The sequence below is a fragment of the Myxocyprinus asiaticus genome, chromosome 2 (assembly GCF_019703515.2).
Source record: "Myxocyprinus asiaticus isolate MX2 ecotype Aquarium Trade chromosome 2, UBuf_Myxa_2, whole genome shotgun sequence".
Taxonomy (NCBI): Eukaryota; Metazoa; Chordata; class Actinopteri; order Cypriniformes; family Catostomidae; genus Myxocyprinus; species Myxocyprinus asiaticus.
Genome location: NC_059345.1, coordinates 3,168,048 through 3,286,727, shown reverse-complemented (window position 1 = coordinate 3,286,727; position 118,680 = coordinate 3,168,048). Strand labels below are relative to the sequence as shown.

General features: G+C 38.6%; 3 protein-coding genes across 4 annotated transcripts in view; 2 read left to right on the top strand and 1 right to left on the bottom strand.

The window, feature by feature from the left end:
• Positions 1-328: 328 nt before the first annotated feature.
• Positions 329-63,823, top strand: muc5f (mucin 5f). Its single transcript, XM_051648344.1, has 41 exons — positions 329-400; positions 754-823; positions 911-1,048; positions 1,334-1,498; positions 1,609-1,703; positions 3,071-3,197; positions 3,448-3,703; positions 3,860-3,912; positions 5,142-5,242; positions 5,349-5,500; positions 8,692-8,830; positions 9,257-9,367; positions 9,472-9,651; positions 10,084-10,323; positions 10,404-10,560; positions 10,675-10,803; positions 16,682-16,832; positions 16,912-16,955; positions 17,048-17,236; positions 21,133-21,282; positions 30,476-30,588; positions 34,165-34,564; positions 50,535-52,220; positions 53,742-53,914; positions 54,077-54,248; positions 54,960-55,207; positions 55,899-56,082; positions 56,330-56,513; positions 56,688-56,866; positions 56,955-57,024; positions 57,118-57,248; positions 57,465-57,499; positions 57,665-57,833; positions 58,265-58,363; positions 59,043-59,083; positions 59,297-59,419; positions 59,844-59,942; positions 62,785-62,913; positions 63,026-63,065; positions 63,239-63,362; positions 63,577-63,823. The coding sequence occupies exons 1-41, from the start codon at positions 329-331 to the stop codon at positions 63,743-63,745; spliced, it is 7,287 nt and encodes a 2,428-aa protein (XP_051504304.1). The 3' UTR covers positions 63,746-63,823.
• A 10,302-nt stretch (positions 63,824-74,125) lies between these two features.
• LOC127412176 (mucin-2) lies at positions 74,126-107,186 on the top strand. The gene is made up of 46 exons (XM_051648333.1): positions 74,126-74,227; positions 74,960-75,013; positions 75,097-75,358; positions 75,453-75,567; positions 75,822-75,912; positions 76,033-76,139; positions 77,038-77,248; positions 77,695-77,820; positions 78,104-78,221; positions 78,362-78,500; positions 79,002-79,112; positions 79,251-79,320; positions 79,496-79,636; positions 79,921-80,085; positions 80,427-80,521; positions 80,596-80,722; positions 81,039-81,294; positions 81,482-81,558; positions 81,733-81,824; positions 83,116-83,267; positions 83,349-83,487; positions 84,150-84,254; positions 84,349-84,528; positions 84,618-84,854; positions 85,250-85,406; positions 85,515-85,643; positions 85,900-86,047; positions 87,802-100,373; positions 100,481-100,737; positions 100,884-101,055; positions 101,206-101,450; positions 101,559-101,742; positions 102,005-102,203; positions 102,589-102,761; positions 103,416-103,485; positions 103,595-103,710; positions 103,867-103,898; positions 103,982-104,150; positions 104,244-104,348; positions 104,447-104,487; positions 104,667-104,792; positions 105,014-105,109; positions 105,500-105,628; positions 105,733-105,772; positions 106,484-106,604; positions 106,705-107,186. The coding sequence occupies exons 1-46, from the start codon at positions 74,149-74,151 to the stop codon at positions 106,898-106,900; spliced, it is 18,726 nt and encodes a 6,241-aa protein (XP_051504293.1). The 5' UTR covers positions 74,126-74,148; the 3' UTR covers positions 106,901-107,186.
• A 2,119-nt stretch (positions 107,187-109,305) lies between these two features.
• Positions 109,306-118,680, bottom strand: part of LOC127410743 (toll-interacting protein) — a 16,444-nt gene continuing 7,069 nt past the window's right edge. For both annotated transcript variants that reach the window (XM_051645969.1, XM_051645960.1), the window contains exons 4-6: positions 118,217-118,369; positions 113,423-113,513; positions 109,306-109,901 (exon numbers count right to left, since the gene is read on the bottom strand). In XM_051645969.1, coding sequence (XP_051501929.1) covers positions 109,681-109,901; positions 113,423-113,513; positions 118,217-118,369 — 465 coding nt within the window. In that variant the 3' untranslated portion in view covers positions 109,306-109,680. The remainder of the gene's footprint in view (positions 109,902-113,422; positions 113,514-118,216; positions 118,370-118,680) is intronic.

Below are 118,680 nucleotides of genomic sequence, written 5' to 3'. Positions count from 1 at the left end.
CTTCATAGCTTCAAACATGAGTTTACGTTTATCTGTAATTCTTGATATTGGGTCATGGTGGATGTTTCTGCTAATATCCACTAGGAGAAATGAAAATGGAAACAAATGAGACAGTTGTTTACTTACTGAAATGTTTCAGTTCATATCTCTGACTTTGCATACTTAGCACAGGTTGAGACATGATTTCATCTGAAACTTCAGCATACACCTTAAGATCAAAATTAGATTAAGAGAAATGTACACTCTCTGTTTTGTGTTGTTAATGGTATTACATGGCTGTATATTTCAGCAGACCAGTGGCAATGAGTTTATAGTTTTGGGGGATCTGATGAAATGTGGTCTCACTGACACTGAAACATGTCTGAAGGCAGTGACCCTTTTTCTGTCAGAGGGGAACACAGTAAGTAATTGCACATTTAAAATGAATTTAAATTCAATGTATGGGCTTAGAAAATAATTCCTTTGTTTTTAATAGGTCTGTCAATTGATTATTATTTTTTTTTATTGTTTTAACCTTTTTATGATAAACTGAGTATTAATAAAATCAGTATTTGACATTATTGTGGCAGACTTGTAAATCATTGAATAGAGATGATAATCAGTGACTTTAAAAGCCAATATATTGTTTTAGTTCCATATCATTGAACCTAAGCCTATCGCTGACCTACCCATCCATTTCATTTTTCAAAGCAATTCTCAGAGAATCTTTTTGCATTTGAATCTTCCCTTCTAAATGTTTGTTTTGAATCGTAGGTGTTCAGCATTCAGTCTGATGGAAAGGTCTTCGTTAATAGAATCTATTCACAGCTACCACTTTCAACTGGTAAGTTACTGGACTATACAGAACTACTATGAAACCACCAAACAGACAAAAGTCATGTCAACTATAAGTACATTTGTTCTTTTGCAGCGGGCGTGATGATTTTCAAACCCACCACATTTTTCATCATCGTCCAGACGTCTTTTGGCCTTGAACTGGAGATCCAACTCATACCAGTAATGCAGGTTTACATTAAAGTTGATGTGAGTCACAAGCAGAAAACCAATGGTGAGAAAAATTCTTACGATATATTAAATGTATGTTCTAAACATACTGCTTATTTAGCTGAGTTTTGAATGGCTTTTTGTCCATGTCTGTTGTTTTTGAGGTCATCTATATGCTTGTATGCCCCTAAAAGTTGGCATTTTTTATTTGCATTTCTAATTCTAACTGGGCAGACTTTGGCCTACATGTAATGAACATTATTTCTCATATAAAACCATTCACCTTTCCTTTTATTTTCCATCTGATGTACAGTTTAAAAACAAATAACTGATTACTCTCTTGCACCAGGTTTGTGTGGGAACTTTAACAGTATTCAAGTGGATGACTTCATAACTGTTAGTGGCTCTCTAGAGGGCACAGCGGTGGGCTTTGCCAACGGCTGGAAAACGAGAGCAAACTGCCCTGATGTTAAGAGCAGCTTTGTGGATCCTTGCAGTCTCAGTTTGGATAATGGTACATCTTGTTTCACTATCTTGCAGATTTTAGCATTGGTAATAGATGGTAACGTAACAATGATGTCTTGTTGTCATAAAATGACTCTTAATGTCTTTCTCTGTTCTCAGAGAGATTCGCTCAGAAATGGTGTTCTCAGCTGACAGACCCTAAAGGGGTTTTTGCTCCCTGCCACAAAGAAATCAGCCCTGATGTCTATCAAAAGGCGAGTTGAACCCTCAGACACATAAGCATGGATATTGATTATGTATTTTCATTTTTTGCCACCTTGAAATTGATTAGGAAGCCACTGGTTATAAAAATCATGATTTTTACACGTTTTGTTTTTGGGTTATTACAGTTTTAAAAAATTTACTAGTTTTTATTTCGTTCTGGTCTTATTTCAGTTTTTAGTTAGTTTTATTGGTGCACTAATAGTTATTATTTTGTTTGTATTTTTAAAAAAATGTCTATTTAAATTTTGTATTTAGATGTAGTGTAGTTTTAGGTTTCATCCATTATAACTTCACAAAATGCCATTTGTAACACTTTACAATAAGGTTGTATTTGTTTAACTACATTAGTTATGTTAGTTAACAATGTTAAAAGAATAGTTCACCCAAAAATTATAATTCTCTCATCATCTCCTTACCCTTATGTCATCTCAAATGTGTATTACTTTTTCATACGTAGAACACAAACGAAGATATTTTAATGGAGATATGATGTCTGTTTGTCCATCCAATGCAAGTGAATGGTGACCAAACTATCAAGTTCCAAAAAGGAGATAAAGTCAGGATAAAAGTAATCCATAAGACTCCAGTGGTTTAATCCATGTCTTCTGAAGCAATCCAATCAGTTTTTGGTGAGAACAGACCAAAATAAAACTGCCATCTAATGCTCTGCACATGCGTTAAGAACTAGGAAGTGTAATCAAGCTTGAAATCATGATCGTGCCTAGAGACTGCAATGTCAAGATGTACAGTGAAAAAGCAGTTTTATTTTGGTCTGTTCTCACCAAAAACTGATTGGATTGCTTCAGAAGACATGGATTAAACCACTGGAGTCTTATGGATTACTTTTATCCTGACTTTATCTCCTTTTTGGATCTTGGTAGTTTGGTCACCATTCACTTGCATGGTATGGACAAACAGACATCATATCTCCATTAAAATATCTTCGTTTGAGTTCCGTGGAAGAAAAAAATTCATATGAGTTTAATCTTGGTTAATGTAAATTCCAACATATACTTGTACATTTTTAACATTAAAAGTTATGCTACAATATAGAATTGTTTTACATTAGTTAATGCATTATAAACTAACATGAACTACAATGAACAATTTTTATTTTTATAAATGAACATAATACATTATCCACGACAGGTTTACTGAACGTATGTTCTTGCCAAAATTGTTATGATACATTTCAGAATGTGAGCTGCACTGATACACACATATTTAGAAAACAAGATGTCTACAGACAAATCTATGCATAAACAGTAGTTTATATATAGTTTCTAGACGTATATGATAGTTTATAGTCGTAGTTTCTTTCCAATGTGTCCAACACATTGTGGTTTTTATCCAACAGACCTGCATGTATGATGCCTGTAATTGTGAGAAAAGTGAGGACTGCATGTGTGCTGCATTGTCTTCATACGTACATCATTGTGCAGCAAAAGGGATACTTCTCTATAACTGGAGAAATGTCGCATGCGGTAAGTGATTAAATAGAAACTCGTGCAGTTTGGATTATTGCTTGAAAGCCTCAAAACCTGTGTAAATTATAGAATTTGAAATAAAAGTTTTGTAGCTTTTTGTTCATTCCTGTTACAAGGGACAAGCCCATTATGTTACAGTATGTCCCGCCCTAACTTACTGTTTCAATAGGAAATACGTCATCTCAAGGAAACTGTAATCATCAAACCATTTCGTGGTGTCTTTAAAATAATTCATTGTTGTTCACAGGGAAATTTTCCGGTAGCTGCCCCAGCACAATGGTTTATTCTTACAGGGTTCAAAACAACAGTCGTTCTTGCCGTTGCCACAGCGACCCGGACTTCACTTGTGGTGTCAGATTTGAGCCTGTAGATGGGTGTGTTTGTGCAGAGGGAATGTACCTCGATGAAGAAGGACAATGTGTTCCACCAGATAATTGTCCATGCTACGTCAAAGGAACAGTTATTTCACCAGGGGAAGTTATCAATAAGGATGGTACTATGTGGTATGGATCCCTATGTTAATATCCATATCATTAAATGTGTATGGAATGCTCTAAATTGTTTTTTTACTTAAAATCATTAATACAAAAGGTCACAAACCAGAGTAATCAGCACAAATGACAGACGTTTTCAAAATGTATTATTGACTTCTATTTCAGCACTTGCAAGGGTGGGAAACTCAGTTGCACTGGACAGAGAATTGGTCGACCATGTGAGTAATCCCGTAACTGAGTGTACCTAATAGTGAAGTGTTTCATTCTTCAGTCAAACAGATTGTCCTGCTCCAAAATCATAGATTTATTGAGCTAATGTGCCCAGTTGGACCGCTCAGACAAACCAATTGCAATTCCATTTGGTGCTGCTAGTGGTTCAGAAATGATGAAATTACTTTAAAAGTAATCCACTACAAATTACTAATTACTTATATAAAATTGTAATTAGATTACTTTACTGATTACTTAATCGAAAAAGTAACCACACTACTAAATACTTAACTTTTGCAACAGTTTTCACAGAAAAGTTAGTTTTTTGCTCAAAGAATTCAAAATTATGTCTACATTTCCTCATTCATTTTTGCACGCAAGTCAAAATCAGCACCACTGGTTTCTTCCTTGCAATGTCTTAAGAAGAGGCATATGCTCAGCTGTAACAGAAACACAACGATAAGTACATATAAACCTAATTCATGTATTAAATTCTACATAAATAGTGCATTAAAACTGTAATCTGATTACTAGAATTGACTTTTAGACTAAAGCGATTAGCTACTGTACATTACGTGGTGGTGGCGTAGTGGGCTAAAGCACATAACTGGTAATCAGAAGGTTGCCGGTTCAACACACACGGCCACCACCATTGTGTGCTTGAGCAAGGCACTTAACTCCAGGTTGCTCCAGGGAGATTGTCCTTGAAATAAATGCACTGTAAGTCACTTTGGATAAAAGCATCTGCCAAATTAATAAATGTAAATGTGCATGTAGGTCAGCTTGAAAGGTCATGGGTTCCCTCACAAATTTCTAATGGATTATTGAAAATAGCACCTTTTTCAACTTTTGAGTACATTAATGTCTGAAGTTAATATTACTTAATTAGACTTTCACATTTTGTTCTACAACATAAATGATACACAGTCTTACCCTAAATGTGAATTTTGAAGCTTTTGTGTGCTTTTAAAATGTAGTTTGCTAAAAAAGTTGGTCATATCCTTGTGGGAGCTGTAGTCCTTATTTAGCAGCTTTTTCAGCAGTTTTTTTTTTTTTTTTTTTAAATAACAGTTTTAATATATATATATATATATATATATATATATATATATATATATATATATATATATATATATATATATATATATATATATATATATATATATTTTACTTTTAATGTACTTACACTTACATCATAGAATGATATTGCTAATAAATGTCTTGTCTTTGCCATCAGCATGCCCCAAACACATGGTGTTCTTTAACTGCACTAATGCTGCCCCTGGATCTACAGGATCTGAGTGCCAAAAAAGCTGCAACACACTAGATATGGCATGTGTAAGTGATCGAAATTGCCATATTTTGCAAACATACATCTCCCACAATCTTAAGGAAGGTAAAAGGTGTTGTGTGAAGTATATTGTATTGTATCTTTCTATAACAGATTAGCACAGAGTGCATCTCTGGTTGTATGTGCCCTTCTGGACTGGTATCAGATGGCAGAGGTCACTGCATTGAAGAAGACCTTTGTCCATGTATTCACAATGGCATTGCACACCAACCAGGAGACACAATCAAAGTGGACTGCAACACCTGGTAAAACATAGTTTTGTTTTACTATTTTATATGCCTTTGTAAAAGGCCTAGCATCATGCCTGTTGTCATGTGTGCATGGTTCGGCACAATTTAGAATCTAAGAATTGTCTCCCTTTAAATTAACAAATTGGAATTTGAATTTAATTGGCAATGCCTTAGAATATGTTGAATTTGAAGTTAAATTGAAAGACTGGAAGAGGAATTTAATTAATTTGAATTTAAAGAAATTCAACGCAGTAGTCAAACAGATGTTTTGTGGTGAAACATACAGTGGCAAGAAAAAGTATTACAACACATTGGAATTACCTGCATTTATGTATAAGTGATATATGTCTTAAAATCTGTTTCGATCTTCAACTAAGTTACAATAATGAACACAATTTGTTTTAACTAATAACACACAAATTACTGTATTGTTCTTGTACAAAAAAAAAAAAAAAAAGCTAATTTGAGTCAGGAGTTGGCAACCCTGGCATTGAATTAATGTAACGAGATTGGAGGTGTGGATTAGATCTACTTTGACTTATAAAAAACACTGAAATATTTTGAGTTTGCTATTCACAAGAAGCATCTGCTGATGTGGACCATGCCTACAAAAAAGAGATCTCAGAAGACCTACGATCAAGAATTGTTGCTTTGCATAAAGCTGGAAATGGTAACAAAGTTATCTCGAAGAGCTGAGATATTCGTCTGTCCACAGTTAGACACACTGTCTATAAATGGAGATGATTTAGTACTGTGACTACTCTCTGTAGAAGTGGCCGTCCAGCCAAGGTGACTCAAAGGGCACACTGCAGAATACTCAATAAGGTAAAAAATAACCCTAGAGTGACAGCTAAAAACTTGAAGGAATCACTGGAACTGGTTAACATCTCTGTTCATGAGTCTACTATATGGAAAACATTAAACAGGCATGGTGTCCATGGCAGGAAACTACGAAGGAAGCCGCTGCTTTCCAACAAAAACATTGCTGCACGCCTGAAGTTCACCAAATACCACCTTGATACTCCACAATGCTACTGGGAAAATGTTTTGTGGACTGAGTTTCAACTAAGTTTGAATCATTTTGGAAGAAAACACAAAACTACATATGGCTTAAAAAGGACACCACATACCAACATGAAAACATCATCCCAATGCTGAAGTACGATGGAGGGAGCATCATGATTTGGGGCTGCTCTGCTGCTTCGGGGCCTGGACCGCTTACCAGCATCGAGGGGAAAATGAATTCCCAGATTTATCAAGATATCCTACAGGATAATGTAGCTGAAGCTCAGTAGAAGTTGGGCGAGGCAGCAGCACAATGATCCTAAACATCGAAGTAAATCCACTACAGAATGGCTTCAAAAAAAGAAATTGCACCTTTTGCAGTGGCCCAGTCAGATCCCAGACCTAACCCAATAGAGGTAAACTTAGTAGTGGAATGACCTCAAGAGAGTCGTTCACACCAGACAGCATAAGAATATGGCTGATCTGAAGCAGTTCTGTAAGGAAGAATGGTCCAGAATTCCTTCTGAACATTGTGCAGGTCTAATCCGCAGCTACCAGAAACACTTGGTTGAGATTATTGTTGTCAAAGGCGGATCGACCAGTTATTAAATCCTAGGGTTCACTTACTTTTTCCACAGCACTGTGAATGTTTAATGGGATGTGTTCAATAAAGACAAGAAAGATTTTAAATCTTTCATGTAAAATCTTTGATGAAGATGAGATCACATTTTATGATCAATCAATGCAGAAAACCAGCTAATTCCAAAGGGTTCACACACTTTTTCTTGCCACTGTACATAGTAACATCATTAATTTTCAATAATTATGCCTATTAATTCCCTGATATGTCAAAAAAAAAAAAAAAAAACATTCTGATTAGACCTATTTCTCTAAACTTAGTTCAATGCTGTCAAAACAATAAAAAATATTTTTGTCATAAAGCACCACAAAATGTTCAGATGATTATATGCATAAATATTGACATCAAAATTTGAACCTTTTAATTATATAATATATTGAGTAAATTCAAGCATTCTGGGAAATGATGTGTTCTTCCACCATGGTTCATTAGCTGGAAACTAAATGTATCAAATATAATGGAATTAAACTACAAATTTCTATTGGTAGCATTTTAATAATCAATTATTAATATAATATAATATCTAATGTTTCTGGAAATACCCCATAGGTTTTTATGTATGATAAAATGTGGGTGATACTGAAAAACTGTATGTATTATTTACAATTACACTTAAAGCGGTTATATACATTTCTTAGAATGTCATTCCATTTGAAATAAACTTCTTTAAATTCAAATTCAGAAATTGAATTGGAATTTAAAAGGCATTCTCAATCCTTTTTATTGAACCCTTGCAAATATATGAAAACCGTTTAATTTTAGTTCATGTGTTTAGAGAAAAAAAAAAAAAAATCAACGATTTGATGATAAAATGATATGAAACCATATTCAAATATTCCCTGAAAGTTGTGCAGACCTGATTGGATGGTCAATAAATGTTAAGGGGGTCTCTGACATATATAGTTCTCATCAAGCCAAACAACTTTCATACTCACAGTCATTAGCTCCGCCCAACAGGAAGTTGGCCATTTTGGTTTATCTGAAAATTGCAGGCTCTGAACTTTTAAATATTCCTCTTAGGGGATTCATGTGATTGGCACCAAATTTGTGCAACATCATGCCAAGACATTTTAGATGCTAAATTATGAACAGATTTTTGATATATCGAACAGTGTTGCCATGGCGAGGCATTAAATTAATGGTGAAAAATGGGAAACAGAAAGTGTCTTGTATCTTCTCTTTGCAATGTGTGATTTGGATCAAAATTTAGATGTATGTTGGGGGCTAATCTCATGGATGTGACTATTTTGGGTCACGGTCATAGCGTCACCACCTGGCAGCAGGAAGTGTGGCTCTTACAACAGACTTTAAAATAGTCCTTTTATATTTACCCAAATTGCTTCAAAATTATTTGGAATAATGTAAAATGCATGTCCACCTTGCATTTTTTTCCGAAAGCCGCCAGGTGGAAATTGACCCATGGTGCTTGGGCCCGTCATCGCTGCTTGCAGCTATATTTTGAAAGTGATATTCAACGAATATTGTCAAAATGCAGCTGTTGTGCAAACTCACAAATTTATTCATGTGTCCAAGTGTATAAATGTTATCTGTGTTTATGCAGTACCTGTAAGGGTAAGAAATGGAAATGTACCAAAAACCCATGCCATGGAACTTGCACAGTTTATGGGGATGGCCATTATATTACATTTGATGGGAAAAGATATACATTTGATGGAGTCTGTGAATACACATTAATCAGGGTGAGTACACAATTAATCAAGATACAGTAGATCTATACAAGATATACTTTATATATATATATATATATATATATATATATATATATATATATATATATATATATATATATATATATATAATTTTTTTAAATGAATGTTCAAGATTTTAGCTTAAAATGTATAAAAGGAAGTTTATGTTTTATGTCATGTACTGGTCATCATCAAGTTTTTCAACATTTCATGTCTTTGCCTTCACTAATTCATTTTAAATGGTCCTGTGATTTGAAAAATGAATTTGATCTCATAAAATTGCTGTATGCAAAACTATAAAATAATTAGCAACGTGTTGGTTTAAATGGAGTATAGAATTTCACACTGGAGGACTTGTCAACTTTCCAAAAGTATTTAAAGTTAGTATTTAAAGTATTTAAAATGTCATTTATACAGGATTATTGTGGTCATGCCAATGCCAGTGGTACCTTCAGAGTTCTCACTGAAAACGTACCATGTGGTACTACTGGTACCACCTGTTCTAAGGCTGTCAAAGTCTTCCTTGGGGTGAGAGCTTTGATTGCTTCAGTTTTTTTTTTTTTTTCTTTTGTAACACAAGATTGAATGAGCAGCTAACAGGTGACGGATAAATAAACTTATTTCCCTCTTAGAACAAGGAGCTCAAACTGACCGATGGAGGTTATCAGATTCTTCATAGAGATGAGGGGGAGGAAATTCCATTCCAAATTTGGATAATGGGAATTTATATGGTCATTGAAGCAAATAATGGACTTATTGTCATGTGGGACCAGAAGACAAGTATGTTCATCAAACTCAGTCCAACATTTAAGGTGAGGAAACTAAACTACTGACATTCATTGAATAAATGATTGGATTGCTGTCTCAGCCACAGTTTTTACAGTTATACTGTAAAAACAAATACTGTTAAATTTTTAGTAAGAAACATAATTTTACAGAAATTTACATTAAAGTTAAAAGTTATGTCATGAAAAATATAGGTTTCCACTGCAAAATATATAGTAGTTCCTACTTTTAACTTCCAAAAATGGTTTACAGTATTTTACAGTAAAATTACATGTATGGTTAAATCTAATAATAATTTTCAATGTATATGGTAAAGTAACTTACAGTTAACTAATGAACTAATTTATGATTTTTCTATGAATTTTTCATTAAAATTACTAAACTTTTTAACGTGATTTAGTTGTCTTAAAAGACTGTTTTGATATGTTTTATATTAAGCATCTTTTTGTTCATGACAGGGTACTGTTTGTGGTCTTTGCGGAAACTATGATGGGAACGCAAACAACGACTTCATGTTGAGAAGTCAAGAGGTGGTAAACAAAGCCTTGGACTTTGGAAACAGTTGGAAAGAGTCCTCCAGCTGTCGTGTTGCTACTGAAATTAAAAATCCCTGCTCAAATAACCCTTACAGGCAATCATGGGCTCAGAAACAATGTAGTGTCATCAAGAGTGAAGTTTTTACAGTATGCCATTCTCAGGTAAGTGAACACTATGTTTGGTCTGCTCACAATACCTCATCTTTCTTGTACAGATAATTAAGATGCATTTAACTGTTAAGGTGGACCCGTCTCCTTTCTATGAAGCCTGTGTGAGAGACTCATGTGCCTGCGATAGTGGTGGGGATTGTGACTGTTTCTGCACTGCTGTATCAGCCTATGCACAAGCCTGTAATGAAGCTGGAGCTTGTGTTACCTGGAGAACACCTCAAATATGCCGTGAGTCACTGATAGCTTTTGAGTCATTTAATTTGCATAACTGAAAAAAAAGAAAAAATAAATTAAGAAAAGAGGCAAGTACAAACACTCAATGTTTAATTTTTTTTTTTTCAGCATTATTCTGTGATTATTACAACACCCCTGGTGAATGTGAGTGGCATTACAAACCTTGTGGAGCTCCTTGTATGCAGACCTGCAGAAATCCAACTGGGCGTTGCTCCAGTCAGATACCAGCACTTGAAGGTAAAAAAAAAGAGAAATGGTAAAGCTTAAAAGTGATGTATGGAGTAATTTGTTTCAATGTTAAAATACTTCCCTCTATACCGGATGAATGTGGATAGACTATTCAAGGTTTCTAGGATTTGTAGCTGGATTTCCCCAAAAAGTTCTAAACATTGCTGTTTGTTTGAGCATACTGATCAGCCCAACACAACCATAACCAATTGCATGAGTTTGGGGTGGAATTATCTATCTGTCTGACCAATAGAGCTTTTCAGTTTGTAGTCCTAAAACCCAAAAGAGAATTAGCATTTTTAAGCCATGAGTTTCCTTCTGGTATTTCCAATGAGTTTTTAGAATAGGGTTCCCCTTCTGTCACTGACACTAGGGGTCGCTCTTGAGAGCCCCGAACACCTCAGATTTTTGAGAAAAGGCCAGTGAGAATTGGCGAGTGGAATTTGCATGCCACTTCCCCAGATATATGGGTATAAAAGGAGCTGGCTCGCAACCACTCATTCAGATTTTCTCTTCAGAGCCGAGCAGTTGTACTATCAGCGAGCTGAATACTACTGCTGTTCCATTCACCTCTTAAGAAGCATATGCTGTTGGATATAAGGCGCATTTCCAGCGGCTTTCTCGTCTTCTGCACGACGAGTGCAGATTTCGCCCCTGGGCACTTTGACAGCACTAAAAGAGTGTATATTCCTGCTAAAGAGTATATTTTCTCTATTAGAGCACACACATTGACGTTGAATGTCTTTTTAAAGACGCATCTTTATAAAGATGCCTTTCCATCTTTGTGTGATTCCTGGATGCGGTCGCTATCTCACCGCTTCCGACGGCCACGCGCGCTGCCTCACGTGTCTGGGCAGCGATCACACTGAGGCAGCATTCGTGGATGGTTCATGTTCTCATTGCAAGAATATGACCATGGCAACGTTGCGGTCGTGGCTTTCCTTCTTCCGGGGGAAAGCCACTCTAGCCGCCCCCCAGGTGATGTCCACCCTCGTGGTCCAGGAACGCCACCTGTGGCTGAATCTGTTCGAGATGAGGGATTTGGACAAGGTTTGCTTTCTCAACACCCCCATCTCCCAGATTGGCCTATTCAGCGACACCATCGAGGACTTCTCCCAGCAGTTCTCGGTGGTGAGGAAGCAGACAGAGGCTATACAACACATCTTGCCCTAGCGCGGCTCAAGATCCCGTATCCCGTCTGCTTGCTGAGGGCATCCCCCTGCGGTGGTGAAAGCCCAGGCAGCTCCACCTCAGCCCGAGCTCAGTTCTCGGCCCCAGCATAGAGCCCCCCGCAGGAAGCTGACGCCCCCTGCCTCACAGGCCAGCACGAGGAACCGGAAGGCTCCTAAGCACCCCTGAGATGGACGACCCAGGGAGTGAGATGTCTGCTGCAAACCTGGAGCTGGTATCCAGACCACTCCACCCCCCGCCTTCGCGTGTCAGGTCGCACCACACTCACACCCACGGCCAGGTGGTTGTGACGGACTACGAGGACGGTCAAAAAGTCCCTCCTTCCCCATCACCGACCCCCCCGATGCCGGGTACATGGAGCAAGGTAAGTGCTTCGAGGGTCCCCTCAGCACAGCCACGAGTTTGAGACAAAGCGAGGCTCCTCAACGTGGCATCCCCTGCTCTCTCCCACTGTGAGGCCCCACCCACAGGTACATTAAACGCAATCGTCCCTTTAGTGCCCCTCGCCCGGAGCTTGGACGCGTGGCTATCGCTTTCCAACCCTTCGTGGTGGTTGGCCAGGACCATCCGACTCGGCTACACGATTCAGTTCGCCAGGCGCCCACCCCTGTTCAGCAGCATCCGCTTCACTTTGATGAGGGGGCGAGAACGCTGCCACCTTGCGTGCGGAGATCGCGACCCTTCTGCGCAAGGGCGCGAAAGAGCCTGTCCCTCCAGCCAAGATGAAGAGAGGGTTTTACAGCCCTTACTTTATCGTACCGAAGAAAGGCGGTGGGTTGCGGCCAATCTTGGACCTGCGAGTTCTGAACCGTGCCTTGCACAGACTCCCGTTCAAGATTCTGATGCCAAAGCACATTTTGGTGTGTGTCCGGCATCAAGATTGGTTTGCGGCGGTAGACCTGAAGGACGCATGCTTTCATGTCTCGGTTCTACCTCGACACAGACCCTTCCTACGGTTTGCTTTCGACGGCTGGGCGTATCAGTACAAGGTCCTTCAGCCTGTCCCTGTCCCCTCGCGTCTTCACGAAAGTCGCAGTACCATGGCTGGCTGATGCTAGCTCATTCTCAAGAGTTGCTATGCTCACACAGGGACCTCGTGCACAGGCACTTCAGCCAGCTAGGGCTTCGGGTCTACTGGCAAAAGAGAAAGCTCTCCCCGGTTCAGAGCATCTCTTTTCTCGGCATGGAGTTAGACTCAGTCTCAATGATAGCGTTCCTCACGAGCGAGTGCGCGCGGTCGGTACTGAACTGCCTGAAGTCATTCAAGCAAAGAACAGCGGTTCCACTGAAACACTTTCAGAGGCTCCTGGGGCATATGGCATCCTCGGCGCCGGTCACGCCTCTAGGGTTGATGCATATGAGACCGCTTCAGCACTGGCTTCAGACTCGAGTCCTGAGATGGGCATGGCACCGTGGCACACATCGCGTGGCCATCACGCTGATCTGCTGCCACTTGTTCAGCCCTTGGACAGACCTTGCATTTCTATGGGCAGGAGTTCCCCTACAGCAAGTGTCCAGGCACGTCATCATTATGACAAATGCCTCCAAGCGAGGCTGGGGCACCATGTGCAATGACTGTGACGATCTCTATGACTGTGTTGGCATATCAACTGCCTTGAGTTGCTGAAAGCATTGCTCGCCCTGCGGAGGCTTTTGCCGTTGATCCAGGGCAAGCGTGTGTTGGTCCGGACGGACAACACAGTGACAGTAGCATATATAAATCGCCAAGTCGACTTACGCTCACATCACATGTCGCAACTCGCCTGCCGTCTCCTATGGAGTCAGCGGTGACTGAGGTCGCTGTGGGCCACTCACATCCTGGGCAACCTCAGCACCACAGCGGAAGTGCTGTCATGGCAGGTGACGCTCAGGAGAGAGTGGAGACTCCACCCCCAGGTGGTCCAGCTGATTTGGACTCGGATCGGCAAAGCACAAGTAGACCTATTTGCCTCCCGAGAAACCTCCCACTGCCCATTCTGGTATTCTCCAATGGGGGACCCCTCAGCCCAGACATGCTGGCACACAGCTGGCCCCGGGGGCCGTGCAAGTATGCGTTCCCCCCAGTGAGCCTATTTATACAGAGTCTGTGCAAGGCCCCATATTGGCCCACCCAGACTTGGTTCTCAGACCTCACACTCCTCGCAACAGCCCCTCTCTGGCGAATTCCCCTGAGGTAGGACCTTCTTTCTCAGGGATGGGGCACTATCTGGCACCCGCACCCAGATCTCTGGAACCTCCACGTCTGGCCCTTGGACGGGACGTGGAAGACCTAAGTGGCCTACCACCAGCAGTGGTAGACACGATCACTCAGGCCAGAACTCCCTCTACGATGCTCTGAGCAGCTCTTTGTCTGCTTTGGTGGACAGCAGAAAGGGAACACTGTCTCCAAACAGAGGCTTGCCCACTGGATCGTGGATGCCATTGCTATGGCATACCAGGCCCAGGCCGTGCCCGCTCCTTCAGGAATACGAGCACACTCCACATGGAGTCTGGCATCCTCGTGGGCACTGGACCATGGCACCTCTATAGCAGACATCTGCAGGGCAGCGGGCTGGGCGACACCCAATACCATCGCGAGATTTTACAATCTCCGGGTTGAGCCGGTTTCGTCCCGTGTTCTGTCAGGTAAGAACAGGTAAGTTCGGGAATACGGACAGCTGGTCGGATGTATCGCTTGCACATTGTGCCTTTCCCCTCCAAAGAGGCGAAGATGTGCGCTTCTTTTCCCATGCGAGTTCATGAACCCGTGAACCCTGGATGTCCTTCCTCCCTAGCCCTGTGGCTCACGAATCCAGTGGAGGAATTCACAGCCGGAACCAGTACGTGTGCTAATATGCCCTTACTGAGGTAGGTGCTCCACAGGTGCCGGTTACTCCGGTAACCCCCTGTGATGTATTTTCTGCAGTACAGTCTCCCTGTCGGCAAACCTGCTTCTCCCTTCGACAGAGCCCTCCTTGTCCCGGTTGCTGTGTTTGTAGAGCTCCTCCCCTTTCAAGCAAGACCTACCACCGCGCCACTACCATGTGCGGCTCTGAGCCCACATGACGTGCTTGCCACATGTTACCTCCCCTCCGGGCAGGATGTGGTCTCCATGGTGTCTTTTCCCCCTGAAAGAATAGAATAGGAAAAGAACACCTTCCCCGGCGCATATATTGAGCGTTAAAATGGCCCCAGCTGAATAACTGAATACTCTGTGGAGAGAAAACATACAGAGAAAAGGCTGGTGCGGCCTGCTTCCATACAAGATACGTCTCCTCCCCCCCAGGATGTGGAGAACTATACGTTTTTTGGGGTGTTGGGGGAGGCTACGTGCAGACCGGTGCACCTGCTACTACACACACAGCAGCTTGCTTGCACCTGCACCGGCAGTCCACATAACACGGTTCAGCTAGTTGTGGCATTTCGTATAGGGACCCCTAGTGTCACTACATCGACACAACGTCGAGTGAGTGAGAGAAGGGGAACGTCTCGGTTACTGTCGTAACCTCCATTCCCTGATGGAGGGAACGAGACGTTGTGTCCCCCCTGCCACAATGCTGTACTACCCGCTGAAATGGCCGGGACCCTGTTTCGGCTCCTCAGCACAAAACCTGAATGAGTGGTTGTGAGCCAGCTCCTTTTATACCCGTATGTCCGGGGGAGTGACATACAAATTCCACTCGCCAATTCTTATTGGCCTTTTCTCAAAAATCTGAGGTGTTCGGGGCTCTCAGGAGCGACCCATAGTGTCACTACATTGATACAATGTCTCCTTGCCTCGATCAGGGAACGGAGGTTACGACAGTAACCGAGACGTTTTTCGAGTTATGAGTAAAATAAGATAGGTGGTCAAAAATTAAAATTCTCTCATCATTTACGCACCTCATGCCATCCCAGATGTGTATGACTTTCTTTCCACCACTGAACACAAACGAAGTTTTTAGAAGAATATTTCAGCTCTGTAGGTCCTTACAATGCAAGTGAATGATGACAAAACTTTGAAGCTCCAAAAAGCACACACAGGCAGCATAAAAGAAATCAATAAGACTCCAGTGGTTTAGTCCATGACTTCAGAAGCGATCTAATCAGTTTTGGGTGAGAACAAACCAAAACTCCTTTTTCACTGTATATTTTTCCATGGCAGTCTTTAGACATGAGCATGGTTTCAAACTCGATTACTAACACTTGACGCATGCTCAGAGTGCTCAATTGCGATAGGAAGTGTAATCGAGCTTAAAATCAAGATCACCAAGGAGACTGCAGATGTCAAAATTTATAGTGAAAAAGGAGTTACTGTATATTTTGGTCTGTTCTTACCCGAAACCGATTAGATTGCATCAGAAGACATGGATTCAACAACTGGAGTCAGATGGATTACTTTTATGCTGCCTTTATATGCTTTTTGGAGCTTCAAAATTTTGGTCACCATTCACATACATTGGACCTACAGTGCTGAGATATTTTCCTAAAAACCTTTTTTTTGTGTGTGTGTGTGTTCTGCAGAATATAGAAAGTCATACACATCTGGAATGGCATGATGGTAAGTAAATGATGAGATAATATTCATTTTGGGTGAACTATTCCTTTAACATTACTTGAGACTTTTCACGTTTTGCTCTATTACAGAATTATGTTTGTTTGCAAGTTGCTAAATAAGTGCTACATGATACATAGATGATGTAGTTTTATGATTTGTATTTTATTTACCTTTCATAAGGCTGTTACCCCAAATGTCCCCCTGGACAGCCTTACTTTGATGAGGATACAATGAAATGTGTGAAGAGGGAGCAATGTGGCTGTTATGACAAGCAGGGGAATCATTATGACAATCAGGAGAGAGTTCCTTCGACAGAAAACTGCCAAATATGGTATGCTATCACTGCATGTCCACTAATACAGAATAATTTGATAAAAGCTTATTTTAATTAAACATTTTTGTTCCTAAAGCTATTGTAATTCCATGGAGATCAGCTGCAAATACAACGTGTCTGGTAAGAAAAGATATTTACTTTTTAGTCAGTGTATATATATATATATATATATCTATTTCTAAAAGTAAATTTCATTAATCCGAAATTTTCAGCTTGCACCTGCACATTCAAAGGGGATATGTATCAGTATGGAGATACTATATATAATACTACAGATGGGCTTGGCAGCTGCATAACAGCTGTCTGTGAAGAAGATGGAATAATTAAAAAGAATTCCTACCCTTGTCAAACATCACATCCAACAACAACCTATACTCCAACTACTGTCTTTAACTTCTCAAGTACAGCAACAGGTATCTGTTTTACTGCTATATTTAGAGGGTTAGTTCACCCAGATTTTTTTATTTTTTATTTTATTTATTTTTTTAAATCTGTCATCATTTGCCCTCATTTAGTTTCAAACCCATATTAATTTCTTTCTTTCATAGAACACAAAAGGAGATTTTAAGCAGATTGTTAGAGACTGACAGCCTCAGTCACCATTTACTATCACTGATGTGATGAAAGTGAATGGTGAATTAGACTAACATACTGCCTAATATACTGCTTTTATGTTCCACAGAAGAAAGTCATACAGGTTTAGAACAACATGAGGGTTAGTAAATGATGACAGAATTTTCATTTTTGGTGAACAATCCCTTTAACATATATATATATATATATATAATTTGCTATTTATTTATATGTTATTGTTTCTCTAAGTTAGAGCAAGTACCTCATGCTTTTAACTGCTTATTCTAGAAAGACCCTTTAAATAAAAAGATGACATAAATGAGACTTAAACAATTTTTCCAGTAATTTGAAAGAGGCCATCATGATATATTGTGTTGGCATTGAAAAATCAGGGAACTTAGGAGGTGAGATTACTTTTACCTAATTCATTGAGGAAAACCATGAATATTTCGTCTGAATTTGACTGCTGCTTCAAAAGTGGAGAACTGATAAGGGCTTTTAATAATGTGTTGATTGGTATATAGTAGGGCTGGGCGATATATAAAATATTTTTATCTATAAAATATAGCGATATCCGATTATATCATCAACCCCCCTGCCGAGGGTCATTTAATATTTTTTGCTTTATTGATTTTGCTTTAAAAATTTAATTCATTTATTGAACATGAAAAACCTAAATTTTTCAAATTGCACTTTAAACTAAACGAAAAACAAAAAGCAATTAAAATATGAATCAAAAACTCTTATATAACCACCTTCCCAAATCCAAACATTTACTGTCTTCAGTGGCCCCATTTGCCATCACGCAAGTATCCGTCTACGACAACAGGTGGGAATTTACTAATAGCCTAAAAAGTAAGAACTAAAGAGATTAATAAATGTAAAGATAATAATAATAATAATAATATTTAAAAATACATAAAAAAAAAAAATCACCAATAGAAAGTTCAACATATTACAGTTTCAAATAAGGTGTAAACCTAACAAATTCCCTTGCGATCAAATCTGTGTTTGTATTGCGTTTTGATAATACAGTTAATGATGCCAAAAGAAAAGAAAATATAACTCAATTTTAGGTTCAAGGTGAACGTGGACTTGTATTATTTTATGATTTAATCACTTTCGTCTTTGTTTCTTTAATACAAATATATATTTGAGTGAACCTGTAGAGTTGTGTTCATAATGCATGTTAAGTGCAAACTGCTCCATGGAAATAAAGCAGCCGTGGCCCGTGCATTTTAAGTCTAGGCCTTCAGAGCGATTCACGCAATTAAGAAAACACAGTTTCACAATGAATAAGACGCCATATGCCCATCATACATTACGTGGCAGTCAATTAATAACACCAATTTACATTTTAAAAACATATCCACGCACGAAAGCCAGAACCAAGGAGGTCTAATACCAAGAAAAGCTCTCTAATAATATTTGCGATTTAAATTTTGCTTGCAATAAATTTTGTTTCGTCAGGGTACACGGTTACTTTTCAAAACTTGATCCGACACTGAATGCTCAAGCAGCCTAATTAACACTTAGAAAACTCCTGATGTTGCTATAACAATGCAAAAAGCACTTACCAATTTGCTTGAAGTGAAAATCAGTCCTTTCCTGTTTAATTAATCAATCGCACGATCATGCAGAACATCATAGGTTTTTAAATCCATAAGGATCTCTTTCTCAACGGCAGTACCAGCAGTGATGACAGCCAACTCGTCAGCAAGATCTCGTGCTCTTCGCTTTCAAATTTCGTACATCACTTAAAGCGTGATTGCGTCACTCATGGCCAGCTAGAAGGCCTGTACTGGGACATATCCTAAAGACCACACCCACAAGAACAAATAAATCAATCTGATTGGCTGATGAGTCTGACGATCTGACTTTAGCTGCCTATTGACTTACACTGTTGAGGGATTCTGTGGAATTCTGAAGGCCTGACGAGGTGGAGCTCAGACTCACGCACTGCTTCGGCTAAGGAGCAGTTGTCACATTTTGCTTGTAAGCATCGAGGAATAAATTCTGATTGGATACATTTTTTTGTTTTTTGCTATTTGTTTGTAGATTCATTAGGAGTGGAAAGTGATTGAAAATACATAGGCAAAAAGGTCAATGAGAATGAAAGGATAAAAAATATTTATTTATTAGGCATGTTACGCCAGAAGAGAAGGCTTTGCTGGCCCTGAGAAATCGCCACTGAAATAAAGCAAAGACTTCGAGCACCTCCTGAGATAGTCTTAGGTCATTTGCAGCATTCTCATACATGACACTATTCTTGCAAACAGTTTTCAGATGACTGAAACAGAGAAGAAAGAGTTATAACTCAAGACAGGCTCACGCTGCACGCCACTGATCAAACAGCACATCAGACATGGGCATTGACAGCTTTTCTTTTGTCTGTTCTTGAAAATATAATAAAGTGTGTTTCTTCAAGCACATGTCTTTGTGTTAAAAAGTGTCTTACAAGTGACCCACTACTGTTGCGGGTAGATGAGAAAACTTTCATGCTCATGCAGATAGCATTTGGATGAGGAGCTTGTGAATAAGGAGCTGGATTCAGTCTCGTTGCATTTGGTGGGTGGCAGGTGCAAATTTCACATCCTGGGCTACTGTTTAATATATCTGGTGACTTCCCAGATCCATGGTTTTGCCGTTTACTGACATTGTCAATCATCGTCTGTCAATGAGTGTTGAAATTGGCATCGGGAGATTTGTAAGACATTGCCGATATCCGATTACATTGACCTATCGCCCAGCCCTAGTATGTAGTAGGGGTGTTCCCTTAGAATACAAGTGTTTACGAATTGTATAGTGTTCATTTTCAGGAGTATTTAAAAATGGTCTCTTTGAAAAATAAATTTGGGCATTCGATCAGAGTGGTAAAAGAAATATCAGAAAAAATAGTTTGTAGGTGTGAAATTTCTAAATGAAATCAAGTTGTTTCCAGTCAGCGAGTGGGACACCGCCTTGAATGACAAAGCAGTAAAAATAGCAATAGAGTAATCAACCTGTTATAAATTTGTAGTTGAAATGTTTCCCTGGGTATTATGAAATGCAAAATCGCTGACTGTTTTTAAACTTTGCATTTATTTTAGGGACAGCTGTGCCTCTAACAATTTTAACAACTTCTCCGACTTCCAAAACACCAAAAACAACCAAGCTTACTCCTACACCTGGATGCATTTGCCATTGGTCAGACTGGATTGACTTTGGTGGCCCAACAAGAGGTCCTTTAGGGGGTGAAATAATACCAATTAAAAGAATAACAGAAACTAATCCTATCATCTGCTCAACACCAAAGGAGGCAGAATGCCGTGCAAAACTTTACCCTGGAGTTCCTCTGTCACAGATTGGCCAGATAGTGAAATGTAATATAAAAGATGGACTGGTTTGCTTAAACAAAAACCAAGCCATGGCAGAGCAATGTTTTGACTATGAGATTAGAGTATTCTGTTGTGATGGAAACTGTAGTAGCACTACTACACAACCACCAACTCTAACAACTACAAGGATGTCTTCAACTAGCATGCTTACACCAAATTTGAATTCAACAGTCCAAAGTCCCTCCACTCACACAAGCATATCCACAACTCCAACATCTACTGTTACATCTTCAAAGACTTCAATTATTAAGCCTACACTACCAGCAGTAACACCAATAGTCCAGAGTTCCTCCTTTAGTACAAGCATATCCACAACTCTAACAGCAGCAACTTCTACTGCAACACAGTTAACAACTTCAAGCATACCTACACCACCAACTGCAACATCATCCGTCCAGAGTTCCTCAAGAAGTACAAACATAGCATCAACTCTAACAGCAACAATGTTGACTACTACACAGTCAACAACTTTACCAAGCACAACTATACCACCAAATGTAACATCAGTCCAGAGTTCCTCCACTAGTACAAGCTTATTGACAGCTACAACAAAAACAAAGACTACAGCTACTCCTTCAATTACTTCAATTAGAACAACTACACCACCCACTATGAAATCAACAGCCCAGAGTTTCTTCACTAGAACAAGCATATTCACAACTCCAACAACAAAATTTGCTTCAACTCTTTCAACATCCTCTCCAACCTCAACAACACAAATAACATTGATGTTTCCTCCTAACCCTGGATGCATTTGCCATTGGTCAGATTGGATGGATTTTGGTGGCCCAACATCAGGTCCCAAAGGCGGTGCAATAGTAACAATTAAAAGAATAACTGATGTCTATCCTACCATCTGCTCAGCCCCTAAGGAAGTGGAATGCCGTGCAAAACTATACCGAGGATTTTCTCTTTCACAACTTAGACAGGTTGTGAAATGTAATGCAGAAGACGGACTCGTTTGTCTAAACAAAAACCAAACTCATGCACAGCAATGCTTTCACTATGAGATTCGAGTATCTTGTTGTGATGAAAATTGTGGAAGCACCATCACACAGCCACCAACTTTAACCACTACTACGGTGTCATCAGCTAGCACGGCTACACCAACCTTGACATCAACAACGCAGAGTTCCCCCATTCAGACAAGCATACCAACAATAATAACAATGTCTACTGCTGCATCTGAAAAAAATTCAATTAGCACGCCTACACTACCGGCTGCAACAACAACAGTTCAGACATCCTCCACTAGTACAAACATATCCACAACTCTACCAGCAACAACTTCTACTGCTAAACCATTACCGACATCAACAAGTACACTTACACATCCAACTGCAACATCATCAGTCCAGAGTTCCTCCACAAGTACAAACGTACCTCCAACTCTAACAACAACAACAACAACTGTGTCTGCAACACAATCAACTACTTCAGCAAACACACCTACACCACCAGTTGAAACAACAACAGTCCAGAATTCATCCACTAGTACAAGCATAACTACAACTCCAACAATGACAACTACGTCTACTGCTACACCTTCAAAAACTTCAACTGGCACGCTTACCCTACCAGCTTCAATAACAACAGTCCAGACTTCCTCCACAAGTACAAACATATCCACAACTCTAACAACAACAGCTTATAATGTTACACAGTTAACAACTACAACAAGCATACGTACACCACCTGCAACACCATCAGTCCAAAGTTCCTCCACTAGTACAAGTGTATCAATAGCAAAAACAACATCTACTGCAACACCTTCAATAAACACGCCAACACCATCAACTACAACACTAGCAGTCCAGAATCCCTTTACTAGTACTAGCATTTCCACAACTTCAACATCTACATCATCAATTACAACTCTTTCAACAACCTCACCAACTTCCACTACACCAATAACAAACACATTTCACATAACCCCTGGATGCAATTGTCATTGGTCAGAATGGATGGATTTTGGTGGCCCAACATCAGGTCCTGAAGGCGGTGCAATAGTACCAATTAAAAGAATAACTGACACCTATCCTACCATCTGCTCAGCCCCAAAGGAAGTGGAATGCCGTGCAAAACTCTATCCAGGGCTTCCCCTTACCCAGCTTGGCCAGGTTGTGAAATGTAATGCGGAAGATGGATTTATTTGCCTAAATAAAAACCAAGCCCTTGCAAAGCAATGCTTTGACTATGAGATTAGAGTGTCCTGTTGTGATGGAATCTGTGGCAGCACCAGCACCCATTCACCAACTCCAGCCACTATTAGGGTGTCATCAACTAGCATGTCTACACCAACTTTGACATCAACAATCCAGAGTTTCTCCACTAAGACTGACATTTCCACAACTCCAACAAAAAAGTCTACTGTGTCACATTTAATAACTTCTGCTAGCACGTCAAAACCACAAACTATAACACCAACAGTCCAGACTTCATCCACTAGTACAAGCATAACCACAACTCCAGCAATAACTATGTCTACTGGTACACCTTCAAAAACTTCAGTTAGCATGCCTACAATACCAGTTGTATCAACAACAGTCCAGATTTCCTCTTCTAGTACAAACATATCCACTACTCTAACAACAACAACTTATAATGCTACACAGTTAACAACTTCAACAAGCACACATACACCACCAACTGCAACATCATCAGTCCAGAGTTCCTCCACAAGTACAAACATATCTTCAACTCAAACAAAAACTGTGAATACAACACAGTTGACAACAACAAACACACCTAATCCAACATCTACTGCAACACCTTCAATAAGCATGCCAACACCATCAACTACAACACTAGCAGTCCAGAATCCCTTTACTAGTACTAGCATTTCCACAACTTCAACATCTACATCATCAATTACAACTCTTTCAACAACCTCACCAACTTCCACTACACCAATAACAAACACATTTCACATAACCCCTGGATGCAATTGTCATTGGTCAGAATGGATGGATTTTGGTGGCCCAACATCAGGTCCTGAAGGCGGTGCAATAGTACCAATTAAAAGAATAACTGACACCTATCCTACAATCTGCTCAGACCCAAAGGAAGTGGAATGCCGTGCAAAACTCTATCCAGGGCTTTCCCTTACCCAGCTTGGCCAGGTTGTGAAATGTAATGCGGAAGATGGATTTATTTGCCTAAATAAAAACCAAGCCCTTGCAAAGCAATGCTTTGACTATGAGATTAGAGTGTCCTATTGTGATGGAATCTGTGGCAGCACCAGCACCCATTCACCAACTCCAGCCACTATTAGGGTGTCATCAACTAGCATGTCTACACCAACTTTGACATCAACAATCCAGAGTTTCTCCACTAAGACTGACATTTCCACAACTCCAACAAAAAAGTCTACTGCGTCACATTTAATAACTTCTGCGAGCACGCCAACACCACAAACTGTAACACCAACAGTCCAGACTTCATCCACTAGTACAAGCATAACCACAACTCCAGCAATAACTATGTCTACTGGTACACCTTCAAAAACTTCAGTTAGCATGCCTACAATACCAGTTGTATCAACAACAGTCCAGACTTCCTCCTCTAGTACAAACATATCCACTACTCTAACAACAACAACTTATAATGCTACACAGTTAACAACTTCAACAAGCACACATACACCACCAACTGCAACATCATCAGTCCAGAGTTCCTCCACAAGTACAAAGATATCTTCAACTCAAACAAAAACTGTGAATACAACACAGTTGACAACAACAAACACACCTAATCCAACATCTACTGCAACACCTTCAATAAGCATGCCAACGCCATCAACTACAACACTAGCAGTCCAGAATCCCTTTACTAGTACTAGCATTTCCACAACTTCAACATCTACATCATCAATTACAACTCTTTCAACGACCTCACCAACGTCCACTACACCAATAACAAACACGTTTCACATAACCCCTGGATGCAATTGTCATTGGTCAGAATGGATGGATTTTGGTGGCCCAACATCAGGTCCTGAAGGCGGTGCAATAGTACCAATTAAAAGAATAACTGACACCTATCCTACCATCTGCTCAGCCCCAAAGGAAGTGGAATGCCGTGCAAAACTATATCCAAGACTTCCTCTTTCCCAGCTTGGCCAGGTTGTGAAATGTAATGTCGAAGATGGACTTATTTGCCTAAACAAAAACCAAGCCCTTGCAAAGCAGTGCTTTGACTATGAGATTAGAGTGTCCTGTTGTGACAGAACCTGTGGCAGCACCAGCACCAGCACCCATTCACCAACTCCAACCACTATTAAGGTGTTATCAACTAGCATGCCTACATCAACTTCGACATCAACAATCCAGAGTTCCTCTGCTCAGACTAGCATTTCAACAACTCCAACAAAAAAGTCTACTGCTTCACATTTATCAACTTCAGCTAGCATGTCTACACCACAAACTGCAACACGAACAGTCCAGAGTTCATCCACTAGTAAAAGCATAACCACAACTCCAACAACAACTACGTCTACTGCTACACCTTCAAAAACTTCAATTAGCATGCCTACAATACCAGTTGCAACAACAACAGTCAAGACTTCCTCCTCTAGTACAAACATATCCACAACTCTAACAACAACAGCTTATAATGTTACACAGTTAACAACTACAACAAGCACACCTACACCACCAACTGCAACATCATCAGTCCAGAGGTCCTACACAAGTACCAACATATCTTCAACTCTAACAAAAACTGTGACTGCAACACAGTTAACTACTTCAACAAGCACACCTACACCATCAGCTAAAACAACAACAGTCCAGAGTTTCTCCACTAGTACAAGCATAATCAAAACTCCATCAACAACTACAACGTCTACTGCTGCACCTTCAAAAACTTCAACTGGCATGCCTACCCTGACAGCTGCAACAAAAACAGCCCAGACTTCCTCCACTAGTACAAACATAACCACAACTCCAACAACAACAACATCTACTGCTACACCTTCAAAAACTTCAATTAGCATGCCTACACTACCAGCTGCAAATGCAACAGTCCAGACTTCCTCCACTAGTACAAACATATTCACCACTCTAACAGCAAGAACTTTGTCTTCTACACAGTCAACAATTTCAACAAGCACACATACACTACCTGCAACACCATTAGTCCAAAGTTCCTCCACTAGTACAAGTGTATCAATAGCTAAAACAACATCTACTACAACACCTTCAAGACCTTCGATAAGCACGGCAACACCATCAACTACAACACTAACAGTCCAGAACCTTTTTACTAGTACCAGTGTAGCCACAATTCCAACATCTACATTGTCAATTACAACTCATTCAACAACCTCACCAACTTCCACTACACCAATAGCAATCATGCTTCACCCAACCCCTGGATGCGATTGTCATTGGTCAGAATGGATGAATTTTGGTGGCCCAACATCAGGTCTCAAAGGCGGAGTAATAGTACCAATAAAAAAAATAACTGATGCCTATCCTACCATCTGCTCAGCCCCAAAGGAAGTGGAATGCCGTGCAAAACTATATCCTGGACTTCCTCTTTCCCAGCTTGGCCAGGTTGTGAAATGTAACGCGGAAGACGGTCTTATTTGCCTAAACAAAAATCAAGCCCTTGCGAAGCAATGTTTTGACTATGAGATTAGAGTGTCCTGTTGTGACAGAAACTGTGGCAGCACCAGCACCCATTCGCCAACTCCAACCACTATTAGGGTGTCATCAAATAGCATGCCTACACCAACTTCGACGTCAACAATCCAGAGTTCCTCCACTCAGACAAGCATTTCCACAGCTCCAACAAAAACACCTACTGCTTTACATTTAACAACTTCAGTACAACATTATGCAACACCAACAGACCAGAGTTCATCCACTATTACAAGCATAACCACAACTCCAACAACTATGTCTACTTCTACACCTTCAAAAGCTTCAATTAGCATGCCTACACTAACAGCTGCAACAACAGTCCAGATTTCCTCCACTAGTTCAAACTTAACCACAACTCCAACAACAACAACATCTACTGCTACACCTTCAAAAACTTCAATTAGCATGCCTACACTACCAGCTGCAAATGCAACAGTCCAGACTTCCTCCACTAGTACAAACATATTCACCACTCTAACAGCAAGAACTTTGTCTTCTACACAGTCAACAATTTCAACAAGCACACGTACACTACCTGCAACACCATTAGTCCAAAGTTCCTCCACTAGTACAAGTGTGTCAATAGCTACAACAACATCTACTGCAACACCTTCAAGACCTTCATCAAGCACAGCAACACCATCAACTACAACACTAACAGTCCAGAACCCCTTTACTAGTACCAGCATATCCACAATTCCAACATCTACATCATCAATTACAACTCATTCAACAAACTCACCAACTTCCACTACTACAATAACAATCATGCTTCAATCAAACCCTGGATGCAATTGTCACTGGTCAGAATGGATGGATTTTGGTGGCCCAACATCAGGTCCCAAAGGCGGTGCAATAATACCAATTAAAAGAATAACTGATACATATCCTACCATCTGCTCAGCCCCTAAAGAAGTGGAATGCCGTGCAAAATTATATCCAGGACTTCCCCTTTCCCAGCTTGGCCAGGCTGTGAAATGTAATGCGAAAGACGGACTTATTTGCCTAAACAAAAACCAAGCCCTCTCGAAGCAGTGCTTTGACTATGAGATTAGAGTGTCCTGTTGTGACAAAAACTGTGGCAGCACCAGCGCCCATTCACAAACTCCAACCACTATAAGGGTGTCATTAACTAGCATGCCTACACCAACTTCAACATCAACAATCCAAAGTTCCTCCACTCAGACAAGCATTTCCACAACTCCAACAAAATTGACTACTGCTTCACATTTAACAACTTCAGCTAGCATGTCTACACCACAAACTGTAACACCAACAGTCCAGAGTTCATCCACTAGTACAAGCATAACCTTAACTTCAATATCTACGTCTACTGCTACACCTTCAAAAACTTCAATTAGAATACCTACACTACCAGCTGCAACAACAACAGTCCACACTTCCTCCTCTAGTAAAAACATATCCACTACTCTAACAGCAACAATTTCTAATGCTACACGGTTAACAACTTCAACAAGCAAACCTACACCACTAACTGCTACATCATCAGTCCAGAGTTCCTCCACAAGTAAAAACATATCTTCAACTCTAACAACAACTGTGACTGCAACACAGTCAACAATTGCAACAAGCACACCTACACCACCAGTTAAAACAACAACAGTCCAGACTTTATCCACTAGTACAAGCATAACCACAACTCCAACAACAACTACCTCTACTGCTACACACCCAAAAACTTCAACTGGCACATCTACCCTATTAGCTGCAACAACAACAGTCCAGACTTCCTCCACTAGTACAAACATATCCACCACTCCAACAACAACAACTTTGTCTGGTACACAGTCAACAGCTGCAACAAGAACACCTATACCACCACTTGCAACACCATCAGTCCAAAGTTCCTCCACTAGTACAAGCATATCAATAGCTACAATAACATCTACTGCAACACCTTCAAGACCTCTAATAAGCATGACAACGCCATCAACTACAACACTAAAAGTCCAGAATCCCTTTACTAGTACAAACATATCCACAACTCCAACATTAAAATCATCAGTTACAACTCATTCAACAACCTCACCAACTTCCACTACACCAGTACCAACCGTGCTTAACCCTATCCCTGGATGCAATTGTCATTGGTCAGATTGGATGGATTTTGGTGTCCCGACATCAGGTCCTGAAGGTGGTGCAATAGTGTCAATAAAAAGAATAACTGATACCTATCCTACAATCTGCACAGCCCCACAGGAAGTGGAATGCCGAGCAAAACTATATCCAGGAATTCCCCTTTCCCAGCTTGGTCAGGTTGTGAAATGCAATGCGGAAGACGGACTGATTTGCCTTAACAAAAACCAAGCCCTTGTGAAGCAATGCTTTGACTATGAGATTAGAGTATCCTGTTGTGACAGAAACTGTGGCAGCACACACTCGCTAAATCCAACCACTATTAAGGTGACCTCAACTAGTATGCCTACACCAACTTCGACATCAACAATCCAGAGTTCCTCCACTGAGACAAGAATATCCATAACTCCAACAAAAACATCAAGTGCTTCACGTTTAACAACTTCGACTAGCACGTCTACTCGACCAACTGCAATACCAACAGTCCAGAGTTCGTCCACTAGTATGAGCATAACCACAACTCCAATAACAGCAACTACATCTACTGCTACACCTTCAAAAACTTCAATTAGAATGCCTACCCTACAAGCTGCAACATCAAGAGTCCAGAGTTCCTCCACTAGTACAAACATATCCACGACTCCAACAGCTACAACATATACTGCTACACAGTCAACAACTTTAATAAGCACACTTACACCACCAGCTGCAACATCATCAGTCCAGAGTTCCAACATATCTTCAACTCTAACAACAACATATGTGAATTCTACACAGTCAAATTCTTCAACAAGCACACCTTCACCACCAGCTAAAACAACAATAGTCCAGAGTTCATCCACTCAGACAATCATATCCACAACTCCAACAACAACATCTATTGCTACACCCTCAAAAACTTCAACTGGCACATCTACACTATTAGCTGAAACAACAACAGTCCAGACTTCCTCCACTAGTACAAACATATCCACCACTCCAACAACAACAACTTTGTCTGGTACACAGTCAACAGCTGCAACAAGAACACCTATACCACCACTTGCAACACCATCAGTCCAAAGTTCCTCCACTAGTACAAGCATATCAATAGCTACAACAACATCTACTGCAACACCTTCAAGACCTCTGATAAGCATGACAACACCATCAACTACAACACTAAAAGTCCAGAATCCCTTTACTAGTACAAACATAATCACAACTCCAACATTAAAATCATCAGTTACAACTCATTCAACAACCTCACCAACTTCCACTACACCAGTACCAACCGTACTTAACCCTATCCCTGGATGCAATTGTCATTGGTCAGATTGGATGGATTTTGGTGTCCCAACATCAGGTCCTGAAGGCGGTGCAATAGTGTCAATAAAAAGAATAACTGATACCTATCCTACAATCTGCACAGCCCCACAGGAAGTGGAATGCCGTGCAAAACTATATCCAGGAATTCCCCTTTCCCAGCTTGGTCAGGTTGTGAAATGCAATGCGGAAGACGGACTGGTTTGCCTTAACAAAAACCAAGCCCTTGTGAAGCAATGCTTTGACTATGAGATTAGAGTATCCTGTTGTGAAAGAAACTGTGGCAGCACCCACTCACTAACTCCAACCACTATTAAGGTGACCTCAACTAGTATGCCTACACCAACTTCGACATCAACAATCCAGAGTTCCTCCACTGAGACAAGAATATCCATAACTCCAACAAAAACATCAAGTGCTTCACGTTTAACAATTTCGACTAGCACGTCTACTCGACCAACTGCAACACCAACAGTCCAGAGTTCGTCCACTAGTATGAGCATAACCACAACTCCAATAACAGCAACTACATCTACTGCTACACCTTCAAAAACTTCAATTAGAATGCCTACCCTACAAGCTGCAACATCAAGAGTCCAGAATTCCTCCACTAGTACAAACATATCCATGACTCCAACAGCTACAACATATACTGCTACACAGTCAACAACTTTAACAAGCACACTTACACCACCAGCTGCAACATCATCAGTCCAGAGTTCCAACATATCTTCAACTCTAACAACAACATATGTGACTTCTACACTGTCAAATTCTTCAACAAGCACACCTTCACCACCAGCTAAAACAACAATAGTCCAGAGTTCATCCACTCAGACAAGCATATCCACAACTCCAACAACAACATCTATTGCTACACCCTCAAAAACTTCAACTGGCACATCTACACTATTAGCTGAAACAACAACAGTCCAGACTTCCTCCACTAGTACAAACATATCCACCACTCCAACAACAACAACTTTGTCTGGTACACAGTCAACAGCTGCAACAAGAACACCTATACCACCACTTGCAACATCATCAGTCCAAAGTTCCTCCACTAGTACAAGCATATCAATAGCTACAACAACATCTACTGCAACACCTTCAATACCCTTAATAAGCATGACAACACCATCAACTACAACACTAAATGTCCAGAATCCCTTTACTAGTACAAACATATCCACAACTCCAACAGTAAAATCATCAGTTACAACTCATTCAACAACCTCACCAACTTCCACTACACCAATACCAACTGTGCTTAACCCTATCCCTGGATGCAATTGTCATTGGTCAGATTGGATGGATTTTGGTGTCCCAACAACAGGTCCTGAAGGCGGTGCAATAGTGCCAATTAAAAGAATAACTGATACCTATCCTACAATCTGCATAGCCCCACAGGAAGTGGAATGCCGAGCAAAACTATATCCAGGAATTCCCCTTTCCCAGCTTGGTCAGGTTGTTAAATGCAATGCTGAAGACGGACTGGTTTGCCTTAACAAAAACCAAGCCCTTGCGAAGCAATGCTTTGACTATGAGATTAGAGTATCCTGTTGTGACAGAAACTGTGGCAGAACCAGCACCCACTCTCCAACTCCAACCAATATTAGGGTGTCCTCAACTGACATGCTTAAACCAACTTCAACAATCCAGATTTCTTCTACTCAGACAAGCATATTCACAACTCCAACAAAAACATCTAGTGCTTCACGTTTAACAACTACAACTAGCACGCCTACACCAGCAACTGCAACATCAATAATCCAGAGTTCATCCACAAGTATGAGCATAACCACAACTCCAATAACAACAACTACATCTACTGCTACACCTTCAAAAACTTCAATTAGCATGCCTACCCTACAAGCTGCAACAACAAGAGTCCAGAGTTCCTCCACTAGTACAAACATATCCACACAGTCAACAAATTTAACAAGCACACTTACACCACCAGCTGCAACATCATCAGTCCAGAGTTCCAACATATCTTCAACTCTAACAACAACATATGTGACTTCAACACAGTCAAATTCTTCAACAAGCACACCTTCACCACCAGCTAAAACAACAATAGTCCAGAGTTCATCCACTCAGACAAGTATATCCACAACTCCAACAACAACATCTACTGCTACACCCTCAAAAACTTCAACTGGCACATCTACACTATTAGCTGAAACAACAAAAGTCCAGACTTCCTCCACTATTACAAACATATCCACCACTCCAACAACAACAACAGTCCAGACTTCCTCCACTAGTACAAACATATCCACCACTCCAACAACAACAACTTTGTCTGGTACACAGTCAACAGCTGCAACAAGAACACCAATACCACCACTTGCAACACCATCAGTCCAAAGTTCCTCCACTAGTACAAGCATATCAATAGCTACAACAACATCTACTGCAACACCTTCAATACCCTTAATAAGCATGACAACACCATCAACTACAACACTAAATGTCCAGAATCCCTTTACTAGTACAAACATATTCACAACTGTGACATTAAAATCATCAGTTACAACTCATTCAACAACCTCACCAACTTCCACTACACCAATACCAACTGCACTTAACCCTACCCCTGGATGCAATTGTCATTGGTCAGATTGGATGGATTTTGGAGTCCCGACATCAGGTCCTGAAGGTGGTGTAATAGTGCCAATTAAAAGAATAACTGATACCAATCCTACAATTTGCATAGCCCTACAGGAAGTGGAATGCCGTGCAAAACTATATCCAGGAATTCCCCTTTCCCAGCTTGGTCAGGTTGTGAAATGCAGTGCTGAAGACGGACTGGTTTGCCTTAACAAAAACCAAGCCCTTGCGAAGCAATGCTTTGACTATGAGATTAGAGTATCCTGTTGTGACAGAAACTGTGGCAGAACCAGCACCCACTCTCCAACTCCAACCACTATTAGGGTGTCCTCAACTGACATGCTTAAACCAACTTCAACATCAACAATCCAGGTTTCTTCTACTCAGACAAGCATATTCACAACTCCAACAAAAACATCTAGTGCTTCACGTTTAACAACTACAACTAGCACGTCTACACCAGCAACTGCAACACCAATAATCCAGAGTTCATCCACAAATACGAGCATAACCACAACTCCAATAACAACAACAACTACATCTACTGCTACATCTTCAAAAACTTCAATTAGCATGCCTACCCTACAAGCTGCAACAACAAGAGTCCAGAGTTCCTCCACCAATACAAACATATCCATGACCCTAACAGCTACAACATATACTGCTACACAATCAACAACTTCAACAAGCACACCTGCACCACCAATTGCAACATCATCAGTCCAGAGTTCCAACATTTCTTTAACTTTAACAACAACTGTCACTTCTACACAATCAACTTACTCAACAAGCACACCTTCACCACCAGCTAAAACAACAACAGTCCAGAGTTTGTCCACCCAGAGAAGCTTATCCACAACTCCAACAACAACATCTACTACAATACCTTCAAGACCTCCAATAAGCATGCCAACACCATCAACTACAACACTAACAGTCCAGAATCCCTTCACTAATACAAGCATATCCACAACTCATTCAACAACCTCACCAACTTCCACTACACCAATAACAAACACGTTTAACCCTACTCCTGGTTGCAATTGTCATTGGTCAGATTGGATGGATTTCAGTGGCCCAACATCAGGTCCCGAAGGTGGTGCAATAGTACCAATTAAAAGAATAACTGATACCTATCCTACTATCTGCTCAGGCCCAAAGGAAGTGGAATGCCGTGCAAAACTATATCCAGGACTTCCCCTTTCCCAGCTTGGCCAGGTTTTGAAATGTAATGCGGAAGACGGACTGGTTTGCCTAAACAAAAACCAAGCTCTTGCAAAGCAATGCTTTGACTATGAGATTAGAGTATCCTGTTGCGACAGAAACTGTGGCAGCACCAGCACCCACTCACCAACTCCAACTACTATTAGGGTGTCCTCAACTAGCCAGCCAACACCAACTTCGACATCAGCAATCCAGAATTCCTCCTCTCAGACAAGCATAGACACAACTAAAACAAAAACAACAACTGCTTCACGTTTAACAACCTCAACTAGCATGTCTACACCACCAACTGTAACATCAACAGTTCAGAGTTTGTCCACTAGTACAAGCATAACCACAAATCCAACAAAAACAACTACGTCTACTGCGACACCTTCAAAAACTTCAAATGGCATGCCTACCCAACCAGCTCCAACAACAACAGTCCAGAGTTCCTTCACTATTCCAAACATATCTTCAACTCTAACAACAACTATGACTGCTACACAGTCAACTCTTTCAACAAGTACACCTACACCACCAGCTGAAACAACTACAATCCAGAGTTTGTCCACTAATACAAGCATAACCACAACTTCAACAACAAAATCTATTGCTACACCAGCTGCAACAACAGCAGTCCAGAGTTCCTCCACTAGTACAAGCATAACCACAACTCCAACAACAACAACAACAACAAGAACAACAAAGTTTACTGCAACACCTTCAAAAACTTCAACTGGCATGCCTACCCTACCAGCTGCAACAACAACAGTCCAAACTACCTCCACTAGTACAAACATATCCATCACTCTAACAGCAAAAACTTTGTCTGCTACACAGTCAACAACTGCAACAAGCACACCTACACCACCACCTGCAACACAATCAGTCCAAAGTTCCTCCACTAGTACAAGCATATCAACAGCTACAACAACATCTACTGAAACACCATCAAGACCCCTGATAAGCATGACAACGCCATCAACTACAACACTAAAAGTCCAGAATCCCTTTACTAGTACAAACATATTCACAACTGTGACATTAAAATCATCAATTACAACTCATTCAACAACCTCACCAATTTCCACTATGCAAATACCAAGTGAGCTTAACCCTACCCCTGGATGCAAATGTCATTGGTCAGATTGGATTGATTTTGGTGTCACAACATCAGGTCCCGAAGGCGGTGCAATAGTGCCAATTAAAAGAATAACTGATACCTATCCTACAATCTGCTCATCCCCACAGGAAGTGGAATGCCGTGCAAAACTATATCCAGGAATTCCCCTTTCTCAGCTTGGTCAGGTTGTGAAATGTAATGCAGAAGATGGACTGATTTGCCTTAACAAAAACCAAGCCCTTGCAAAGCAATGCTTTGATTATGAGATTAGAGTATCATGTTGTGACAGAAACTGTGGCAGCACCAGCACCCACTCTCCAACTCCAACCACTATTAGGGTGTCCTCAACTATCATGCTTACACCAACTTCGACATCAACAATCCAGAGTTCCCCCACTCAGACAAGCATATTCACAACTCCAATAACAACAGCAACAACAACTAAATCTACTGCTACACCATCAAAAACTTCAATTAGCATGCCTATTCAACAATCTGCAACAACAAGAGTCCAGAGTTCCTCCACTAATACAAACATATCCACGACCCTAACAGCAACAACATATACTGCTACACAGTCAACAACTTCAACAAGCACACCTACACCACAAACATCATCAGTCCAGAGTTCCAACATTTCTTTAACTTTAACAACAACTGTCACTTCTACCCAATCAACTTCTTCAAGAAGCACACCATCATCACCAGCTAAAACAACAACAGTACAGAGTTTGTCCACTCAGACAAGCATATCCACAACTCCAACAACAACATCTACTGCAATACCTTCAAGACCTCAGATAAGCACGCCAACACCATCAACTACAACACTAACAGTCCAGAATCCCTTTCCTAATACAAGCATATCCACAACTCATTCAACAATCTCACCAACTTCCACTACACCAGTAACAACCACGCTTAACCCTACCCCTGGATGCAATTGTCCTTGGTCAGATTGGATGGATTTTGGTGGCCCAACATTAGGTCCCGAAGGCGGTGAAACAGTACCAATTAAAAGAATAACTGATACCTATCCTAACATCTGCTCAGCCCCAAAGGAAGTGGAATGCCGTGCAAAACTATATCCAGGACTTCCTCTTTCCCAGCTTGGCCAGGTTGTGAAATGTAATGCAAAAGATGGCCTGGTTTGCCTAAACAAAAAACAAGCCTTAGCCCAGCAATGCTTTGACTATGAGATTAGAGTATCCTGTTGTGATGGAATCTGTGGCAGCATGACACAAACACAACCACACAACCAAAGTTCAACCACTATTAAGATGCCATTAACAAGCACACATACACCAACAACTATGACATATTCAATCCAGAGTTCATCCACGAGTACAAGCGTACCTACCAGTCAAAAAACAACACATACTGCTACACTGCTAAAAAGTTCTTCAATTAGCATGTTATCAATGCAGTCTACAACAAAAACAATCCAGAGTTCATCCATTAGTACAAGCACATCCACAACTCCTACAACGTCTGCTACAAAACATTCAGCAATGTCTTCAACTTCCACAATGCTGAAAACAACCAGGCTTACTCCCACTACTGGATGCATTTGCCATTGGTCAGATTGGATGGACTTTGGTGGCCCAACAACAGGTCCTGAAGGTGGTGAAATAGTATCAATCACAAGCATAACTGACACCTATCCTACCATCTGCTCTGCACCAAAGGAAGTAGAATGCCGTGCAAAACAATACCCTGTACATCCTCTTTCCCAGCTTGGGCAGGATGTGAAATGTAATGCGGAAGATGGACTGATTTGCTTGAATAAAAACCAAGGCCTCACAAAGCAATGCCTCAACTATGAGATTAGAGTGTTCTGTTGTAACCAAAACTGTGGAAGCATTACAACCCAATCATCAACTCCAACCACTACTAGAGTTTCATCAACAAGCATGTCTATATCACCCACTACAACACCAACAGTCCAGAGTTTGTCAACTACTACAGGCATATCCACAACTCCAACAACATCTTTTGCTAAACCTTCAACTACTTCACCTTCCACAATGTCAAAAACAACCACGCTTTCTTCAATACCTGGATGCATTTGCCATTGGTCAGATTGGATGGACTTTGGTGGCCCAACAACAGGTCCTGAAGGTGGTGAAATAGTATCAATCAAAAGAATAACTGACACCTATCCAACCATCTGCTCTGCACCAAAGGAAGTGGAATGCCGTGCAAAACATTACCCTGTACTTCCTCTTTCCCAGCTTGGGCAGGATGTGAAATGTAATGCGGAAGATGGACTGATTTGCTTGAATAAAAACCAAGGCCTCACAAAGCAATGCCTCAACTATGAGATTAGAGTGTTCTGTTGTAACCAAAACTGTGGAAGCATCACAACCCAATCATCAACTCCAACCACTACTAGAGTTTCATCAACAAGCATGTCTATATCACCCACTACAACACCAACAGTCCAGAGTTTGTCAACTACTACAGGCATATCCACGACTCCAACAACATCTTTTGCTAAACCTTCAACTACTTCACCTTCCACAATGTCAAAAACAACCACGCTTTCTTCAGTACCTGGATGCATTTGCCATTGGTCAGATTGGATGGACTTTGGTGGCCCAACAACAGGTCCTGAAGGTGGTGAAATAGTATCAATCAAAAGAATAACTGATAGCTATCCAACCATCTGCTCTGCACCAAAGGAAGTAGAATGCCGTGCAAAACATTACCCTGTACTTCCTCTTTCCCAGCTTGGGCAGGATGTGAAATGTAATGCAGAAGATGGACTGATTTGCTTGAATAAAAACCAAGGCCTCACAAATCAATGCCTTAACTATGAGATTAGAGTGTTCTGTTGTGACCAAAATTGTGGAAGCAGCACAATCCAATCATCAACTCCAACCACTACTAGAGTGTCATCAACAAGCATGTCTATATCTCATACCACAACACAAAAAGTCCATAGTTTGACCACTACTACAGGCATATCCACAACTCCAACAACATCTTTTGCTAAACCTTCAACTACTTCACCTTCCACAATGTCAAAAACAACCACGCTTTCTTCAATACCTGGATGCATTTGCCATTGGTCAGATTGGATGGACTTTGGTGGACCAACAACAGGTCCTGAAGGTGGTGAAATAGTATCAATCAAAAGAATAACTGACACCTATCCAACCATCTGCTCTGCACCAAAGGAAGTAGAATGCCGTGCAAAACATTACCCTGGACTTCCTCTTTCCCAGCTTGGGCAGGATGTGAAATGTAATGCAGAAGATGGACTGATTTGCTTGAATAAAAACCAAGGCCTCACAAAGCAATGCCTCAACTATGAGATTAGAGTGTTCTGTTGTAACCAAAACTGTGGAAGCATCACAACCCAATCAACTCCAACCACTACTAGAGTTTCATCAACAAGCATGTCTATATCACCCACCATAACACCAACAGTCCAGAGTTTGTCCACTACTACAGGCATATCCACAACTTCAACACCAACAGCGTCTCTTGCTACATCTTCAACTACTTCAACTTCCACAATGTCAAAAACAACCACACTTTCTTCTATACCTGGATGCATTTGCCATTGGTCAGATTGGATGGACTTTGGTGGCCCAACAACAGGTCCAGAAGGTGGTGAAATAATATCAATAAAAAGAATAACTGAAACCTATCCTACAGTCTGCTCAGCACCAAAGGAAGTGGAATGTCGTGCAAAACTTTTTCCTGGGCTTTCTCTTCCCCAGCTTGGCCAGGTTGTGAAATGTAATGTGGAAGATGGACTGATTTGCTTAAATAAATACCAAGGCCTTACACAGCAATGCCTTGACTATGAGATTAGATCATTCTGTTGTGACAGCAGTTGTGGTAGCATCACAACACAATCCCCAACTTCAGCCACTATTAGTGTAACATCAACAACCATGCCTTCATCAACTACCACCACACCGACAGTGCAGAGTTCATCCACTAGTACAACCATATCACCAAGCCCAACAATGTCTTCTGATAAACATTCAACAAGTTTATCATCTTCCCCTATGCTAAAAACAACCATGCTTTCTTCTGTACCTGGATGCATTTGCCATTGGTCAGATTGGATGGATTTAGATGGCCCAACAACAGGTCGTGAAGGAGGTGAAGTAATACCAATTAAAAGAATAACTGACACCTATCCTACCATCTGTTCAGCACCAAAGGAAGTAGAATGCCGTGCAAAACATTACCCTGGACTTCCTCTTTCCCAGCTTGGGCAGGTTTTGAAATGTAATGCAGAAGACGGCCTGATTTGCTTGAATAAAAACCAAGGCCTCACAAAGCAATGCCTTGACTATGAGATTAGAGTATACTGTTGTGGCCAAAACTGTGGCAGCATCACAATACAATCATCAACTACAACCACTACTAGAGTGTCATCCACAAGCATGTCTGTATCACCCACCATAACACCAACAGTCCAGAATGTGTCCACTACTACAGGCATATCAACAACTTCAACACCAACAGCGTCTCTTGCTACATCTTCAACTACTTCACCTTCCACAATGTCAAAAACAACCACACTTTCTTCTATACCTGGATGCATTTGCCATTGGTCAGATTGGATGGACTTTGGTGGCCCAACAACTGGTCCTGAAGGTGGTGAAATAATATCAATCAAAAGAATAACTGAAACCTATCCTACAGTCTGCTCAGCACCAAAGGAAGTGGAATGTCGTGCAAAACTTTTTCCTGGGTTTCCTCTTCCCCAGCTTGGACAGGTTGTGAAATGTAATGTGGAAGATGGACTGATTTGCTTAAATAAATACCAAGGCCTTACACAGCAATGCCTTGACTATGAGATTAGATCATTCTGTTGTGATAGCAGTTGTGGTAGCATCACAACACAATCCCCACCTTCAGCCACTATTAGTGCAACATCAACAACCATGCCTATATCAACTACCACCACACCGACAGTGCAGAGTACATCCACTAGTACAACCATATCACCAAGCCCAACAATGTCTTCTGATAAACATTCAACAAGTTTATCATCTTCCCCAATGCTAAAAACAACCATGCTTTCTTCTGTACCTGGATGCATTTGCCATTGGTCAGATTGGATGGATTTAGATAGCCCAACAACAGGTCGCGAAGGAGGTGAAATAATACCAATTAAAAGAATAACTGACACCTATCCTACCATCTGTTCAACACCAAAGGAAGTAGAATGCCGTGCAAAACATTACCCTGGACTTCCTCTTTCCCAGCTTGGGCAGGTTTTGAAATGTAATGCAGAAGACGGCCTGATTTGCTTGAATAAAAACCAAGGCCTCACAAAGCAATGCCTTGACTATGAGATTAGAGTATACTGTTGTGGCCAAAACTGTGGCAGCAACACAATCCAATCATCAACTACAACCACTACTAGAGTGTCATCAACAAGCATGTCTATATCACCCACCATAACACCAACAGTCCAGAGTTTGTCCACTACTACAGGCATATCCACAACTTCAACACCAACAGCATCTCTTGCTACATCTTCAACTACTTCACCTTCCACAATGTCAAAAACAACCACACTTTCTTCTATACCTGGATGCATTTGCCATTGGTCAGATTGGATGGACTTTGGTGGCCCAAAAACTGGTCCTGAAGGTGGTGAAATAATATCAATCAAAAGAATAACTGAAACCTATCCTACAGTCTGCTCAGCACCAAAGGAAGTGGAATGTCGTGCAAAACTTTTTCCTGGGCTTTCTCTTCCCCAGCTTGGCCAGGTTGTGAAATGTAATGTGGAAGATGGACTGATTTGCTTAAATAAATACCAAGGCCTTACACAGCAATGCCTTGACTATGAGATTAGATCATTCTGTTGTGACAGCAGTTGTGGTAGCATCACAACACAATCCCCAACTTCAGCCACTATTAGTGTAACATCAACAACCATGCCTACATCAACTACCACCACACTGACAGTGCAGAGTACATCCACTAGTACAACCATATCACCAAGCCCAACAATGTCTTCTGATAAACATTCAACAAGTTTATCATCTTCCCCTATGCTAAAAACAACCATGCTTTCTTCTGTACCTGGATGCATTTGCCATTGGTCAGATTGGATGGATTTAGATGGCCCAACAACAGGTCCCGAAGGAGGTGAAATAATACCAATTAAAAGAATAACTGACACCTATCCTACCATCTGTTCAGCACCAAAGGAAGTAGAATGCCGTGCAAAACATTACCCTGGACTTCCTCTTTCCCAGCTTGGGCAGGTTTTGAAATGTAATGCAGAAGATGGCCTGATTTGCTTGAATAAAAACCAAGGCCTCACAAAGCAATGCCTTGATTATGAGATTAGAGTACACTGTTGTGACCAAAACTGTGGCAGCATCACAATCCAATCATCAACTACAACCACTACTAGAGTGTCATCAACAAGCATGTCTATATCACCCACCATAACACCAACAGTCCAGAGTTTGTCCACTACTACAGGCATATCCACAACTTCAACACCAACAGCGTCTTTTGCTACATCTTCAACTACTTCACCTTCCACAATGTCAAAAACAACCACACTTTCTTCTGTACCTGGATGCATTTGCCATTGGTCAGATTGGATGGACTTTGGTGGCCCAACAACTGGTCCTGAAGGTGGTGAAATAATATCAATCAAAAGAATAACTGAAACCTATCCTACAGTCTGCTCAGCACTAAAGGAAGTGGAATGTCGTGCAAAACTTTATCCTGGGCTTCCTCTTCCCCAGCTTGGCCAGGTTGTGAAATGTAATGTGGAAGATGGACTGATTTGCTTAAACAAATACCAAGGCCTCACACAACAATGTCTTGACTATGAGATTAGATCATTCTGTTGTGACAACAGTTGTGGTAGCATCACAACACAATCACCGACTTCTATATCATCCACCATGACATCAACAGTCCAGAGTTTGTCCTCTAATATAGGCATATCCACAACTCTAACAACATCAATAGTCCAGAGTTTATCGACTACTACAGGCATTTCTACATCTCCACCAACACCAAACATTTCTTTTGCTACACCTTTAACTACTTCACCTTACACAATGCAAAAAACAACCACTCATTCTTCTTTACCTGGATGCTTTTGCCATTGGTCAGATTGGATGGACTTTGGTGGCCCAACAACAGGACCTGAAGGAGGTGAAATAGTACCCATTAAAAACATAAATGACACCTATGTTACCGTATGCTCAACACCAAAGGAAGTAGAATGCCGTGCAAAACATTACCCTGGACTTCCTCTTTTCCAGCTTGGGCAGGTTGTGAAATGTAATGTGGAAGATGGACTGGTTTGTTTGAATAAAAACCAAGGCCTCACAAAGCAATGCCTTGACTATGAGATTAGAGTATTCTGTTGTGACCAAAACTGTGGCAGCATTACAACCCAGTCATCAACACCAACCACTACTAGGGTGTCATCAACAAGCTTGTCTATATCACCTACCACAACACCAACAGTCCAGAGTTTTTCCACTACTAAAGGCATAATCACAACTCCAACAACAACAACAACGTCTTTTGCCACACTTTCAACAAATTCACCTTCTACAATGCCAAAAACAACCACGATTTCTTCTGTACCTGAATGCATTTGCCATTGGTCAGATTGGATGGACTTTGGTGGCCCTACATCAGGTCCCGAAGGTGGTGAAATAGTATCAATTAAAAGAATAACTGACACCTATCCTACTATCTGCTCCGAACCAAAGGAAGTGGAATGTCGTGTGAAACTTTATCCTGGACTTCCTTTTTCACAGCTTGGCCAGGTTGTGAAATGTAATACCAAAGATGGACTGTTTTGCTTGAATAAATACCAAGGCCTCACACAGCAATGCTTTGATTATGAGATTAGAGTAGTCTGTTGTGAAGGAAACTGTCAAAGCAACACAACACAAACCCCAACTCCAACCACTAGTATGATGTCATCACCAATTACGGAAACAGCAACTTCGTCATCATTAGTCCAGAGTTTATCCACTAGTACAAGTATATCCACAACACCAACATCTGCTACAACACATTCAACAATGTCTTCAACTTCAGCAATGCCAAAAGCAACCATGCTTACTCTAACCACTGGATGCTTCTGCCAGTTGTCAGATTGGATGGACTTTGGTGGCCCAACAAAAGGTCCTGAAGGTGGTAAAATAGTACCAATTAAAATAATAACTGGCACCTATCCTATCATCTGCTCAGCTCCAAAGGAAGTTGAATGCCGTGCAAAACTGTATCCTGGACTGACTCTTTCACAGCTTGGACAAGTTGTTAAATGTAATGCAAAAGACGGACTGGTTTGCTTGAATAAACAGCAAGGCTTCACACAGCAATGTCTTGACTATGAGATTAGAGTATTCTGTTGTGATGAAAACTGTGGCAGTATCACAACACAATCACACATTTCAACCACTACTAGGGAGTCATCACCAAGCATGGCTACATCATCAACAAGCATACCTGCACCACCAACTACGACACCAAAGCAACAGAGTTCCTCAATTAATACAAGCTTATCCACAGCTCCATCAATAACAATAACGTCGTCAAACACACCTTCAAAAAATTCAAGTACCACAGCATGGAAATCAACCACAACTACTTCTATCTCTGGATGTATTTGCCATTGGTCAGATTGGCTGGACTTTGGTGGCCCAACAACAGATTCTGAAGGTGGTGAAATTATACCAATCAAAAAAATAATTGAAAAATATCCATCCATCTGCTCAGCACCAAAGGATATGGAATGCCGTGCAAAACTTTACCCTGGACTTCCTCTGTCACAGCTTGGTCAGGTCGTAAAATGTAATGCCAAAGATGGACTTGTGTGCTTGAACAAATACCAAGGCCTCACACAGCAATGCCTTGACTATGAGATTAGAGTATACTGCTGTGACGGAAAGTGTGACAATACTACAACACAATCACCAACACAAACCGCTACTAGGCTGTCAATTCCAGCTATATTGTCTACTACCTCACCTTTAACAACTTTCACAACCTTGAAAACAGATGTGCTTACACATAAACCTGGATGCATTTGCTATTGGTCAGATTGGATGGACATTGGTGGACCAACAAAAGATTCTGAAGGTGGTGAAATAATACCAATCAAAAAAATTATTAAAACCAATCCAACTATCTGCTCGGCACCAAAGGAAGTGGAATGCCGTTCAAAACTTTACCCTGGACTTCCTCTGTCACAGCTTGGTCAGGTTGTGAAATGTAATGCCAAAGACGGACTTGTGTGCTTAAACAAATACCAAACTATTACACAACAATGCTTGAACTTTGAGATTAGAGTATACTGTTGTGACGGAAATTGTGGCGGTACTACAACACAATCACCATCTCCAACCACTACTAGGCTGTCAAATCCAGCTATAATGTCTACTACTACACCTTTAACAACTTTCACAACCCTGAAAACAACCAAGCTAACATCTAAACCTGAATGCATTTGCCATTGGTCAGATTGGATGGACTTTGGTCGCCCAACAAAAGATTCTGAAGGTGGTGAAATAATACCAATCAAAATAATAATTGAAACCTATCCAACCATCTGCTCTGCACCAAAGGAAGTGGAATGTCGTTCAAAACTTTACCCTGGACTTCCTCTGTCACAGCTTGGCCAGGTCGTAAAATGTAATGCCAAAGATGGACTTGTGTGCTTGAACAAATACCAAGGCCTCACACAGCAATGCCTTGACTATGAGATTAGAGTATACTGTTGTGACAGAAACTGTGGAGGTACTACAACAAAATCACCATCTCCAACCACTACTAGGCTGTCAAATCCAGCTATATTGTCTACTACGACACCTTTAACAAATTTCACAACCCTGAAAACAACCGTGCTTACACATAAACCTGGTTGCATTTGCCATTGGTCAGATTGGATGGACTTTGGTGGACCAACAAAAGATTCTGAAGGTGGTGAAATTATACCAATCAAAAAAATTATTAAAACCTATCCGACCATCTGCTCGGCACCAAAGGAAGTGGAATGCCGTTCAAAACTTTACCCTGGACTTCCTCTGTCACAGCTTGGCCAGGTTGTACAATGTAATGCCAAAGATGGACTTGTGTGCTTGAACAAATACCAAGGCCTCACACAGCAATGCCTTGACTATGAGATTAGAGTATACTGTTGTGACAGAAACTGTGGCGATACTACAACACAATCACCAACACAAACTGCTACTAGGCTGTCAATTCCAGCTATATTGTCTACTACCTCACCTTTAACAACTTTCACAACCCTGAAAACAACCGTGCTTACACATAAACCTGGTTGCATTTGCCATTGGTCAGATTGGATGGACTTTGGTGGACCAACAAAAGATTCTGAAGGTGGTGAAATAATACCAATCAAAAAAATTATTAAAACCTATCCGACCATCTGCTCAGCACCAAAGGAAGTGGAATGCCGTTCAAAACTTTACCCTGGACTTCCTCTGTCAAAGCTTGGCCAGGTCGTGAAGTGTAATGCCAAAGACGGACTTGTGTGCTTAAATAAATACCAAACTATTACAAAACAATGCTTGAACTTTGAGATTAGAGTATACTGTTGTGACGGAAACTGTGGCGGTTCTACAACACAATCACCAACTCCATCTGCTACTAGGCTGTCAATTCCTGTTATATTGTCTACTACTACAACTTTCACAACCCTGGAAACAACCAAGCTTACACCTAAACCTGCATGCATTTGCCATTGGTCAGATTGGATGGACTTTGGTGGCCCAACAAAAGATTCTGAAGGTGGTGAAATAATACCAATCAAAAAAATAATTGAAACATATCCAACCATCTGCTCAGCACCAAAGGAAGTGGAATGCCGTTCAAAACTTTACCCTGGACTTCCTCTGTCACAGCTTGGTCAGGTTGTGAAATGTAATGCCAAAGACGGACTTGTGTGCTTAAACAAATACCAAACTATTACACAACAATGCTTGAACTTTGAGATTAGAGTATACTGTTGTGACGGAAACTGTGGCGGTACTACAACACAATCACCATCTCCAACCACTACTAGGCTGTCAAATCCAGCTATATTGTCTACTACTACACCTTTAACAACTTTCACAACCCTGAAAACAACCAAGCTTACATCTAAACCTGGATGCATTTGCCATTGGTCAGATTGGATGGACTTTGGTCGCCCAACAAAAGATTCTGAAGGTGGTGAAATAATACCAATCAAAAAAATTACTGAAACCTATCCAACCATCTGCTCTGCACCAAAGGAAGTGGAATGCCGTTCAAAACTTTACCCTGGACTTCCTCTGTCACAGCTTGGTCAGGTTGTGAAATGTAATGCCAAAGACGGACTTGTGTGCTTAAATAAATACCAAAGCTATTACAAAACAATGCTTGAACTTTGAGATTAGAGTATACTGTTGTGACGGAAACTGTGGCGGTTCTACAACACAATCACCAACTCCATCTGCTACTAGGCTGTCAATTCCAGTTATATTGTCTACTACTACCTTAACAACTTTCACAACCCTGAAAACAACCAAGTTTACACCTAAACCTGGATGCATTTGCCATTGGTCAGATTGGATGGACTTTGGTGGCCCAACAAAAGATTCTGAAGGTGGTGAAATAATACCAATCAAAAAAATAATTGAAACATATCCAACCATCTGCTCAGCACCAAAGGAAGTGGAATGCCGTTCTAAACTTTACCCTGGACTTCCTCTGTCACAGCTTGGCCAGGTCGTGAAATGTAATGCCAAAGACGGACTTGTGTGCTTAAATAAATACCAAACTATTACACAACAATGCTTGAACTTTGAGATTAGAGTATACTGTTGTGACGGAAACTGTGGCAGTTCTACAACACAATCACCAACTCCATCCGCTACTAGGCTGTCAATTCCGGTTATATTGTCTACTTCTACACCTTTAACAACTTTCACAACCCTGAAAACAACCAAGCTTACACCTAAACCTGGATGCATTTGCCATTGGTCAGATTGGATGGACTTTGGTGGCCCAACAAAAGATTCTGAAGGTGGTGAAATAATACCAATCAAAAAAATAATTGAAACATATCCAACCATCTGCTCAGCACCAAAGGAAGTGGAATGCCGTTCAAAACTTTACCCTGGACTTCCTCTGTCACAGCTTGGTCAGGTTGTGAAATGTAATGCCAAAGACGGACTTGTGTGCTTAAACAAATACCAAACTATTACACAACAATGCATGAACTTTGAGATTAGAGTATACTGTTGTGACGTAAACTGTGGCGGTACAACAACACAATCACCATCTCCAACCACTACTAGGCTGTCAAATCCAGCTATATTGTCTACTACTACACCTTTAACAACTTTCACAACCCTGAAAACAACCAAGCTTACATCTAAACCTGGATGCATTTGCCATTGGTCAGATTGGATGGATTTTGGTGGCCCAACAAAAGATTCTGAAGGTGGTGAAATAATACCAATCAAAAAAATTACTGAAACCTATCTAACCATCTGCTCGGCACCAAAGGAAGTGGAATGCCGTTCAAAACTTTACCCTGGACTTCCTCTGTCACAGCTTGGCCAGGTCGTGAAATGTAATGCCAAAGACGGACTTGTGTGCTTAAATAAATACCAAACTATTACAAAACAATGCTTGAACTTTGAGATTAGAGTATACTGTTGTGACGGAAACTGTGGCGGTTCTACAACACAATCACCAACTCCATCTGCTACTAGGCTGTCAATTCCAGTTATATTGTCTACTACTACAACTTTCACAACCCTGAAAACAACCAAGTTTACACCTAAACCTGGATGCATTTGCCATTGGTCAGATTGGATGGACTTTGGTGGCCCAACAAAAGATTCTGAAGGTGGTGAAATAATACCAATCAAAAAAATAATTGAAACATATCCAACCATCTGCTCAGCACCAAAGGAAGTGGAATGCCGTTCAAAACTTTACCCTGGACTTCCTCTGTCACAGCTTGGTCAGGTTGTGAAATGTAATGCCAAAGACGGACTTGTGTGCTTAAACAAATACCAAACTATTACACAACAATGCATGAACTTTGAGATTAGAGTATACTGTTGTGACGTAAACTGTGGCGGTACAACAACACAATCACCATCTCCAACCACTACTAGGCTGTCAAATCCAGCTATATTGTCTACTACTACACCTTTAACAACTTTCACAACCCTGAAAACAACCAAGCTTACATCTAAACCTGGATGCATTTGCCATTGGTCAGATTGGATGGATTTTGGTGGCCCAACAAAAGATTCTGAAGGTGGTGAAATAATACCAATCAAAAAAATTACTGAAACCTATCTAACCATCTGCTCGGCACCAAAGGAAGTGGAATGCCGTTCAAAACTTTACCCTGGACTTCCTCTGTCACAGCTTGGCCAGGTCGTGAAATGTAATGCCAAAGACGGACTTGTGTGCTTAAATAAATACCAAACTATTACAAAACAATGCTTGAACTTTGAGATTAGAGTATACTGTTGTGACGGAAACTGTGGCGGTTCTACAACACAATCACCAACTCCATCTGCTACTAGGCTGTCAATTCCAGTTATATTGTCTACTACTACAACTTTCACAACCCTGAAAACAACCAAGTTTACACCTAAACCTGGATGCATTTGCCATTGGTCAGATTGGATGGACTTTGGTGGCCCAACAAAAGATTCTGAAGGTGGTGAAATAATACCAATCAAAAAAATAATTGAAACATATCCAACCATCTGCTCAGCACCAAAGGAAGTGGAATGCCGTTCAAAACTTTACCCTGGACTTCCTCTGTCACAGCTTGGTCAGGTTGTGAAATGTAATGCCAAAGACGGACTTGTGTGCTTAAACAAATACCAAACTATTACACAACAATGCTTGAACTTTGAGATTAGAGTATACTGTTGTGAGGGAAACTGTGGCGGTACAACAACACAATCACCATCTCCAACCACTACTAGGCTGTCAAATCCAGCTATATTGTCTACTACTACACCTTTAACAACTTTCACAACCCTGAAAACAACCAAGCTTACATCTAAACCTGGATGCATTTGCCATTGGTCAGATTGGATGGATTTTGGTGGCCCAACAAAAGATTCTGAAGGTGGTGAAATAATACCAATCAAAAAAATTACTGAAACCTATCTAACCATCTGCTCGGCACCAAAGGAAGTGGAATGCCGTTCTAAACTTTACCCTGGACTTCCTCTGTCACAGCTTGGCCAGGTCGTGAAATGTAATGCCAAAGACGGACTTGTGTGCTTAAATAAATACCAAACTATTACAAAACAATGCTTGAACTTTGAGATTAGAGTATACTGTTGTGACGGAAACTGTGGCGGTTCTACAACACAATCACCAACTCCATCTGCTACTAGGCTGTCAATTCCAGTTATATTGTCTACTACTACAACTTTCACAACCCTGAAAACAACCAAGCTTACACCTAAACCTGGATGCATTTGCCATTGGTCAGATTGGATGGACTTTGGTGGCCCAACAAAAGATTCTGAAGGTGGTGAAATAATACCAATCAAAAAAATAATTGAAACATATCCAACCATCTGCTCAGCACCAAAGGAAGTGGAATGCCGTTCAAAACTTTACCCTGGACTTCCTCTGTCACAGCTTGGTCAGGTTGTGAAATGTAATGCCAAAGACGGACTTGTGTGCTTAAACAAATACCAAACTATTACACAACAATGCATGAACTTTGAGATTAGAGTATACTGTTGTGACGTAAACTGTGGCGGTACAACAACACAATCACCATCTCCAACCACTACTAGGCTGTCAAATCCAGCTATATTGTCTACTACTACACCTTTAACAACTTTCACAACCCTGAAAACAACCAAGCTTACATCTAAACCTGGATGCATTTGCCATTGGTCAGATTGGATGGATTTTGGTGGCCCAACAAAAGATTCTGAAGGTGGTGAAATAATACCAATCAAAAAAATTACTGAAACCTATCTAACCATCTGCTCAGCACCAAAGGAAGTGGAATGCCGTTCAAAACTTTACCCTGGACTTCCTCTGTCACAGCTTGGTCAGGTTGTGAAATGTAATGCCAAAGACGGACTTGTGTGCTTAAACAAATACCAAACTATTACACAACAATGCTTGAACTTTGAGATTAGAGTATACTGTTGTGACGGAAACTGTGGCAGTTCTACAACACAATCACCAACTCCATCCGCTACTAGGCTGTCAATTCCGGTTATATTGTCTACTTCTACACCTTTAACAACTTTCACAACCCTGAAAACAACCAAGCTTACACCTAAACCTGGATGCATTTGCCATTGGTCAGATTGGATGGACTTTGGTGGCCCAACAAAAGATTCTGAAGGTGGTGAAATAATACCAATCAAAAAAATAATTGAAACATATCCAACCATCTGCTCAGCACCAAAGGAAGTGGAATGCCGTTCAAAACTTTACCCTGGACTTCCTCTGTCACAGCTTGGTCAGGTTGTGAAATGTAATGCCATAGATGGACTTGTGTGCTTAAACAAATACCAAACTATTACACAACAATGCATGAACTTTGAGATTAGAGTGTACTGTTGTGAGGGAAACTGTGGCGGTACTACAACACAATCACCATCTCCAACCACTACTAGGCTGTCAAATCCAGCTATATTGTCTACTACTACACCTTTAACAACTTTCACAACCCTGAAAACAACGAAGCTTACACCTAAACCTGGATGCATTTGCCATTGGTCAGATTGGATGGACTTTGGTGGCCCAACAAAAGATTCTGAAGGTGGTGAAATAATACCAATCAAAAAAATAATTGAAACCTATCCAACCATCTGCTCAGCACCAAAGGAAGTGGAATGCCGTTCAAAACTTTACCCTGGACTTCCTCTGTCACAGCTTGGTCAGGTTGTGAAATGTAATGCCAAAGACGGACTTGTGTGCTTAAACAAATACCAAACTATTACACAACAATGCATGAACTTTGAGATTAGAGTTTCCTGTTGTGATGGAAAATGTGGCAGTACTACAACACAATCACCAACTGCAACCGCTACTTGGCTGTCATCTCCAAAAACAATGTCTACTACAACACCCACGAAAACATCATCTTCCATGACACCGAAAACAACTGTGCTTACTCCTACTCCTGGATGCCTTTGCCATTGGTCAGATTGGATAGACTTTGGTGGCCCAACAACAGGTCCTGAAGGCGGTGAGATAATACCACTTAAAGGAATAATTGATTCATATCTTACTGTCTGCACAGCACCAAAGGAAGTGGAATGCCGTGCAAAACTTTACCCTGAACTCTCTCTTTCACAGCTTGGCCAGGTTGTGAAATGCAGTACAAAAGATGGACTCGTATGTTTGAACAAAAACCAAACTATTACACAGCAATGCTTTGACTATAACATCAGAGTATTTTGCTGTCATGGAAAATGTGGTGGTTCCATACAGGCACCAGCAACAATTTTCATGACACCAAACATAATCACACTTACTCCAACCCCTGCATGCAATTGTCATTGGTCAGAATGGATGGACTTTGGAGGGCCAACAACAGGTCTTAAAGGTGGAGAAATAATACCAATTAAAATAATCACAGACACAAATCCAACCACATGCTCAACACCAAAGAAAGTGGAATGTCGTGCAAAACGTTATCCTGGACTTCATATTTCACAGCTTGGCCAGGTCGTGAAATGTAATCTTCAAGATGGACTTGTTTGCCTAAATAAAAATCAAAATATTACCCAGCAATGCTTTGACTATGAGATGAGATTGTTGTGTTGTCATGGACAATGTATCAGCACATCTCTACCATCATCATCGACACTAACCGTACACAGTCCCTCCACAAGTACAAGCACAAGTACAACTGTAGCATCCCCAACAACAGCTATGACTACTACCATTTCCCTAACTGCCAATGCATCCACTACTCCAAAAGAAAATACATTTCCTTCTGAATGTACTTGTCAGTGGTCGGATTGGATTGACTTTGGTAGCCCAACAACAGGTCCTGAGGGTGGTGAAATTATACCTATAATGGAACTGAGAAATAAAAATCCTAACAGTTGCTCTGTTCCATTTGAAGTTGAATGCCGTGCAAAACTTTACCCTGGACTACTTCTTTCACAACTTGGCCAGGTAGTGACGTGTAATCCTGAGGATGGACTAGTTTGCTTAAACAAGAACCAAGCAGTTACACAGCAATGCTTTGATTATGAGATTAAAATACTTTGTTGTCAAAGACTGTGTGGAAGAACATCAAGATCAGCAGTTAATTCACGACTAATTCAGTATTTGTCCTCCAACACAATAATCACCACAACCACAAGTTTGCCAGTTATCACAGGTTCAACAAAAGGTCACATCACTGCACCTCAAGATTGTGCCTGTGAAATTTATGGTTATAAATATGAGCCAGGTAATTGTAATTTTGAGTATCTCTTTTTTAATAACTTGTTTAAGTTTTGTGTGTGTATATATATATATATATATATATATATATATATATATATATATATATATATATATATATATACTCATACAGTTTTATGTGTAAATTAGTTCTATCAGGAAGACTCGCAGACTTGAGTAAAGTTTTAGATGACATTTATTTGATGAATATGAAACAGGAATGTAATGTCTCTCTTTGGCGTAAGCCCCGTCTGGCAGTCTGAAGAAGTTGAACTCGGGACTGTCAGTTCTTGCCGGAGATAGGAGGCATGGGCGAGGAGCCTACCCCCGTGCAGGACGGGACTCAACTGGTGGCGGTGGGGTGGTGGAGGTTGCTGTGTTGGCACACTGAAACAGCAATGTGATAGATTGTAAGCAGACTTATAAAGCGATGGCTGACACATGATTGGCTAGGAGTTACCTAGCTAATGGTGCGATGATGTACAGCTGCGAGTCTTCCCGCTAGAACTACACTGCGCTTACATTGATTGACCAATATGTTTTTTTTTTTTTTTAATGGATGATGCTGATATCTAGAGATCAGAGTTGCCGATAGACCAGTATAATGTTGATGTATATGATATCAAACAGTGATAGTAATAATGGTAAATGACACATAAAAATTAACTTTGATTCAGCATTACATTTACTCAACTAATGCATCCAGTGCACCAAGAATGTGAAATTAATAGTGGCCAGTTACATATAGCGCACTTGAAGCGCTTTTGAATTCATCTCGTTATCTTGTACGGATTCAGTGGGAGTAGCAATTTCATGACTGATTCCAGTTTACATAGCTCAGATGTGCTTTGAGTCTCACGGACTGATCGTCGCACAACATTTGTGAGTCAGAGGTACACATTTTGGTCCAGGCTGATATAAAACACTCTACAAAGGAAGATATGAGCAGTTCACAGGAATACATGCTTCACAGATAGAAATCACAAGAATTTTATCTTTGAAAGATATTCATCTGCATATTTGCAGACAATATATGATAGACATTTTAATGCTTTTTTATCATTAGACAAGACTGTTTAAAGTTTCAGGGAACTGTTGAGGAGAATGAAACGCCTGAGCAGTTTAAACAATAGCTCAAGCGCATCTGCTGTGGCTGTGCGTCGTACTGTTTTAATTCATCTTTGTTGCACACTGGTCTATTAGTGTGGTAACATGATGGAATGTAACAACAAAACAAAGTGTGAATGGTAGTTTACGTGTCAAAGATGGCTCTTTCACACGCAACCAGGTAAATTCCCTGTGCCGCCGCAGCTTCCATAACTTATCTGCCAATTGTCAAAAACTACAATTCCAAATACAGTGGCGGCCGGTATATTGGCCGTGGAGATATATTTGTCAACCACAAATGTTTATTTTTTATTTTGTTGTCAATACAATAGAGCAACCAAAATCTCATTATTTATTTATTTATTTATTTATTTTTATTAACCTCTTCTAAATGCTGGTGTATTTTTTCCTTATTCCCCAGGAGCAGCAATTTACAATAAAACTGATGGTGATGGATGGTGTTATATTGCAAAATGTGTCAAAACAGAAGAGAAGTGTGATGTGATAAAATTATCAGTACCCTGTTTAACAACAGCATCACCATCAGCCTCCACAGCACTGACAAGCAACTGTGATAAATATATTACTCTTACAGTGAGTATTTTCATTATATATATATATATCATAATATCATATTCATATGAGATAAACCCTTTTTCTGAGGTAGCAATTTTTAACATCCATTTTAGAAGGTCCACTGAATAAATGTAATAATTTAATTATACTACCCAATTAAATGTTTTTTTTTTTTTTTAGAATGGTGAATTTATTAATGAGGGAAATTGCTATACTGACACATGCATCAATGGTACAATCAAACATGAAGCAGTGCAGTGTGAACCTGTGGAGTATCCTGTGTGTGAGAACAAATATCCACCACTGAAAGTCACCGACAAGTCTGGATGCTGTTTTAAGTATGAGTGTCAATGTGAGTTAATATGGCTAGCTGATGTTCCACTTAAAGGAATGTTCCGGGTTCAATGCAAGTTAAGCTAAATCGACATCATTTGTGGCATAATGTTAATTACCACACAAAATAATTTTCGACTCGTTCCTGCTTTTGTTTAAAAAAAAAAAAAAAGAAATAATCAAGGCTACAGAGAGACACTTTCAATGGAAGTGGATGGGGACAATAAAAGTGAACGTGGCCAATTTTTTTGGAGGGTTAAAACACAGAAACGTAAGGCTTATAATTTTATAAAAGCACTTGCATTAATTTTTCTGTTTAATACTTGTGTATTATTTGAGCTGTAATGTCATTAAATTGTCATTTTTAAAGTCGTTTTAGGGTTTGTTGACATTACATCATCACGGTAACAAAGAAAAGGTCTGTAAGTGATTTTATCACACTAAAATCATGTTACATGCAGATCCTTTATGTCTTGTGGTTATTTTTTTGAAAAAGTGAGTATTTTAATGTTAAGAAATTGGCCCCAATCACTTCCATTGTAAGTGTCTCACTGTAACCTCGATTTTTGCTTTTTTTAAGTAATTTGTCAGTAATTTTTATGGTAATCAACATTATGCCACAAATGCTGTCGATTGAGCTTAACTTGTACTGAACCCGGAACATTCCTTTAAGTATTCAGTTACTTTCTCACTAATTGGTTGTACTAAGAATTTATTATATATTTTTCAGGTATCTGCAATGGCTTTGGAGGCACACATTACGTCACATTTGATGGAATACATTACCCTTTTCAAGGAAACTGTTCTTATGTGCTTGTCAAAGAAATTGATCCGAAGTACAATTTAAGTGTTATAATTGACAGTGCCCTCTGTGATTCTGACGATGGTCTTTCCTGCCCCAAGTCTCTGATAGTTTACTACAAATCTTTAGAGATCTTCATGTCTCAGAAGATTTCTGGTGGAGTTGTCACAAATTTGGTAAATATGATAAATCCTAGTTTTGAACAAATTCAGAATTTCCAAGTACAATTTCAGTTTTAGAGTCTTTTGTTACACACAAAATATGATGCATTCTCCAATGTCATCAGTAAGAAGACCATGAACCATGAAGAATAGTTCACCCGAAAATGAAAATGATATCACCATCATGCCATTCCAAACTCTTATGCTGTTACTCTACTGTGGAACACAAAAGTAGACCTTTTTTTAAAGAATCGTTAAACAGCTCTTGCAATTCCCATGCAATACATGTTTTTTTTTTTTTTTTTTTTTGTCTATTTTTTCCTAGTAAAAATATATAAACAGGTTAATTTGACTGTATTTTGTCTTGTGGCACTGGCAGATTTTTATAACTGGCAGAATAAAATAATCTGCCAGTGCCACAAGACAAAATATACTGTAATTGAAGATACTGTATATTCTCTGAGAACATGTCTTAATATCTTTTGCGCTTTTGGTTAACAGGCAAATTTCTCTTATTTAAAGGATTTTTATTTATTTTATTTTGATGTTTTTACAGGAAAACAAGACAAAGATAAATTGCTGAAGAGTTTTGGATGGTGTTTTAGCATGTCACACTGCAGGATTACCCGAATCCTAAAGGAATGAAACTTTACTGTTTGATTGATATTTTACTTTTGACATAAATGTCTGTTTTCTGTTCATTTAGATTCACTTGAACCACAAGATGGTAAATTTGCCGTTTCAGAATAAAGACTTCCGTGCCATACAAAATGGCATAGAATCTTTTTTGTTCATACCTGAGATTGGTGCACAGATCACTTTTACTGGCAAACTGTTTTCCATCAACCTCCCTTGGCACAAGTTCCATGGTAACACAGAGGGCCAGTGTGGTAGGTTTATGCTTCGCTTATTAAAAATAATGTACAGATAAAACTACACAGCTGGGTATGTTGTGTGACAGAGTAAAACAGTATTAATTTTTTTCAGAGAATTCAACAGTCACACAACAGAGACATTTCTTTAGTCTGACACAACAACAAAATAGACAAGAACAGACAACGTCTTCGTGTTCTCTTGCTGTGTTTAAACCTAGGCTGTGTATTTAACTTATTAAGCTCTGATCTTTTGCCTTTTTAGGTACGTGTGATAATAACCAAAGAGACGATTGTCGCTTGCCAGATAGCACCATTGTATCATCTTGCCAAGACATGGCTCCATATTGGCAAGCTCATAAAAACAACAGCTTCTGTACCTCACCAAGACCTGAGCCCACATCAAAACCATGCCCTCCTCCTGCAATATGCAAAATCATTGAAAGCAAGTAAGCAGTCCAACTGAATATGTGATTAAATGAACTATCCCTTAATTACCAATAGTTACACATTAAGAACGAAACATCAGTGTTTTCATCTATTTCTATGCCTCATAGTTTTGAATCTATTGTATGAGGTTACTCACTGCTAATTATTGTGGATTCCACTGATCTTTTCTACAGGATCTTTGAGAAATGCCATAAATTCATCCCTCGTGAGCCATACGTTGCAGCATGTAACTCAGATGTATGTCACATGAAGCATGAGACCATTGGCTGTGGCAGCCTGCAGGCCTACGCTGAGCAATGTGCTATGGCAGGAGTATGTGTAGAATGGAGAAACGCTACAAATGGAGTGTGTGGTAAGTGCTTTAATATCTTAACATAATCCCAACAGAATAATTGTCCTCAATTTTTAAATAAACGTCTTTTCACATTTTATCCATTCAGATTTTGAGTGCAATAAGCCACTGGTATATAAAGCATGTGGTCCTCAAGTAGAGCCAACTTGTGATGCAAGGTATTTGAAATCTTGAAAAATAATTGGACACTTTAAATGTGTGTTTATAAAATACAGTGAACTTAAAATCATTATTTTTGTGTATCATATTAGATTTAACCTGAAATATGCACATGAGCATAAAGCATTCAGTCATTTGGAATCAATGGTATGGGAGGGATGTTACTGCCCAAGTGGTACCACACTTTTGAGACCTAATTCTAAAATCTGCATTCCCAGCTGTGGTAAGTGATGTTTTTATCAAGACTTTGACCAACTTTAATAACTGTTGTATTAATTGGATTAAAAAAATAATGATGCCATTATTTACTCGCCCCTCTGTATTTCCAAACCTGTATAATTTCGTTTTTTCCATGGAACACAAAAGGAGAATTTAAAAAAAATAATCTTTATGACAAGCTGGGATTTCTTTCTCCAATACTAATTTCTCTATTTTTCAGAGATTTGTACCTTACCAGATGGACGATGGAAGAAGGTAAGATAATAGATATGATGAAATAAAAGATACTGAAAACAAGAAATAAACCGAAATAAAGAAGTTGAAATGATTTGTATGCAGTAAAAATCATTCTGAAAATTTGCAGTGATTCAATCAGTCTCTTGACATGCATATGTCATGTTTCTCTCTTAATTTAAAAAGGCTAATGAAACTTGGACTATGGGCTGTGACATGTGCACATGTGAGGAGGAAAGTCTGACTATACACTGTGAGCCTCTTCCTTGCCCCAAACAAGATCCTGTAATCTGTGATCAGGACGGTCAAATCAGGATTTCAGAAACAGTAGGCTGCTGCCAGAGGATGAAATGTGGTAAGTCACAAACTTATTAAACACTGTAAAAAAAATAACAGGAAAATGTGTTTTGTGTGATAACAGTAAAATTAAATGACTGCATAAGTCATGAAGGTTAATTAATATGAATGACTGAATCAACCTAACCACATGATGCTACACCAATGAAAGTATTTTTTTTAAGATTAGGTACAAAAAGCTCCTTAAGGTACACCTACCTGAATTCACTTTTTATGCTGTACACCTATTATGTTACTGTGAAAGTACACCATATAAATTAACAGCAATAAAAACACTAAGTCTTGTTTTCCAGTAAAAATATTCCAGGATAAACATTAGAAACTTGCTTTCTGAGAATTAATCTTGATATTATTGTGATTTATGCATAAAACAAAACTGAACAAAAACAACTTTGCTTGACTAATGTTTGTTTTCTGTTTGCCATGAAGAGTGTAATACTAGCCTCTGTCCCAGTAAGAACTTCACTTGCCCCGTTGGATACAATATAGAAATAAAAATGGGACTTTGCTGTCCGGTCTATCGCTGTGGTAAGTGTACATTTAAGTGTGTCTCTATAGAGCGCAACAGTGGCCACCCACTTTGTTCCGGCATAAGGTTTTTTTTGTTTTTTTTTAAATCACAACATCCAGAAAAATCAGTGCAGCAAAAAACTATTTGAAAATCTGAAAAAAAAAAAGACAAAAGTACAGGAATGTGTTCAAAATGACAGTACGATATAAAACTATTGACTTATAGTTGTTGATTATAAGTATAAAACAATATATTTTAAGTTTGTTGCCAAATATCCAGATACATACAAATATATAAGTAGTTTGAGATTGTGGGGAGACTAACTTAATTGCTTAATGGGAGTGGCCGGCCGCTACTTCGATTGGTGGAGCTCTCTTTAGGATTATGGGTAGTGTAGTTCTTCACCAGGAATTTGGCTATTAAACTTTTTTTTAATGAAGTAAAAATAACATTGACTTGTGGCTTCTACACAAGCATATAGCATTGCTTAATCTTAGAGCTTCTGGTTCATTCTTCGCTATCGTTAAAAGGTTTCTTTATAGATGAAAAAAATTAATAGGATTTTATTTTTATTGAGGAACCCGACTGTTGTGCTCTATTGTGCTGTTAGTTAAATGACTTCTGATCATAGAAATATGATAAGCTAACTGAATGTATGCCAAATACTCATATTTTTTTTTTTTACTTCTTGCACAGTGCCTAAACATGTTTGTGTGTTCAATGATACGGAATATAAGGTAAGATCCAACCACTTAATGTTCGTATGTTGAACTATACCTTTAAATAGACAAACATTTCTTAACAGTGATTTTGATTCATGTAACTTTTTAGTTTTATTTGTACTTTCTTGAGATGCATGTGATTTAAAAAAATCATACATAATGCAGTGAAGAATAAAAGAACAGGTATTTGAAATTTTAGGTTTCAGTCATAATTGCCTTTCATTTCAGCCAGGGAAACCTGTACCCATTAGCAAATGTAAGAACTGCCTATGTAGTGCTAACCCGGATCGCAGGAGTCAACAACATTCGATTGAATGCCAGCCTGTTCAGTGTGATACACACTGTCCAATGGTAAGAGAAAAAATGAAGTTCTCTTTAAAAGTCATTGTGACTGCTTTCTAAAGTGGAATTTAATTACTAAATTGCTTAAACGGATTCCTAGTTACTATACACACAATCAGCAATACATTTTTATCAATATTAATGCATGTCACAAAGGGATGGCATTGTCTATACAATTACATTTTGGAAAATGTACTGTACTACAATTTTTGTGCACATACGAATGCAGCTAAAGGTAGAAGTCAATGAAAACATGTAATTTCCATATTATAAATGCTTGTTTAGTCAGCCAGAAAGCACACAAAACAATAAACGTCTACTATGTTTTCACGTTGACTGTTAAGTTAGCACCACTTCATACCAGAGAAGGAGACGCTTGATGTACAAAGTTCAGGGTCAAAAATTGGTTAATTTCTTGTCTTTTTTTTTCAAGGGATTTGAGTATAAGACAGTTCCTGGCTGGTGCTGTGGAAAGTGTGTCCAGACAAGCTGTGTCGTTGTTTATGCAGGAAACATCTCACACACCATCCCTGTAAGATATTTGGGGAGCACCAGCAGCAAGCCAGTTTTAAATTAAGGATTCATTTTTAGTTATTCTGGATTAATTTTTTTTTTTTACTAACATTACCATACCTTTTGTTGGAACTCATTATATTTGATACTAGGTGATCTGCTCTAATATTTTTATACACTATCTTTTTGTATGTTTATAAATTATTAAGCATGAAAATATCAGTTGAGCATAAAATCAAAAGGTAATGTAATATGTAAAAAGATAGTTAAAACACATAAAAAAATAAAAAAAAAACATACAGTAGGGTTCAAAAATCACTGAAAATCTTTTTATTTTATTTATTTATTTATTTTTTTTAAACCTGTGAATAAACAACATTTTTTAACCCTCCTGTGGTATAGAAAAATGGCACCTCCCTTTGGTATTCACGGCCATTTTTGACCGGATGGTTAAGATGTGTAATCCTTTTTTTGATGATGATGATAATGATACCATTTCTTCTTTAAAGTAAGAACAATAAAATAAAATTATGCATTTCTTTTGGGATTTTATGCTATTTTGATCTTATTTACATGTACATTTCTACATTTTACCATTAATTAGCAATAAAAAATAAGCAAATTTCTGTAAAAAAAATAAAAAAATAAAATAAAATACAGAACCTACACTTCTATAAGTTGAAACACAAAGAAAATATGAGAATGTGGCATAAATTGGAGGTAGATTGCTGCCATCTGGTGAACAAAATATAAATAACATGACTTGAGAACCATGTCAGCATGGTTTAACAGCCAGTAGATGACTGTAGCCACCTACTGTGTAGTCTGATGGATTGTTGTAAACTAATTTTATATTTTTATACAAGAAATGCATTTGAATTTATATTTAGACATTATGAAACTATTATTTGTCAAAGTTTAGCATTTTAAAATTGATTTGAAGTGTCAGTTTTTGCAGTTAATGTCTTTATGCTTGCAGTCAAACCTGACCATGGTGTTACAAAGACACAGAATAAGCATTTTTCTACCAATAATTTATTTAAAACATAAAAATGTAATAACTTAAAGTAAATGCATAATAATGTCAAGAAAATGTACACAAATTTTTTTTATTTGACAGAAAATATAAAATGCTCTGTTTTTTGGTCTTTCCCATTCATTTTCAATGGTTGGTTGATTTTGACCGCGAATAACAAAGGTGTCACTTTTTTTTACAACCACTTATTGACATTAAATCAAGCCCACATTTTTTTTTTTTTTTTTTTTTTTTGCATGTTTAGAAGGCAAATGGAGGAAAAGTCACCAAGTCCTGTACTGCTCAGATAAAGGAAACCTTTTTTATTAAATGAGGAAAATTTATTTTGGTCAAAAATTACCGAATACCATAGGAGGGTTAAAAAAAACAGAAACATTATTATGTCAAATGAATAACTATTTCTGCACTCTTTCAAGGTCACCTATCAAATGTAATTTGTGACATGATCATGAGGTTTTGATCAGGCCAATTTGAGTATATGCTGTTACTTAAGCAAAAGGGGAACATACACCGATGAGCCAAAATATTGTGACCACCTGCCTAATATGCTGTTGGTCCTCCTTTATGCCACCAAAATAGGGTGTCGAGGCATGGACTCCACAAGACCCCTGAAGGTGTCCTGTGGTTTCTGCCACCAAGACATTAGCAGCAGATCCTTCAAGTCCTATAAGTTGCGAGGTGGAACCACCGTGGGTCGGACTTGTTTGTTCAGTACATCCCACAGATTCTCAATCGGATTGAGATCTCGGGAATTTGGAGGCCAGGGCAATGTGTGGAATGTGGCAGGGTGCATTATCCTGCTGAAAGAGGCCACTGCCATCAGGGAATACCATTGCTATGAAGGGGTGTACCTGGTCTGCAACGATGTTTAGGTAGGTGGCACGTGACAAATTAACATCCACATGAATGGCAGGACCCAGGGTTTCCCAGCAGAACATTGCCCAAAGCATCACACTCCCTCCACAGGCTTGTCCTCTTCCCACAGTGCATCCTGTTGCCATCACTTCCCCAGGTAAATGGCGCACACTTACACGGCCGTCCACGTGATGTAAAAGAAAACGGGACTCATCGGACCCGGTGACCTTCTTCCACTGCTCAAAGGTCCAGTTGGACCTCATAGGCACTCTGACCGGTCTACGGCTACGCAGCCCCATACACAGCAGGGTGAAATACACTGTGTGTTGTGACACATTCCTCCCGTAACTTCCATTAAAATTTTCTGTGACTTGTGCCACAGTAGACCTTCTGTCAGTTCAGACCAAACGGGATAGCCTTTGTTGCCCTCGTGCATCGATGAGTTTCTGGTTTGTGGTTTGTCCCTCCTCGGACCACTGTCGGTAGGTTCTCACCACTGCTGACTGGGAACACCGTGAGATTCAGAGTCATCTGGCCATAACAATTTGGCCCTTGTCAAAGTCGCTCGGGTCTTTACTCCTGCCCATTTCTCTTGCATTCAACATGTTGATCTATTCTACCCAGAGCTTGACATGTGGCCTTGTTAGGAGATGATTGATGTTATTCGCTTCACCTGTGAGTGGTCATAATGTTTTGGCTCATCAGTGTATACCAATACTAAGATATTCTCATTCATGTTATATTTTCAGTTAAACTTTTTTACTCAAATTGTTTTGCTGATGATATAGTTTGTAATGAACATGTCTTAGCTAAGAATGCAAAATACATATATTTTCAACAGTAGTTTCAGAGAGCTGGACCCCACTCAAATCTCATTTAAAATATATTTTATTTTATATTATTATTATCAAATAAAAAGTAAAAGATTAATTAAATTCAATGAGCTGATAAATGAGTTCTTGTTTTTCAGGCTGGTGAAGTTTGGGCTCCACCTGGTGATAAATGTTCGAAATTTAAGTGTGTGAAGATTGGAATGCACTTCATTACAACTGAATTAAAGATTGTTTGTCCAAAGTTCAATCCAGATGCATGTGTGCCTGTGAGTTAAAGTAGCAAAATACTTATTGAAAACATATTAGTTTAAGCAATAAAATATTTTTTTCCCAATATATTCTATATAACCCCTTTTCAATATATTCAAATTATTGCAGGGAACCGAGGTCATTGCTCCTGATGGATGCTGTAAAAAGTGTAAGTGTTTCATTGACACTGCATGCAGATGTAAAAACAATCAAAAGTTTGGACACAACTGACCTTTTGATCCAAAGACAGAACTAAAATGTGCCTACAAAAAAGAAATAAAACCTCAAAGATTATGCTTAAATGTTAGAAAGTCACTGAATTCAGATGTCTCAAATTTACAGGCACATATTTACCAAAGCAATGCAATGTAAGCAAGATATCAACATACCTGGAGAGTAACGGCTGTAAGACGGCAAAGCCAGTGGAGATGTCTATATGCAGAGGGTCATGTGGCACGTATTCCATGTAAGTGACAGACATGGTAGTTAGTCATGTCTGAAAAAACACCATAAACGCTTTAATATTCTTTGGTATTTGTATGTAAAGTGTGGATCTACCACATATACAATTTGTATGTTTAGAGAGACACTGAAACTTTTGAACATTTCAGAGAAATTTGAATAATGATGTAATGTTCCTGAGAAGCACAAATGACTTGTCCCTCTCTGCACACATTCAGGTACTCCATGAAAGATAAAGCAATGCAACATTCATCTTCTTGTTGCCGGGAGGTCGCAACAAAAGAAAGGAAAGTGCAGCTTATCTGTCCTAATGGATCAAAAGTCATAGAGAAATATATCTACATAGAAAAGTGTGGCTGCTTGGAGACAGAGCGACATAAGCCTTGATGAACTAGAACTCTTAGTATACAGAAATCAGTCTTATTCTATTTATGTCTGTGTACTGATTTACTTACATAAATTACACCTTCATGCATATTCTTCATCTCTTGTTGTTTTTGTTTTTTCCTTTCAAAAATTCTGAATTCAATAAATATATGCAATTTGGCTTGGTGTTTTTAGTCTTTTTAAGTGAAACTTAGAGTCATTCTATGAAACAGGCACATTTCTATTTTTGAAGTACATTTTTGTAAGATTTTAAACATTCTGTCAGACAAATTGTGTCTTTTTAAATGTCATTTCCAGCTAAATTAATAAAAAAATTAAAAAAGAATACGTAGGAAAATTCCGAACTTGTAACATGGGGAATGTGACAGAACATTTCAAACCAAAATGTCTTCTGCACTACTTAAGAAAGTAATGGCCACATATCATTAGCATTCTAGAGTCAACAAAATGTCTGTTCTAGAAATATTACAAGTAAAATAAATAACCACTGTTTTATCTGTCTTTTTCATGTGATGGGGTGGATATGTTACATGAATTAATCAATTTGGAGTGAGGTTTACTTAAAAACACCTTGGAAACAATTTAAATGCAGAAATTTGTAGTAAATTTAACGGACCATATTTTCAAGTAAAGGCTACAGACAACACTTGGTGGCTTTAATTAGAACGTCTCAGGTAGAGTTTACTTTGCGATACTCTGTTTCAAGTAAATTGTACTCACTTTTTGTACAGTTTACTCAAGCACTGAATTAACCCTTTAAGCTCTGAAGGTGTTTTAAAGTGTTTGTTATCATTGTAAAGAAAACTTTTCACATTTTTTAATGATATAGTTTATGATACATTCTGAGACTCTCAGCCTAAGAAACTGCAGACAAATAACAAAAAAACAAAACAAAACAAAAAATCTTATTTGACATTATATATCTCTGGGTGTAAATAAGGTGGCTCCAAAAACTGTTTTTGTTTTGATCCCAATCATGTCAACTGTATCCGAGAAAGATTTTGTGTTGATACAACAAAACAATCAAAAGTTAAAACATTACAAAAATAATTTATCATAGTGTCCAAAAACGTCTCCAAACAAATAAAACATAATAATTGTACATAAGAACTAATTACACATGCAAACACAACAATGACTAAAGGTTTGTATAGCATGCAGACATGATTTTAGTAATGAGATTTCACAGAATGAGTTTCATTCTGTGTCATTTGAGTCATCATTGAGTCTGTGTCATGTATTTGGCGCCATCTCCTGGTGGCCATATGTAACGCGCTTCATGTGGATTATCTAATGATCTATGCATCAGATTACATTGTGTGTTGGCTCGTTTGAAAGATAATAACCTCATCTAAGTAATGGTATGTGATATATATTATTTTCATTTTTTGTGAAGTTATAAGCAAAAATGCAGCATATAAGCAACACCAACATAATTGTCAAAGACATATACTCCGCTATTACTCGCTATATTTTTGTCTATGAATAAAACAAATAGACTGGTTGTATTCTAATCTTTGAGAGCTTTCCAACAACATATGACACATGACTATTTGATCAGTTTGATGTTTTTACTGATTGCAATAATGTGTACAGTGCAATTTATTTATTTATTTATTTTTATCAAAACAAACACTTCTCATTTGTATGCAAATATCAAAGCACTTGTTCAGTTTTGGTCATAATGCCTACATCCAAAAACTGTCAAATGTAAAGTAGATCTTCTAAGCTTTAAAGCGATACCTATTTTGTGTTGGTCAAGACTGTAGTTATTAATATTTTGATTTTTGTTTTCTTGGGGGCCTGCCAGAGACCATGCTTTTAAAAGTGTACTATACAATAATTTTTTTTATGAACTTATGCATGTACCTCATGACACACAGGAGCCTTCCACAGGGAAGTTTAATGCATGCTTTGTAGTCTATTAGACAATATCACCAGCGATAGAAACAAGAACCAGAGACCTCAACACTTGGTGCACCAAACACAATGACAGTAACAATCAACACGTAATTTTTTTTATTTATTTTTTTATCATGAACGGGTAATTTTGAGTAGAAAATGAACTTCAGACTTCACAGAACAATATACAACAATAAAATGGGTGTAAATCTACTGGCAAGCAGTGAAACTACGCAAGCTAATTTATTCAAGCCTGGTGCAAGCTGGGAACACAAGCTTTGAAAAGTTAAGTAAAATGTACAGTACTTATTTTATTTACCTGTACAATTTACTCAAATTAGCAAATAAATATGGTTTTCTCCTTTAAGATTGATACATGATGATGACAAATTGTAAAGAAAACAAATAATCAGAAATAATATTTACTTATAAGCTAAAGCATTCATTTGACATGTTTGTATTGAGTACAAATGTAGAATTTACTTAATATTTTTAACTTCACACTTAAACTAACTTATTCAATGTAGAATGTACTTAGTCTTTTTTGCTATATTAACTTTTTTTCAGTGTATTCTTGACGAATCTTGTGATGCTTGAAAAACAACGTTTTTACAAATAGAAATCTCCAGTGATGTCACTTCCTCTTCATTATGTCATTTAAAACGGTGGTTTACTATAATTTTAAGAAAATAATTGGTGTGATGAGCATGACATGTGATTGAATATAGTGTGAAAGGAAATACACATTTTATATTGGTGCATTTTTTTGTGTTAATGTAGTTTATATATATATATATATACCTCCTGAGACCCGAGCGTGACTGCTGTGTACATTTTCCATTCCCCTTTTTGATTTGTAACTAGTAGCCCCTAAAAAAACATGCAATTTTATTTTTTTTTAGACCAAATTTTTTCCTGTTTTCCTAAAAAATGATGTCCATATATGTGGACAGTGGGACTAAGTTGTGAAATTGTAAATAATACCAAGATATATAAAGTCAGATTTTTATCAAATTGTTTTTTATGTTTCCAGGAGTGTTATTAATGTTTTTGAGATGTTACAGACATTACATCAGAAATTAGCATAATTAATTCAGATTCAAAGTAATGTCCAGCATCATCCAATCAATGCCAACCATGTTAAAATAAAATTATACAATGATAAATTCTGAATCTATGTACTGATTATCATTGTCTCATGTCTGTCAAACATGTTGAGTGGTTCAAACATCATCTGCAGCCTGAATCTGAACTTTTGACCTGATATTAGAAGTGAATGCATTTGGCTGTATAGGAAAGCTATAGGATGCTCCCTTGCTCCATAATTAGGGAATTACTTAATCTCCAATGTGCTGTCTGTCTGCACTGGTCTCAGAACAGTTGAAATGCACCTTATTTTCATCCTAACTCTGTAAACAGCATCTGAAAGCAACATTTCACAGCTTTTGGATGCATCCATTGATTCTCAATGTGATAATGAACAGTGAATATTGGATATTTTAAGGAAAATGAGCCTATAGTCTACGTATGTGGTCATTGTGTTTAACAGCGTGCCGTTTCCCGATATATCAATACAATTTTTAGTTTTGTTGCTGTTTCTCCCAAAGAAAAACTCAGTTTGAGTTTGGCACCAGGTTGTTTTGTCACATGACTCTGAACATCGAAAGTTTAACCCTTTAATGACAGCCTAGAGACCCCTGAACTGAGATCAGTCAGTTTAAATTAAATTAAATTAAATTATGCATAGCCTATAGAGAAACCACAACATAATGTCCACGCATGTGGACGCGGGGTCTCAGGAGGATATATATATATATAGATAGATAGATCTTTATTAATGACCTACTTACATTTCTTTGCTTAAGTGCTCGTTTTCTTATTTCACCTTTAGTTACCCAAAGGTTTTGGAAATGCTCTACTGACTGTTTGTTGCATATGACATCAGTACTGAGTCACTTTACTTTAAGGTAGTATCAACTGTTATATAGTTATATAGTTACTTAGGGACCATCAAAATAAAGTGAACACCTAAGGAATACAGTTAACTGACTGCAACATGTCTCCTTTTTTGATGGTCAATACCAATACTGATAATAGCACACAGGAATAGCAGCACCACATTGCGACCAGCACATAGATTGCATGTAAAAGAAATATAAATGTACAGAAGTCATTGTTTGCCCAACAATTTTAATGAACTGATGTTCTCACAATAATGTAAGTAGGTCATTAATAAAGATCTACAGTATATACAGGCTACTGAAAGTATACTGAATGTTTGTTGAAACACTGTTTACTAGCTGTAGAAGTCAGCTGATAAAACACTTATAGAATTGGTTTAGTTATATATAAAGGTATTAACAATTTTATAATATAAATATACTGTTCAAGATACAAGGTCATCACTGTGGTGGCACCCATGTTTTTACTCTTACATATTTGTACTCTTAAGGAGAGGAACAAAACATATAAATGTACCTTTAAAGGTGCACAATAGGTCCTTTGGGTACAATTATGTACCCAAAACAAGTTATACATTTTAATTAGAGGTACAGAAAAGGTCCCCTAGAGTCTGAATATGTGCAGTGACAGAGGGCTCACAACATCAGCTTTAACATTTGATTTATCCAGTTGGCTCTCATACACTTCCAGTTAAAAGTTGGACACACCTACTTGTTGTTTATTATTACTATTTTCCACATTTAAGAATAGAGGAGACCGGGGCTAGTTGTCACAGGGGGAAGTTGTCATAAGGGCTATATTTGAGTAATTATAAATTATTGAGTTGGTTTGAAATGCCTAGTACAAAATCCTGAATTTGAATAGCTATTGTTTTCTATAGTTTAAGAAAGTTATTAATGCATTATATATATATATATATATATATATATATATATATATATATATATATATATATTTTTTTTTTTTTTTTTTTTTGCTAGCTGTTAAGTAAACAAGTGAACACAAACTAACATTATTAAAGGTCAGCTATACAGAATAAGGAACATACTATACAATTGAGATTTTAACCAAATAGTTGAACTGTGTCTTCAGGACAAGGGCATTTTTAGTATTATTGTCAAATTGGGCACATTGTAATGTATTTTAAGTGTTCTAAATATATGCAATTAAATATATAACAATATTTGTTGATATTTTTTGGCATGTTACCTTTCACATTTTTGCTGTTGCATTAATAGTTTTGTGCTTATTAATTGTTTACATTTTGCTGAACGTGGGGGAAGTTGTAACAATGGAAACTGCCATTAAATAGCCTATTATTAGAATTTTCAGCAAAATTAGTGTGCCGACATTAGTCCTCTGTTGTCTTTAAGGTATTTATACTGTAGAAATTGTAAGGATATTATTTAGTGACCAAAAATATATCTTACATTTTAGCTTATAAAGTTTCTATAGTAGATTAGCAACCTTACGAGGTGCATCCTGGGATGCTTTTTAAACAGTGAAACACAACTGGTAATCAGAAGGTTGCCGGTTCGATCCCCACAGCTACCACCATTGTGTCTTTGAGCAAGGCACTTAACTCCAGGTTGCTCCAGGGGGATTGTTCCTGTAATAAGGGCACTGTAAGCGTCTGCCAAAGTGCATTAATGTAAATGTAAACAGTATTGAAGGAGTTTGCATGTATGCTGGACACTTATTGGCTGTTCTTCCTTCATTTTCCAGTCCAACTTATAAGAAAATATTAATAAAAAAAAAAAACATAAATTTAGTCACAAGTACAAACTTTTGACTGGTAGTGCATCATCCTCCTTGTATCTTATGCTTTGCAATATTAAGTAATTGGATAGTTATGGAACATAACTAGGAAAACAGTGTCTGTTTTGTGGCATTTGTAGCATAATTTGCATGCCGTTACTCCAAATGAAATAATCCAAATGTATATCATGTTTTTGTTAATGTTCACTACACAATTTTACCCAACATTAACGTTTATTGCAGTCATTTAGGGTATACGTCTGAAAAAGTATATAATATATATATATATATATAAGTAAAATAAAACTTGTTTTGTTCCCTCCCATGTGTACATGTATATTAAGTATTGCGAAAGTGACCTTTACATAAAAGCTTTTACCGCTTTAACGCCATCACTTCAATTTAATCTTTATTTGGCACATAACATGTCATAGCAAAACATTAATCATCGCAATGTGTGTTTGAATTACGCCATTGATTTTATTTCAGCATCCTGAATCCAGATTACTCCAAAGACAATATTAAGCTTCTTTTATTTACTTTATGCTTTGGAAATAATACACCGTACAAGCAAGAGTCCACCTATAGTAAAGTATGACGGACAGAGTGACAAAACATGCCACCCAGAGCTCCCAGCTTCAACAAACACTGTTCACAGGCTTGGTGGCTATGTACACAATGAACCTTAAGGTTGAGAATGGCTTGCAAGATTTTAAGAAATGGCGGCTGTGTAGTTGATTATTTCAAGTCAACTTCAAGTCAATTCACAGAAATTCTCATGTTTCTGCTTTGGGCTTAACTCGCATATCCTGAATATGGCACAACAGACATACTAATCACTTTTCTGGTGTTTTATATGCTTTGTCAAACCACCTAAAATGTGCTTGATGTAGTAACATCTAAATTAACTAGTTTTTATATATAATAGTATTGAAATTATTGTGCAAATAATATGATTTGACTGCATTAACCTTACTATATCAGGTTACACCAATGAAAGTTTTTGTAAAGGTCAGCTCCTTAAGGTAACACCTACCCAAATTCACCTTTTACACTGTACATCAAACGAGAGAAAGGTGTCTCTGAAACCTTCTTTGATCAGGATACAGATCCTGGAAAAGCTTATGACCTGCTCTATTGGTCACAAGCAATAATTGCTATTACTGAGAATCCTTTCCGTCCTTTAGACTAAAGTACAGAGCTTCAAGTTTTGAAAAGGAGTGTTCAGAACATTGAGTCACTTTTGAGGATTAGTGTATTAGTTACTGTTCCCTGAAGGGATCAAGGACAGAACTCAATATTTATTCATCATCAGTTCAATAAAAGTACCCCACCCCACATACTGTCACACAGTCACTCTGTTTAGCCTCTTGTATGACAGAAAAGGCACGCCTAAAGCACAAACCTCAAGCACATTACAATTACTGCAAGCTTGCATGTTTTCAATTTTGGCACTCAAATAAAAAAATAAAAAAATTACAAAATAAATGATCTCTTTCAATTTTATATAAGAGTTTACTGTATGTTATTGCTGTATTTTGTCCGCTTAGTTATAATGACTAAATATAATTACTATTTAAATTACAAGCTTACATTACTGGTAACATGTGGGTAACACTTTAAAATAAGGTTGTATTCGTTAACATTAGATAACTATTAGTTTACAAAAACTAACAATAAACAATCATTTTACAGCGCATATTAATCTTGGTTAATGTACATTTTTAACACATACTAATACATATTAAAAATTAAAAAGCTGTATATTGTTGTATATAGTTTTAGAACATTAATGCATTATGAACTAACATGAACTAACAATGAGCAATTGCATTTGATAAATAACATTAACCTTTATTAGTAAATACTGTAATACATTTTTTACATTGATACTTAATGCATTTACTAACACATAAAACCTTATGAAAACCGATTTCTTAAAATTGGTTAGTTAATTTCTACATATACTTTTTACAGTATAGTTTAACATAAAGAACTGTATTGTAAAGTGAACAATTTTCTACTCTGCAAAAATGTCTAATTTTAACAGTAAAAGACTAAAAATGCTACAGGTTTTTTTTAATTGATTAACGAGTATTAACTGTAAAATATACAGTCAATTTTTGTAATATATTTTGAAAGACAATACAGTCATTTTTACAATAAAAGATTTTCCTGTATAATTAATGGTAAAAATTTACATTATGTTTAACAAGAGAGTACATGTATTTTTTATGGTAAATTATTGTTAAAATGACAGTAAAAAACAATAATCGTTCTCAGAATTCCCTGCATGACCCATCATATTTCATTATATTTTATGGGAATAGTTATGTTTCTTCTTATTTTTAATATCAGTTGTGTATATTGGGGTGTTCTGTGTTATATCTGATGTAGTTTAGTTCATGTTAACTGCATTATTTTAATTTCACATGTGTTACCCTGATGGTGTTTAGTGTTTGTGTGTCTCTACATGTTTATTACATTATTTTAATTTCACATGTGTTACCCTGATGGTGTTTAGTGTTTGTGTCTCTACATGTTTATTACATTATTTTAATTTCACATGTGTTACCCTGATGGTGTTTAGTGTTTGTGTCTCTACATGTTTATTACATTATTTTAATTTCACATGTGTTACCCTGATGGTGTTTAGTGTTTGTGTGTCTCTACATGTTTATTACATTATTTTAATTTCACATGTGTTACCCTGATGGTGTTTAGTGTTTGTGTCTCTACATGTTTATTACATTATTTTAATTTCACATGTGTTACCCTGATGGTGTTTAGTGTTTGTGTCTCTACATGTTTATTACATTATTTTAATTTCACGTGTGTTACCCTGATGGTGTTTAGTGTTTGTGTGTCTCTACATGTTTATTACATTATTTTAATTTCACGTGTGTTACTCTGATGGTGTTTAGTGTTTGTGTGTCTCTACATGTTTATTACATTATTTTAATTTCACATGTGTTACTCTGATGGTGTTTAGTGTTTGTGTCTCTACATGTTTATTACATTATTTTAATTTCACGTGTGTTACTCTGATGGTGTTTAGTGTTTGTGTGTCTCTACATGATTATTACATTATTTTAATTTCACGTGTGTTACCCTGATGGTGTTTAGTGTTTGTGTGTCTCTACATGTTTATTACATTATTTTAATTTCACGTGTGTTACCCTGATGGTGTTTAGTGTTTGTGTCTCTACATGTTTATTACATTATTTTAATTTCACGTGTGTTACTCTGATGGTGTTTAGTGTTTGTGTGTCTCTACATGATTATTACATTATTTTAATTTCACGTGTGTTACCCTGATGGTGTTTAGTGTTTGTGTGTCTCTACATGTTTATTACATTATTTTAATTTCACATGTGTTACTCTGATGGTGTTTAGTGTTTGTGTGTCTCTACATGTTTATTACATTATTTTAATTTCACATGTGTTACCCTGATGGTGTTTAGTGTTTGTGTGTCTCTACATGTTTATTACATTATTTTAATTTCACGTGTGTTACCCTGATGGTGTTTAGTGTTTGTGTGTCTCTACATGTTTATTACATTATTTTAATTTCACATGTGTTACCCTGATGGTGTTTAGTGTTTGTGTGTCTCTACATGTTTATTACATTATTTTAATTTCACATGTGTTACCCTGATGGTGTTTAGTGTTTGTGTGTCTCTACATGTTTATTACATTATTTTAATTTCACATGTGTTACCCTGATGGTGTTTAGTGTTTGTGTCTCTACATGTTTATTACATTATTTTAATTTCACGTGTGTTACTCTGATGGTGTTTAGTGTTTGTGTGTCTCTACATGATTATTACATTATTTTAATTTCACATGTGTTACTCTGATGGTGTTTAGTGTTTGTGTGTCTCTACATGTTTATTACATTATTTTAATTTCACATGTGTTACCCTGATGGTGTTTAGTGTTTGTGTGTCTCTACATGTTTATTACATTATTTTAATTTCACATGTGTTACCCTGATGGTGTTTAGTGTTTGTGTGTCTCTACATGTTTATTACATTATTTTAATTTGTTAACATACTAAACAATACTTTTACAGCATTTATTAAACTTGGCTAGTGTTCATTTCGACATATAAAGTTTTAACATACAGAACTGTATTGTAAAGTGCAACATCTTACTAAATAATTATAATTACTGTAATTAAGTATAACCTTAATTTCCTTCCCTAGTGTTTAGGGTTTATTAATTTTAAATATGAAGTGTTGTGCAACTTGAGCTCCATTAAAGTCATGTAATATATGTTATAACAAGTCTATAAGACAAAGGTAATGCAATGAACTATTAGTAATCACTCTATTGTATATGTAATGAGTGAGAAGATATAAGTTTAACTATTTAAGATGCCATGAATGAAAAAAATGCATGGTAGAGAAACCTTTTTGGGAATCGACATCATCAGTATCATTGACTGAACATTAATAAACAAACATTGTTGATATCCAATAGCATCACATTTCACCTGACTGCATTATATGCATTTTTTACTCATTCTTTTTGATTTTGTCATATTTTTCCAGTTTCAAATATGAACCTGATTTATTCGTTGATTCAAAAAACTTGTATGTGAATCAGTCAGCTACTGTAAATGTTAGATTATGTTGTCATTCAAGATAAACATGGTTTTGGCCCCACCTTTACTTGACTCTTACATCCCTTCAAGGGGCAAGTGGTATAAAGCTCTGAGTATAGGAGTGTGTCTTTCTCATTGAACCTGTGGAGAGTCCGATACTCCACAAACCACCATGGGAATGTTAAAAATAATATCTAGAGGAGTGCTAATATGGATGACACTGTCAATTGGGCTTGCTGCAACACAAACCGGTAAGAAGAATTTACAACAAATGTTTTTTCATATACATTGCCTGTAACATTTTATTTATTTGTATCTATTTATTTGTAAGAATTATACAGTATAAATTGTTTTAAATTATAGTTTATTATAGTTTAAACTGGTGGAATGTATATGGTAATAACATAATTATATTATTATTTGGAATTATACATCACTTTATAATGTTATGTTTGAAAGAATAAGGAATTCCTAAAATATATAATTGTTATTAATGGCAAAGGGGAAAATAAAATGTAATATAAATGGGAAAAACTACTTTTTCTTTGAACAACACCAATATTTTAGTTTAAATTTTCTATGAACATGTAAGGGAAAATTGGTATATCAGGTCATGTAACTGGTCACAATTTTTTTCCACCATTTTTTTAATTACATTTCTTTCTTCACTTGTTCATTTTAAATGGCCCTGCAGTGTGAAAAATGATATTTTAATTTTTTTTTAAGTACAAATATCCAATGTAGTCTTTCGTACAAACTGCATGCATACAGATGGTAAAAGAATTAGCACAATGATAGCGAATAACATGTAAATTGCCAAAAGTATTTCACATCAACTACCCAAATGTAAATGACTGTAATCATATTCACTACATTTACTGAAACTGAACATTTTAAGTTTTAGCTTAGTGCCTAAATGATTTATTCAACCAATTCACTTGTCCATACTTCAAAATGTATTAATATTTCTATAAATTCCCCAGTGGTTCTCACAGCGATGAACATCCATCCAGCCTCTACAACACAAATGTTTTCAGGTAAAAATCTCAAAATCATTCAAATGTAGAATTTCTTCATTAGAAACGTTAAAACATGAACTAACAATAACTGTCATTACCAGGATTGAGTTCACAACACAATGAGCTGGTTTGTAGCACTTGGGGTAACTACCATTTCAAGACCTTTGATGGGGACTACTTCCAACTCCCAACTGCCTGTAACTACATTCTGACCTCAGATTGTCGGAACAGCTATGAAGATTTCAACATCCAGTTGAGACATCGGGTAGTGAACAATGAACCAACGATCAGCAAGATCACTATGAAACTAGAGGGGGCAGTAATAGAGCTCACCAAAGGCTCTGTTACTGTTGGTGGCCAAATGTAAGTGATTGTGATTGTAAAGTATTTCCTCAGGCTGTTCTCGAAGTGGCCTCGAGTGGAAAGATGTCTGACTCTGTAACCATTCTTTCTGTAGTGTGACACTTCCATTTAGCAGTCCTGGAGTTTTCATTGAGAAAATGACTTCTTACATCTCTGTCAAAGCTGTTTTGGGGCTAGTCGCCATGTGGAATGAAGACGATGCTTTCATGGTAAGGAAACCCCTAAACAAGCTATAACATATACGGCATGATGCAGACCCTCTTCATGAAATCCTGTTTCCAGATCATCTTTCCTCTGTAAACCACACAGTCACAGAGACAACCAATATAGGGGTAGTCATGTTGGTTAATGTACTATTATAAATGGGAAGTCTTTTGCCCAAATACATGCAACAAAGCACCACTAATACCTCCAATACTTGGATGTAATATAGGCCTAATATACATTTTTCCTTGGTTTTCAGGTCAAGTTAGATGAAAAGTACAGAAACCAAACGTGTGGACTGTGTGGTGACTTCAATGGAATCCAATTGTACAATGAATTCATCAGTGATGGTATTATTAACAATGCTGACTATGGAACCTCTTGCTTCACATGATTACACGGACACTATTTTAGGTTGTACAGTACATACCTGTCTGTTGAAAAAGCAATCAATACATCTATCGTTCTAGGAGCTATGCTGTCTGTTTCTGAGTTCGGAAACCTCTGGAAGATGGATGGTCCAACAGAAGTCTGTGAGGAAGACAGTACATCTCTTGATGAAAACTGTGGAGATGAGGTAAACATTGTCCACACCACAGAACTGCTTATCAATAAATGGTGACAATAGCTCAACTGCTTAATGCGTTGACGTATCGAACCCATAAAATTTATATCACAAAAAATAAATAAAATGTAGAACGATAAAGTCCCTCCCATTAAATACCACCTACATCTGACTAGCAATAATGGCTGTGAGGTAAACTAAAGTATACTTCAAATTTGAAAAAGGAAAAGCCTTATAAAATGCCCACCAAAACATTCAGTTAAAATACAGTGTCAACACAGGAAAGAAGTCCTCGAAGTTCTTTTATGAGCCCAAAGATGGCACGGTTTTAAAGTTCTACTAACAAACCTCTTGCAAACTAGATTAAAATAATTGAATTAAAGTTTACTTACTGGTATATGAACACACATTCTCTATCTTGACAAGAATTCCCGCTCCCTCAGAAAAACAACCGTTAAAATTCAAAAGAGAAATTTCCCGCCATTGAAGTGTTTCCTCTCGGATGTCACTGAGACATTCAGCAGATATCTTTGAGATGTTTATGATTACGAATGTTTGTAAATCTGATCTTTATAAGATGTTTAGCAGATGTTATTTAGAATGTGATGCTTTCCAGATGAAAAGATCTAAAACAGACATCTTGGAGACGTGACATGTGCTATCTGGGAAAACACACGAACATACAGTATTGACATAAATTACATACTATATAATATGTTTATTAAATTAAACCTAGTTAGGTTAATGACTTAATTTGTCCTATTGAAATAACTGGTTTTGAGGGTTTTTGGACCAACAAAAACAAAAACATTTGTCTAATGACCATTACAAAAGTTTATCTCAGTTGTAATATAAAAAGTTATCTGGTTATAATTTTCCATGACTCTGTGTGGTTTCTCTTTCTCCACAGAATTTTTGTCATGATATCTTCTCCAGTCCGGTGTTCAGTGATTGCAGAAGTCTGGTTTCGATTGATTCCTTTGTCAAAGTTTGTATGAAAGACCTGTGCCATTGCAACAACTCTGGATCTTTCTGCTTGTGCAAGTCCATTGGCGAGTACTCTAGACAGTGTATACATGCAGGTGGCAGGCCGGCAGACTGGAGAACAGAATATTTTTGTCGTGAGTATGCCATGCCTGTGTTCTCTTAGCACCTGGGTCCAAACACGAAGTGCTATCGTTGTCCATATTATTTTCTTTTATCCTTATTGTTATCATAAATGGGACATTACATTTGGACCAAAACTCTGACAAGTGCACCAGCACTAATTTGACTGTTGGTGCTGCTCGAGTCCCAGTAATGTACACTTTTACTTTCTGGTTACATTTCATGTATGGTGTCATAACTGTTAGGTTTTTTTATAAAATATAATGGGATAATGAGCTTATGGGCTTAAGGGGTTGAGCTTGAACCCATTTAATGGCTACAGTATATTTAATCCTTTGTTATTATTTGGGTCACAAGTTTGAGCATACTGTATCTAGAGTCTTTTCTTGTAAAGTTGTAGTTTTTCTTTCAATGATTGATGCTGTCTCAATAGTATATCCCTTCTCTGTGATTGGTGCAGCAAATCCGTGTCCAGGAAGCATGGTGTACCACGAGTGTGGAAATCCCTGTACTGACACTTGTACAAACCCTGAAAGAGGACAAGTGTGTGAGCACCACTGCATTGATGGATGCTTCTGCCCTCCTGGTACAGTGTTTTCCTTGATAAATCTTTTCAAGTCATTTAGTGATTACATTGATTGCACTTTTCACTGACTTCAACTTCTTCATCTATCATCTACATTTATCTTGTATGTCCACTGACATGGGAAGATTGCATTTTTTATTTTTATTTTTTACACTATTTACAATTACACTTTTGGGAGAATAAGCTTCACTTTGAAGTTCAGATTATGTTCTTAAAGCAGAAAAAAGGAGGGAACATATCAATGAACCAATGGCTATTTGTTTATTCTCTCGTTCTCTTTAAGGCACTGTTTTTGATGATATCAACAACACTGGCTGTATACCCATTAATCAATGCTCCTGCACCCTTGATGGTAAAACATACGCCCCTGGGGAGAATTACACCAGTACCTGCAGAGAATGGTAAGCCTTGACTTCCCAACACTATGGATTGAACATGCTCTTTTACTCCTGAAGAAAATTTGTATTTAAAATGTTAGAAAAGATAGAATGTTGTAACAATCAAAGTATACTTTTAAATTAACCATTTATTTCCTATTTAGTACCTGTGCACAGGGGCAGTGGAACTGTAATGAAAAGGATTGTCCTCATACATGCTCAGTGGAGGGTGGATCCCATATTAGAACATTTGATGGAAAAGCCTACACTTTTCATGGGGACTGCACTTATGTCCTCTCCAAAGTATGTTAACTGGACCCTTTCTTTTGCTGGCAGGCAATTATCTCTATACAGTGGTCCCAAAATATATCTGGACACTTCAAAATGTCTGAATGTTTTTTCAGTATAGCAATATCAAGCAGTGTGGCATTTGTTTTGATAAAAAAAACACATACCACATGGACACTTTTCAAAAAAAATACCAGATTTTAAATGATAAAGCAGTAAGTATTTGGACACTTTCTGGTTGTCAAACGATAGTGGAACATGTCCATAGTTAATCTCTGCTTGGCCAACTCTCTGAACTTGTGTTTCATCTAACACAAAGACGTTCAGACAAAAAGTTCAAATGTATTTTTTGGCCACTGTATGTGCTGCACTATTTCATAAACCACAGCAGTAGTAGCCTTACACATAGTTGGCAATGCAATTTCCAATTCCAATACTGTAATTTCAAATTGTTTTTAACATTAACATTGCCTTTTTAATTTGTTACTCACCTGATCCATTATTCCTTTGTTAAAGCAATGCACAGGCACAGATTTCACAGTTCAAGGAGACCTGGTGAAATGTGGTGTGACTGAAACTGAGACCTGTTTGAAGACAATAGCATTGGCATTGATTGACGGAACTATTGTAAGTACTAAAGAGGATTTAAATGGAAAACAGTTCATCAAATGGTAAATTAAATGGTGAATGTCACTGCGACATTCTCTGTGCATGTTATGAACATTTCCAAACTGATAATTTCGCTACTTTCACTCGTGTTCACAGGTGATCAAAGTGGATTCAAGTGGAAATGTTGAATATAACAGAATAATTACCCAGCTGCCCCTTTTAACAGGTAGGCAATGTACCTGAATCAGTCGAATCTTGTTGAATGTAGGGGTAATCAAATTATGGTTAGTTTTGACTAACAAAGGTTAAGTTCTACATTGAAATTTGAATGTATTATGAAATGTTTCCTCACACCAATTATGAATTTTAATTCTATATTTACATTATTGTTTGATTTTCAGCTGATGTGAGCATTTTCAAGCCCTCGTCATTCTACATTATCATCCATGCCCACTGGATTGGGCTTCGTCTAGAGATCCAGCTTGTGCCCATAATGCAACTCTACATGACAGTCGATTCAGTGTACCAAGGAGAAACATGTGGTATTTATTTTTACACACCTCCTCTTTTACAAACAATTCTCTTGCAATACTCAGAACAAAAGCAGCATTCAAAGATGTTAAGGCTTTCTGTTTTTATATTATTACTGGACAGTTTAATTGGTAGTAGTTAATCGGTCCTATGGTGTAACAAATTCATTTTTCAAATATTAAGTCTAGGTATATTATAGCATGTCACACAGCAGGACACGGTTGAAACTGCTTGAAATGTTATGTCAGCAACACATGTCCTGCATGAATTCATTTAAGAACAAATCATTCTGCAGGTCTTTGTGGCAATTTCAACAACATTGAGACTGATGACTTTACAACCATTGGTGGACTGAGGGAAGGAACAGCGGTGGACTTTGCCAACACCTGGAGGACGAGAGCAAGTTGCCCTGAAATTAGAAGAAGCTTTGAGCATCCTTGCAGTCTGAGCATTGAAAATGGTGCGATTTCACTCCCTTTTTGCCATGCGACCAGGGTGCGAATAATGGGGCCGTTAGAACATAGAACATTAGAGCATTGACAAAACATTAGGAGTTTAATTATCACTGTCGGATAGTTGACATTTGGCTAACTGTCCTTGGGGCACCAAAAGACAAGTTGGGTTGCGCAAGACAAACAGATTGTACCCTGAAAATTATTGTTAGAAATTTCGGAATTAGCAGAAGTCATTGTGTAATTCGCACACTGCATTCGACATCCACAAAATGGCAACATGTTGTCCTTACAATTCTGCAATGCAATTTAGGACTTATCATCTTTCTACATAATTTTTGCTCCACAGAGAAATATGCACAGCACTGGTGTTCCCTGCTGTCAGACCCCTCAGGAGTGTTCGCCCCCTGTCACTCTGAAATCAACCCTGATGTTTACAAAGCAGTAAGTGAAATGATGTTCATTCTCTTTCACCTTTTTTGTTATAGAGTTCTTTCTAACTTTTCCATTCTTTGTAGGACTGTATATATGACAGCTGTAACTGTGAGAAGAGTGAAGACTGCATGTGTGCTGCATTGTCCTCATATGTACATGCATGTGCTGCGAGAGGGATTCTTCTTGATGGATGGAGAAATTTTGCCTGCAGTGAGTTGATTTCCTCTCGGAAATGGGCATTGCTTGACAAGTTATTTTGGGATTTAATTTAAAAAAAATCAAGCAGATTCATGACAATATGTGAGGCAAAATTTTGATCAGAAATGTCCTTGATTTGCCCCACCTAAAGTCCTTGAAAATATCGATTGAGGCAAATAAGCATAGTTGAAACAGATTACGAAGTGATAGCAAGTTTTGTTGGGTATGATAATAAAATAACATTTCTCTATAAGTAAAACAGATATAATTGCTGCTCCTTGATGATTGCAGTTATATTCAAATAAATGGCCTTCTCCCCTCCCCACAGGCAAATACATGCTAACTTGCCCCAGCACCACTGTCTACTCTTATCAAATGACCAGCTGTGACCGCACCTGCCGATCCCTCGGCCAATCAGACAACACCTGCGATATTGACTTTGTGCCAGTGGATGGCTGTGGCTGTGCAGAGGGAACATACATGAATGAGAATGGCAATTGTATTGATTCTACCAGCTGCTCATGTTACGATTCAGGCAAAATTATTCCTGCTGGAGACATCATCACCAAAGATGGAGGATCATGGTAAGGAGATGGAGATGGTTCTATTTCTATATAATACAATACAAGTATAAAATAGAATATCTAATAAACTATAACTTATATAACCACTTAAAATATAACTATAACACAACTTATGTAATAAAATATATTGACAATGAGTCTTTTTACCTGGTTACATAATGGTTACTAACTGATGTTTACATTTCAGCATTTGCAAGCAAGGGAAAATGACCTGCACTGGTGGATCCAATGGGGAAGGTGTGTGCCATGTGTGTGTGTGTGTGTGTGTGCGCAGGAGGGAAAGTCAAATCTATAGTATATTTAAATTTATACATTTAAAACCTCGTGTTTTAGTACTTTATGCGAGATCTTTACTGGCATTATTTTGCTACACTGATTCCTTTAAGTGAAATAAACCATCATTCTCGATTCTGTAACTCTTTACTTCAGAATGTGAAGCGCCAATGATGTTTTTCAACTGCTCCAGCGCTAGTCCTGGTTCCACAGGATCAGAGTGTCAGAAGAGCTGCAACACATTAGACATGGCCTGTGTGAGTTTCTTCAATCAATTTAAAGGAATAGTTCACACTAAAGTGAAATTCTGTCATTATTTGGAACGACCCAATATCTGGATCTCCCTCATGTGATTCCAGACATGAATGCAGTTATGTTTTCTTTACATAGCTCTTTTCCATACAACAACAGTTCACAGTGACCACATCTGGCCAGGCAAATTTCAAATACATCATTAAAGCACAATACCTCCAACAACAACAGATGCCAGTTTCCCTATGCTCGAGCAGCACCAACAACCTTGTTCCAAGTGCATGAAACACAGTTCGTCTTTCTTGTTTCTCCCTATAGTGGCGACTGGGTTGACCTTAGCTATTTTTAACATACCATTTGGTTTTACGTAAAATTAACTCTCGCCTTCTCATTCTTAAAATTATAGAGTTAAAATGAATACAATACAATACATAGGACGGATTAAATAAACATAATGTTTGCACATAAAAACACAGTTAAGATTTCCTAAGATATATAAAACGAACATTTGCCCCATTAAGTGCGCGCTTCCATAATTGTAAATGCCCACTCGCTAAAACTGTATTTGGCAGATGCTTTGATCCACAGTGGCTTACAGTGCATGCAAGTTATATGTTCTATCAGTTTGTGTGTTCCTTGGGAATTGAACCCATGATCTTGGTGTTGCTAGCCACATGTTCTAACAGTTGAGCTATAGGACTTGTTTGCAAACCCCATATGCCCCCTGAAAAATGGTGAATAAGTCCTTGGAACACAGATAAAATTGTAATTCCTTGATAAGTCCATTGAAGCTCTAAAAACGCTAACACGTTCAGATTCAAAAGTGGCATGTGTATTGACATCATTGATGCCACAACCTCATTGGTTCTCCCATATGTCGTAAACTAACATGCATTCATCTGTTTGAATGTGGAATGGAGATCGATATTTGTGAATTTCAGTGGAGGTGAATGTATTTAGTGAGAAACGGCCTAAATTTCAGTCTGTTCTTCGCTTTAAGCTATCATATGATGTCAGAACACTTGGAATATAGCATACCAGTTGTATGGACTACTTTTTTGTTATCTTTATTGTGATTTTGTGTCCTTTTTTGGTGCTTGGCAGACATGGGCACTATAAACTGTAGTGTACTGTACAGAAAAGTACAGTGTGAAAATTCTCAGAAACTGTCATTCTGTGTTCCATTATGATAACAGCATATATTGAAATGATATGAACTATTCATTTAAGCAACTGCAAGAATAAATTGAAATGAAATGTTGCACATTCAGTGACTTTTAAGTGAAATGTTTACAGGTCAGCACAGAGTGTGTGTCTGGCTGTGTGTGTCCCTCTGGACTGGTATCAGATGGGAACGGTGGTTGTATAACTGAAGACCTGTGTCCATGCATCCACAATGGAGTTGCTTACCAGCCTGGGGAAACCCTTACAGCTGACTGTAATACATGGTATGTGCAACTGAATATTTTTTATTATTTACATATTCTGTGTAATATTGTATTATAATATTCTTACATTACTTTTTATAGCACTTGTAACGCTAGAAGATGGCAGTGTACCACAAATCAATGCAGTGGGACATGCAGCATATATGGAGATGGCCATTACAGAACCTTTGATGAGAAAAGATTTGTCTTTAGTGGAAACTGTGAATACAGCCTTGTTCAGGTATTAACACTGTAGTTCAATTGGAAGCCATAAGGCATAAATAATAACAATCAGGTCTAAAACTTATATTAAGATCATTATTCTTTTCTTATTCTTATATACAGTCTCAATCTTATGTACAGTGTCCCCAAAAAGTATTTAGACATTTAAGCCACTCTGAATGTGTATTAACGTGATTGCATTAGATAAGTGAAATTTATTTTAAATGAAGACAGCACAAGTACACTTTTTAAGCAAAACATCTAATAAAAAGAGGTTTGAAAAGATAGAACAATAGATATAAAGTTCAAAAAGAAGACAAAAAGTAAAAAAGTCAAACGTTAGTGAAACATGTCCATAGTTCATGTGATGAACTTCACCTGTGGTTACTCTGCAGTCTGCAAAGACACCTCATCTCTTCATACAACCACTACAAATCACTGCTACTCCATCTTTAAAAAACTTGCAAAAATGTTGCTGTAAAGTGTTAGTAAAGTTACAGTAGTTCTGAGAAAATCTCTAGCAGCATGTGTTTGCAGATGTCACTTGCTTTGATATTTTGCTATATAATGCAATGACATACAAGTGTAATTGTGACTAGAGTATCGAAATAATTTTTGGGCCACTATATGTATATGTTAACTTTTTATGTAAATATTAACGATCTTTTATGTCATGAACAGGACTTCTGCAACAGCACCAGTGGCACTTTTAGAGTCATCACTGAAAATATTCCTTGTGGATCCGCTGGCACCACTTGTTCCAAATCTATCAAGCTATTTCTAGGAGTGAGTTAGCTTACTCTCTGTGTTCACCAATACAACAATATCAAAGCTTCAATTAGTAAAGAACAAGCACTGAATAACTGCAATTGTATTTCAGAACAACGAGCTTAGATTGACAGATGGAACCTTTCAAGTTGTTCAAAGAGATGCAGGAGAAGACATTCCCTACCAGATACGTACCATTGGGCTTTACTTGGTGATTGAAGCTAATAATGGACTGATGCTTTTATGGGACAGAAAAACAACTATACACATCAAGCTGAGTCCAGAGTATAGTGTGAGTAAATCTGACAAGGCAACTCCATTTATTAAGCACGAATATCAGATTTGTATTATGAATTCTGAGAGTTTCCTTCCTTTTGACAGGGCCGAGTGTGTGGTCTGTGTGGAAACTATGATGGGAATGCAAACAATGACTTCACTACCCGCAGTCAAGCAGTTGCTGTTGAAGCCCTGCATTTCGGAAATAGCTGGAAGTTCTCCAGTTGTCCAGATGCAACCACCATCCAAGAGCCATGTGTCCATAATCCCTACAGGGAGGCCTGGGCCCAGAGGCAGTGCAGCATCCTCACTAGCAATGTCTTTTCAACCTGCCATTCACAGGTACTTTAAAAAAAACTGTTATTAACTGAACTCCAATATTGAAAGATACTTTTTGCACCATTTGAGGGTTCTCAGATGCCACACTGATGGAATCCTCTGTAGAACTTCTAGGCACGCATTCAGGTCTCTGAGAAACTTTTCTTAGTTTAATGCAAGAACAATAAAAAGTCAGTCAACGGTTACTGTAGAGTACACAGTTCCAGGACTTCCAACTGTTCCTGGAGAAGCCTACATAAATAGAATATTTGAGACTTTTTTAAAGGGTGACAAGAGTTTCTATATATGGCTCCTCCAGTGTGGCATCTGAGGAACCCCAAATGGTCCCTAAAGAATATTTAAATTTTTATTAAAAATAGCTAAGTACCAGCCACATTGTTTTGAATATTTCTTTAAAGGTGGATCCCACTCCTTTCTATGAAGCCTGTGTGAGAGACTCATGTGCCTGTGATAGTGGTGGAGATTATGAATGTTTTTGCACTGCTGTATCAGCCTATGCACAAGCCTGTAATGAAGCTGGAGCTTGTGTTACCTGGAGAACGCCTAAAATATGCCGTGAGTCACTGATAGCTAAATAATTTTCATTAGACATGCTGTAAAGCAATACATTTAAACAGTACACCTCAAACACTTAAGTTTAAGATTAGGCCTTTCTTATTGCAGCATTGTTCTGTGATTATTACAACCCCCCTGGTGAATGTGAGTGGCATTACAAACCTTGTGGAGCTGACTGTATGCAGACCTGCAGAAATCCAACTGGGCATTGCTCCAATCAGATACCAGCACTTGAAGGTAACAACTCATAATTGCAAAAGGATCTACATGTTATTGTGAAAAACACAATTTTTAGCTAAAAAAATACTAAAAATTAGGATGATTAAAAAGTCATATTTTGGACAGTCAGTTAAAACTTTACTAATGAATGTATCTCATTTGATTATTTTCCTTCTTTATTTGGAACATGATTGCCCGCCCCCCCCCCCCCCCCCCCCCCCAAAAAAAGAAAAGACTTTTATTGTTGGTTGTTTTCACCCCCCACCACTTTTAGGTTGCTATCCTAAATGCCCTCCCGAGCAGCCTATTTTTGATGAGGACAACATGAAATGTGTAATGCAGGAAGATTGTGGCTGCTTTGTGGGAATGTTACATTATGAGACTGGCCAGCAGGTGCCAACCGCTGAGAACTGTCAGACATGGTATGTCAATATTTTCTAATAACAAAAAAGTTTCTGTGTTTTATATAGATCAGTATTTTTTTTTTTTTTTTTTGGTCAGAAGAGTTTATTCTGTCAGTAATGGTTATATAAATTATATCACCTTTAATTTCTGTGCATTCATACATATAAGACTACCGTGTTTATCCTTTCCCCCCAATGCAGTTATTGTTCTTCATTTGGCGTTATCTGTGACTTTGATGTAAATGGTGAGATTTTGTGTATTTCCAATATGATTTAGTTAGAAAATTATAAAAGTAGAATATAGAGTCATCTAATCAATATTTATTCTTCATTTGCAGCATGTACATGCCAACATAATGATGTAGAGTACCACTTTGGAGATATCATTTATCACACAACGGATGGACTGGGAGGTTGTATCACAGCCAGATGTTCAGTCAATGGAACAATTGAGAGGACTTTGATACCTTGTGAAACAACTACTGTTCCAACAACCCCATCCCCAATGACCACAACACAGAAATCATCAACAACACCAACAACTGTGTTTGTCTTCAGCACCCCAGGTCCTTTTTCATTTCTGTGATTTATGCCAAATATCATATACTGCAACTAAATACTAATGTATTTGGTTATCATGCATTCTGTTGTCCTAAGTTATAATAATTTCTAATGGAATTAATATAAATTATGTTCGTTTATATTTATTTCATTTAGAAATGATCTCAACTTCTCTCTAGACATAATAATTTAAAAATATATTTTTTAATCTTAATCATATCAGATTCAGAAAAAGTTAATATATTTATTTTATTGTTAGTGACTAATTATTGAAATTCTGATTGAAATGTGCCTATAGGTTATAGCTATGTTTAGATAATTAGTTAATATCATATTTATTGCACCACAGAATACACTTCTCCTGAAATTAAGGAAGAAACAACCACAACTCAAGAAGTCTTATCCACATCTAGCAAGCAAGAAGAAATAACGACAAGTGGACATTTAAGTCAACCAACAACTAAAGCTATTTTAACTGCTTCTACTCAGCAACCAAAATATTCAACTCAAGAACAAGTATCTCTAATGTCAACATCTTCAATATCACCTAAAACACAAACATTCTCATCATCGATGACAACAAAGAAAACAACAGAAACTGAAATTTCTACAAAACAACAAAATACAAGCGTGTCAACAACAACTGAGACTGTAACTGAGAATGAAATAACCACAACTCAGACACCTTTATCCACCACCAAACCACCAAAGGGGGTCACAACAGGTCCAACAAGCCCACCAACAACTACAGCCACAACAACTTTTGAAGAGGAAACATCTACACCATTCCAAACATCAGCATCTGCAAGCTCATCCGCGCCAATGAAACAAACCTCATTACCAGTCATTACATCCACACAACCAACAACAATAATAACAACAACTATGGTGCCAGTGACCACAGTTGTATCAACAACAACTGGAGCTAAGTCATCTACTGAACCTGAGATTACAACTGAGGGAGTTTCTTTAACAACAGAGCAACTCACAGATGAAACAACTCTTTCAACTACCACACCAGCCATCCCATCCACTACTGTTCTTGTCGAGGAAGGAAGCACTACTGTCCCACCATCTACATTGACATCAGCACCAATTAGAGTCATCACAACTACTGCATCTTCAACCACTACTCAAACTACTGGAGTACCAACCACAACTGAAACTGTAACTGAGAATGAAATAACCACTTCTCAGACACTTTTGTCCAGCACTACCAAGCCACCAAAGGAGGAGACGACTGGTCCAACAAGCCAACCAACAACTACAGCTACAACAACTTTTGAAGAGGAAACATCTACACCATCTCAACTGTCAACATCTACAAGCTCATCAGTGCCAATGAAACAAACCTCATTACCAGTTGTTACTTCAACACAACCAACAACGCTAACGACCACAACTATGGTGCCAGTGACCACAGTTGTATCAACAACAACTGGAGCTGTGTTATCTACTGCAGCCGAGATTACCACTGGGGGAGTTTCTTCAACAACAGAGCAACTCACAGCCGAAATAACTCTTTCAACAACCACAGCAGCCATCCCATCCACTACTGTTCTTGTCGAGAAAGGAAGCACTACTGTGCCACCATCTACATTGACATCAGCACCAATTAGAGTCATCACAACTACAGCATCTTCTACCACTACTCAAACTACTGGAGTGCCAACCACAACTGAAACTGTAACGGAGAATGAAATAACCACAACTCAGACACCTTTATCCACCACCAAACCACCAAAGGGGGTGACAACAGGTCCAACAAGCCCACCAACAACTACAGCCAAAACAACTTTTGAAGAGGAAACATCTACACCATTCCAAACATCAGCATCTGCAAGCTCATCCGCGCCAATGAAACAAACCTCATTACCAGTCATTACATCCACACAACCAACAACAATAACGACCACAACTACGGTGCCAATGACCACAGTTGTATCAACAACAACTGGAGCTGTGTCATCTACTGCAACTGAGATTACCACTGAGGGAGTTTCTTCAACAACAGAACAACTCACAGCTGAAACAACTCTTTCAACAACCACACCAGCCATCCCATCCACTACTGTTCTTGTCGAGGAAGGAAGCACTACTGTCCCACCATCTACATTGACATCAGCACCAATTAGAGTCATCACAACTACTGCATCTTCTACCACTACTCAAACTACTGGAAAACCAACCACAACTGAGACTGTAACTGAGAATAAAATAACTAGTACTCAAACACTTTTGTCCAGCACTACCAAGCCACCAAAGGTGGTGACGACTGGTCCAACAAGCCAACCAACAACTACAGCTACAACAGCTTTTGAAGAGGAAACATCTACACCATCTCATTTGTCAAAATCTACAAGCTCATCTGTGCCAATGAAACAAACCTCATTACCAGTCATTACATCCACAAAACCAACAACGCTAACGAACACAACTACGGTGCCAGTGAACACAGTTGTATTGACAACAACTGGAGCTAAGTCATCTACTGAACCTGAGATTACCACTGAGGGAGTTTCACCAACAACAGAACAACTAAAAACAGAAACAACTATTTCAACCACCACACTAGCCATCCCATCCACTACTGTTCTTGTTGAGGCAGGAAGCACTACTGTCCCACCATCTACATTGACATCAGCACCAATTAGAGTCATTACAACTACTGCATCTTCTACCACTACTCAAACTACTGGAAAACCAACCACAACTGAAATTGTAACTGAGAATGAAATAACCACAACTCAGACACCTTTATCCACCACCACCAAGCCACCAAAGGGGGTCACAACAGGTCCAACAAGCCCACCAAAAACTACAGCCACAACCACTTTTGAAGAGGTAACATCTACACCATCTCAAACATCAACATCTTCAAGCTCATCTGTGCCAATGAAGCAAACCTCTTTACCAGTCGTTACATCCACACAACCAACAACGCTAACGACCACAACTACGGTGCCAGTGACCGCAATTGTATCAACAACAACTGGAGCTATGTCATCTACTGAACCTGAGATTACCACTGAGGGATTTTCTTCAACAACAGAACAACTAAAAGCCGAAACAACTTTTTCAACCACCACACCAGCCATCACATCCACTACTGTTCTTGTCGAGGAAGGAAGCACTACTGCCCCACCATCTACATTGACATCAGCACCAATTAGAGTCATCACAACTACTGCATCTTCAACCACTACTCAAACTACTGGAGTACCAACCACAACTGATACTGTAACTGAGAATGAAATAACCACAACTCAGACACCTTTATCCACCACCACCAAGCCACCAAAGGGGGTCACAACAGGTCCAACAAGCCCACCAAAAACAACAGCCACAACAACTTTTGAAGAGAAAACATCTACACCATCTCAAACCTCAACATCTGCAAGCTCATCTGTGCCAATGATAAAAACCTCATTACCAGTTGTTACATCCACACAACCAACAACACTAACGACCACAAATACTGTGCCAGTGACCACAGTTGTATCGTCAACAACTGGAGCTATGTCATCTACTGAACCTGAGATTACCACTGAGGGAGTTTCTTCAACAACAGAGCCACTCACAGCCGAAACAACTATTTCAACCACTACAGCAGCTATCCCATCCACTACTGTCCTTGTCCAGGAAGGAAGCACTACTGTCCGATCATCTACAGAGACATCAGCACCAATTAGAGTCATCACAACTACTGCATCTTCTTCAACTACTCAAACTACAGGAGAACCAATCACAACTGAGACTGTAACTGAGAATGAAATAACCACAACTCAGACACCTGTATACACCACCACCAAGCCACCAAAGGTGGTGACAACAGGTCTAACAAGCCCACCAACAACTACAGCCACAACCACTTTTGAAGAGGTAACATCTACACCATCTCAAACATCAAAATCTGCAAGCACATCTGTTCCAATGAAACAAACGTCTTTACCAGTCATTACATCCACACAACCAACAACGCTAACGACCACAACTACAGTGCCAATGACCACAGTTGTATCGACAACAACTGGAGCTAAGTCATCTTCTGAACCTGAGATTACCACTGAGGGAGTTTCTTTAACAACGAAGCCACTCACAGCTGAAACAACTCTTTCAATCACCACACCAGCCATCCCATCCACTACTGTTCTTGTCGAGGAAGGAAGCACTACTGTCCCACCATCTACACTGACATCAGCACCAATTAGAGTCATCACAACTACTGCATCTTCTACCACTACTCAAACTACTGGAAAACCAACCACAACTGAGACTGTAACTGAGAATGAAATAACCACTTCTCAGACACTTTTGTCCAGCACTACCAAGCCACCAAAGGTGGTGACGACTGGTCCAACAAGCCAACCAACAACTACAGCCACAACCACTTTTGAAGAGGTAACATCTACACCATCTCAAACATCAACATCTGCAAGCACAAGTGTGCCAATAAAACAAACCTCATTACCAGTCATTACATCCACACAACCAACAACGCTAACGACCACAACTACGGTGCCAGTGACCACAGTTGTATCAACAACAACTGGAGCTATGTCATCTACTGCACCTGAGATTTCCACTGAGGGAGTTTCTTCAACAACAGAAAAACTAAAAGCCAAAACAACTCTTTCAACCACCACACCAGCAATCCCATCCACTACTGTTCTTATCGAAGAAGAAAGCACTACTGTCCCACCATCTACATTGACATCAGCACCAATTAGAGTCATCACAACTACTGCATCTTCTACCACTACTCAAACTACTGGAGTACCAACCACAACTGAAACTGTAACTGAGAATGAAATAACCACTTCTCAGACACCTTTGTCCAGCACTACCAAGCCAACAAATGTGGTGACGACTGGTTCAACAAGCCAACCAACAACTACAGCTACAACAGCTTTTGAAGAGGAAACATCTACAACATCTCAATTGTCAACATCTGCAAGCTCATCTGTGCCAATGAAACAAACCTCATTACCAGTCATTACATCCACAAAACCAACAACGCTAACGACCACAATTACGGTGCCAGTGACCGCAGTTGTATCAACAACAACTGGAGCAGTGTCATCTACTGCACCTGAGATTACCACTGAGGGAGTTTCTTCAACAACAGAACAACTAAAAGCCGAAACAACTCTTTCAACCACCACACCAGCAATCCCATCCACTACTGTTCTTATCGAAGAAGGAAGCACTACTGCCCCACCATCTACATTGACATCAGCACCAATTAGAGTCATCACAACTACTGCATCTTCAACCACTACTCAAACTACTGGAGTACCAACCACAACTGAGACTGTAACTGAGAATGAAATAACAACAACTCAGACACCTTTATCCACCACCACCATGCCACCAAAGGTGGTGACGACTGGTCCAACAAGCCAACCAACAACTACAGCCACAACCATTTTTGAAGAGGTAACATCTTCACCATCTCAAACATCAACATCTGCAAGCTCATCTGTGCCAATAAAACAAACGTCTTTACCAGTCGTTACATCCACACAACCAACAACGCTAACGACCACAACTACGGTGCCAGTGACCACAGTTGTATCGTCAACAACTGGAGCTATGTCATCTACTGAACCTGAGATTACCACTGAGGGAGTTTCTTCAACAACAGAGCCACTCACAGCCGAAACAACTATTTCAACCACTACAGCAGCTATCCCATCCACTACTGTCCTTTTCCAGGAAGGAAGCACTACTGTCCGATCATCTACAGAGACATCAGCACCAATTAGAGTCATCACAACTACTGCATCTTCTACCACTACTCAAACTACAGGAGAACCAATCACAACTGAGACTGTAACTGAGAATGAAATAACCACAACTCAGACACCTTTATCCACCACCACCAAGCCACCAAAGGGGGTGACGACTGGTTCAACAAGCCAACCAACAACTACAGCTACAACAGCTTTTGAAGAGGTAACATCTACAACATCTCAAACATCAACATCTGCAAGCTCAAGTGTGCCAATGAAACAAACCTCATTATCAGTCATTACATCCACAAAACCAACAACGCTAACGACCACAATTACGGTGCCAGTGACCGCAGTTGTATCAACAACAACTGGAGCGATGTCATCTACTGCACCTGAGATTACCACTGAGGGAGTTTCTTCAACAACAGAAAAACTAAAAGCCGAAACAACTCTTTCAACCACCACACCAGCAATCCCATCCACTACTGTTCTTATCGAAGAAGGAAGCACTACTGTCCCACCATCTACATTGACATCAGCACCAATTAGAGTCATCACAACTACTGCATCTTCAACCACTACTCAAACTACTGGAGTACCAACCACAACTGAAACTGTAACTGAGAATGAAATAACCACTTCTCAGACACCTTTGTCCAGCACTACCAAGCTACCAAATGTGGTGACGACTGGTCCAACAAGCCAACCAACAACTACAGCTACAACAGCTTTTGAAGAGGAAACATCTACAACATCTCAATTGTCAAAATCTACAAGCTCATCTGTGCCATTGAAACAAACCTCATTACCAGTCAATACATCCACTAAACCAACAACACAAACGACCACAACTACAGTGCCAATGACCACAGTTGTATCGACAACAACTGGAGCTAAGTCATCTTCTGAACCTGAGATTACCACTGAGGGAGTTTCTTTAACAACGAAGCCACTCACAGCTGAAACAACTCTTTCAACCACCACACCAGCCATCCCATCCACTACTGTTCTTGTCGAGGAAGGAAGCACTACTGTCCCACCATCTACATTGACATCAGCACCAATTAGAGTAATCACAACTACTGCATCTTCAACCACTACTCAAACTACTGGAAAACCAACCACAACTGAGACTGTAACTGAGAATGAAATAACCACTTCTCAGACACCTTTGTCCAGCACTACCAAGCCACCAAAGGTGGTGACGACTGGTCCAACAAGCCAACCAACAACTACAGCTTCAACCACTTTTGAAGAGGAAACATCTACACCATCTCAAACATCAACATCTGCAAGCTCATCTGTGCCAATGAAACAAACCTCATTACCAGTTATTACATCCACAAAACCAACAACGCTAACGACCACAACTACGGTGCCAGTGACCACAGTTGTATCGTCAACAACTGGAGCTATGTCATCTACTGAACCTGAGATTACCACTGAGGGAGTTTCTTCAACAACAGAGCCACTCACAGCCGAAACAACTATTTCAACCACTACAGCAGCTATCCCATCCACTACTGTCCTTGTCCAGGAAGGAAGCACTACTGTCCGATCATCTACAGAGACATCAGCACCAATTAGAGTCATCACAACTACTGCATCTTCTACCACTACTCAAACTACTGGAGTACCAACCACAACTGAGACTGTAACTGAGAATGAAATAACAACAACTCAGACACCTTTATCCACCACCACCATGCCACCAAAGGTGGTGACGACTGGTCCAACAAGCCAACCAACAACTACAGCCACAACCATTTTTGAAGAGGTAACATCTTCACCATCTCAAACATCAACATCTGCAAGCTCATCTGTGCCAATAAAACAAACGTCTTTACCAGTCGTTACATCCACACAACCAACAACGCTAACGACCACAACTACGGTGCCAGTGACCACAGTTGTATCGTCAACAACTGGAGCTATGTCATCTACTGAACCTGAGATTACCACTGAGGGAGTTTCTTCAACAACAGAGCCACTCACAGCCGAAACAACTATTTCAACCACTACAGCAGCTATCCCATCCACTACTGTCCTTTTCCAGGAAGGAAGCACTACTGTCCGATCATCTACAGAGACATCAGCACCAATTAGAGTCATCACAACTACTGCATCTTCTACCACTACTCAAACTACAGGAGAACCAATCACAACTGAGACTGTAACTGAGAATGAAATAACCACAACTCAGACACCTTTATCCACCACCACCAAGCCACCAAAGGGGGTGACGACTGGTTCAACAAGCCAACCAACAACTACAGCTACAACAGCTTTTGAAGAGGTAACATCTACAACATCTCAAACATCAACATCTGCAAGCTCAAGTGTGCCAATGAAACAAACCTCATTATCAGTCATTACATCCACAAAACCAACAACGCTAACGACCACAATTACGGTGCCAGTGACCGCAGTTGTATCAACAACAACTGGAGCGATGTCATCTACTGCACCTGAGATTACCACTGAGGGAGTTTCTTCAACAACAGAAAAACTAAAAGCCGAAACAACTCTTTCAACCACCACACCAGCAATCCCATCCACTACTGTTCTTATCGAAGAAGGAAGCACTACTGTCCCACCATCTACATTGACATCAGCACCAATTAGAGTCATCACAACTACTGCATCTTCAACCACTACTCAAACTACTGGAGTACCAACCACAACTGAAACTGTAACTGAGAATGAAATAACCACTTCTCAGACACCTTTGTCCAGCACTACCAAGCTACCAAATGTGGTGACGACTGGTCCAACAAGCCAACCAACAACTACAGCTACAACAGCTTTTGAAGAGGAAACATCTACAACATCTCAATTGTCAAAATCTACAAGCTCATCTGTGCCATTGAAACAAACCTCATTACCAGTCAATACATCCACTAAACCAACAACACAAACGACCACAACTACAGTGCCAATGACCACAGTTGTATCGACAACAACTGGAGCTAAGTCATCTTCTGAACCTGAGATTACCACTGAGGGAGTTTCTTTAACAACGAAGCCACTCACAGCTGAAACAACTCTTTCAACCACCACACCAGCCATCCCATCCACTACTGTTCTTGTCGAGGAAGGAAGCACTACTGTCCCACCATCTACATTGACATCAGCACCAATTAGAGTAATCACAACTACTGCATCTTCAACCACTACTCAAACTACTGGAAAACCAACCACAACTGAGACTGTAACTGAGAATGAAATAACCACTTCTCAGACACCTTTGTCCAGCACTACCAAGCCACCAAAGGTGGTGACGACTGGTCCAACAAGCCAACCAACAACTACAGCTTCAACCACTTTTGAAGAGGAAACATCTACACCATCTCAAACATCAACATCTGCAAGCTCATCTGTGCCAATGAAACAAACCTCATTACCAGTTATTACATCCACAAAACCAACAACGCTAACGACCACAACTACGGTGCCAGTGACCACAGTTGTATCGTCAACAACTGGAGCTATGTCATCTTCTGAACCTGAGATTACCACTGAGGGAGTTTCTTCAACAACAGAGCCACTCACAGCCGAAACAACTATTTCAACCACTACAGCAGCTATCCCATCCACTACTGTCCTTGTCCAGGAAGGAAGCACTACTGTCCGATCATCTACAGAGACATCAGCACCAATTAGAGTCATCACAACTACTGCATCTTCTACCACTACTCAAACTACAGGAGAACCAATCACAACTGAGACTGTAACTGAGAATGAAATAACCACAACTCAGACACCTTTATCCACCACCACCAAGCCACCAAAGGGGGTGACGACTGGTCCAACAAGCCAACCAACAACTACAGCTACAACAGCTTTTGAAGAGGTAACATCTACAACATCTCAAACATCAACATCTGCAAGCTCAAGTGTGCCAATGAAACAAACCTCATTACCAGTCATTACATCCACAAAACCAACAACGCTAACGACCACAATTACGGTGCCAATGACCGCAGTTGTATCAACAACAACTGGAGCGATGTCATCTACTGCACCTGAGATGACCACTGAGGGAGTTTCTTCAACAACAGAAAAACTAAAAGCCGAAACAACTCTTTCAACCACCACACCAGCAATCCTATCCACTACTGTTCTTGTCGAAGAAGGAAGCACTACTGTCCCACCATCTACATTGACATCAGCACCAATTAGAGTCATCACAACTACTGCATCTTCTACCACTACTCAAACTACTGGAGTACCAACCACAACTGAAACTGTAACTGAGAATGAAATAACCACTTCTCAGACACCTTTGTCCAGCACTACCAAGCTACCAAATGTGGTGACGACTGGTCCAACAAGCCAACCAACAACTACAGCTACAACAGCTTTTGAAGAGGAAACATCTACAGCACCTCAATTGTCAAAATCTACAAGCTCATCTGTGCCAATGAAACAAACCTCATTACCAGTCAATACATCCACTAAACCAACAACACTAACGACCACAACTACAGTGCCAATGACCACAGTTGTATCGACAACAACTGGAGCTAAGTCATCTTCTGAACCTGAGATTACCACTGAGGGAGTTTCTTTAACAACGAAGCCACTCACAGCTGAAACAACTCTTTCAACCACCACACCAGCCATCCCATCCACTACTGTCCTTGTCCAGGAAGGAAGCACTACTGTCCGATCATCTACAGAGACATCAGCACCAATTAGAGTCATCACAACTACTGCATCTTCTACCACTACTCAAACTACAGGAGAACCAATCACAACTGAGACTGTAACTGAGAATGAAATAACCACAACTCAGACACCTTTATCCACCACCACCAAGCCACCAAAGGGGGTGACGACTGGTCCAACAAGCCAACCAACAACTACAGCTACAACAGCTTTTGAAGAGGTAACATCTACAACATCTCAAACATCAACATCTGCAAGCTCAAGTGTGCCAATGAAACAAACCTCATTACCAGTCATTACATCCACAAAACCAACAACGCTAACGACTACAATTACGGTGCCAGTGACCGCAGTTGTATCAACAACAACTGGAGCGATGTCATCTACTGCAGCTGAGATTACCACTGAGGGAGTTTCTTCAACAACAGAAAAACTAAAAGCCGAAACAACTCTTTCAACCACCACACCAGCAATCCCATCCACTACTGTTCTTATCGAAGAAGAAAGCACTACTGTCCCACCATCTACATTGACATCAGCACCAATTAGAGTCATCACAACTACTGCATCTTCAACCACTACTCAAACTACTGGAGTACCAACCACAACTGAAACTGTAACTGAGAATGAAATAACCACTTCTAAGACACCTTTGTCCAGCACTACCAAGCTACCAAATGTGGTGACGACTGGTCCAACAAGCCAACCAACAACTACAGCTACAACAGCTTTTGAAGAGGTAACATCTACAACATCTCAAACATCAACATCTGCAAGCTCAAGTGTGCCAATGAAACAAACCTCATTACCAGTCAATACATCCACTAAACCAACAACACTAACGACCACAACTACGGTGCCAATGACCACAGTTGTATTGACAACAACTGGATCTGAGTCATCGACTTCTCCCAAGGTTACCACTGAAGTATTTTCTTCAACAACAGAGCCACTCACAGCAGAAACAACTCTTTCAACCACAACACCAGGCATCCCATCTACTACTATCCTTGTGGAGGAAGGAAGCACTACTGTCCGACTGTCTACAATGACATCAGCACCATTAAGAGTCATCACATCTACTGCATCATCTACCACTACTCAAACTACTGGAGAACCAACCACAACTGAAACTGTAACTGAGAATGAAATAACCACATCTCAGACACCTTTGTCCTCCACTACAAGGCCGCCAAAGGTGGTGACAACTGGCCCAACAAGCACACCAACAACTACAGCTACAACCACTTTTGAAGAGGAAACATCTACACCATCTCAAACATCAACATCTGCAAGCTCATCTGTGCCAATGAAACAAACCTCATTACCAGTCATTACATCCACAAAACCAACAACGTTAACGACCACAATTACGGTGCCAGTGACCACAGTTGTATCAACAACAACTGGTGCTGTGTCATCTACTGAACCTGAGATTAACACTGAGGGTGTTTCTTCAACAACAGAACAACTAAAAGCCGAAACAACTCTTTCAACCACCACACCAGCCTTCACATCCACTACTGTTCATGTCGAGGAAGGAAGCACTACTGCCCCACCATCTACACTGACATCAGCACCAATTAGAATCATCACAACTACTGCATCTTCTACCACTACTCAAACTACTGGAAAACCAACCACAACTGAGACTATAACTGAGAATGAAATAACCACAACTCAGACACCTTTATCCACCACCACCAAGCCACCAAATGGGGTGACAACAGGTCTAACAAGCCCACCAACAACTACAGCCACAACCACTTTTGAAGAGGTAACATCTACACCATCTCAAACATCAAAATCTGCAAGCACATCTGTTCCAATGAAACAAACGTCTTTACCAGTCGTTACATCCACACAACCAACAATTTTAACGACCACAACTACAGTGCCAATGACCACAGTTGTATCGACAACAACTGGAGCTAAGTCATCTACTGGACCTGAGATTACCACAGAGGGAGTTTCTTCAACAACAGAGCCACTCACAGCCGAAACAACTATTTCAACCACCACACCAGCAATCTCATCCACTACTGTTCTTATCGAAGAAGGAAGCACTACTGTCCCACCATCTACATTAACATCAGCACCAATTAGAGTCATCACAACTACTGCATCTTCAACCACTACTCAAACTACTGGAGTACCAACCACAACTGAAACTGTAACTGAGAATGAAATAACCACAACTCAGACACCTTTATCCACCACCACCAAGCCACCAAAGGGGGTCACAACAGGTCCAGCAAGCCCACCAAAAACAACAGCCACAACAACTTTTGAAGAGAAAACATCTACACCATCTCAAACCTCAACATCTGCAAGCTCATCTGTGCCAATGAAACAAACCTCATTACCAGTTGTTACATCCACACAACCAACAACGCTAACGAAAACAACTACGGTGCCAATGACCACAGTTGTATTGACAACAACTGGATCTGAGTCATCGACTTCTCCCAAGGTTACCACTGAAGTATTTTCTTCAACAACAGAGCCACTCACAGCAGAAACAACTCTTTCAACCACAACACCAGGCATCCCATCTACTACTATCCTTGTTGAGGAAGGAAGCACTACTGTCCGACTGTCTACAATGACATCAGCACCATTAAGAGTCGTCACATCTACTGCATCATCTACCACTACTCATACTGCTGGAGTTCCAACCACAACTGAAACTGTAACTGAGAATGAAATAACCACATCTCAGACACCTTTGTCCACCACTACCAAGATGCCAAATGTGGTGACGACTGGTCCAACAAGCCTACCAACATCTACAGCCACAACAACTTTTGAAGAGGAAACATCTACACCATCTCAGACTTCAACTTCTGCAAGCTCATCCGTGCCAATGAAACAAACCTCATTTCCAGTCCTTATATCCAAACAACCAACAACAGTAACGACCACAACTATGGTACCAATGACCACAGTTATCTTGACAACAAGTCACGCTGAGTCATCCACTGCACCTGAGATTACCACTGAGGGAGTTTCTTCAACAACAGAGCCGCTCACAGCCAAAACAACTCTTTTAACCACCTCAACAGCCATCCCATCCACTACTGTCCTTGTCAAGGAGCAGAGTACTACTCTACTTCACAACAATACTACATCTTTTGAGACATCAACAACAATGTACAGATCATCCATGTCACAATTTACAGAAACTTTTTCAACTGTCTCCAGTACCACTTCCAGTGTTTTCCACCCATCCACATCCATGGGGAGCTCAGTCACACCCATTACACAAACGTTGCCTTTTTTCACTGGTGTACTTCCAGTGACTACAGAATCTCCTATATTCTCATCCACTTCTAGTGTTTGCTGTTTAGTGAATGCCACACATTTTCAACCAGGTAAAAAGTTATTTACTTCTTGGCTTTTTTTTTTTTTTTTTTTTTTTTTTTGCCATTTTTGTCAGTTAGAAAATAATCTAACATTTTGTAACATCTATTTTTTTCAGGTGATATCATTTATAATGTGACTGATGGCTTTGGCTGGTGCTTTACGGCATACTGTAATGTAACTTGCAGTATTGTTAAGACATCAACATCTTGCCTACCTACTTCATCACCAACTACCCCCTCTGAAATAACAACAATCAACAATTCCCTAGGCACAAAACAACCTGCTACATTCATGTCCACAACCACTACAACCTCAGAAGAACCAAATACAACATTTGTGCCTAATTGTGATGCTCTTGACCCACCAAGACAGGTACACCTTAAGTCAGATTATGATTAATATATCCTCAACTTTGTCATAAATCTGTTCTACATAAAAGTTTCAAGGAATTGTACATAAAAAGGAAATATAATTTTAAAAACTTTTCAGCATATGTTTATTTCCACATTAAATGACAGAATGGTGAATTCTGGGAGATAGATAACTGCACAACAGCAACCTGTGTGAACGGCATTGTTGTATACAAACCATATGAGTGTGAGCCAGTTCAGCTTCCCAACTGTGAAAATGGTCGTGCCCCAGTTAAAGTCTATGATTCCACTGGCTGCTGTTTCACCTATGAATGTGAATGTAAGTTTAGCCTGGGTTATTTAATTTCTGTATCATTGCAAATATTTTAACACATATTGTTACCAGTTACTTACCAAATGCTTGTAAATATTAACAAAAATATGTTTACAGCAATTTTATGTTTAAAATATGTTTCTCTCTCTCTCTCAGGCTCTTGTAATGGATGGGGTGGCAACCATTATGTGACATTTGATGGACAAGATTATGTATTTGAGAACAACTGCTCATACATATTATTTCAGGAAGCAGTACCGACTCAAAATCTAATGATTGTGCATGATAAGCAGTATTGCAGTGCTGGAGGTTCTTTCTGTTCACAGGCCTTAATAATAAAGTACAAATTACAGGAGATTATTTTAACCCAGACACTTACATCTGATGTTGTCAACAAAGTGGTAATTATCTCTCACATTGTATACATGTAATCTTTTAATGTTTCACATATATATTTTTGTACAAATGTTTCCATTGTCACTGTATTGAAAAATCTTGGTAAATTGTAGGTGATGATCGACCAGAAACAAGTCTACCCAGCTTTCAAAAATGGTGACCTGGTTATTACCAGCACTGGTGTCGAAGTGATGTTGGATATTCCAGAAATTCAGGCTCAGGTTACCTATACAGGGACAACATTTGCTATTAAATTGCCTTTTTCGGTCTTCCAGAAAAACACAGAGGGCCTGTGTGGTGAGTGATTGATTGATTTCCTCATTAAACATTTTCTGATAAGACACACAAATCCAAGTTAACATTTCTCAAGCCTGAATCAAGATAGGAGTCACAGTACATTTCATGGCCAAAAGTATGTGGTCACTACCCTCTATTTAACGGGTTTGGCCATTTCAGCTACACCCATTACTAGCAGGTGCATAAAATGAAGCATACGGTCATGCAAGGAAAATAATTTATGAAATAGTTGTAATGTCATAATCGTCATATTCCCCCACAGGTACCTGTGATAACATCAAAGAGAATGACTGCAGCTCTCCTTCTGGTGATGTTAAGTCTTGCCTTGAAACAGCCTTTGATTGGCAGCTTCCCAATGAGGACTGTATTCTGCCCACCCCTACTCCATCAACTACCACCATGCATCCTAATAGCACTCAGAGCACTTGCAAGCCATCTATTTGTGAGCTCATCTATAGCAGGCAAGGATTCCTTAAAAGATAGTAGAAAAAGCCAGCTCACTTTTTAAAGCCGAAGTGTTTCATTTCTGCGGCACTAGCATCACCAAATTGCAACAATAATGATTGTTTTAAAACATGTTATCTAAGCACTCCCCTCTGCCATTGGTTTAAAAAAAAAAAATGGTTGTCCAACCCTAAACTCACACTATGGGACAAGCCGATCAAAAAACAAATTTTTTAAAAAAAATCTGCCAACGTTTTACTTATAATTGTCTCTGTATAACTGAGATTGGAGAATGTATTTAAATATCCAGAAAAATCACACACTTTAGCATTAATTGGCTTCCTAATGCCTATTTGTTCTGACCTGTTCTTTGGGTATGATTCTCTTGTGTTCTTATGGCAGGGAATTTGAGGAATGCCGCAAGATAATCTCTCCTGAGGTCTACGTCGAGGGTTGTAGATTTGATATTTGCACCACAATGGTTTCTGGCTGTTCCAGTTTACAAGCCTACGCTTCTGCCTGTGCCAAGGAAGGCATTTGTGTGGATTGGAGAAGATATGCAAATGGAGAATGTGGTAATGTTTTGTTTTCTGTTTTTTGTTTTTTTTTACAAGGAATAATAATACTGATATTGCACTAGATAACTACTATGTACTTAGGCATTTGATATAATGTACTAATTATGTACATATGTGTTGTTGCATTTTAATCACATTTATAGTACCTGCATTTAATTACATCTGTAGTTAGTTACACTGTTAACCTTACCCCTAACCCTAAGCCTAACCTTACCCCAACCCTAACCCTAACCCTTAACCCTACCCCTACTCCTGAACCCACCGTGCATCATCCTAAGTAGAAGCAAATGTGAATCTTGTGAGAATTTTGCAGAACAACATTGTATTGTATGTATTTTCATGCTAGTACATAGTAGTTAAAGTAGTTAAAGACGCCTAATATAAAGGGGGTCCCAATACTGAATATTTCAATACTTTGTATTAGTTTTAAGACTTTTTACAATAAGGTGTCATTTGAAGAATTGAAGACTAATAATAATAATCATAATTATAATAACAATAAACAATACCTCTTGGTTGCTCTGATACATTTTGACATAAAATTCTATTGACAGAGAATAGTAAAAATACACTATGAGAGCTGCATACAGCACACAACAAGATAGATGTTGATTCTTTTTTACTCTACATTTTGTCTTTTGCATTTCATAGAGATAACATGTCCTGCCTCTAAAGTCTACAAGCCTTGCGGTCCAGCAGTGGAACAAACCTGCAATGCTCAGTAATTAAAATGATTTGTAACACCTTTTCCAAAAGCTCCTAACAGAATATGTATATACCTGAGTTGATCTCTTGCAGCACACCGGATTTAATCTTTATTTGATGTGCAGGTACAATGATAAGTATTCGAAAGAGATGTCCAGCACCAGCATGAGTGAGGGATGCTTCTGCGAGGCAGGATCTATTTTGTACAGTTCCTATTCAGATGTCTGCGTCCTCTCTTGTGGTGAGTACTTTTTCCTGTTTATTTCAGCCATCCAATAAATGATTTGTTCCAAGTTTGATATTCGATTGAAAAAACGCTGATAGAACACATAAATCCTGATAAAACTGAGGACATGGTCTGAACTACTTTGAATTTTCACTTATCTTTGTCCTTTAGCTTGCACTGGCCCTGACGGCAACCCGAAAATGGTAAGAATTCTTTTTTGCGACTGAGTAATTTCACATTTATTCATGCTAGCTTCTTCACTAAACCCTGTCTACTGGTTTTGCAGCCCAATGACACTTGGAAGAGTGGATGTGAAATGTGTGAGTGTGATGGGGAGACACTCAGTGTCCGTTGCCAGCCTGTAACCTGTCCTGCTATGCAACCGGTTACTTGTAATGAGCCTGGACAAGTTCTTGTCAGCACAACAGTGGACTGCTGTGAGAGCTATGAATGCAGTAAGTGATCTGAAGACAGTCAAAATAAAAGTGTTGCAATGAAATGCAGAAGTTGACTCAAAATGTTCAACGATGTTTGTAATTATTTTATAGATTGCGATATGAGTCTGTGCCCTCTTGCTGCAATCCAGTGTCCGCTTGGCTTTACACCATCCTTCAATTTTACTTCAGAGAGCTGCTGTCCAGAGTACGGCTGCAGTGAGTATAAACCAGTCACTCTCAGGAAATTATGATGCTGTACTGTTTGGTGTTATGCAATGCAAAGCGTATACTCATTACCTTCTTAATCTTTACAGCACCCATGGAAGTCTGTGTCTATAATAACACTGTGTATCAGGTAAGATCAGATATTGGTTCCTTGTATGAATGCAACTTTCCATCATATGCACTAGGATGTCAGCCAGCAAAAAAAAAAAAAAAATGTAATCGAATTAATTACATGATACACTGATTGATCAAATTAATCATGTCCCTAAAACACCTCTCACGCATACCTCTCTCGAACTTTGTCTCTAGCCTGGCTCACCTATGCCAAGTAATCATCCTTGTGTGATGTGTAACTGTGGTTGGAGCGTTGATCCTGACACAATGCTGTTTGCTCCAGAGTGTGTGATTGCTGACTGCTACACTGACTGTCCAGAGGTAAAGAACAAATTAAACACTATTTAAAAAAATCACTTTTTTGGGGGTATAAATGCTCCTGTGCCCTCTCTATTTGTTTATCAAAATCCTCAATGAATTAGGGGAGTGTGAACAATTAACAGAAAGAGCTACAGAAGATATACTGTAGCTGTGTTTTCAATGCCCTATTAGCTGTCAATTGTCAGTCAAGCTGATATCTGTCTCCCTCCTTTGTCCTGTAGGGTGAAGAATACCAAGTTCTTCCTGGTCAGTGCTGTGGACAGTGTGTGAGCACTAATTGTGTGGTTGTGCACGATAACGTCCCACACACAATCTTGGTGAGTTTGTATCCATTTATTTCAGCAGTTTAACATTTAAATGGACCTTATTCAGAGTAAACAGCAATGAAAACAAATGAAAATGAGGCTGTAAGGGATAGACGTACAGTCCGTTCAGTGGGTTGTATGGTCTTAATGTCTTAGGTCGCATTTAATTTTTACAACCGATCTTTTAATACTGTACGCTACAGTATTACCTATTAAATGGACTTTATGTCTGTCCCTAACATTCTTGTTCTGTTTGTGTTAAATATGAAGACTTTCTTTACTAAAGTCCATTGTAAAGTGCTTTTTATAACTTGCACGTGGCAAGTGAGATTAATAATCATTTAAGTGTCTTCATTAAGCATTTCCTGAATATATTTCTGTTTTCTATATCCCCTCTAATAGGTTAACCAAACATGGCAGCCAAGCAGTGACCGATGTGTGAAATACAAGTGTGAACTAATTAATGGTAACCCAACGACAGTTGAGACCATGTCCACTTGTCCTCCATTCAACCCTAAAGACTGTATTCCTGTAAGAGGCCTGCACAGGACACTGTGTTGTTTAAACTGTGGGAAAATTGTAATATGAAGCCAATGCAGTTGATAATGGTTTTTCTTTTTTTTTATTATCTACAGGGAACAGAAACAATGGATGCAGATGGCTGCTGTCCAACATGTAAGTACAAACGTTCACAGAAGAGTCAATAAATCAGAATTAATTATACAGTAATTTAAAAACACTAAGGCTTTCTCTTTTCTTTTTTTTTCACGTTAATTTAGTGCAATTAATTATATGAAAAATAAGGCATTAAAAAATGTACATCATGGTAATCAGGAATTTTCCTACCAACGGAGCAATGAACTCAATTGTAAAAATGGATCGCTGTGGATAGGTTGAGGTTATGAAATGGAAATAAACCAAAAAATATAATGAAAAAATATTATAAAGCCACTTTTTGTATTGTCTAACCATACTTTACTCATCTGCCACAATTATGTTATTACGTTGAATTATTTTATTTATCATATATTATATTTAGAATTATTTTGATTATTATTTATTGAATTTGTGGGACTTTTTCAGCAAATACTGATATATGCGATTTATTGCGATTGGCACAGTCTGTGAAAATTTGAAATCCATTGACAGCCTAAAAATATATATACACTGAGAGTTAAACTACACTCATAAAATGCATTCATATGACATACATGATTTGTAAGTGATAAACATGATGGGTTATGGGTCATAGTGGTTGTAAATAGTCAATTCTGGGAGTATAAAAGTCAATATTAGCACAATTTTAGGAAGTACAGGGTGTACCCTTTTGCAACACTCTTCGAATGTCTTGTGTAAGACTGATCTTGTGTCTGTCATTTATCTCAGGTATAAAGGACAACAGATGTAATGTCCAGAGAAACACCACTTTCTTGGTTAGCAAAGGCTGTACAAGCACCACACCTGTGGAAATAACCTCTTGCTCAGGCATATGTGGTACCTCCTCCATGTAAGTACTTATATCTAGACCTTCATTTCTAATTAAATGTAGTTCTTGTGCTTAAACACATTAAGCAATCCTCTGACTAATCTTTTGTGTGTTCGAACAGATACTCTGCAGAGGCGAATGCTCTTGTGCACTCTTGCTCTTGCTGTCAGGAAATGACAACCAGTAAGAAGGAAGTGACTCTGACTTGCCCCGATGGGTCAAACATCAACCACTCCTTTATTTACATTGAGTCTTGTGGCTGCAAGGTCACTGATTGCCCTGGTCAAACCTTACAGCAACGCCGCAGGAGAGTGTGAACTTTGACCCCGTACAGTAGAGCCATTTCTTAAGGACCTCATGGTGTTGCTCATTAAACACTATATTATATTCTTAATTTAACCTAGCTTTGATCATAAAAATGAAAGGAACCTGAATGTGTCAACATAATGTATACCTAAAAAAATGAGCTCTATCTGTTTGTGTTATTATTGTGTATCTGTACATTTTACAGCTTTTAAAGGTTTTTGACAATTATCTCAATGATGTCATGACAACGACAGCTCTTTTGTTTCTTGTCTAGTAGTTCTCAATAAACTAATGCAAACTGAAGTTTTCATGCATTCATTTTTCTATAATATTTGTGGAAGGCATTCTCTGCCATTTAGATGCATTTTTATAACCAGGGATACCGTTGATTTGCATATAAAATAATATAAATGTTTTAATACATTTGTGACTAAATTGGCAAATAATAATAATAGTAATGTGACAGTTGGCACATTAAACTCAATTGCCTCTCTTTCTCAGTTGACATCAGGCCGGCGATGACTCGTCATTCTTTCCTTTCTGAGTGCAAAGTTTTTTTAAAGCATGTTTTTGAGGATAATAATTTACTCTTTGTGAAGAGTAACATTGTGAAATTCCCATATAATATCGATGCTAACAGTAAAGGTATTCATTTTAGCTACTGCAAGTCACACGAGTAAATTTATATCACAAAAAGAGTTACTGAGTGAAAGAGATGCTGATTGGCTTACTGCGGTTAGCATGCTTGCCCTGGCCATTTTTATTAGCAGCCTCAATTACAGGATTAGTTCACATCCAAAATGAAAATTCTCTCATCATTTACTCACCCTCATGCCATCCCAGATCTGTGACTTTCTTTCTTCTTCAGAACACAAATGAAAATGTTTAGAAGAATATCTCAGCTCTGTAGGTCCACATAATGCAAGTGAATGAGTGACCAGGACTTTGAAGCTCCAAAAATGCACTTAAAGGCAGCAAAAAACTCCAGTGGTTAAATCCATGTCTTCCAAAGCAATCTAATCAGTTTTGGGTGAGAATAGATCAAAATGTCCTTTTTCACTATAAATCTTGCCATTGAAGTCTCTAGGCATGATCATGATTTCAAGCTCGATTACACTTCCTAGTGCTTAATGCATGCACAGAGTGCTAGATGGTGCTAGGAACAGTAATCAAGCTTGAAATCATGATCGCCAAGGAGACTGCTGATGACAATTTATAGTGAAAAAGGAGTTATATTTTAGTCTGTTCTCCCTCAAAACTGATTGGATCGCATCAGAATACATTGATTAAAATACTGGAGTCGTATGGATTACTTTTATGCTGCCTTTAAGTGTATTTTCGGTCACCATTCACTTGCATTATGTGGACACACAGAGAATTTTCATTTTTGGGTGAACTATTTCTTTAACATACAGAGCTGAATGGTGAACAACGCAATGACCGCAAGCAAAGTCCCTTTTAAGACAAGTCAGTCCACTCTGCGACCATCTTGCGAATATTTCAGCTATTGTATCTATAGATACAAGCGTCATAAGAGTACAGCTCATATCTACTTAAATAGGGAAATAAAAAACAATTTCTAAAAACATTGGTCAAGATTACAATCAAATAACACATTTCAAATCAGCACTAAAATCTGAAAACAATGGTATCATAAATTGTGCCACCTTTTTCCAGTTCATGCCTAAAAAACAAAAAACACTTTTGTTTTTTTTTTTTTTTTACTGATGGGCGTATCTGTATTATATTGGGTGTTCCAGCTTCTCTCATTGATTTTGGTCTGTATTGGGCTAAACAGCCTTTGATACAAGTCAGAGAAAACACAACATAAAGTTTACCTGAGGGTGGCATTAAAGCAAACGAATGAATACCTGTCCTTTTAGTTTGAGAGAACGGGAAAAACATTTTTAATGAAAAAGAGCAGTTACTATTGGCAATTTATTTGAATATTCCACGTCTTTTTTCTCCCGTTAGGCTAGCACTGCTTACCTTGTTTATATGGATGTTGTGAGCCAATAAATAATGTTATTAAAAAGTGTTTTTTTTTTTTTTTTGTTCTGGTCCTACTTTATATAGTATCTTTAAATACTATGTCATAACATTAAAATACTTACAATACAATATACTTATTGTGTAATGACATATTGTTCTGCAAAATTCACATTTGCTGCTTCTGAGGTTGAGGTACGGGTAGGTTTATGGGTAAGGTTAAAAATGTAACTACAGATGTACATAATAAGTATGATGTATCAAATGCTTAAGAACATAGTAGTTAAAGACACCTAATATAAAGTGCGTCCTTTGTTTTTTCAGCTCTATTTAGTTTAGTACAATAGTGTAAATAATTTAGGAGAGAGCAGGGGACTTGTGTGATTTGTGCATGTACAAAAAGTTGTATCAAACCCTCTCTACATGCTGCCATTCACAGATAATCTCTTTAATCATCTTTCAAAATAAATTATATTCATGTACATTTATGTAACTAAATTCATACAGATAAGAGTATGTATCAAACATCTTTAAGACACGGGGTCACTAGAATACAGATACACATTTTAGCAAAATCATCTTACATCCTCTATATCTTTACAGAAACATTCTCATTTTGAAGGCTGATTTAACAAAGACAATAAAAGCTGTTAGATTAACTTGCTACGATTAAGGGCTGATACTCAAGTGTGCATATTTACAGGGGTTTTTTTTTGTGTGTGTGTGTTTTTTTTTTTTTGGTATAACGTTCTACATTGTTGGTTCAGTTGTACACTTCAACAGCCAAGAGACAGTTCTTCAGTTAAAGCTCCTCTGCCATCTGTAGCAAGGAGTTTATGGCAGCATCCTTGTTGCCCTGTTGGGCGTCCAACACTGTGCGAATCACCTCCTTATCCAAGTTGGGGAACATGTCCTGAAGGGCTTTAAGGTCCTCCTCACTGCATGGGGCGCTCTGTGGTGCAACAGGAGGTACAGCTGGCATCCCCATGGGCACCACACCTTGGTTGTACATACCGGGGACACCTAAGGGTAAAAGATATTTGTAGAGGTGTAAAATACTTGAGCAACTGTACTTACATTTACATTTATGCATTTGGCAGATGCTTTTATCAAAAGCGACTTACAGTGTGCTTATTACAGGACAATCCCCCTGGAGTAACCTGGAGTTAAGTGCCTTGCTCAAGGACACAATGGTGATGGCTGTGGGAACCAGCAACCTTCTGATTACACATTATATGCTTAGCCCACTACACCACCACCACTTTGATATTACGCGCCTATCAAATTACACTCCTGGCTGAAATTATATAGCCAATGGAATTGATTTCAGTGTAAACTGTTTTTGGACACAACTATGGTCAAGTCCCATCAGTTCTTATATGTTTTACCTATTGCCATCGCTGAAGGTGAACGAATTTGACTCAAAAGTAAAGTCCATGAGCAGTCTACAAACAACTATACGCAAATATAAAAGAACTATAAACCAGCTGCTAATGAATTTAACGTTCAACAATTTTAGTAACGGGTTTCAGGATAATGTTGTAAGTTTAACATCTGGTGTGTTATAGAGACCTACAATGTCAGAACATGATGAAAATTGTTGCGTTACAAAATTTGCGAACTTTAATAAGAAAATCTACCGTCTCCTGTTTCATCAATGTCAAAAGCTGCAAAAAACAGGCGAGACGTCCGCGCAAAACACTGAAAGACTTTTTATATTCACATAACTTAAGTGTGTAGGTTTAAAAAAAAATAATAATAATAATAAAAATGCATAGAAAAAGCTTGCACATAAAGTCCAAAGAAAAAAAGAAGAAAAAAAAAAAAAAAACAGTGGTGGACCGATAACTAATGTGGTGAAAAAGGCCAAAACTCAATTAATTGGCTGATCGTTTTAAAAATATATTTCTAAAATATAGGGCTGTCATGATTATGAAATTTGGCTGATGATTAATTGTCAGTTTTAGGGCATTCGTGATTAATTGTCATATACATTTTAATATTTCTTAAGGTGCTTTACATATTTAACTTCAAATATATAAATCAAATAATAAAACAGGGATAGGGATGATTTCCTTTTAAGGGATTAAAACTACACGAATCACATGAAAAATAATGTTTTAAATATCAAAATATTTCTAAATACTTAAAATATGTCTCTCTTTTTGGCCAACATTAGTTTTGGTCAATTTGTTTTTGGAACTCATAAAAATATAATGTTTTACATATATTTTTTTAATATTCATATTATATAAAATGATATTCTATTATATTATGCAGGAGTAAAATATTTCTGTCATCATTTCTACACTTTCACACCTTATTTTAATGCTCTGATTAAATCCACAAGACTTTTCAGATTTCCTTTTCATCATTTTATCACTCCATAGAAATAGAGAAAGCGTGCGTCTCCTCTGTGTCATTCACACTGCGTATATGAACCCGCTATACTCAGGAACATTTGCCATTACACGATCATTTAAAGTGAAACCGGAGTGCTTTGCGTTCACTATTAAAGTTGATATTTGTTCGTTCATGTTTTTGCTGGAGTTTGCAGCGAGCATCTGCTGACTGCGCGCATTAGAGTGCTTGAGAAGCGCTTCACACGGTCTTCCGGACAGGAGCTGATCTGGTTGACATCCGCAGTGCGGCTCAAGTGACACTCAGAGTTTAACTAAATGACACACAAACGTGCCGTTAATGGAATAATGGCATTTATATATTCACTTAAAATTCCCTTATTTGGCCATTCAAATGTGATTGGAATTTGAAGTGCACAATAATAGTGGTTATTTCAAATAAATGTGGTTAGAGCAAAAAAACGCATTCAGACGATTATTTAATAATAGCGACAGGCCTACCAAAATGTAAAAACAATTCTACAAGAGTCCAAAATGAATACAATTCCAAGATGCAGTTTATTGTTTAACCAAAATACCAATAATAACCAAAAGAAAATGAAGATATGGTGCATAACGTGGGACTTTTAACTATAAACAAGCCCAAAATACACCGGGGACTCTTATTTTGAAATGAGAGCGACTTGGCTCATTAGTATGATCTATATTTAAGTATTTACCAAATTAGGCTTTTTATAGCCTATATATATATATATAAATATTATTATTATTTTTTTTTTCACCAGATCAATGATTTTGTGTATATATCACCAGATTAGATGTAATGAGGAATAAGGTTTATTATTATTCGCAAGATATGATGTTAGAGACACGATATATGTGCTGACGAAGCACGTTTCCATACAGTCGCATTTTTCTTTGCATGCCCTCTATTCAGTTTAAAACACTTGATTATCTAATCAAAATAACAAAATATGCATTGAAATCAGGATTCAAATATGGATAAATATTGTATAAAGATTTAGGTACAGCAAATCCACATGTGGTTGTTATTATAAGATGTTATATTGTAGAATCATCCATTCAGCACCGGACTCAGTGGAACTTAGAGGCATAACAAAAAATTAAAAAAAAAACAATCGGCAACATTCAGCATTGATACTTTTCCGATAACCGATAGTTCCAAAAAGCAACTATCGGCACTGATTAATTGATAAAACCGATATATCGGTCTACCTCTAGAATTTTTTATTTAAAGGTTATTTATTCAGAGCCCAGATTTTTTTTATTAATTTTTTTTTACTTAAAAAACAAACAAAAAAAATCTATTTGAAAACGTTTCACTTTCTGTCAAGTATGTTTTGGGATAGATTCATTTTTCTTTTAATTGTGTACAATTTTGACTACCCATACTTAAATAAAATTTCTCCTTACTTTCCACCTTTGTATATGTGTGATGCAAGTGGACAGATGATTTTCTTATTTCATACTTTGCTTATTTAATATTATGCTTGGAATCAATTATAATCAGCTATGAAGTCATATTCACATAGGCACATTCATGTAATCATTTATCTGTACATTCATGTCATCAATGTACTTGATAATACTCAAACTGTATGCTGGGATATTACGTATTTCTTTTCTTTTTCAATGTTCATTATGTTTTGTTACTCATGATACATATCTAAGTGCTACAATTAGTTATGATTATGATAAAAAAATGTTATGTCTTAAATAGTACTCTTCACGCAGTTTTAGGCCTTGAATGTCATGGAGACCCAGGCTGAATGTGTTGTTTTTTCTGTCAGAATATTTTCAGCTCTTCTCTCCTCGCTCTCTGCACTGACTACATCTCTGAGGCCTCAGTCTATCTTACTTAGTTCATTAGATGAGATTTTTTACTCAATATATATTCAACATTTATTTCTTTATTATTTTGCAGCTATACAGTGTTCATTATAATTTTATTTAATTAAGTTTTACTAATTAAACATGTTATTCCTTCTGCAAACCATCTGAAGTTATTTCCATCTGCTGGTTCACCTTGCATCAATGTGTTAATTACAATAGGAGGACTTTTATGTTGCTTTTTTTTATTTAAAGGCTGTATCAAGTGTGTAAGACCAACAGTTTTTGGGAGAATAATGTCTAAACATAATAAGCATGGACTGCTGAACAAACCTGCTATGGGCACATAGCCAACACCTTGTTGATATACTGTAGGCATCAGAACCACAGGCTGAGGCTGCATCATCATTCCTGCCGGCATCGACTGACAGAGAAGAAAGAAATTATGAGAAAGAGACAGAGAACATGATGGATGTAGAACAGAAATTGGAGATACAACAGAAACTGACGTGCTCCTTTTATAAAGGAAATACCCAACTACTGTTCTTAAATTCGCTGACTTTAGAGTGGATGTACTAACTGAATTTTAAACCATGTTCTAGCAATACATGCAGCAAATCAAACACGTTAATTTGACTGATCAAACATAAAGCAAATATGCAGCATGACACGACACAAACAGAATATAATTGATGTTTAATGGAGCAGGATTTTGGACCAATGAGATGATTTTATTGCGTGATTTACATAAAACCACAGGAGGAGTAATTTTTAGAGGTCGACTGATAGTGGATTTTGCCGATACCGATAAATAAGGTGTTGGAAGAAGCTGATAACCGATTAATCGGCTGACAGTTTTTTTTCTCTCCCCTTTTTCTCCCCAATTTGGAATGCCCGATACCCAATGCACTCTAAGCCCTCGTGGTGGCGTAGTGACTCACCTCAGTCCGGGTGGCGGAGGACGAATCTCAGTTGCCTCCATGTCTGAGACGTCAATCCATGCATCTTATCATGTGGCTTGTTGAGCATGTTACCGCGGAGACCTAGCGCGTGGGGAGGCTTCACGCTATTCTCCACGGCATTCATGCACAACTCACTACGTGCCCCACCGAGAGTGACAACCACACATTATAGCGACCACGAGGAGGTTACCCCATGTGACTCTACCCTCCCTAGCAACCGGGCCAATTTGGTTGCTTAGGAGACCTGGCTGGAGTCACTCAGCACGCCCTGGGATTCGAACTCGTGAACTCCAGGGGTGGTAGTCAGCGTCTTTACTCACTGAGCTACCCAGGCCCCCTCGAATGACAGTTTTTTAAAATCAATTCATAGAATGTTAAACATTTTCTTAGTCAGCACATTTATAGAAACCAGAGTATAAAATGAATAAAATCCCAGATGCAGTTCTTTTTTCAACAAATAATAATCAGAAAAAAGATGATTGGGTGCATAATGTGGGACTTTTAACACTAAACAAGCCTGAAACACACCAGGGACTCTTATTTTGAAATGATGGTGCCTTGGCTCCATTATAATGATCTATTTTTTATATTTACCAAATTAAGCTTTTTATAGCCCACAGCTGAAGTCAGAAGTTTACATACATTTAAGTTGAAGTCATTAAAACTTATTTTTTAACTACTCCACATATTTCATATTAGCAAACTATAGTTTTGGCAAGTCGTTTAGGACATCTACTTTGTGCATGACATGAGTAATTTTTCCAACAATTGTTTACAGACAGATTGATTCACTTTTAATTGACTATATCAAAATTCCAGTGGGTCAGAAGTTTACATACACTAAGTTAACTGTGCCTTTAAGCAGCATGGAAAATTCCAGAAAATGATGTCAAGCCTTTAGGCAAATAGCCAATTAGCTTCTGATAGGCTAATTGGAGTCTATAGGAGGTGTAACCTGTGGATGTATTTTAAGGTCTACCTTCAAACTCAGTGCTTCAAAATCAAAATAAATCAGCCAAGACCTCAGAAAAAAAATGATGGACCTCCACAAGTCTGGTTCATCCTTGGAAGCAATTTCCAAACGCCTGAAGGTACCACCATGTTCATCTGTACAAACAATAGTACGCAAGTATAAACACCATGGGACCATGCAGCCATCATACCACTCAGGAAGGAGACGCATTCTGTCTCCTAGAGATGAATGTAGTTTGGTGCGAAAAGTGCAAATCAATCCCAGAACAACAGCAAAGGACCTTTTGAAGATGCTGGAGGAAACGGGTAGACAAGTATCTATATCCACAGTAAAAAGAGTCCTATATCGATATAACCTGAAAGACTGCTCAGCAAGGAAGAAGCCACTGCTCCAAAACCACCATAAAAAAGCCGGAATATAGTCTGAAAGTCCACATGGGGACAAAGATCTTACTTTTTGGAGAAATGTCCTCTGGTCTAATGAAACAAAAAATAAACTGTTTGGCCATAATGACCATTGTTATGTTTGGAGGAAAAAGGGTGAGGCTTGCAAGCCAAAGAACACCATCCCAACCGTGAAGCATGGGGGTGGCAGCATCATGTTGTGGGAAGAACTGAAAGAGTGTGTGCGAGCAAGGAGGCCTACAAACCTCACTCAGTTACACCAGTTCTGTCTGGAGGAATGGGACAAAATTCCAGCAACTTATTATGAGAAGCTTGTGGACAGATACCCAAAACGATTGACCCAAGTTAAACAATTTAAAGCCAATGCTACCAAATACTAACAAAGTGTATGTAAACTTCTGATCCACTGGGAATGTGATGAAAGAAATAAAAGCTGAAATAAATCATTCTCTCTACTATTATTCTGACATTTCACATTCATAAAATAAAGTAGTGATCCTAACTGACCTAAGACAGGGAATGTTATCTACGATTAATGTCAGGAATTATGAAAAATGTATTTGGCTAAGGTGTATGTAAACTTCTGACTTCAACTGTATATATTATTATTATTATTATTCACAATATATGAAGTTGGAGGCATTTTTCTGTGCATGCACTCGCTTCAATTGAATAAAAAAGTAATTAGAGGAACACTGAGAAAAAAAACAAAAACAAAAAAACTACCAGCAACTATCGGCATAGATTAATCGGTAAAACCAATGTATCGTCTACCTCTAGTAATTTTATTTTATGGTACATATCAATATAGTTTCTGGAAATTCAACTAAATAATAGATAATATACACTATATAACAATAAGTGTGGTAAAGCCAATATTTGGATAAACCAGCAAATTAAATACTTTATGAATAAAAGGTGCTTTGTATCATTTGATCATTTTCTCTTTTTAACTGATGCAAAGCAAAAGTTACGATTAATCATAATCAATGAATGATAATGTCTGGCATCAGTGCAAAAACAGCTTGTACGTAACTTTTTGATTGAAAAAAAAAACAAAAACAAAAAAGTTGTGCATTATTGGTAGGACAGCACGAATTTACGTCACTAGATTCTGAATGTTTCTCCACATTATTCATGAGAAGGAACACTTCCATCCAATCACGGCACTGCCTCATTCATGAGCTTACATTACAGCCACAGCGGAGAATTCAAACTCATGACATGGACGAAACCGCAGGCGTGAGACTTGGACAGCATTCGGGGAACAAAAATGAGAGCGGACATGTACATTAAACATCGTGGTCAGATCAAAATCACTCCACAAAACGCACCGCAGTCCATAACCGGACCACCACGAGCATTTCTTGGCTGCAGCTGTGCAAGTCCTGTTCCAAACACGCTGTTTATGAGGGAGGGCTACGAGCGCTGATTCCATCTCTTATTCTCTGTGTGTCGCATAATGGACATGATAAGATTGAAATCACACGTTAGAATGGACCACAGTCCACTCCTTAACCGCGCCGAAGCGAGCACGTTTGTTGGTTGGCCGCTGTTGTGCTTAAATATGAGGCAGCGGTGTTATTCCAGGTGTATTTGGGGAGGCTGTTCTGTTTAGACGGCGCCAATCGCGTCATCTTGCTGTGCGTCTGATCATAAACAGGACAAAACGACGGCTTGTTCAAAAACAGAAGACAATGATGAAAACCGAAAACTCTAAGTCATGTCAACTCTATCTTTGATCTACTTTACATCAAGTTTACGCTTATTGTTTAACGGTGTTACGTCGTCATGACAATGGACCAGGTGATTTTATCACACTAGAGTCATGTTATTCTGCTTAAGTATTGTGTCTATACTTTTTAAAAAAACAGTGTAACACGCAATTTTTTTTTTTTAAAAAGAGGGATGAGTCAAATGTATTTTCGTGGCAAATCAACATTATTTACATTTATGCATTTGGCAAATGCTTTTATCCAAAGCGACTTACAGTGCCCTGATTACAGGGACAATCCCCCTGGAGCAACCTGGAGTTAAGTGCCTTGCTCAAGGACACAATGGTGGTGGCTGTGGGGATTGAACCAACAACCTTTTGCTTACCAGTTCAGTGCTTTAGTCCACTACGCCACCACCAAGAATTATTGTAAAGTCTTAAAGAAGTGCTAGTTTTGATGGTAGTGTCAGCTCTGAATGCTGATCTCAGTTTGAAAAAAATATCAAACTCTTTTTACAGATTTGCAAACTGTTCTACCACCTTAACTCTTCACACTTTTGTCCCATGTTTAATATACAGCAAAGTGGCCCAAACTCTTTTATTTTCATCTCCACTCATAATGTGAGGTTCAGCTATCCCCGCTGTCTGTATTTTTGGAAGAAGGTCTTGACTCCCTCCCATTTTCCATCTTCCCACCCACATATTTACATATTTTCCCACCCAATTCGAAAGTCGTTTCTCAGTCTGAGGTGTGAAAATTGGGGCTCATCTAGGTCGGGTTCCTGACGCTTTAAGGCCACGTCCACACCAATACATTTTTGTTAGTCAAAAACACTGTACACTACACTGTAACAGCATTTTCGAAAATGCTCCCCATTACCGCATACTTTTGAAAACGTAGATGTTAGGAAATGTTCTGCTCTGCATTTTCGCTCCCACATGTAAATAACATAAAACGGTCTTACCACCGATCCCTAATTATGACAGAAACTCAAAATGAACATGCCGCCTGGTTAAAACACAGTGTAACACTGACTCATTACATGCAGTGTATTTTATTGAGTTAGTACTCACAGCAAAGGACATGACGAGGTTAATCATGCCCTCTTTTTCATCGCCCTGTCTTCCACTCAAGCTGTACCATTCATCAACTACACTGCCCTCTCGCAGGTTCTCTGGGATAGTCACGTGTGTCCATGCAATGCGATCATCCATGGAGAATGCCCTCTGTCAACCAACATAAAACAACCAACCATCAGTTAATACAGCTTAATGCTAGCAAAGTTATCATTACATTTTCAGTACTGCAGCATTGTACTGTTTGATTATGCTTTGATGTAACAGTATATGATCAACTGTTGCTTTATAATCTCTCTCTATATACAGTAGCCCCCACACAAGTCACACTTAAAAATGTCTGAAACTTCAAACTTGTTGGCTGCTTTTCCTTCGCAATCTGCAACAGTATGCATCTCCAGTCATTTTTACATTTAACATTTTTGTTTAGTAATGAGTTTCAAATGTAGGCACGATTTATA

What these genes read in the sequence shown, in the direction of transcription:
- muc5f (XM_051648344.1), top strand. Translation starts at nt 329, where the DNA reads ATGAAATGTGGTCTCACTGACACTGAAACATGTCTGAAGGCAGTGACC. An exon ending in CAACTCTAACAACAACATAT is followed by an intron (nt 30,589 to 34,164) that starts GTGACTTCTACA and finishes ACTGCTACACAG; the next exon opens with TCAACTCTTTCAACAAGTAC. An exon ending in TTTTAAGTATGAGTGTCAAT is followed by an intron (nt 54,249 to 54,959) that starts GTGAGTTAATAT and finishes TATATTTTTCAG; the next exon opens with GTATCTGCAATGGCTTTGGA.
- LOC127412176 (XM_051648333.1), top strand. Translation starts at nt 74,149, where the DNA reads ATGGGAATGTTAAAAATAATATCTAGAGGAGTGCTAATATGGATGACA. An exon ending in GTTACTGTTGGTGGCCAAAT is followed by an intron (nt 75,359 to 75,452) that starts GTAAGTGATTGT and finishes TTCTTTCTGTAG; the next exon opens with TGTGACACTTCCATTTAGCA. An exon ending in GTACCAAGGAGAAACATGTG is followed by an intron (nt 79,637 to 79,920) that starts GTATTTATTTTT and finishes ATCATTCTGCAG; the next exon opens with GTCTTTGTGGCAATTTCAAC.